Consider the following 136721-nt stretch of genomic DNA (forward strand, 5'->3'; position numbering starts at 1 on the left):
ACCATGGGGTTCTTGGTCACCTCCCTGACTAAGGCCTTCTCCCCCGATTGCTCAGTTTGGCCGAGCGGCCAGCTCTAGGAAGAGTCTTGGTGGTTCCAAACTTATTCCATTTAAGAATGATGGAGGCCACTGTGTTCTTGGGGACCTTCAATGCTGCAGAAATGTTTAGGTATCCTTCCCCAGATCTGTGCCTCGACAGAATCCTGTCTCGAAGCTCTACGGACAAATCCTTCGACCTCATGGCTTGGTTTTTGCTCTGACATGCACTGTCAATTGTGGGACCTTATATAGACAGGTGTGTTCCTTTCCAAATCATGTCCAATCAATTGAATTTACCCCAGGTGGACTCCGATCAAGCAGTAGAAACATCTCAAGGATGATCAATGGAAACAGAATGCACCTGAGCCCAAATTCGAATGTCATAGCAAAGGGTCTTATTTACATAACGTTTATGTTTTTAAATTTTAATAAAAATGTGCAAACATGTCTAAAAACCTGTTTTCACTTTGTCATTGTGGGGTATTGTGTGAATATGGATCAAATATTTTTTGCCCCTAAATTATAGAATAGGGCTGTAATGTAACAAAATGTGGAAAAAGGGAAGGGGTCTGAATACTTTGCCAATGCACTCTATAGGTGATTTTAAAAAGGACTGAGTGAGGATTTTACCCACCTTCATGCAAGTTTCTCACTCAATACATTAGCATTACATTAATTTACAAATTAGCAACTTAAGGTACATTTTGGATACTTAAAAGGCCCAATGCAAACGTTATCTCAATATCAAATCATTTCTGGGTAACAATGATGTATCCTACTGGGATTATTTTCAATCAAAATGGTCAAAAACAAACAAAAATAGCTACTTAGCAAGAGCAATTTCTCGAGCAAGAATTTTGCTAGGACTGTCGGAGTGGGGAGAGAAAATCGGAAGCCTCGTTATTGGCAGAGACGTTTGAAACTCTTTCATATTGGTCTATTAACTAATTTACTGCCTGGTGATGTCACCAAGCAGGCCGAAATTTCAGACAACCTTTTCAAACAGCCCTCTTACACCAAAAGAGCATTATCATTTTCACAGCATTCTTCCAACATCAGTATGGAAATATATATAAAACTCAGGAAATTACATTTTTGACTGCACTGGGCCTTTAATACTAAGGAAGTGCCATGTGAGTTCAGTACCAATATTTAATATGGAACGGGTGTGGCATCTATCTATTGCCATGCTTTGAGCAATCATCAACATAATTTTCTCCTTCTGAGTATCTCTTCATAATTTAGACAGTACCCAGTTAGTACTGACTATCACTAAAGTGATTCAATCATAGAAGGTCTACTTACTGTCCCACAGGGTACCAGCGGTGCTTGGTGGTGTGAAACATTTTGCTGAGCTCCTCAATGGTGGGGGCCTGTTTGTTCTGCAGCACCTCCCTTCCGAGGTGGGCCTTCAGCACCTGGTCATGTGTTTCTGCCGGATTGGTCAGGGGGTTTGGCCGTAGAATGGGCTACAGTGTCACAAATACATAAGAAAGCCATAACAATCAAAGACCATTTATGCTGTTTTTCAACCTAAATTGCAGGGCTTACTTTGCCGTTTAATAGTCAGCATGGTGAGAAAAGGGGCATCTTGCTGGCAGGTAAATCTCAGCCTTCCACAGACATCACGATTTCACAGATCAATCTGCAGGGCTTTATGTGTTTGCAAATGCAGTATTTACAGTATTTAAATGTTTCCCTTTCCCATCATCTCTGTTTACGTCAGTATCGGCAAATCCAAGTTCTAATTTCTTACCTGTGTAAGTTCATAAGGAACATCCTCAGAGGGATGGTAGCACACTATGGTCTTCCCATCAGATGTCACACCAATTTCCACCTTACTGCAATGAAGGTGAGAAGAAATGAACAAAGTCATCGCAATCCACACACTCACGAAATTATGATTTACTGTAACTAAGGCTACGTAGCAAGCTATCTACTTACCAATCATCATCAATGGAAGGTCCACGGATAGTTGACTTGTGAAGGACAGGCACAACGCCTGTTGTGGATATATTGGTTTACATAAATCAAAAGGTACAGTATGATGTGATTAATAACTGCCAAGCTACAGTCACAAGATTGCTAGCCAGCTGGGTTCTCTGCCTCAGAAATGCTTGCTAATATATGTGCGCTAACATTAACTAGATAGTTAGTTGACAAAATCCTTTCAGCACTTGAGATTGTGTTCACAAAACGCGTTCCTTAATCTTGCAAGTTTTACAATAGACAGTACTCACCGGTGCAGTGTTTCAGTTGAGTAACAGTTGTAAACCTTGTAAATAAACAACTCAACCTATTTAAATTACCTGTAGTAGCCATGTTCATAAAAAAATGTTGTTTTTGTGTTACATGGAAATATTTCCGTGTAGATACGTAAACCCTACATGTTTGTTCCGCTGTACAAACCTTTATGAACAAATCCTTTTTCTTTAGTAAAGCCAAAGTAAAAATACAAAAATCAAACAACTGGGACAGTTTAACTGTCAAATGTATTTGGGGAAAAAGTATTTATCATATGTGTATAAATGCATTATGACATCATAAATATAATTTTAGAATTGGAATAGAGTAAACTCAGAAAGAATGGGATTTGAACATTTTGCTAATTCGTTAACATGAAACTCAAGTAACAGCATTGCTCTCAACCTCCATATAATGGCAACTGAACATCGAAAGGGTTACCGATGTGACCTCATACTGGAACCATCTCAGTACTCCACAGTTCCACCGCCAATGGAGGAGGGGAAGGCAAAGGTATCAGTGAAACTTCAGCCAGAGGTTTTTAACACATTCACCCTGTCTCCTCTGCCAGAACAGACGATCCGTGATGTTCTTGTTGACTGGGTGCGAAACAAACCACTTCTTTCACCCGCTGCAGCCAGAGGAATGGTCATCACTGGCGTAACCCATGAGGTTGCATACTGTTACAGACTGGAAACATTTACAGAGCACAGGTCTGTGTGCTTAAGATTTGAACCACAATGCAAAACTTCCAAAGCACCAGTGTCTCCAAAATCAGCAGGGGAAGTACAGGAGCCACAACCCTGGAAGGTGCCTGTGACCCCTGCCAAGATGTTCCACAACCAGGTGTTAAATTACAGGCTGATTCACACAAACCGAGTGACCGGGTGCTCTTACTGCCAGGAGCAGAAGTGGGTTATGTGCAAGGCCTGCTGTGCCTCTACTAGGGTGCGCTGCCCTGTGTGCCATGGGCGAGGCAGGGGCACCAAAAAGCCCTGTAGAGCGTGCAAGGGTGAGAAGATGGTGCCCTGCATGTCCTGCATGTCCCTGGGCCGGGTGTGCTGTGAGATGTGCGTGGGAAATGGTCAGCTGTGCTACTTCAAAGAGCTGCGGGTGGACTACCGCTGTCATGTCGACAGGTACCTGCTAGATGTCCCAGCCGGCATCCCAGAGGAGAGGATTTCCCATGCCGTAGGGGAGATCCTCCACCATGGCTTGGGCCAAAAGGTGTGTCCCATTAGCACCTTCTCTGTAGAAGAGGTCAACGCAGCCTCACGGCGGATGGTGCGGTCGTCCCACTCCAGCTGCGCCCAGTGCCGCATCATTCAACAGAGACATCTGCTGAGGGCAGTGCCAGTGACTCGAGTCCAGTATCGCTGGAGGGATACTTCTGGGAGTGTGTTTATTTTTGGAGTAGACCACTCCATCTACTGGCCAGACTACCCAGAGAGGAGGATCCGTCTCTGTTGCCCCTGGTTATAGAACTGGTAATGCTCAAATCCCGGATAAAAGCTTCCTCAAACACATGTGTATGATAAAAAAGATTGGTGTCCTTTCCTTTTCAAGTATCAGATTTACTACAGTACCAGTCAAAGCTTGTACACACCTACTCATTCAAGGGCTTTTCTTTATTTTTAATATTTTCTACATTGTAGAACAATAGTGAAGACATCAAAATTATGAAATAAAACATATGGAATCATGTAGTAACCAAAAAAGTGTTAAACAAATCAAAATATTATTTATATTATAGATTCTTCAAAGTAGCCACCCTTTGCCTTGACAGCTTAGCACTCTTGGCATTCTCTCAACCAGCTTCACCTGGAACGCTTTTCCAACAGTCTTGAAGGATTTCCCACATATGCTGAGCACTTGTTGGCTGCTTTTCCTTCACTCTGCAGTCCAACTCATCCCAAACCATCGCAACTGGATCGAGGTCAGGTGATTGTGGAGGCCAGTTCATCTGATGCAGCACTCCATCACTCTCCTTCTTGGTCAAACAGCCCTTATACAGCCTGGAGGTGTGTTGAGTCATTGTCCTGTTGAAAAACAAATGATAGTCCCACTAAGCACAAACTAGATGGGATGGTGTATCGTTGCAGAATGCTTTGGTAGCCATGCTTGAATTCTAAATAAATCACAATGTCACCAGCAAAGCACCCCCACACCACCTCCTCCATGCTTCACGGTAGTTACTACACATGCAGAGATCATCCGTTCACCTACTCTGCGTCTCACAAAGACAAGGCGGTTTGAACCAAAAATCTCAAATTTGAACCAAATGTGAGATTTCCTACTGGTCTAATGTCCATTGCTCGTATTTCCTGGCCCAAGCAAGTCTCTTGTTCTTATTGGTGTCCTTTAGTAGTGGTTTCTTTGCAGCAATTCGACCATGAAGGTCTGATTTCACGCAGTCTCCTTTGAACAGTTGATGTTGAGCTGTGTCTGTTGCTTGAACTCTGTGACGCATTTATTTGGGCTGCAATTGAGGTGCAGTGAACCTATCCTCTGCAACAGGGGTAACTCTGGGTCTTACTTTCCTGTGGCAATCCTCATGAGAGCCAGTTTCATCATAGCGCTTCATGGTTTTTGCGACGGCACTTGAAGAATATTTTAAAGTTCTTGAAATTTTCCGCATTGACTGACCTTCATGTCTTAAAGGAATGATGGACTATCGTTTCCCTTTGCTTATTTCAGCTGTTCTTGCCCTATGGACTTTTACCAAATAGGGCTATCTTCTGTATACCACCCCTAACTTGTCACAACACAACTGATTGGCTCAAACACATTAAGGAAAGAAATTCCACAAATTAACTTAAGGCACTCCTGTTAATTGAAATGCATTCCAGGTGACTACCTTATGAAGCTGGTTGAGAATATCAAGAGTGTACAAAGCTGTCAAGGCAAAGTGTGGCTACTTTGAAGAATCTCAAACGCTTTTTCGGTTACTACATGCTTCGATATGTGTTATTTCATAGTTTCGATGTCTTCACTATTATTCTACAATGTAGAAAATAATAAAACCAAAGAAAACCCAGGAATGAGTAGGTGTGTCCAAACTTTTGACTGGTACTGTATATTTTTCACAAGTTTGTCAAATCTGTATTTTTCCCTGATGGGCCTTTCAGTAAATGTTTGAGTAGGTATTTCAGATTACACACATTTCTAATTTAACAAACGCAGGAATGTCACTGACATAATACATTGTTTATTCTGGGTGGGGAGGAAAGGCCAAGATTAGCAAAGTCCTGCACAAATAATCATTGATGACACTAAACCAGATACCTGTGCCTTCAAAGTCACATTTCAATAGTTATTTCATTGATTGCTAGTCAAAAACAAATATCTATTGAATTATTTTGACATATACATTCAGATAAATATTGACCTTCCTTGTTGCAAAGACATTTTAGCTCACAAAACAAATATTTATGTGGCGCTTAACTATTAGGAGATCTGTTTTTGAAGAAAAGTTTGAAGAGAGAAAGTCCATCCACAGCTCTGGCAATGTTCTTGAAGTGCCTTCTTGGTCCCAGGTTGACAAAGTCTTTGGCTATGTGGATCTCTGTGTGTAAGTCCAAGGTGCCGCTTTATGTTGATTGGAAGTTGGTCCAGAGTGGCTCACTAGGAAAGCTCCATATCTGCTGTGGAGGAAGTGCTGCTGGATGCCTCAGGCGCTGTGGTTGCCACCAACCGCTCCCGATTGCCAAACACCTCAGCGACTGGAGACAACACGCAAAGAAAGTCAGTGAACATACTCGGTCACGTACACACAAACACACCATGTTGATAACCATCAGCTACTGATCTAACACCTCAGTGACCAAGCGGACACACAGATATCCAAACCCATGACTCTACTACCAAGCAGGAGAGATGACAGCTAAATAAACTTACAGTCAAAGCCCATAATAAATAGATGTTCAATACAGAGGGAGAGCGATACTATCCCTCTGTATTGAACAGGTAGTTGTTTGTAGCCACTGTGCTTCTACATCTGCATTGCTTGCTGTTTGGGGTTTTAGGCTGGGTTACAGTATAGCACTTAGACATCTGCTAATGTAAAAAGGGCTTTATAAATACATTTGGTTGATTAATTTAAAAAAGTGTGAAGGCCAGTTGTCATATTCTAAATATATATATTTTTCTGGAACAAAAAGAAAATACATGATAGACTCGGCTCCTTATCAAGCCTAGAGCAGAAGGTAATGAAATTGAAACTGTACCTGCTGCCACATCACTTATGTCCCAAACCCGCAGGCCATCCCTCTGTCCTCCAAATGCATATACAAAGGGCATGTCAGGACAGCACGCTGCACAGAACAGCACCCCCTATCAACAGAAAGGGAGCATTTCACCGCAACAGCCACATATACAGCACACATCCAAACATTCGCTGTTAGACAGAAACATGATGGAGCTTATTGCAATGACATGGCAATGATTACAGCGACAGAGAAACCATCGTTACCATTTTCATGTCCCGGGTGTGAACCAGATTTGGCTTGTTCCCCAAGATGTCCCAAATCTTGACATGTTTGTCTGCTGACGAGGTGACCAAGCATCCCCGGATCTGGCTGCTAAGGTCCAAGCCTACAGGGCCAGAGACAACTGACTTCAATTCTGTTCCCCTGACCTTGAATGCCATGTTTGTGTACCAGTACTCATCCAGTATTTTAACTTCTGAATATGAATGGGTAGGGGCTAGAGGAAGTAGGGGCAGAAATTAGCCTCTGACCACACCCACCTGACACCTCTCCATCATGTGCCCTTAGCGTAAACACTGGCTTGTCCGAGCGTGCGTCCAGACAGTAAACAAAGCCGTCCTCTGTGCTCGCCTAAAACACCGCCAAACATCAGTGAGAGTGGAAACAGGAAAGTGCACAGAGCATTTTCCATGTGAAAGTTAGCCAATATGCTATGTGAGAGGGGGCAAGAGGGCAGCTTACCAGGAAGTTGCAGGGCGAGAAGTGGTTCCAGGCGACCCTTTCCACCTGCCCGCTAAACCTCCAAGTGCGATGGCTGCTGTCCGGGCTGCGGCAGTCATACAGGATTGCCGACCTGGCCAGAGGAAGAAGACACCGGTTAAGACTTGTTAGTTTTGTACATTCACAATCCCGACCTCCTATATACAGGAGATGACAATTAATTTGACAATTTCAGAGGTTGTAACAAATTAAGATTGGACATACTTATCGTATGATCCTGATATCAGGGTCTGAGCTTCAAAGGGGTGGAACATCAACGTCTGAACCTAAAAGGGACTTGACTTTAATGTCTGAGATAAACATTACAAGTAAGCAGGCAAGGCTACATCCAAAATCAACTTCACATTGTATTTTTGTTTATTTACAGTAGGTCCATTATGGGAAGTTAAACAGGCTGTGATGACTGGATACACGTACCTTGTCAGTGTGTCTGCGCAGTGTTGTGGCCGGCTTACCCTGTGCCAGATCCCACAGGATCACGGTTTCGTCGGCTGACCCACTGGCCAAGACGTTGCTGTGGAAAAGAGAAGCAACACACAGAAACTCAGAGTAAAGGGTGGATGGTATGTTTGTGACAACACAAGTGACATTGTGATTGTGTGGTTACACTGACATGAGTGGAAAGGTCTGGGGCTAGGGGTCAGGGGTAACGGGGACAACTCTCAATATGACTCACCGGACCAGTTTGTTCCAGGATAAGTCCAGTACAGCGTCTGTATGACCTTCCACTGGCTCTGCTGCAGCCTAAAATCTCAAATTGCATGTTAGGATACGGGCCATAGTGAGGAGACACCAACACCATAAACATAACAGTAGAAACTACCACATCCAAGTCCTTGTGGGAAGATGACCTTTTTGCTTTTCTTTTTCGAGGCCTTCTTGCTCCCCAGGGTGAAGGCAGGCTCTAGGCAGTCCACCACATCCAGGTCCCACACGTCGATCTGCGGTGTCATGTTACCTATAGCCGCATAATTGCCTGTACAAACGGATGGAGTTAATGTGAAGATAAAAAAAAAAAAACATGTTATACACTGAGAAAACACTGAAATTAATGTCCATTTCGCAGTCGGGTTGTGATAAACTGCTGTTTGAGCTTAACTCAAAGTCAAATCTGAGAATCCATTCAACACTATAAAAAGTGAATTCACTCACCTGTGCCTTCTGGACTAGGGTCAAAGTTAAGCCACTCCACACACAGTGGATAGGCTGCCAGGAGTATGTCATGGTGAACATACAGGGATTCCTCCTCGGAGTTGTATACTGCGCAGAGGCAAATAAATACATTAATTAAAACCTTTGTTTTTACACTGGCATGTACACGGAGTATACCAAATGTTAGGAAATCTTCATAATATTGAGTTGCAACCCCCCCCCCCCTTTCCCTCAGAACAGACTCAATTCGTCGGGGCATGGACACTGCAAGGTTTCAAAAGTATTCCACAGGGAAATTGGCTGGATGTCCTTTGGGTGATGGACCATTCTTCATACACACGGGAAACTGTTCATGAAAAACCCAGCAGCGTTGCAGTTTGACACAAACCATTGCGCCTGGCACCTGCTACCATACCCCGTACAAAGGCATTTCAATATTTTGTCTTGCCCATTCAACCTCTGATTGGCACATATACACAATCCATGTCCCAAGGTTTAAAAATCCTTCTTTTTTATTTATTTTTATTTTATCCCCTTTTCTCCCCAATTTTCGTGGTATCCAATCGCTAGTAATTACTATCTTGTCTCATCGCTACAACTCCCGTACAGGCTCGGGAGAGACGAAGGTCGAAAGCCATGCATCCTCCGAGGCACAACCCAACCAAGCCGCACTGCTTCTTTAACACAGCGCGCCTCCAACCCGGAAGCCAGCCGCACCAATGTGTCGGAGGAAACACCGTGCACCTGGCCCCCTTGGTTAGCGCGCACTGCGCCCAGCCGCCACAGGAGTCGCTGGAGCGCGATGAAACAAGGAAATCCCTACCGGCCAAACCCTCCCTAACCCGGACGACGCTAGCCCAATTGTGCGTCGCCCCACGGACCTCCCGGTCGCGGCCGGCTGCGACAGAGCCTGTAAAAATCCTTCTTTAACCCGTCTCCTCCATCTACACTGATTGAAGTGGATTTGACGTCAGATGAAAGCTATGATCGCTTGTTTGACAGTCTGTCATGGAAAGAGCATGTTTTGTACACTCACTATGTCTACACTGATTCTATTTGATGCTGTGAAGCAGGAGTTTTACACAAGTAAGTCTAAGCTGAGAGTCAAATTGCCAGTTAGAACAACAGTCTCTGTAACTCACCGTGAATCTCCAGGTTGCAGCAGTCCTTCTCTGCTCTGCCTGAAATGATGAGGTTATCATTGGGCTTGATTTGAAAGTCCTCTCGCTCATACTGGTCCTGAGACACAAAGAAAAGATAACTAAGTCTGAACGACACAGAATTACCAGAAATGAAGAGCTGGGACGATAAACCGAAAATGATCGACACCAACCACTTATCGCAGGCATTTTGCTGATATCGTTTATTACGATAAGTAGCCTACTACTACTAGTAGTAGTAGTTTAAAGGATAATAAAAAATTAATAAACTGTGGTGCACATTATAAACTTATTGTTTCTATTTATCGGTATTGCATCAATTAGGTAATTTGTCACAATATGGATTTTTTGCAAGCCCTAAGTGGCAGGTAGCCTAGCAGTTAGAGGGTTGGGCCAGTAACCAAAAGGTCGCTGGATCGAATACCCGAGCAGACATGGTGAAAGATCTATCGATGGCCCTTAAGCAAGGCACTTGACCCCAATTTGTACTACTATGGCTGACCCTGTAAAACATCACATTTTACTGCACCTATCCGGTGTGCGACAAAACATATTTTATGTGATATGCTTGGCATGCACTACTAGTTGGTACCAAACCAGACTGGTGAGATGTTTCATCACTCTGAACTGGCACATAGCCCTGGACTCACTGTGTCTTTGATGGTAATGTGAGGATCCTCCTCGTTGGTGCTGAACACTGTGAGGCCGGCAAGGCTGTCACCAAGGTTGGCAGTCACTGTACCAGAAAAAAAAGATGAACAGTAAGAGAGTTATTTATGAAAAAAACAAACAGTGATTAACACAGTCCTCATGGCATATTAATAAACAGATAACCCATGAATTTAAGATCAGACATAATCTGAGAGCAGATGCAGAAACTATATTTACCCTCGTCCTCCTCGTCATATCTATCCAAACCATACTCTGCTAGTTCATCAGCTTCTTCCCTTCCTGCTTCATTTTCATCTTGCTCTGGCTCCTGTCCCTGAACAGCTTCTGCCTCGTCACTCTGTTCCTGCCCGCTGGCCATGCCTTCATCCTCCTCCTCTTCACCTATGCGTTCACTGAGTAAACACAAATAAACTCAGCAAAAAAAGAAACTTCCCTTTTTCAGGACCCTGTCTTCCAAAGATAATTCGTAAAAATCCAAATAACTTCACAGATCTTCATTGTAAAGGGTTTAAACACGGTTTCCCATGCTTGTTCAATGAACCATAAACAATTAATGAACATGCACCTGTGGAACGGTCGTTAAGACACTAAAAGCTTACAGACGGTAGGCAATTAAGGTCACAGTTATGAAAACTTAGGACACTAGAGGCCTTTCTACTGACTGAAAAACACCAAAAGAAAGATGCCCAGGGTCCCTGCTCATCTGAGTGAACGTGCCTAACACGGAACCCAAACCGGCTGCGCACGTGTGCCATCGTGCATACATTTATTTTGTCCACCCACACCAAAGATCACGATACGCAGGTTAAAATATCAAAACAAACTCTGAACCAATTACATTAATTTGGGGACAGGTCGAAAAGCATTAAACATTTATGGCAATTCAGTTAGCTAGCTAATTTGTCCTATTTAGCTAGCTTGCTGTTGCTAGTTAATTTGTTCTGGGATATAAAAATTGAGTTGTTATTTTACCTGAAAAGCAATTAATCCACCCATAAAAACGGTCAAAGGAATCATTTCTAGTCATTTCTCCTCCTTCTAGGCTTTAAATTGCGATTGGCAACTTTCATAAATTAGGTGCATTACCGCCACTGACCTCGTTCGTCTTTCAGTCACCCATGTGGGTATAACCAATGAGGAGATGGCACGTGGGTACCTTCTTCTATAAACCAATGAGGAGATGGGAGAGGCAGGACTTGCCTCGCAATCTGCATCACAAATAGAACGGACTTCTATTTTAGCTCTTGGCAACGCAGACGCTCATTGGCGCGCGTGAGCAGTGGGTGTAATAATTGAATAATATAGATTTCTAAATTCATTTTGCAACGCTCGCGCATGAGAGTGGTGTAGTTAGCCTGTTAGGCATGCTGCAAGGAGGCATGAGGACTGCAGATGTGGCCAGGGCAACAAATTGCAATGTCCGTACTGCGAGACGCCTAAGACAGAGCTCTAGAGAGACAGGACGAACAGCTGATAGTCCTTGCAGTGGCAGACCACGTGTAACAACACCTGCACAGGATCGTTACATCCGAACATCACACCTGCGGGACAGGTACAGGATGGCAACAACAACTCCCTGACTTACACCAGGAACGCAATCCCTCCATCAGTGCTCAGACTATCCGCAATAGGCTGAGAGAGGCTGGACTGAAGGCTTGTAGGCCCTTTGTAAGGCAGGCCCTCACCAGACATCGCCGGCAACAACGTCACCTATGGGCACAAACCCACCGTCGATGGACCAGATAGGACTGGCAAAAAGTGCTCTTCACTGACGAGTCGCGGTTTTGTCTCACCAGGGGTGATGGTCGGACTTGCGTTTATCGTCAAAGGAATGAGCATTACAACGAGGCCTGTACTCTGGAGCGAGATCGATTTGGAGATGGAGGGTCCGCTATGGTCTGGGGTGTCAGCATCATCGGACTGAGCTTGTTGTCATTACAGGCAATCTCAACCCTGTGCGTTACAGGGAAGACATCCTCCTCCCTCATGTGGTACCCTTCCTGCAGGCTCAACCTGACATGACAATGTCACCAGCCATACTGCTCGTTCTGTGCGTAATTTCCTGCAAGACAGGAATGTCAGTGTTCTGCCATGACCAGCGAAGAGCCCGGATCTCAATCCCATTGAGCACACCTGGGACCTGTTGAATCAGAGGGTGAGGGCTAGGGCCATTCCCCCCAGAATTTCTGGGAAATTGCAGGTGCCTTGGTGGAAAAGTAGGGTAACATCTCACTGCAAGAACAGGCAAATCTGGTGCAGTCCATGAGGAGATGCACTGCAGTACTTAATGCAGCTGGTGGCCACACCAGATACTGACTTACTTTTGATTTTGACCCCCCCTCCCCCTTGTTCAGGGACACATTATTCCATTTGTTAGTCACATGTCTGTGGAACTTGTTCAGTTTATGTCTCAGTTGTTGAATCTTGTTATGTTCATACAAATATTTACACGTTAAGTTTGCTGAAAATAAATGCAGTTGACAGTGAGGACGTTTTTCCCCCCCCCCGAGTTTACATTGACACAAATACATTAATTGCTAATCCTGAACAAGAGTTCAAAGAAATCACCATTTATAATGTTGGGGTCAATTACATTTTTAACTCGTTTGATTTGATGAAACCCCCACCATTGAGGAAATTATTTCTGAGTCACTCATTATTTATGGACCCGCGACATATTTCAAACATTTAGCTACACATCTCAATTAATATCCTATATTGACTGAGTTTGAATAGCAGTTTCAGTCTCATAGTCCCACTCAGGTCAGTGTTCTTTTCTGAAGCCCTCCAAATAAACAAAAAAAGTTATGCCAAGTAAGTCATCCAAAAACTCCACCAACCCCAATTGTTCTTTTGCCTCTGCTATAATGTGTTGCAATTCTTCTTTGCTCAACTCCACCTGTAACAATGTGGCAACAAGTTAAAACAGACATTACCTAGCTGTTGCCATTCATTTTATTTGCATGAATTATTATAAATGCTGTAACTACAACATAACGTATTAACTAGCTTGCTATCTGGGGTGTATTCATTAATCGAATTCCGTTGCAAAAAGTTTTGCAACTGAAACCTTTTACTCCGAATAATACGTTGCAACAAAACGAGAGTTTCTATTGGCCAAATTATGGTAAGTCCCTCCCCGTTTCGTTCGCATCAGTTAGGTTCCTAGAGTAAACGGTTTCCGTTTTGCAACGGAATCCGACTAATGAAAACACCACAGAAGAATTTCTATCTTGTTGGCAATTTAGCTAGCTTCTTACCTCATCTGGTGTTTCCTTCGAAACGCCACGCTTTACCCAACCAACACAAGTGATTTGAGAACTCATTATTGACAACGTTCTAGTAACAACATTCAATGTAATGTACAACTCTAAAGTGTTCAAAACCACTTTGTAAAGATCCAAAAGTTACATACAAATTGCACGCATTGACATGCGAGTTGGGTCTTATACTGTCTAGAAAGGCAGTGTCGTAGACTGATGACGTTAACGGAGGGGGGGGGGGGGTCCCTTGTTCTTCTTCTTTGAGTTTTTATTGGCTGATCGCAACCAAATAACAGGTGCATACACCGCTACTTACAGTACTGGACTGTGAGACCGGTCACGACCAGTCTATACCACTATATCCAAATCAAATTGTATTAGTCACATACAAGTGTTTAGAAAATGTTATTGCGGGTGTAGCGAAACGCGTGTGTTTCTAGCTTCGACAGTGCAGTAATATCTAACAAGTAATATCTTGTTAGATAATTTCACAACATATACACAATACACACAAATCTAGTAAAGGAATGGAATTAAGAATATATAAATATATGTGCGAGTAATGCCAGAGCGACATAGACTTAGATACAGTAGAATAGTATAGAATATAGTATACAGTCGTGGCAAAAGTTTTGAGAATGACACAAATATACATTTTCACAAAGTCTGCTGCCTCAGTTTGTATGATGGCAATTTGCATATACTCCAGAATGTTATGAAGAGTGATCAGATGAATTTCAATTAATTGCAAAGTCCCTCTTTGCCATGCAAATGAACTGAATCCCCCCAAAAACATTCCCACTGCATTTCAGCTCTGCCACAAAAGGACCAGCTGACAGTGATTCTCTCATTAACACAGGTGTGAGTGTTGATGAGGACAGGGCTGGAGATCACTCTGTCATGCTGATTGAGGTCAAATAACAGACAGGAAGCTTCAAAAGGAGGGTGGTGTTTGGAATCATTATTCTTCCTCTGTCAAACATGGTTACCTGCAAGAAAACACCTGCCATCATCATTGCTTTGCACAAAAATGGCTTCACAGGCAAGGATATTGCTGCCAGTAAGATTGCACCTAAATCAACCATTTATCGGATCATCAAGAACTTCAAGGAGAGCGGTTCAATTGTTGTGAAGAAGGCTTCAGGGCGCCCAAGAAAGTCCAGCAAGCGCCAGGACCGTCTCCTAAAGTTGATTCAGCTGCGGGATCGGGGCACCACCAGTACAGAGCTTGCTCAGGAATGGCAGCAGGCAGGTGTGAGTGCATCTGCACGCACAGTGAGGTGAAGACTTTTGGAGGATGGCCTGGTGTCAAGAAGGGCAGCAAAGAAGCCACTTCTCTCCAGGAAAAACATCAGGGACAGACTGATATTCTGCAAAAGGTACAGGGATTGGACTGCTGAGGACTGGGGTAAAGTCATTTTCTCTGATGAATCCCCTTTCCGATTGTTTGGGTCAAAATGCTTGTCCGGAGAAGACAAGGTGAGCGCTACCATCAGTCCTGTGTCATGCCAACAGTAAAGCATCCTGAGACCATTCATGTGTGGGGTTGTTTCTCAGCCAAGGGCGTGGGCTCACTCATTATTTTGCCTCAGAACACAGTCATGAATAAAGAATGGTACCAACACATCCTCCAAGAGCAACTTCTCCCAACCATCCAGGAACAGTTTTGTGTCGAACAATGCCTTTTCCAGCATGATGGAGCACCTTGCCATAAGGCAAAAGTGATAACTAAGTGGCTCGGGGAACAAAACATCAATATTTTGGATCCATGGCCAGGAAACTCCCCAGACCTTAATCCCATTGAGAACTTGTGGTCGATCCTCAAGAGGCGGGTGGACAAACAAAAACCCACAAAGCATTGATTATGCAAGAATGGGCTGCCATCAGTCAGGGTGTGGCCCAGAAGTTAATTGTCAGCATGCCAGGGCGGATTGCAGAGGTCTTGAAAAAGAAGGGTCAACACTGCAAATATTGACTCTTTGCATCAACTTCATGTAATTGTCAATAAAAGCCTTTGACAGTTATGAAATGCTTGTAATTATACTTCAGTATTCCATAGTAACATCTGACAAAAATATCTAAAGACACTGAGGCAGCAAACTTTGTGGAAATTAATATTTGTGTCATTCTCAAAACTTTTGGCCACAACTGCATACATATGAGATGAGTAACGCAAGATATGTAGACATTATTAAAGTGCAACTTGGGTTATGTGCCTTCCTCAAGGGCACAGCGACAGACAGCTCCGATGCTCGTCGGATGTGGCAGGGCTTGCAAACTATTACAGACTACAAAGGGAAGCACAGACGCGAGCTGCCCAGTGACACAAGCATGCCAGACAAGCTAAATTACTTCTATGCACACTTTGAGGCAAATAACACTGAAACATGCATGAGAGCATCAGCTGTTCCAGACGACTGTGTGATCACGCTCTCCGTAGCCAATGTGAGTAAGACCTTTAAACAGGTCAACATTCACAAGGCCGCAGGGCCAAACAAATTACCAGGATGTATACTCCGAGCATGCGCTGACCAACTGGCAAGTGCCTTCACTGACATTTTCAACCTCTCCCTGTCTGAGTCTGTAATACCAACATGTTTCAAGCAGACCACCATAGTGCCTGTGCCCAAGAACACTAAGGTAACCTGCCTAAATGACTACCAACACGTAGCACTCACGTCTGTAGCCATGAAGTGCTTTGAAAGGCTGGTCATGGCTCACATCAATACCATTATCCCAGAAACCCTAGACCCACACCAATTTGCATACCTCCCCAACAGATCCACATATGATGCAATCTCTATTGCACTCCACACTGCCCTGTCACACCTGGACAAAAGGTACACCTATGTGAGAATGCTATTCATTGACTACAGCTCAGCGTTCAACACCATAGTGCCCTCAAGCTCACCACTAAGCTAAGGACCCTGGGACTAAACACCTCCCTCTGCATCTGGATCCTCGAACTCCTGACGGGCCGCCCCCAGGTGGTAAGGGCAGGTAACAACACATCCGCCACGCTGATCCGCAACACAGGGGCCCCTCAGGGGTGCGTGCTCAGTCCCCTCCTGCACTCCCTGTTCACTCATGACTGTCGCATGGCCAGGCACGACTCCAACCCCATCATTAAATTTGCCGATGAGACAACAGTTGTAGGCCTGATCACAGACAACGATGAGACAGCCTTTAGGGAGGAGGTCAGAGACCTGGCCGTGTGGTGCCAGGACAACAACCTCTGTCTCAACGTGATCAAGACAAAGGAGATAATTGTGGACTACAGAAAAAGGAGGACCGAGCACGCCCCCATTCTCATCGACGGGGCTGGAGTGAAGCAGGTTTAGAGCTTCAAGTTCCTTGGTGTCCACTTCACCAACAAACTATCATGGTCCAATTACAAAAAGTTGTGAAGAGGGCATGACAAAACCTATTCCTCCTCAGACTGAAAGATGTGGCATGGGTCCTCAGATCCTCAAAAAGTTATACAGCTACGCCATCGAGAGCATCCTGACTGGTTGCATCACTGCCTGGTATGGCAACTGCTCGGCCTCTGACCGCAAGGCACTACAGAGCGTAGTGTGTACGGCCCAGTACATCACTGGGGCCAAGCTTCCTGCCATCCAAGACCCTTTATATCAGGCGGTGTCAGAGGAAAACCCTAAAAATGGTCAGACTCCAGCCACCCTAGTCATAGACTGTTCTCTCTGCTACCGCACGGAAAGCGTTACCGGAGCTCCAAGTCTGGGTCAAAGAGGCTTCTACACCGCTTCTACCCCCAAGCCATAAGACTCCTGAACAACTAATCAAATGGCTACCCAGGCTATTTGCATTGCCCCACCCCCCTTTTACGCTGCTGATACTCTCTGTTTATTATCTATGCATAGTCACTTTAATAACTCTACCTACATTACATATTACCTCAATTACCTCGACTAACCGGTGCCAACGCATATTGACTCTGTACAGGTACCTCCTGTACATAACCTCACTATTGTTATTTTACTGCTGCTCTTTAATTATTTATTACTTTAATTTCTTATTTTTTGCTTATCTAATTTTTTTTACTTAACAGGTATTTTTCTTAAAACTGCATTGTTGGTTAAGGGCTTGTACTGTAAGTAAGCATTTCACTGTAAGGTCTACACTTGTTGTATTCCGCGCATGTGACAAATCAAATTTGATTTGATTAGTGTTCCATTTATTAAAGTGGCTAGTGATTTCAAGCTAGTGAATTCAATATCCTCTTAATAACGAACCTTGAACAAAACTCCAAAGCTGTACTCTTTCAGTCAGATTTAAATGTATATTCAGATCCCTACACAAGCTCGGGAACCTCGGAGGGGGGAACCTCTTCATTCAGTATTTCCTGTAATATTTCTGCTGTAAAGTCCTGGAGATTCAGAAATCTGTTTGCCGCCTTCACAATGATGTCTAACTTCTTACATGTTTTATGAGTTTGACTAGTGCAATGTATCACTTGCGCTATAAACGCAACAAAGTGCACCTTCTTCACTGTCGGGATCCTTCTCCTGCATGGCATTCACTGCAGACTGTCAGACATCTGCTACCATCTCATGTCTACTCACTCCTTCACACCGGGGTGTTCAATCATTTGCCTGAACAAAAGACTGTGTTGATTACTACCAGAGAGGAAGATGTGAAGCGAGAGGTTTTACTCTGCCCAAAATCTGTCCATGAAAACAATCTAACGACGTGAGGAATTTTTGCATGGAGGTCAATGAGTGTCGAATTTGTTCAACAAAAAATCGAATTGCTAATTTGCTACGTAAGGCTTATTTGATGGAATAAAAGTGTCATAATGGTTAGGTTGTTATGAATGCAACGATTTAAGTGGACAGACGTGGCATTTCGGTAACTTTGACAAAAAAAAACTTTATATCTGAGGTTCTTTTTCATTTTAAATTGAACCTTTATTTAACTAGGCAAGTCAGTTAACAACAAATTCTTAGTTACAATGACGGCCTACCACGGCCAAACCCTAACCCAGACGACACTAGGCCAATTGTGCGCTGCTCTATGGGACTTCTAATCACTGCCGGTTGTAACACAGCCTGAAATCAAACCTGGGTCTGTAGTGACGCCTCTAGCATTGAGATGCAGTGCCTAAGACCGCTGCGCCACTCGGGAGCCCTGTTGTCATAGCGATAGATATAGGACTCATCATGGATATAACACGTTTTAGCATGGACATTGCCATCGAAGGCTTCCACCATTTTAAAGTAGTCAACTGGTTGGGGATTCCTATGAGTTAGTAGAAATCAGCCAAAGAAGAAGAAAACAAACTACTTTAAAATGCAGTCAAAGACGCTATAATGGCACAGATGCAAAGATGAGTCCTCTATCTATTTCTATTGCCTGTTGTTCACAGCATATCTGCCCTCTCATTGGATAGAATGGTCCCACCTGATCTCCCCTCCTCCCATCCGCCTTCCATATTTGAGGACACGTATTTCCATTGTTAAAGCGGTCACTTGACTATCTTGTCAATATGATAGACAATCTTTGTTACTAGATAACATTTGAGTCCAAAAGCAAACAAACATCAGTCATAAGACTGTCGGGGCAATGGCAGACACAACACAGCATTTCAAGTATGAGAACATGTGCAGTTTATTTGGAAGAAGAACTGTATCTGACCTGAACTTTGAAAGGACGACCAACATAATCACGGTTCTATATAAAAAAACGAAGAATTTAGATTTGATTTGGGATAGCATACAAATTACAATACACTTGACAAAATACTTGAAAGACAAATATTGTACACAGGGCAGATTCTTAGTTCATTTATACCTTTGGTTTTGAAAAATCACAATATAATACAGCAACATATATTGATTCAAGAGGTTAGTCTATGGCGATAGACTTCTATCAAAATGCTTAAAATCGAATACATAGGTCAAAAATGTTACTGTAAATACTTGACCATGAGTATGTATGGAAGCTCATTCCCGCCACCCAAAAATAAAATCTGACTACGAGTTATGAGATAGAAAGTCATAATTATATGATAGTAAGTCATTATTATGAGATATGTTCAGGCGATCTGTATCATATAAATCCAATGTGCACTTTGCATCAGGCCCTCCTCAACTAAGGATAACCTTATGCATATCTTATAGTCAATCACACATTGTGTGTGTGAATGTGAGAGAAAAAGATAGAGTGATTGTGGTGATATTGTTCAATGTTAACGTATTGAAGAGTTTTGTTGATGTGAGTTGGTGCCTGTTTGATGACATCTGGTTGACATCAGATTTAATTAATATGTACAAACATTAGGAACACCTTCCTAATATTGAGTTGCACTCCCTTTTGCCCTCAGAACAGCCTCAACTTGTTGGGTCATGGACTCTACAAGGTGTCGAAAGCGTTCCACAGGGATGCTGGCCCATGTTGACTTCAATGCTTTCCACAGTTGTGTCAAGTTGGCTGGATGTCCTTTGGGTGGTGGACCATTCTTGATACACACGGGAAACTATTGAGCGTGAAAAACCCATTAGCGTTGAAGTTCTTGACACTCTCAAACCAATGTGCCTGGCACTTACTACCATACTCCATTCAAAGGCACTTAAATCTTTTGTCTTGCCCTTTCACCCTCTGAATGGCACACATGCACAATCCATGACTCAATAAAAATCCTTCTTTAACCTGTCTCTTCCCTTTCATCTACACTGATTGAAGTGGGTTTTACAAGTAAGATCAATAAGGAATCATAGCTTTTACCTGGATTCACCTGGTCAGTTTATGTCATTGAAATATGTTTTGTACATTCAGTGTACAGCCACTGATTCTTCAATAATGTAACTTAGAAATTAGTAACGGTCTTACCCAATCAGAACCCAAAATATAAGCTTGGTTTACTCTCTTGTGTGTAAACAATGTAATTGTAAACAAACACAGTATAGCTTCAACACATGTTTAAAAATATAATTTGTATCTCATGGATGGTCAGTCCTTGCATCCATATGTGAGTCCTTGTGTCTATGTATTTGAGATTGGTTACATTTCTCCTACCGCATTCCTCAGCTGTGGTGGGAGGAGCTTTGCTATTGTGCGAATCACAGATTTCCCCTTTAAAAGGGGTCGACCTGCAGGACTATTCAATGTCCATGATCCAGACATTCTATCTCATAATTATAACTTTCTATCTCATAATTATACCTTATTATCTCATAACTCGTAGTCAGATATTTTTTCTTGGGTGGCGGGAACGAGCTTCCATACTTGATGGCTTGCCTGGTCAACGCAATTTGAGCTTTTGGAATTATTCCTGACTAAATGAAGCACACCTTGAGTATTATAAATGTTTGGATAGGCCTAGGCCACAAATTGTATAAAAATCTGTATGTTGTTTAAATTAGAAAAGTATTGTTGTCATTCATAACCTTCCATATTTACCATACAGTCAAAAATATGGCATTGAATCCTAATTTTAACAATACAAGACACATTAAATGTAACAGTGTACATGTAACAATCAGTGACATAAAAGTGCTAAATATGCAATAGATCCAGAGATCTGAGCAACAGAGCTGAGCTTCATGGCTGGTTTGGTTGGTCGTAGTCCCCACCAAGCTATTAAGCTACTACTAATGTTAATAATATTAATTCATAGTAATTAAAGTTATTAAAACATGTATTGAATACATCTTTAGCTGCTCACAATACTTGGAAATATTGTAGGTCCTGACAAAGGCAGGACTCTCTCTTCTCTGACAAAGTTTCGGAGATTAAAAGTAAAGGTCCATCTCCTCCTCCTTGTCCTCATTGTGTTTAAGTATCTTATCAGCGACAGGCTTTAAGCGTTTGGTCACCAGTTTGAGGTTGGTCTCGTGAAGGATGACCTGGCTCAAGTACTTCTCTCGTTTGATCTGTTCCCTCACTGTGTAAGGCACGTCCGGGATCACGTAGGACAGAACGAACTTGGTCAGGTATACAATGTGCTGCGGGGACAATGGTATAAGGGTCGGAAGGAGGGAAAATATTATTAGGATTTCTTGAAAGGCTAGAAAATGTCCATCTGGCATTAGACTACACAGTAGAAAGAAAAATCAGGACAAAGCAACGTTTCAGAGAAATTTCTACTCACCTCTACAACTATTATGAAAGCCATCTTGGCAGCTATCACATGCCAGTAGTAGATACTGTATTCATATTGTCTGTGGTGTCCTGGTGGATATCTGAAATCTCGATATCTAAAGTATGACAGAGAGACTTCATGAACTATTTCAATGTCTAACACGATTTCATTTAAACCCATCTCATATACATTCACATTACCTGCAGGTGGTGCTGTTATTGAACCAGTAAGGTGTTTGCAAGGGCCGGCTCTTGTTGGAGAAGTCCTGGATGTCGAACACAGAGAGCGTGTTGTTGATGTAGCCCTGCATGGTGTGACTGGAATGGTCTCCATAGGGATACACAGAGAAAGACCAGTAGTAAACCAATCGTGGGATCATGTCTGATGTGAAGGCAATGATCATGGCCTGGCAGAGAGACAAGGAAGTGGAGGAGACAGTGCACTTTAAACTGGTGCTCATCATAATAGATTAATTATAATCTAAGAATGTCATTACATCAGCATGGTAACAATCAAATCATATGACTGACATCCAGTGATGGGATTATGCAATGGAGAATAAACCAAGATAAATACATTGTCACGGCTGTTGAATGAACAGGACCAAGGTGCAGCGTGGTAAGCGTACATTTTCTTTTATTTAGGTGAATACGCCGACAAAACAATAAAAACGGCAAAACAAACCGTGAAGCTAAAGGCTATGTGCCATAAACAAAGTCAACCTCCCACAAAGACAGGTGGGAAAAAGGGCTACCTAAGTATTGGTCTCAATCAGAGACAACGATAGACAGCTGTCCCTGATTGAGAACCCTATCCGGCCAAAACATCGAAATACAAATAATAGAACATAGAATACCCACCCCAACTCACACCCTGACCAAACCAAAATAGAGACATAAAAGGATCTCTCAGGTCAGGATGTGACATACATCATCTTAAAAAATATATGTATGTTTCATAATACTTCATAATCCAATGGAGGAGCCATCACTCACATTTGATGCCACAGCCAAGATGGCGACACCTTGGAGAATGGGTTGCCACGCCCCGATGTCTTGGGCCTTCTCTGGAACCATGCGGCGGAACTGGGTGATGATCTTCCAGGCGTCCACCCGGATCTCAAAGAGGTTATTGACCAGAGCCAGGACAGGAGCCAGGGGGAAGGAGGCCACGAACAGAGTCACAAAACCAAACTGGATCACTGTAGGAAAAAGCCACGCAGACACAAAGCCAAATTTGATCACTGCAGAAAAAAAGCCTTTCCATCAATAGATCTGGGAACCTGATACTATGATAGTAGTTGATAGGCTAGCTAGTGGGGGACCTGATACTATGATAGTAGCAGATAGGCTAGCTAGGGGGGAACCTGACACTATGACAGTTAGTACTGATAGGCCAGCTAGGGGGAACCTGATACTATGATATTAGCTGATAGGCTAGCTAGTGGAGGAACCTGATACTATGATAGTAGCTGATAGGTTAGCTGGGGGGAACCTGATACTATGATAGTTAGTAGCTGATGGGCTAGCTAGGGAGGAACCTGATACTATGATAGTAGCTAGGGGGTTTTGCACCATATAGCTTATGTCCATCCAACCCTTCTAGATTAAGTAAGTGCCTTGGGGATAGGGGCTAGAGGTGGTTTCTGGACAGAGCCCAAAGAAATAGCAGGATCAGCTTCAAAAACTTACAAGCATACGCATATAGCTACCACCATTTGTGTCCACACCTATCCAATCCTCTCAGATCTACAGAGATGCCCGGGGATAGGGGCTAGGGGTTGATTTGGGTGGGAGAGAGGGAGATAGTTTGCCTCATTCTTAATATCTTACCCATCTCCAGGTATTCATAGAAGAGGCCCAGCTTCCCAATGGGCTGCAACTGATAGTCCTGCTCCCAGCGCGGAATCACTTTTTCAGACCCCACACGTGTGCAGTAGCGGAATATCAAATTCTTCATCCACCTGATGAGAAACAGGTCAATCGCAGAATCATGATGCGTATAACAAGGTAATAGAGCTCGCCAGCTTGTAGTCCTAAAAAACGGAAATTAGTTAGCATTTTCTATGGGGAAAATACAAAAAATACTAAAAAACTGAAATTAGTTAGCATTTCCTATGGGGAAAATTAATAGGGAAAGAATGGGGGTTTGGGATAAATGCCGAAAATAAGGTCTGAGGTTGAAATAGGATTTGGAGATATTATACGTTTTCTCCTATGAGATAATATCAGTCAGTTAACATGACCTTAATGAATTGTGAAGCCTTTATATGCTTTATGTTTTTGTTTTGATTACAAATGCTTTAAAATTCACAAAAAGCGACGTTAGCTGATGAAAAGGATCTCATAGAACAAAACGTATAAGATCTCCTAAGCCTGGCATTTATCCAGAAACCGAACAAAAAAACATGAATTTCCCCACAGGCTTTGGCCAATAAGCCATGGTGGAGTTAGTCTCCGTTAGTGCCTACAAAGAGACGCCTTTATGATTGCTCTCTGAATCAGATAATAATGATGTCTGGATACAGATACACTTGAAGATAAGGGGGAATTGCATTTTGAGTTGGGATGAAATAAACCATTGAACCAACCCTGATCCAATGTAACTGGGAAACTTTACGGTTGCTGGGCTCCTAGAGAGCTGATGTGGTTGGCTATTTTATGTTCTTCCATTGAACCAAAAACTTACGGCAGCAACACCTCCTGAATGTTATTCCAGATGGCTTTACCGCCCATGATGACAGTGAGCTGGGTTGTCAACTCAATCAGGCATCCTCCTGGATCACACTGGTAAGGATGTGACACAAACAATGCATGAACCAATGTCGGCCATCTTGTAGTATTACATGATAAAGCACCTCCATTCAAACAACTTGTATTTTGTGGAAGATTTTCTCATCTAGGTCTTTCATTTGAAATATGAGTCAAACAAAAATGCCACAGAATGCAATAGCTAATAATTTGGAAACGTAGTTAGAAGACAAGCGAAGTGGAAAAAGAAAAACACTGTCATACTGTGTTATCACATATTCTGTGCCAAGCACCAATCAACTGAGCCTTCAATCAACTGATCTTTCAATCAACTGATAGGCGTACGTACCTCCTCATTCCTGTACTTTCCCAGCAGGTAAACAGGTTGCCCAGGGTAACCAACCACTTTCCCTTTGGCAAAGGCAATGTAGAAGCAGGAGGAGTAGTAGTTGACAAACTGGAACAGGAACATCTTCAGAGTCAGACTGTTCTCATAATCCGTCCTGGTCCTTGGTAGCTCTTTAAAATGAAGTAAGGCATCTTCTCAGTCTCATCAAAAAAACATCAGGCTTAAATCAAGCTTTTGCTGTGTCCAGATTCTGCAAGTGAATCTGAATAAGGATATCAGCTAAGGGATATTGTGGTGGTGTGAATTTCCTAGAGTATAAATATGTTGGCATACATATATTTGGATTACTTTAGACCTATTGGCGTGTAATATTTATTCATATCATGGTATAATTGCAGAATGTTTGGGGCACTGCATCAACCTTGCTAAGGCATGTTTGAGTGAGTATTAGCCCTTGTCTGCAAGCAGTTTGAGAAACACCATAGTTCCGTATAGCAAACCACATATTTCCTGTTGTTTGACATTGGGGTGTCTCACCGAAGTCAGTGATCCAGATGGCAACCCTCTCATACAGGATGTTGAGCACCATGATTACTACGAAGCTGATGATAGAAGCAGTGACGGAGGTGGCCATTTGTGCGGTCACATACTCCTTAAAAGGTTCGAGCTCCTTTAGGTCAGACTGGAGTCTCGTCGAAAATGAGAAGAACACTGCCAGTCGGTATACGATGATGGCCACCACTGACGCTAGGATCAACACAATCTGAACACAAGCACAAACACAAGAATTGGAGGGGTCAGACTTGAAACAAAGGTTAGGGTTATATAAAACATTTTTTGCTGTTGGAGTGCATATGAATTGGCCTATTCAGAACAAGATAACAGTAGAGAAATCCAAAAGTTTTTACCCAGAATAAGACGGTCCCGATTCCTAAAGACACTCTTATACACCGTCCACAGGCTGTATAAGGTACTTTCTCTTTTACCTAAATGAAGAATAACATGTTTTACAATGAAGTAATGATACAGGTAATATTTTAATTTTAAAACAAGTATATAACATTGCTGTCATCAGTTGTGGAGTGTTCTTCTAGCCTCCTGAGTCTGACGCTATGGAATCACCATAGGGACTGTGTGACGAACACATCTTCCTTACCCGTGTGACAGGGTTGATTCTCTCGTGGTTACACTTGGCCTCATACTCGGGACGAGGTTGCTCCTCCTGCTCCAGGAACTCCACGGTGTCCCACTCATACTCCAGTTCTGCTTGGTAGCGCTTCCAGAACTCCAGAAACACGGTCACTAGACCCAGGATGGGAACAAGAGTGTAAAGCTTTATTTTACTTGCCTGGTCCTAGACTGTAGCATGTGCTGAGGAAAACTCTACTATGATTATCATGCAACATCTAATTGCTAATAAGCTTATATCAACAAAACTACACACTAAAATAATACAGTTTCTGAAACCTCTACATTTGAACATTTGGTAAGTTTAATTAATTAAATGACTCACCCCAAATGGCCATAAAGACAGCAAACACCAGCGTCCCATAGTTATCAAATATGCACAGTTTCTGGAAAACAAAGGAAAACAAGATCACATGAAATACTTAGCTTTTCACATCATTTTTTCTCTCCATCCATGACTCTTTGTAAATTTATATGAAAACAAACCCTGTTCAAAAAGGTTTAATATGACTTGTAGCATGTCTCATGGGCCAAGGAGTCTGAGAAAACAGTCTGACATAACAAGCATTGGCAAATATAATTTTAAGGGACTCAGTATCCATTAAAGTCACTTTCATAATCATAATCACTCTGAATTAACCATGTGAGTGAATGAGAAAACCTGTACAGCCATGGACCGGAATTAGTGAACCCTAATGCATTACTTACTTTAGAAGATTCACAGGTGCTGTTCAGCCTCCAGTATGTGCACTCCTTATCACACTGCGGACACATCACAATATTTCCTCCAATCAAAGGGTCGCACACCTCTTTGCTGTCCAATAAATGAACAGAACAGATGGGTCAAACTTCACCAAAAACTCAACAACAAGATGCAACAAAGTTGTTAATCATTGGGTTTTCACACAGTTAGAGTGTCAGGGAACGGCATGGAAGGAACATCAATCAACTTATATTTACTCTACTTAACCTTATGTGTAAATAATTGATCTTCATTTGATATACACTAGATTTAGCAACTTGTAATATATTTCTATGGTGTTGTGGGTTTCTGAAGTACTTTCTTTGAGTTTTAAACATACCTCCAGGTGCTTGTTTCTTGAGTCGTGTACCCATAAATGAAACAGCCAAGTCCAACAATGGCAGCGAGGGCGAGCATGGCTGTATAGAAGCCCAGCCAAGCAAAGTAAATTCCAATCTTTTCCCCATAATACTTTCTGTGAGAAAATGAAAGAAAATGTTATTATTTCCATCCCATATTTTCCGTAATTACAATGATTAGGCCTCTAAGCACATTCTGTTTGGAATAATAATTCTCAACACCTTATTATGCTAAAGCAGCGATGTGCATGCAATGTGCATTTTTGCGAAAGTAGATTAAAGCATGAATTACCTTATGAGATCAAGTGGCTGCATCTTATAGAAACTTTTAGGGTGAGCCCACTCGTTATACAGGAGGTATCTCTCATTGGGGCACTCATCTTCTTTCGACCTGACGTTGAATCTGCACTAAAGTAAGTTCACAGAAAACAAAACTAAAAAGTCCATAAAAACACTGCTCAGTCTTTTCACAGATCGATTGGTGTTTAATGTACTATGTTGTCAGTTACTAGTGCCACCCCGCTCTTCACCGCCACTCACATCATGTAAGGGATAAGCAGCCTTGTACACCCCCCCATCGAGCAGCTTTGTGACACCAAACTTCTTGATGTTCCCTCGCACCTCATAGGGGGCTCGGCTGAGGATGTAGTAGGCCTGAGGAGGAAGACCAACCATTCTGTTATCATTGAAGTGTTAAGAAGAGTGTTAACACTATGTTTTAAGTATAGGTACATTGATATTTTCATAGCGCAAGGGCTGAATAACCAAAGGGCTGAATAACCAATCTAAGTGGTCTACAGACAAAATATCTTCCAACACCATTTAGCAGCATCAGAAACCTGAGATGCTTAAACTACCGAAAGAAAGTCAATAAGGTGACTTCTTTTAATTGATATATTTTTAATCTCTATCAAAATCTAGTGCGCTGCTGCATCTTTAACCCTTTATTGGTTGACTTTGGGTTTTATACTCCATAATGAGGTAAAGAAAGCAGTGCACTTGCCATTCTACTCCTCATGGATGGCGTGAAGAAGAGGTCCCGGTCCTTCACGTAGAAGTACTCCAGCCTGTCCTTCTCGAACGGGGCAGTAAAGTACTCAGTCTCCTTGGCTATGAGGTCCTCGCTGGGGTAGAAGTGTCTGGTGATGCAGCTGAGGAAGTTGAAGGGTGAGGACGTGGTGGACAGGTCATTGGGCTGAATGGGCAGCTTGATGTGGAGGACCTCGGCGTAGGTACACAGCACATCCCAGGGCATGTGCACCTTGACGAACAACAGCTTCTCATCTACCACCTTGTCGGAATGACGAAGATAAAACAACAAGATAAGGCAGCCCTTTTCATTTCAACTAAATATATTACAACTTCAGTAATCCCCTAAGGGGCAATTAAGAAGACATTGCCATGATCACAAATTACATCCTTGACATAAAACAAGTACTAAAACATCACATAAATCTAATGCAATACTTTATTATCTACAAAATCATAAGTTGGCTCTGTGTTTATCAATGTTAACTCATTGATCCTATTCCATGAAATACCACTAAAGTTTGCCAATATTTGGGAAACTACTCAAATAATGGGATTGGTGCCATAGTTTTCCACTGCAATTCAATCTCAACCCTTTCTGAGGAAATAGTTGGCTGTTAAAAGGAAAACTTTGTAAAACAACTCTGTCTGCCATCTAAAATGCAGCCAAAAACAAGATCCACAAGGTCACTTAAATAAGCAGCATGATAATAAAACTATGTAACAAAAACAAACATTAGGTATTTCTCTACCATTTCAGACCAAACGAATGTAAAATACTAAATATTGTTTCCATCCAATCGTCCCTGAAGATCTACACACTCAACCCCACTCTGCAAGCTAACAGCAGAGTCAATACATAAAGCCAGTCCTTGTAAAATGCATTATGTGGCCACTCACAGATCTGGCAGCCTCTAGTTCCATCCCCATCTTCATCAAGCTGGCCTCAAAGTACTCTCTGCGTTGCTAGGGAAGAGAATACAGGATGTTAAATCAATGGATCCTGTGTTTGTAACACTGCCCCTTCTGTTTCCTTATTGGATGAGATCAAATCTGTTTCTGTTATTACTCTTGTAATGACAAGTGCTTTACAAATGTAAAATGTAATATCTAATACATTATTACTTTTATCCCATCTTAACTGTGGTTGTGTATAGTAAATAATGAATTAAAAGTGTCATTATATTGACATTACATTGACTTATTTCCCCTCAATGGATAGCAATGCACTGACTGATTTCAACCATGTATGAAACTGACTACATCTATATGGGAATTGTGTGTACGATACAAGACTTCTGATAAAACCACGTCAAATAAATAAAAGCTCATTGGTCAATCAAAATACATTGCTACTACATACTGTACGTCTGTATGCTTCTGTTACGTGCATCCACAATACTTGTAGAGAATTGTAAATACAGGATATATAACTGGGTTGGGAATGACTAAAGGGTCAGTTTCTAGGGAAGTGGAATTTTGACTCCTTTTCCCTCTCCGTCTGTGAAAGTGCATTAAAACCACCACAGCAGCACTTCAGTATAATGGAGTGTCTATATAATGGAGTGTCTAGTCTGGGCATGTCATAATAGCCCCAATGGGTCATGACATCAAGAGCTTGGCAACATAAGCGACCACAGCTGCATAGGAGGCGTGTACACTCCTGCTGCTTTCAATACTCCCTGCTCACAAACCATTCATTGTAAAACATTAATTCAACATATGGGGGATTGTTGGTGAATCACAAATGTTACCTCTATCAAAGGTGCATTTACTTGTTATTTCAGCCATTATGATGTGCCAAAATCTGACATTTAGAAAATGATATTTTGACATTTGCAAGGATAGTGCATAGTGTATGTTAGTGTATGTTACATTTCTGTCACCTTGTTGTGATCGATATTGTGAAACAGAGATTTCTTTCATAAAAGTGTGTAATACAGTACACAACATACCTGCATTTGCAACACCCTGTCTAGAGTTTCCTCATGTTTTATTTTGGTATGTTTATTTGGCATATGATGATAAAATTATTGTACATTTGTAAATGGCCTCATATTAATCATAGGGATACCTTAGAACTGACACACCGTGACTGCAGCAAAGAAAAACTCCCTGTACAAATATTCAAAGTCAATTATCCGGGTGTACAATGAGAAAGTGTTGTGTGAATGCCTTAGGTCCTGGCATAATACAACACCAGCTTCTATGACGGAACATAACACTGATTCCTACAAGTTAACATCTTTGATGGAATGCGGGTTTAGTAACTTGTTTCATAGATAGTACAGTACTCCTCTTAAGCTTTAAGAAAACACATTTAGATTCACATATTCCTCAAAAGTATGCTTACATTGTGAAACTGCATATCATTTCAAACATGCTTTTCACAGCACAGTAGGAATACTGTTTTTAACTTCTGTTAGACAGAAACCTGCTGATCATGTTGAAAGTGAATAAGGACACTTAGACTCACAATCTGCCACTAGAAATGCACTTACTTTACGTTTCTGGAACGTTCTATTTTTGTCAATCTCCTTCATGTCCTCATCTTCATAGACTAAGACAAAGTCGATCCGTCTAACCCCATCATTGAAGAACAGAGAGTCAGATTTGCCGTTGAACTCAGCCTGTGGGCAAAAACAACAGGCGATATCTGGTAGCTCCACAGTGATATCTGGTAGCTCCACAGCCTCAAACTCAAACTCTTCTTCTTCCATGATATCATACATGTCCTTTAACGAGAGAGGGACTGACAGACAGCCTCACTGTGCTTGTACGAGACCCTACAAGACTACGTCTTTCTCAACTGACATCAGACTTAGATGGGAGAGGGAGGGAAGAGTCTACAACGGCAAAAAGTGACACACCCTTTTTTGTTCCATGAACGATAACAGTCCACATTTGGATTGGGATCAAACATAGACCTCTCTTGTAATTACAGATATTTGGCACATTGATTCACGCATTTTCTGCATATGAAAATACAAAAGCGAATTCATCCACATCCCTCTTGGTGAAATAAATGCAAGAACAAGCCATACAAATATGGTATTCATTGAAAAGTTATTCATTGGCAGCTCAAACTAATACTACAACTACTATCAAAGTTGTGCGTACTAATCATTTTCATAATGCAGAAATGTTATACAATTTAAAGGGTTGAGACTCACCTTCTCCACTTTGGGCACTGATGCCCCCTCAGGTATAGTCTCAAAGGTTGGCAAAAACTCCTGAGAATAGACTGCCCCCCCAACAAAACATGTATTAAAGACATGAGAGACATGCATGACAAGATCTTGATGGAGATTTGACTCTTCTTAACCAACAAGACTCTGACAAGGCCCAGCAGATTATTATGCATTATCAGATTTAATGAGCATATGCACCAGTGCAAAGTACTCAGATCTTTATTTCAGAGGGGAATATAATACCAAAGTAAAGCACATTCAACAACCCACATTAAATTGGGTTCATTCCGTTAAATGTTAGTTTTTATTGTGTCTGGTACTACATTCATACTTTACACAACAGATGACATTCCATCTGGAAAACTTCTAAACGTCCCATGGTAGGAAGTACTATGGAAACCTAATGTAACTGGAATCAGATGGTGTTTGGAAAACATTACCCTTAGTAACGCCCTGGAAAAGACTGTAAATGTTCAAACTCAGATACTCCATGATGGAATAGTTTGTTTAAGTCTCTTAGGCAAGTACCTCCATTCGACAAGTTGATAGCAACTGTGCTAATAAAACTGTGCTGAAAACATTATTTAAAAATCTTCCAATGTTATTGAATTGAAGCATGCCTGATGTTCTTCACTTGACTTGCTTGTATGCAATATTTCTCACTTGTTTGGCATGCAGATCCTTTGAAGTTACCAGAAATACTTAAATACTTGCATACTGCATGCCATGTGTCATGCATTTCTCCAAGTTTGACTGTGAACATATGAGACACAATACAATCTTTATCTTCAGCAAAATCATCCACCTAGCTATGTAATTTATACAGGCAACCCTTTTCCCCCTGTAGAGTACTTCCCTAGGAACAGACATGCTACGCTGAGCCTGCTTGTACTGATGCTAGACCAGGTCAAAGGCTATGTTTACTAGCTCATGGTAGAAAGACAGACTGATGAAGCACCAGCACTTGTTGGAAGCACTTTCGAAGTACTTTGTTAAATGGAGAGGGTATAAAACACATAAATCGATGTGGATTTTTTTCAGGCCCTTCCCTCCGTGCATATATAACCTGAAACTACAACTATTATCAAGTAGTTATCTAGTAATGAAAACCTGCCTGATCCCAGAGAATTGATACATTGTAGGAGAGTGGGAGTCTACATTGGGCCAAAAATATGTTCGTTTCTTGTGAATTTAGACTGGGGTAGGGGAAAGCTGTGCAGTCAGCCATAGGCTATGACTGAAATCTGGCATCTGTGAATGTAATCAATGCAGTTGTTTGGCCTATGCCTATCTATTGCTATGTCCTCCAGTGTGCTCAAGGAATACTTATGTATTCCAGCGACCTTAGTACAACTAGCGACGTAGTCAAGTAAGTCGGACCTCTTGGTGTATTGGCTAAGGCCTTAGCCTGACAACCACAGATATCCCAACATTCGCTGCACTGGTGTCAGAAGTGGGATGGGGCATCCTTCATGGTAAACACTGAGGCCATGGAATGTGTGCCTGTGCATAAAGAGATTTGGAAACATTGGAGCTTACTTTCCAAAGGAAGGATTGACCAGTCAGTGACTGGGTTTGATTCTCAGTTAGGATACCCTCTAATTCACTACAGTATTATTGACACTGTGGTAGATGATAATGAAGTTTATGATCATGTATAGTGTAAGGTAGAGCAGAACCCTCTCATTACAGAGGGCAATGGTGGTGACAAAAGTCAGTAGATATTGCATAATTCTTGAACGTATGAAATAATAAAGGAGAAAACATATAAGGTGTACAACATAATTACATTTGACAAGAAAAGAAATGTGCACAAAAAAACAATATTTTGAATAGCGTAGCGTAGCATATGGTTCATGATAGGTGGAAACGAAAGGCTACAAAGGAAGCCTACATTCTTCCGCCCTTTTCTCTTGCGATAAAATATCTTGTGTCGCGAAAGATAATGAAATCCACGTGAACTTACCGACGTCATCTATCATACCCATCTCTATCTCGGTGTCGCCCTCCAATTCTGTTTCGGACACATAATCCATTTTAAAATTGTCGTTGTACCCGTTCTCACTAATTTTAATAAATCTGTCACATATCACAAGTCATAAATGGTTAAAAGTGGAGGGTTGTCTGGAAAATTGAACCGCGCGAATAACACATCATGTAGATTACTGCCAATGAGCTGCATGTGTTCCAAAAGTTGACAAACTTTATTTGTCAACATTGTTTCAAAAGAAAAAACGGTGCATGCTTTTCAAAACAAATTCTAATTTGAAAGAGTGGGTGGGTAGTCCTATACGGACTATGGGTACTTTAGGAGGCGGGTTTTTGAGTAGTCTCTCTAGACAGACCGGTTCCCTCCCACCAGCCTAGTTTTTGAGCGATTTGGCAGCTTTGTTACGCCCACATAAACTGTCTGAATAGCATTCGTGGCCCGTAGTGTAGTTGTCGTTTTCCGATTTTCATATGCAGTGAATGGATGATTGTCATTGGGAAATGTTATTATTGCGTTTGCTGGTTATTATTAACCAGTGGGCCCGTGGGTGTCCTCAAAGAGCTTGGAGTCCTGAAAAGGTAGGGACAAAGCAAACAAATTGAACATAACAGTATGGTCAACATATCTCACATTTAATTGAAAGATTGTTTGACATCCATATTGTGGAATTTCATATCTTGAGTGTTGACAATAAATATAGACCACATATTTTACTCTTAAAATGTGACCCCTTGTTATCTGTTCTGATCCCAACCAAATTCCCTGTCAGATACTGTTCCCTATACTGTTCCATATTAGATAGACCTACGGGTCCCCACCATACTGTTCCCCATTAGATAAGTTCAGTGGCGACCCATCATTCATTGCCTGTTTTGCATGTTATTTTGGAATTAATACGTGTCACATATCAGTTTGCAAACAATGTAAAACAAATATACACTACCGTTCAAAAGTTTGGGCTCACTTAGAAATGTCCTTGTTTTTGAAAGAAAAGCACATTTATTTGTCCATTAAAATAACAACAAATTGATCAGAAATACAGTGTAGACATTGTTAATGTTGTAAATGACTATTGTAGCTGGAAACGGCAGATTTGTAATGGAATATCTATGTAGGTGTACAGAGGCCCATTTTCAGTAACCATCACTCCTGTGTTCCAATGGCACGTTGTGTTAGCTAATCCAAGTTGATCATTTTAAAAGGCTAATTGATCATTAGAAAAATATTTTGCAGTTGTGTTAGCACAGCTGAAAACTGTTGGGCTGATTAAATAAGCAATAAAACTGGCCTTCTTTAGACTAGTTGAGTATCTGGAGCATCAGATGACTTTTTCTTTGCAACTCTGCCTAGAAGGCCAGCATCCAGGAGTTGCCTCTTCACTGTTGACATTGAGACTGGTGTTTTGCGGGTACTATTTAATGAAGCTGCCAGTTGAGGACTTGTGAGGCGTCTGTTTCTCAAACTAGACACTCTAATGTACTTGTCCTCTTGCTCAATTGTGCACCGGAGCCTCCCACTCCTCTTTCTATTCTGGTTAAAGCCAGTTTGCGCTGTTCTGTGAAGGGAGTAGTACACAGCGTTGCACGAGAGCTTCAGTTTATTGCCAATTTCTCGCATGGAATAGCCTTCATTTCTCAGAACAAGAATAGAATGACGAGTTTCAGAATAAAGTCTTTGTTACTGGCCATTTGAGCCTGTAATCAAACTCACAAATGCTGATGCTCCAGATACTTTGTATGTTTTATGTTTTGGTTGGTCAGGGTGTGATCTGTGTGGGCATTCTATGTTGTATGTCTGGTTTGTCTATTTCTGATATGGTTCTCAATCAGAGGCAGGTGTTTTGCGTTGTCTCTGATTGGGAACCATATTTAGGTAGCCTGTTTTGTATTGTGGGTTGTGGGTTATTGTCAATGTGTAGTGTTTTAGTGTCAGCACTATTTGTTATATAGCTTCATGTTCGTTTGTTGTTTGTATAGTTTGTCAAGTGTTCTTCGTTTCGTCTTCGTTTATTAAATTAAGTATGTATTCTAACCACGCTGCGTTTTGGTCCGATCCTTACTCCTCCTCAGACGAGGAGGATTACGACGAACGTGACAAAGACCAAAGTAATTTTTCCAACAATTGTTTACAGACAGATTATTTCACGTATAACTCACTGTATCACAATTCCAGTGGGTCAGAAGTTTATATACACTAAGTAGACTGTGCCTTTAAACAGCTTGGAAAATTCCAGAAAATTATGTCATGGCTTTAGAAGCTTCTGGTAGGCTAATTGACATAATTTGAGTCAATTGGAGGTGTACCTGTGGATGTATTTCAAGGCCTACCTTCAAACTAAGTGTGAGAAGTGCAAATCAGTCCCAGAACAACAGCAAAGGACCTTGTGAAGATGCTGGAGGAAACAGGTACAAAAGTATCTATATCCACAGTAAAAACAAGTCCTATATCAACATAACCTGAAAGGCCGCTCAGCAAGGAAGAAGCCACTGCTCCAAAAGCGGCATAAAAAATGCCAGATTACGGTTTACAACTGCACATGGGGACAAAGATCGCACTTTTTGGAGAAATGTCCTCTGGTCTGATGAAACAAAAATAGAACTGTTTGGCCATAATGACCATTGTTATGTTTGGGGGGAAAAGGTGGAAGCTTGCAAGTCGAAGAACACCATCCCAACCGTGAAGCACGGGGGTGGCAGCATCATGTTGAGGGGGTGCTTTGCTGCAGGAGGGACTGGGGCACTTCACAAAATAGATGGCATCATGAGGATGAAAAATATTTGTATATATTGAATATCAAGACGTCAGTCAGGAAGTCAAAGCTTGGTCGCAAATGGGTCTTCCAAATGGACAATGACCCCAAGCATACTTCCAAAGTTGTGGCAAAATGGCTTAAGGACAACAAAGTCAAGGTATTGGAGTGGCCATCACAAAGCCCTGACCTCAATCCTATAGAAAAGTTGTTGGCAGAACTGAAAAAGCGTGTGCGAGCAAGGAGGCCTACAAACCTGACTCAGTTACACCAGCTCTGTCAGGAGGACTGGGCCAAAATTCACCCAACTCATTGTGGGAAGTTTGTGAAAGGCTACCCAAAACGTTTTATCCAAGTTAAACAATTTAAAGGCAATGCTACCAAATACTAATTGAGTGTATGTAAACTTCTGACCCACTGGGAATGTGATGAAAGAAATAAAAGCTGAAATAAATAATTCTCTCTACTATTATTCTGACATTTCACATTCTTAAAATAAAGTGGTGATCCTAACTGACCTACGACAGGGAATTTTTACTAGGATTAAATGTCAGGAATTGTGAAAAACTGAGTTTAAATGTATTTGGCTAAGGTGTATGTAGACTTCCGACTTCAACTGTACTTAAGTATCAAAAGTAAAAATACAAATCATTTCAAATTCCTTCTATTAAGCAAATCAGATGGCCCAATTTTTTTTGGAAAGCCAGGGGCACACTCCAACACTCAGACATGACTTACTAACAAAGTATGTGTGTTTAGTGAGTCCGCCAGATCAGAGGCAGTAGGGATGACCAGGGATGTTCTCTTGATAAGTGCGTGAATTGGACCCTTTTCCTTTCCTGCTAAGCATTCAAAATGTATTGAGTTCTTTTGAGTATCAGGGAAAATGTGTCGTGTCTCTGGCTTGTTATTAAATGTGAAGACTGTTATTTTATCAAATCAATTCTCTATATGTAATTATTATCACGTGATTAAACTAATAATGTAAACTTTAATTAACTAGGAAGTCGGGGCACCACAAGAACATTTTTATAGTCTTTTCCCTGAATCGATTTTAAAGATATTTTCATATCTTATCGAATACAGTCTTCTATTAATGAATTACTACCTCATCAGTTCTCATTCCAAACGACGTAAAATTCTTGGCTATCTGCACGAACCCAGCCTTTACTATAATCATCCATACATCAATTTGCTCAATCATTTATTTTTACTAACTAATTACACAATTACAGAATATACAATTCATGATAACATTATACAGTAAAATACCATCCCTAGTGGACTAAACAACACAAAACAGTGTGGTTATAACACAGTAAATTCAGAGGAAGACTAAGGACATGGGTCTCTATCGGACCTGGGAAGCTATTCTCACATAAATACATATGCCACTAACGATCGCTCATTTGGAAACGCAATTCATTGTATTTATGTGAAGCTGACTTCGATAGTTGAGCTGGTGATGTGAGTGTCTGGTTTGCCCAGTCGATGTCTCCCTCGTCCTTTGTAGAATCTTCCGGGTTGTCGTGTGAGAGGTTCACATGGTCTGAGAGGTTCATCTCACTCTGGAGATTCATCCTCGTTGGTCAGTGTTCTTGACAAGTCCTCCCGTTATTTGGAACTTAGGTGACTTTGGGTCATGGGGGCTTTTATAGAAATGTAGAAAAGTGGTTGGTTCATAATTTCCAACCATTGTCTATTCACTTGGGCGTGGCTACTGACTTAGTTAAACTTTACAGGGAAGACCATTTTTTAATTTTAAAGGTTAACATCACATTATATCATTTCACAAATAGTTTAATTTTTACTCATTCATTTTATACAAGAATTAGATGCAAGCCTCATAACTGAGGAACCTGTATTAACAGAGTTAGGGTAATGTGGCTGTATTGTCTTTCATGAGGTCACAAACATGAAACAAAACTGACAGGGTCATAGCTGACTTCGCCACCGACCGTTTCCACATTCTCTAAATTATGAATAATGTTTAATTCTCCAATTCTGGGATGTAGTAGAATTGGGCGGGAGAGCCTCTTTGTCTTACTGTGAAATTATCTCTCTCCATACTGCATGGGCAATGAGAGAAGTGTATCTGAAAGGAATTGACGATGTGGTTGTAAAGTCGTAAAACTGCCTCCCCCTCCCCCCTAACAGGAGAGGGGGGGTTGTTCACATCTCTGCTAGCCAATTCTCTGAAAGGGCTAGCGTCATGACAAATGTATGGAGTAAAAAGTAATTCATTTTCTTTAGGAAGTGAAGTAAAAGTAAAAGTAAAAAAAAAAAATATATATAAATTGTTTAGTAAAGTACAATCCGTTCTTTTCAATTTAAGCTATTATATGAAATTCTCGCTACAAAAAGAATGCTCTGTATATCGGACATTAAACAGTCAGCCCTGTGCAGACTCTGCCATGTGGAAACAGAATCAAAGAGTATCTCTTTTGGTACTGTCCATCGGTGGCTTGTTTTTGGAGTCCAGGAATGGATGTTATGTCATAATATCAGGGCACGGTTGGACCTACAAACTGCATTTTGGGGGGATTTGAAGGACCACAGTCAGTCAATATGAAATAACATTGTGCTGTTGGGTAAAATGTTTATTTTGGGGTCAATTTCAGCAGAAATGTTGCAGACGGGAGTTTCAAGTCCCTAGTGAGACACCATGGGAGAATGGAGGGATGTAGCAAGAGGAAATGGTAGAATTAGGATTCACTGGGAAAGCTGGGTTGATCTGTGGCTGTCTAAAGGTTGGAAATAATGAGTGTGGGAATAAATATATACACACATGCACAGTATAAATGTTTGAGGTCCTCCAATCAGGGGTGAGGGTGGGGATGTGATTATTGTATGTTTTGCATTTAGTTATTTATGTTTTGTGTTTTGGTTTCATGCTGTGAGCAGTGTCTGTGCTGGTGGATGCGCTCGCTTCCATGCCCTCCTGAATGTTGGGAGGGGCTCAGTCCTACCCGCCCTTGGAAAATCCCTAGGGGCGGGGGGAGGGGCTTCGCTCTTCAGGCCTCTTGGGGCAGGTGGGGACGAGCGCACCCACTGACCAGAGCACCTACTGATGGGAGCAGCCATTGGTATTGTCAATGTATTGTTGTTTTAATATATAGTATATAGTGTTTAACATACACATTCAAAATGTATAAAAAAAAAATAATAATATTTTAAACACACATGAAGGTAACCATAAGCAATCATTTCTGATTATATATCTTTTTAACACAAATGTTGAAAATTGGTGGATATAGAATTTTGGAAATAAACTCTTTATTAACTACAAAGTAATGATCTAGTTATTAACAAACTGTCCGAAGATCCCGACGATCGAAGGATATTTGATTGTGTGGGAAAGTGGGAGTGTACATTGGGCCAATAATAGTAGGGGCAAGCTGTGCAGCCAGCCATAGGCTATGACTAAAATCTTGCATCTGTGAATCAGTGTGGTTGTTAGCCTATGCTATGTCCACCAGTGTGATAAAGGAATATTTATGTATTCCAGCGACCTTAGTTCAACAACTAGTGACCTCGTCAATTGAGTCTGACTTATTGGTGTAATGGCTACCGTGTTAGCCTAACAACCACAGATATTTAGGCTCGAGTCCCGGTCACGACACCCAAAATTCGCTGCATTGTAAGAAGTGGTATGGAGCATCCTTCATGGTAAACACTGAGAGCATCGAAGGTGTGCCTGTGCATGAGTGACCTTGGACTGACAGTTGCAGAGACAGTTTGAGTCCAAACTAATTTACTACAGTTTCATAAACACTGATGATAATGAAGTTTATGATAACGTATAGTGTAGGGTATATTGAGGCAGATTGTCACGTTCCTGACCTGTTTTCTGTTGTTTTGTATGTGTTTAGTTGGTCAGGGCGTGAGTTGGGGTGGGTATTCTATGTTGTGTGTCTAGTTCGTCTGTTTCTGTGTTCAGCCTAATATGGTTCTCAATCAGAGACAGCTGTCAATCGTTGTCCCTGATTGAGAATCATATAGGTGGCTTGTTTTGTGTTGGGGATTGTGGGTGGTTATTTCCTGTCTCTGTGTTTGTGGTCTGCACCAGCTAGGACTGTGACGGTATGTTCTTTTGTTATTTTGTATAGTGTATTGTTTTGTGTTGATTAAATTCATTATGGAAAATTACCACGCTGCGTATTGGTCCTCTGATCCTTCTCGCCTCTCCTCGTCTGAGGAGGAGGACGACTTAGACTGCCGTTACACAGATAGATAGAGGCAGATACAACAGATAACTGAGTTGAGTGTTCCTCAGCTAAGCAAAACACTCTCATTACAGAGGGCAAGGGTGGTGCCAAAAGTCAATACTGTTATTGCATACTTTTTAAAGTTTGAAATAACAAAGGAGAAAATATATAAGGGACACAACAGAATAACATTTGAGCAAATAAAATACAATTTTGGTTCATGATAGGCGGAAACGAAAGGTTACAGAGGAAGGCTTCATTATTCCGCCATTTTCTCTTGCAATAAATCCTCTCACGTTGCAAAAGATAATGAAATCTACGTTAACTCACCAACTTCCATTCCCATCTCTATCTCCGTGTCGCCATCTAAATTTGTCTCGGACAAAGAATCCATTTCAAGAATGTTGTCCCCACTCTCATTCATCTCAAATATGTCACATATCACAACAAGTCATCAACGGTTAAACCTGGATAGCAAAATGTTACAGCGGAATTAACGATTCATGTAAGATCACCGCCAATGAGCTGCATGTATTTCAAAAGTTCCCACTTTATTTCTCAACATTGTTTCAAATGAAAAAACATTGCATGCTTTTTAGATCAAGTTCAAACTTGAGAGAATGGGTGGGGTAGTCCTATGAGTGCTATGGGTACTTTAGGAGGTGTTTTTTTAGTAGTCTCCGACAGACGGGTTTCCTCCCACAATGTTGTTATCAAACCAATGTAGGTCTGCCATTTCCGAGATCCGTTTTTGAGCGACTTGGCAGGACGGGCAGCTTTGTTACGCCCACATAAGTACGGTCTAATAATTGACTGTATATATATATATATATATATATATACATATATGCAACAGCATTCTTTAGGCTCGTATTGTAATATGAAACTGTTTTCCAGTTTCCATATGCAATGAATGATTCTCATTGGAAAATGTTATTATTGCATTTGCTGATTATAGGTCTGTGATTCTCAACCAGGCGGCCCCTGAGGGGCGTCAAAGACCTTAGGGGTCCTGAAAAAGCAGTGATGAAATGAGCAAAATTAACATAACAGTAGGAAGGCCAAAATACCTCACATTTAATTGAACAATCGTTTGACATCCATTCATATATTGTGCAATTTCATGTCTTGAGAAACCCGCACACTGCTCTTGGTAGTGTCACTGCTCTTTATTAAGCTTTACGTATCGGCCTCAAGGTCTTCGTCAGAGCTTTTTCAAAAAACAAAAAAAGCTCTGACGAAGGCCTTGAGGCCGATACATAAAGCTTAATAAAGAGCAGTGATACTAGCAAGAGCAGTGTGCGGGTTTCTTCTTTTTTTCTCATCTTATTAAACTGTTACCATGCACCTGCAACAAAGATCGCTCAGATGTGCGAGTCCCTTTTGAATTTTATATCTTGAGTGTTGACAATGAATATCGAGCACATCTTGTTATTTGTTCTGTTCCCAACCAAATTCCCTGTCAGATACTGTTCCATATTAGATAGACCTACTGTTCCCTGTTCCATATTCAATGTACCTACTGTTCCCATACGGTTTCCCATTAAATAAGTTCCATATCACAGTGTTCGCAGATACTTTTGTTCCCCATCTTTGCTTCCTATCAGGTACTGATACCCCATCAGATAGGTTTGGGTCAACTGTTCCTTATACTGTTCCCTATCAAATAGATACTGTTCCCCATCATAATTGTGCCCTGACAAATACTGTTCCAACCTTTCTTATCATAATACAGAGTATAGCCACAATGACAAATTGAAATGAAAGCAAATACATGATTTGTCAAAATACATGATTTATACGATTTAAATGAAAAATATTTAAATTGAACGTGTCATATGCTGCACATGGATTGTGCACATTTTCAACAGCAGGGATCATCAGCTAAATTCAGCCATGGGCCAATTTTTTCTCGAGAGGATGGTCTGGGGGGCGGAACATAATAAAAACATATTCGTACACTTCAAATTGACCGCAAGAAGCCTAAACAGATTTAATATTTGACTAAAACAGAATAATTTCAAACCTTGATTACGTTTAGGAACATTGGGGGCCGTCTTTCGGATGGAACGTTAAAACTGGTGTCCTGACTCTGTGGTCATTCAAAATCCCATGAAGTTTATTGTAAGAGTAGGGGTTTTCACCCCGGTGTCATGGCTAAATTCCCAACCTGGCCACATTCCATCATGGCCGCCTAATCATCCCCCTCATTCCTAATTGGCATACATCACTCCTCACCTCTCCACCTGATAGCTGATGTATGGTGAATGTTCTGACACAAAAATGGTAGCTCAGTTGGTAGAAAAGTGCTATATAAATCCAATACATTTATATATTTTTGGCATACAATCAAATACGTGGCGGCAGGTAGCCTAGTGGTTAGAGCGTTGGGCCAGTCACCGAAAGTCATTGTAAAGAAGAATAAGAAAGAATAAGAATTTGTTCTTAACTGACTTGCCTAGTTAAATGAAAAACATATGAGTGGGAATACTTGGGGACATATTTCCAAAATTAACATCAATTGGATCTATTTTCCTGGTGTTTTATAGCCTTTTATGTCCAACAATGAAAATTCTGAAAACTTGGGGGTCAAATTAAACCAAATTTGGTCCGCGGGCCTCCACTTGGGGAACCCTGCTCAATTTATCTAAGCAAAGAAGACAGGAACCATGAAAATATGTTGAAGTAAGACACGGACCATCCATACACGACGGACATGGTTCCATCAATAACATCTACAGCCGCCTCTGATTTTTTTTTGCTTCAGCATTATGTCGTTTTTTTTATTACCTACATAGATAGCTATTAACTTAGTTGTACAACTACAATCCATATTTTCGTTGGTGGAAAGGAACCATACAATACGGGTGCTATATGGTGTGAAAACCTTACTTTAATTTAGACTCATTTCTAAGCTAACTATGTTTGATAGCTAATCTGGATAGCAAACTAAACCAACATTAGCTTGGGTTAACGTTGGCAAATCGACGCGCCTCAGTCTCATCGGTCCCAGGTACTTCTGCAGACGGCTCACCCACTACTTAGCTAGCTAGCTAACGTAGCAATGAAGTTTTTTAATCGTTCTGGAAACTAGCTAGCTAGCTAACGCTTGTAATTAAATCTAGCTAGCCAAGTTAAGTAAGCAAGCTAGCTAACGACCGTTATCCTAACGACATTGCAGGGGCCAGGGTAACTTATCTCAGCTAACTTACGTTAGCTAGCTAAAGGACATTGTCATAGGGCATGTTTCTCTTTCAGCCTAGTTAGCTACTGTATATATTAGCAATGTAAATTGGTGTCAGTACGTAGGCTGCAGCTAGCTAACGTTACTGGTGCCTTGCTCTTTTTATCTAAATTGAGAAGAGATGGTATTTTAACACCAGACGAAATATCTCCTATCACCTCAGCAGAACTCACACAGGGCTGAACCAGGGATGATGTTCTCAGTCTCCCACAAGACAGCCTTCGTGGTCGACCACTGCCCTTATATGGCAGAGTCCAGTCGGCAGCAGGTGGAGTGTGACGTGCTGACCAAGAGCCGTGGCCAGGGCATGATCCCGCTGGCCCCAGTGTCCAAGTCCCTGTGGACCTGTGCTGTGGAGTGCTCCATGGAGTACTGCCGCATCCTCTACGACGTTTACCCCCTCAAGAAACTGGTGAGTCCCTCCATCCCATAGCCTGGCGGTCTAGTCTGTTGTAGCCCAGGTCAGAACGGAGTATAGTCTGTCTGTGCGTTGGCCAACTTGTCTGTGTTCATTCATATTCCGAGTTGGGCACAGCACATTATATTGCTTCAGTGGTTATGTTTCAGATCAACTACATTGTGAGTGATTCAGAGTTCCACATTCTGAACAGCTGGAGGCAAGAGGACCAAAGCACTCATGAGGTACTTTATTTCCATCTTCGAGAGATGGATGCTTATTTATCAACAGGGCAGCAATTTTGTACAGCACCAGTTCTATGATTCTAAGCAATCTATTGTTGAAAGTATACATCTTTTTGTTATTGCAATACTCACTACACTACTACCAATCTCATTGTCTCATTTTGAGGTTAACCAATCATGTCCAGATAGAGGTTTTGTTGTAATGTATTGTTGACTTGACCTGCTTTCGTGTGATAGCTCATGTCTGCTCTGGCAGCTGTGGGTCCACCTAACCCACAGGAGGACCCTGAGTGTTGCAGCGTCCTGCACGGCCTGGTGGCAGCGGTGGAGTCACTGTGTAAGATCACTGAGTACCAGCACGAGGCACGCACCACCCTCATGGACACTGCTGACAGGGTGGCCAACAGGGGGCGCATTATCTGCCTCACAAACGCCAAGAGGTAAACATTAACATAATTAGTAAATAATTGTTTATTGTTTATTTATTATAATACCATTTTTTTAGGGGATAGATCAGCTATGAAATTAACAGAAAGATTTGGAACTATCAAATAACATTACTTGTATAATTTCAAATCCCCAAATCCACACACTTTCTCATTCACAGGTTTTTCTTTATTTTTACTATTTTCTACATTGTAGAATAATAGTGAAGACATCAAAACTATAAAATAACACATGGAATCATGTAGTAAGCAAAAAAAAGTGTTCAACAAATCAAAATGTATTTGAGATTCTTCAAAGTAGCCAGCCACCCTTTGCCTTGATGAGAGCTTTGCACACTCTTGGCATTTTCTCAACCAGCAATTACCTGGAATGCTTTTCCAACAGTCTTGGAGTTCCCACATATGCTGAGCACTTGTTGGCTGCTTTTCCTTCACTCTGCGGTCCAACTCATCCCAAACCATCTCAATTGTGTTGAGGACGGGTGATTCTGGAGGCCAGGTCATCTGATGCAGCACTCCATCACTCTCCTTCTTGGTCAATTATCCCTTACACAGCCTGGAGGTGTGTTGGGTCATTGTCCTGTTGAAAAACAAATGATAGTCCCACTAAGCGCAAACCAGATGGGATGGCGTATTGCTGCAGAATGCTGTGGTAGCCATGCTGGTTAAGTGTTCCTTGAATTCTAAATAAATCACAGACAGTGTCACCAGCAAAGCACCATAACACCTCCTCCTCCATGTTTTACGGTGGAAACTACACATGCAGAGATTATACGTTCACCCACACCGCGTCTCACAAAGACATGGCGGTTGGAACCAAAAATCTCAAATTTGGACTCCTGACCAATGGACACATTTCCACCGGTCTAATGTCCATTGCTCGTGTTTCTTGGCCCAAGCAAGTCTCTGCTTCTTTTTGGTGTCCTTTAGTAGTGGTTTCTTTGCAGCAATTTGACCATGAAGGCCTGATTCACACAGTATCATCTGAACAGTTGATGTTGAGATGTGTCTGTTACTTGAATTTTGTGAAGCATATATTTGGGCTGCAATTTCTGAGGCTGGTAACTCTAATGAACTTATCCTCTGCAGCGGAGGTAACTCTGGGTCTTCCTTTCTTGTGGCGGTCCTCATGAGAGCCAGTTCCATGATAGTTTTTGTGACTGTATTTGAAGAAACGTTCAAAGTTCTTGACATTTTCTGGATTAACTGACCTTTTTTATTTAACCAGGTAAGTTGACTGAGAACACATTCTCATTTACAGCAACAACCTGGGGAATAGTTACAGGGGAGAGGGATAAATGAGCCAATTGTAAACTGGGGATGATTCGGTGACCGTGATGGTATGAAGGCCAGATTGGAAATTTAGCCAGGACACTGGGGTTAACACCCTTACAATAAGTGCCATGGGATCTTTAGTGACCACAGAGATTCAGGACACCTGTTTTAACCTCCCATCCGAAAGATGGCGCCCTACACAGGGCATTGTCCCCAATCACTGCCCTGGGGCATTGGGATATTTTTTTAGACCAGAGGTAAGGGGGGCTCCTACTGGCACTCAAACACCACTTCCAGCAACATCTGGTCTCCCATCCAGGACCAACCCTGCTTAGCTTTAGAAGCAAGCCAGCAGTAGGATGCAGGGTGGTATGCTGCTGGCTTATGTCTTAAAGTAATAATTTCTCTTTGTTTATTTGAGTTGTTCTTGCCATAATATGGGCTTTACCAAATCAGGCTATTTTCTGTATACCACCCCTACCAAACACATTAAGAAGGAAAAAAATTCCACAAATTAACTTTTAACATAGCACCCCTGTTAATTGAAATCCATTCCAGTTGACTACCTCTTGAAGCTGGTTGAGAGAATGCCAAGAGTGTGCAAAGTTGTCATCAAGGCAAAGGGTGGCTACTTTGAAAAATCTCAAATCTGAAATATATTTTGATTTAACACTTTTTTGCTCACAACATGATTCCATATGTGTTATTTCATACTTTTGATGTCTTCACTACAATGTAGAAAATATAAAAAATAAAGAAAAACCCTTGAATGAGTAGGTGTGTCCAAACTTTAGACTGGTACTGTATATATATTTTTTCATTATGCCCCTACCCCCCCCCCCCCCTCTCCACTAGTTGTAGGACCCGTGGAAAACATTACAATTATATATATACATCTGAGTGTACTTTACATAGACCAGGGATCATCAACTGGATTCAGCTGCAGGCTGATTTTTGAAAATGTTATTATTATTTATTTTTTCATTTGTGAATGTTTAGGGGGCCGGAACATAATTGCAAATAATGTATAGACTGCACATTGACCACAAGAAGCCCAAACAGAAGATTAAACCCTAAGCACTTCAAACCTTGCTGACATTTGTATACAATTACACATTTCTATTATGCGTGATAATACTTTGGAACAGATTTCTGAAATTAAAATCACTTGGAGCTGATTTGCTGGTCTTTTTACAGTCTTTTATGTCCAACAATAATAAAAAAAAAAATTGGGGCCGCCAGTTGGGGTACCCTGACATAGACTGATCAGGTGAATCCAGGTGAAAGCTATGATGCCTTATTGATGTCACTTGTTAAATCCACTTCAATCACTGTAGATCGGGGCTCTCCAACACTGTTCCTGGAGAGCTTCCGTCCTGTAAATTCTCTCTCCAACCCAAATCTAGCATACCTGATTCTTATAATTAGCTGGTTGAATCGGGTTAGTTACAACTGGTGTTGGAACAAAAACATACAGGAGGGTAGCTCTCCAGGAACAGGGTTGTGGAGCCCTGGTATATATGAAAGGGAGGAGGCAGGGTAAAGAAGAATTTTTTAAGCCTTGAGACAATTGAGACATGGATTGTGTGTGTGTGTCATTCAGAGGGTAAATGGGCACGACACAATATTTGTGCCTATGAACGGGATATGGTAATTGGTGCCAGGTGCACCGGTTTGAGTGTCAAGAACTGCAATGCTGCTGGGTTTTCCACGCTCAACAGTTTCCCGTGTATATCAAGAATGGTCCACCACTCAAAGGACATCCAGCCAACTTGACACAACTGTGGGAAGCATTGGAGTCAACATGGGCCACCATCCCTGTGGAATGCTTTCGACAGCTTGTAGAGTCCATGCCCTGACAAATTGACCACTACAATCTTAATTCCAACCCTCAGATGTCCACAGACTAACCCATCTTTCCCAGTACACTACAGTTTTAATATTTCCTTTTGCAATACATTATTCTATTTTACTGTGAAGACTTACGAAGGTCTTAAACCTCTCTGTTTGTGCCAAGATTTCCCTTAAAATAAATACTCATATTTCCCATTGATTGATGGTGGTTTTTCAGATCTCCTAACAGTGCTGTTTGTAGGTCCCTCTGAACAGACATTATGACTTAACAACCACTCCTGGACCTGACTCCAAAAGTGAGCCACCGAAGGATAGTACCAAAAGAGATGATCTATTGATTCTGTTAAACCTGGTTATTAATTGAGAACCTGTAGATACTGAAGTAATGCCCATATTTGAAGGCATCCATGGAAATCCTAATGGGGTATTGTGTGTTTCTGTCTGTTACAGTGACACCCATGTGCGAATGCTGGAGGACTGTGTGCAGGAGACCATTCTAGAGCAAAACAAGATGGCAGCAGGCTCAGACAGGTATGAGAGATTGAGAAGAGAATAACACTGTTTTTACACTCTTTAGTGGGGATAAAATATGAACTTTAGAAGTCAGATTTTGGGGGGGATTTTTGATGGGAGAACTCAAATGGATTTAGAGGAGATTGGTTAGACTGGGTTAATTTCATTGGGCATCTTAAAAGGGCTTCGAGAGGATCCTAAACAAGTGTCTTGAATCTTTCCGATGCATTCCAATGTGTCTCTGTGTTTCAGACTGATGTCTATCCAGCAGTGTGAGCTGGTGCTCGTCCACATCTTCCCTCAAGGAGAGGACACCCTGGTCTCAGACCGGCCAAAGAAAGAGGTAGGTTTAAACCTTCTCAGGGTTGCATTAAATTGACTCTGTTTTGACCTAGTCTTAAAGTTAATCTAGATATGTATAACATCGCTCCAAACACACTTTGTCATATCAAACGCATACTTAATCTGATGTAGATAAAGTATACTGTTAGTATCCTGTAAACGTGTGCTCATTTCCACATGCTGTAGTTACAAAGTTCTATAGAGATGCCATACAATTAAAAAATTGCATGCTACTTTGTTAGTGTTAAAGTTCTAGATAGTCCTCCTCTGTACCGGCAGGTCTCCTCTCTGCTGACCAGCGAGGTTCACAGTGTGCGGGCAGGGAGGCACCTGGCCACCAAACTCAACATTCTAGTGCAGCAGCACTTTGACCTTGCCTCCACCACCATCACCAACATCCCAATGAAGGTACATCTTCTGTCCTCTAGCTCTCCCAAGGTTCAGGCCTTCACCAGCCCCATCTATAACCTTTCACCCTTTTCACTAACTCCCACCCATTACTTCCTTCAGGGCTGTGTCCTAGCAGTCTTGAGTTAACTATTTTCCCGCCTCCTTCATGTCATGACTGATGTTAGATTAGTTATTTAAGGTATAAGATGGGCTATTTTTGAAGGTTGGACGAACGTTTGAAAAGGGCGACGTCCCGTCTGCAAAATGACCTATCCTGACCCGCCCACTTATTTTCTCTGCATCCACAAACCAACACATTACACATTTTCTATTGGCCCTTCCACCCAATGCACCTATCGCTTCACTCGCCTCAACCTTCTGATACCCTAACCTTGCCACACCCCCACCCCATCCTCGGCCCCAAAATGTCCCAAACTTCATTCTTCTTCCCCGTCAGCCATTGTGCACTATTATTTTACACACTGTTCTTTATTTGTTCATCATCATGTTGAAATGACTCTTGGAACCGCTGCTGTTTTCATGCTGTATTTTCTGTTTTGCTAGCCCACATTAAATGTTTGCGAGCAGGTCAGTACTCTTAAACACACACCAAGAGGGACCGCGGAACGCAAGGCTGTGTGGATTGGTTTTGTCCATCCATCGGACGCTCAACAGCCCTCACTTTTGATTGGCCACAGATTGTCCACTTGACATTCCAGCAGCCAATCAGAGTTGAGAGTGTTAGCATGTTTGGTGGATGAGAATGTACACATTATGTGCCCTGTAGTTTGCCCCCCCCCCCCCCCCCCCCCCCCCCCCCCGGCCTCATGTCCTGTATGACTCCTTGTTGGTGCCTTCTCTACCTCAGAGTTGATTGGTCGCAGTCCCTCCTTGTAGTGTCTTGTTGTGGTCCTTTGTGCTGTGTTGAGTAGTACGTATTGATATCAGACCACCCTCTGTCCCTCCTTTCCTTTCCCTCTCTCTTTCTCTCATTTGAATAGTAAGTCATTTAGTCCCTAGCCATGATAGGCAGGTAGACGCCTATCTCCTAACTTTCGCTCCAAATCTTTTTGTCCTCCATGTAGTCCCATGTAATTTATCTGGGTTAGCCCTTTTCATTGAAATACACGTCAGACCCTTAAACTTTAGACTGCAACAACCACAGCTATCCATCTTCACATCACCGGAATTACCATATAGGAAAAACGGAAGAGAGACGATGCAAAGATCAGTGGTTTATGCATTTTCTGGTACTTCTCGAACCCTTGTTAACATGAAGCAGCAGTATTTGTTTGTCTTGACAGCAGTGGATAGGCACTCACTACTGCAAGTCGCTCTGGATAAGAGTGTCTGCCAAATGACTACAATGTCAATGAAAAGGATACCTTGCTGAAGTCTCTTTTTTTGGTCTTCTCCGTCTCCTGTGGGTGTGAAGGAGGAGCAGCATGCCAACACGTCGGCCAATTACGACGTAGAGCTCCTGCATCACAGGGACGCCCATCTTGAGTTCTTCAAAAGTGGTGAGGTTTTAAGAAATAATAATAAAATATTCTGTATTGTTTTGGCCACTAAATTATTGTGGCTTTTAGTGGCTTGGCCATAAAACCACTACAGTAAACATTCAGTTTCTCCCTTTCATCTCTCCTCTTTTTCTGTTGTTCAGGCGACCTGCACATGGCTGGTAGTACGAGTCGAGACAGTGGACTTAAGGAGACAGTTACTCTTAAGTGGTGCACTCCTCGCACCAACAGTGTAGGTAGGCACCATGAACCCTGGGAAACTTTGTTATTTGTTGTCGCGCTAACTTAATGAAAAGTCTCGGTAGAGGTGGGGCTTGAGTGGCGTTTGAAATTATAAAGATAAAAGGAGAGATTGAAAAATGGCTGAAAATGTCCTTGATATCGACACATCAAAATCCCAAGAGCATTTTCTGTTGTAATATTCTCCTTTGGCTTATCTGGATATTTCCCATCTTTCTTGCGTGTGTGTCTGTGTGTGAACTGGTGGCTCAGAACTGCACTACTGCACTGGAGCCTATCGGATCTCGCCTACGGACGTCAACAGCCGACCCTCATCGTGTTTGACCAACTTCTTGCTGAACGGTGAGCCTGAATATTTTTGCCCCGACCCCTTGCCTCTACCCCCTACCCTAAATGTTAATACTACTTGCATACGGAAAATACAAACAAATGTAGTTGAAATACAGATGGTGATTGATTGCATTGCAGGTCGCTCAGTGCTGCTGGAGCAGCCCAGGAAGTCCGGGTCAAAGGTCATCAGCCACATGCTGAGCAGCCACGGCGGGGAGATCTTCCTGCACGTGCTCAATAGCACCCGCTCCACCCTGGAGGACCCTCCCTCCATTAGCGAGGGCTGCGGGGGCCGGGTGACTGACTACCGCATCACTGTAAGCCCCTCCCACCCCTTCCTCCTCTACCCCATAGTGACTGACTACCGCATCACTGTAAGCCCCTCCCACCCCTTCCTCCTCTACCCCATAGTGACTGACTACCACATCACTGTAAGCCCCTCCCACCCCTTCCTCCTCTACCCAGTGACTGACTACCACATCACTGTAAGCCCCTCCCACCCCTTCCTCCTCTACCCCATAGTGACTGACTACGACATCACTGTAAGCCCCTCCCACCCCTTCCTCCTCTACCCCATAGTGACTGACTACCACATTACTGTAAGCCCCTCCCACCCCTTCCTCCTCTACCCCATAGTGACTGACTACCACATCACTGTAAGCCCCTCCCACCCCTTCCTCCTCTACCCCATAATGACTGACTACCACATCACTGTAAGCCCCTCCCACCCCTTCCTCCTCTACCCCATAGTGACTGACTACCACATCACTGTAAGCCCCTCCCACTCATTCCTCCTCTACCCCATAGTGACTGACTACCACATCACTGTAAGCCCCTCCCACTCATTCCTCCTCTACCCCATAGTGACTGACTACCACATCACTGTAAGCCCCTCCTACCCCTTCCTCCTCTACCCCATAGTGACTGACTACTACATCACTGTAAGCCCCTCCCACCCCTTCCTCCTCTACCCATAGTGACTGACTACCACATCACTGTAAGCCCCTCCCACCCCTTCCTCCTCTACCCCATAGTGACTGACTACCACATCACTGTAAGCCCCTCCCACCCCTTCCTCCTCTACCCCATAGTGACTGACTACCACATCACTGTAAGCCCCTCCCATCCCTTCCTCCTCTACCCCATAGTGACTGACTACCACATCACTGTAAGCCCCTCCCACCCCTTCCTCCTCTACCCCATAATGACTGACTACCACATCACTGTAAGCCCCTCCCACTCATTCCTCCTCTACCCCATAGTGACTGACTACCACATCACTGTAAGCCCCTCCCACTCATTCCTCCTCTACCCCATAGTGACTGACTACCACATCACTGTAAGCCCCTCCTACCCCTTCCTCCTCTACCCCATAGTGACTGACTACCACATCACTGTAAGCCCCTCCCACTCATTCCTCCTCTACCCCATAGTGACTGACTACCACATCACTGTAAGCCCCTCCCACCCCTTCCTCCTCTACCCCATAGTGACTGACTACCACATTACTGTAAGCCCCTCCCACCCCTTCCTCCTCTACCCCATAGTGACTGACTACCACATCACTGTAAGCCCCTCCCACCCCTTCCTCCTCTACCCCATAGTGACTGACTACCGCATCACTGTAAGCCCCTCCCACCCCTTCCTCCTCTACCCCATAGTGACTGACTACCACATCCCTGTAAGCCCCTCCTACCCCTTCCTCCTCTACCCCATAGTGACTGACTACCACATCACTGTAAGCCCCTCCCACCCCTTCCTCCTCTACCCCATAGTGACTGACTACCACATCCCTGTAAGCCCCTCCTACCCCTTCCTCCTCTACCCCATAGTGACTGACTACCACATCACTGTAAGCCCCTCCCACCCCTTCCTCCTCTACCCCATAGTGACTGACTACCACATCCCTGTAAGCCCCTCCTACCCCTTCCTCCTCTACCCATAGTGACTGACTACCGCATCACTGTAAGCCCCTCCCACCCCTTCCTCCTCTACCCATAGTGACTGACTACCGCATCACTGTAAGCCCCTCCCACTCATTCCTCCTCTACCCCATAGTGACTGACTACCGCATCCCTGTAAGGGGCATCCCTGTAAGGGGCAGAGGATGTTTAGCCACAACTAATTGGAGTTTGTTTACAAATCTAATGCATATAAAATGTCAACGTGAAAACACATAAACAATGAATTGGTGTAACAGCTGTGTACTGTGTTCTATGTAACAATGTGTACCTGTAATATCCTATATTTACACTGTGTCTATGTAACTACCATGTTAACACTGGTAGGTATAAAATACACTTATTCTAAAGTGGGACCAAAAGTTTTATACCAGTCTTTTTGGTGTGTCTGTCGCAGGACTTTGGCGAGTTCATGAGGGAGAACCGTCTGACTCCTGTCCCAGAGTCCCCAGACACTGAGGCTAGTGGGAAGCCCCCGGCAGAGCGGGCCAAAGCCCAGCTGGAGCGTTACACTCGCTATTGGCCAATGATCATCTCCCAGACCACCATCTTCAACATGCAGGCGGTGAGCAGGACAACAGCCTTCTTTCACACACTGCACAGTTGCTCACCTCACGTCACTCGTTTGATTTATTTTTTAACGGTGTGTGAAATGTGTGTTCATTGTATGTGTGTGACTGTGTATGTGTTAATTGTGTGTGGTGTGTGTGATCCAGGTAGTTCCGCTGGCTAACCTCATAGTGAAGGAGAGTCTGAGTGAGGAGGACTTGCTGACCTGCCAGAAGACCGTTTACAACCTGGTGGATATGGAGAGGAAGAACGACCCTCTTCCCATCTCCACTGTGGGCTCCAGGGGAAAGGGCCCTAAAAGGTAGTCTGGCTCTGTGTGAGAGAGAGACTGATGTTGTGACTTAGTGTCACTCCCTGAGTGTTTAGGGGTGGGAAACAGGGTGTGTGTGTGTACGTGTCTGTTTGTGTGTGTGTGTGTTTGTATGTTAGGGATGTGTGCAGGAGAGAGTGAATCGGGGAGAGAGTCTGAAAGTGTAACTGTGTTGCTTTCTGACTGTTTGGAGGAGGGAACCATATAAGTTCAGTGTGTGTGCCTGGTCTCCTGTCCTGACTGGTTAATGGCTCCTCCGGGCTTTAGGGATGAGCAGTACCGCATCATGTGGAACGAGCTGGAGACTCTGGTGAAGACCCACGTGGCGGGCAGCGAGCGACACCAGAGGGTTCTGGACTGCATCATCGCCTGCCGCAGCAAACCCCCCGAGGAAGAGGAGAGGAAGAAACGGGGGAGGAAGAGGGAGGACAAAGAGGACAAGGCAGAGAAGAACATCAACAAGGATTCAGAGGACAAGAGCTGGCAGGAGTCAGAGAGGTCAGGGTGACACGACACACATTTTGTTGGACCTCAGCCTGACCTGTTTTAAACAACAGACCTGCATCCAATCAACTCTGTGATTCTGAAAAAAATCCTGTCTGAAAAAGAATAAAAAAAAAAAATATATATATATATATATATATATACAGTACCAGTCAAAAGTTTGGACACACCTACTCATTCAAGGGTTTTTAAACCATCATGGTCACCTAATAATCCCCAGTTTACAATTGGCTCAGTTATCCCCCTCCTCTCCCCTGTAACTATTCCCCAGGTCGTTGCTGCAAATGAGAATGTGTTCTCAGTCAACTTACCTGGTAAAATAACGGTAAAATAAATAAAAAAAATGTTTTATTTATTTATCCTATTTTCTACATTGTAGAAAAGTAGTGAAGACATCAACACTATGAAATAACACACATGGAATTATGTAGTAACCAAAAAAAGTGGTAAACAAATCACCCCAAGCCACCCTTTGCCTTGATGACAGCTTTGCACTCTTGGCATTCTCTCAACCAGCTTCACCAGGAGTGCTTTTACAACAGTCTTGAAGGAGTTCCCACATATGCTGAGCACTTGTTAGGTGTCCAAACTTTTGACTGGTACTGTATATACCGGTTTAGTATTTTACCCTGGTATTCTCCTAGTCACTGTCATACTGTGTTGCATTCTACCCCCAAGCCATAAGACTCCTGAACAGCTAATCAAAGGGCTACCCAGAACCCTTCTTTTACGCTGCTGCTACTCTCCGTTTATAATCTATGCATAGTCACTTGAACTCTACCTGCATGTACATATTACCTCAATACCTTGACTAATCGGTGCCCCCGCACATTGACTCTGTACCTTTGTATTTTACTGCTGCTGTTTAATTATTTGTTACTTTTATTTTCTATTTTCTACTTATCTATTTTTTACTTAACACTTTTTTACTTCTTAATTGCGGATCAGTGGGACGCTAGCGTCTCATTTCGAAAACTTCCGGTGAAATTGCAGAGCTCCAAATTCAAATTAAATCACTATAATTATTAAACTTTCATGAAATCACAAGTGCAATACATCAAAATAAGCTTAACTTGTTGTTAATCCAGCCGCCGTGTCAGATTTCAAAAAGGCTTTACGGCGAAAGCAAACCATGCGATTATCTGAGGACAGCGCCCAGGACACAAATGCAGAACAAATCATTTTCAACCAGGGAGTTGCGACACGAAAGTCAGAAATAGCGATATAATATATGCCTTACCTCTGAAGATCTTCTTCTGTTGGCACTCCAAAAGGTCCCAGTTACATTACAAATGGTCCCTTTGTTCGATAATGTCCTTCTTTATATCCATAAAAACTCAGTTTAGCTGGCACGCTTCAGTCAATAATACACTCGGTTTCCCTCCTTCAAAATGCATACAAAATTAATCCCAAACGTTACCAATAAACTTATCCAAACAAGTCAATCAACGTTTATAATCAAACCTTAGGTACCCTAATACGTAAATAAACGATAATTTAAGACGGAAAATCGTTATTGTCTTTACCGGAGAAAAATACCAAAGAACGCGCTCTCATTCACGTGCTTGGAAACACTACAGCCAAAATGGGAGCCACCTAGAAAAACTACAATTTCTGGCTCTTTTTTCCAAAAACCAGCCTGAAACACTTTCTAAAGACTGACATCTAGTGGAAGCCCTAGGAACTGCAATTGGGCACGATTTCGCCCTATTATAAAAGTGCCAGCCATTGAAATCAGTGGTAGGATGACATTTATTTTGGGGGGGATGGTTTGTCCTCTGTGTTTCGCCTGCCATTTCAGTTCTGTTAGACTCAGACATTATTTTAACAGTTTTAGAAACTTTAGAGTGTTTTCTATCCAAATCTACCAGTTATATGCATATCCTAGCTTCTGGGCCTGAGTAGCAGGCAGTTTACTTTGGGCACGCTTTTCATTCGGACGTCAAAATACCGCCCCCTATCCCAAAGAAGTTAAAGCATTGTTGGTTAAGGGCTTGTAAGTAAGCATTTCACAGTAAGGTCTACTACACCTGTTGTATTCGGGGCATGTGACAAATAAAATTTGATTTGATTCCTCCACCAGGCTGAAGGGGGCACTAGAGCGTGGAAAGGAGGAGCAGGGGGAGTCGGAGATCATAAAGGATTCTCCTGACTCGCCAGAGCCTCTCAACAAGAAGCCCCGTCTGGAAGAGATCCAACCACCTGAAAAAGCCAAAGGTGCATGCCCCACCCCCCTTCTGGTTGGCCTTGACCTTATTGTCCTCAGATCCATGGTGTGAACTGGCATATTTGTTGAATGCCAAGTTCATGGTTGTCATTGCAATGAGTAGTATTCTATTATTATTACTAGTTTTGTCTCATCACTGCATTAATTACCTTTTTTATTCAGAGACAATACATTGATAAGGTGTGCCATTACATGTATTTTTCCTTTTCATTGATTTCTCTGCTTCTGTGTGTTTTCGGCCTGTGGTTACAATGTAGGTCCGGTGTCCCTGCTCACCATGTGGACTAACAGAATCACTGTGGCCAACTCCAGGAAACACCAGGAGTTTGCCGGAAGGATCAGCTCTGTGAACAACAAGGCAGAGTTATACCAGCACCTTAAAGATGAGAATGGGTGTGTGATAATGTACTGTAAATAACCATTCCCCACATCACAGTGTATTATAGCCTCTAGTTCTAATTAAGCAATAAGGCCCAAGGAGGTGTGTTATATGGCCAATATACTATGGCTAAGGGCTGTTCTTATGCACAATGCAACACGAAGTGCCTGGATACAGGCCCTTAGCTGTGGTATATTGGCCATATACCACAAACCCCTGAGGTGCCTTATTGCTATTATAAACTGGTTACCAAAGTAATTAGAGCAGTAAAAATACATGTTTTGTCATACACGTGGGATACAGTCTGATGTACCACGTCTGTCAGCTAGTCAGTATTCAGGGCTCGAACCACCCAGTTTATAATGTTTGATAGAGATGTTGTAGTTTGTTTTCTTGACTGAAATCTGATTGTCCAGTGCCTGTTATGGAGTAGACGGTCTTATGATAAATAATCAGTTTACTTTTTTTCTATTGTTAACAGAATGGACCTCCACGAGAATGGGAAAGCCTCCAGATGATGTGACCTGTCTCTTTACAGGATGCACCCACTCCACCGAACACCTTACCACAGCAGGAATATGAGCTTGGACCAGACATCATGTCAATCTGAGGTGTATGGACTGTCCTCCCCTACTCTGTCTATACCAGGCATAGTTGAATGGATAACAGTCAGACTTTGTAATTTTTAGAGTGATTTTTGTTTGTTTTTCTACCCACGTTTGTATGGATAGGCTCACATATTGTGATAAAGCAATAAAGTTGTCAACAGGCGGTATTTTCTTTCTGTGCCGTTCTATTTTTCTCATGGTTAGGTTAATGCTACGGTGACTGCGAATGGTTGGCATCAAGTCTCATAACAAAATGCAGTTTTGTCAGTTTGGAAGGTTTTTGTCTGAAATATAGTAAAATCCAGCTATGATGGATATTGTATCTTAATTCTACTTTAAGATTCCTCAATGAAAAGAAAAGCGACAATTTTCATGCTTTATGTTGTACGTTTTGGTACATAGCAGTGCAAATGTGTGTAGATTATCACAGCAATACAACGTTCCAGTATAAAAGGTACATTTATAATTGCCCTCCTAAGATCCATTAATACTTTGTCTTCCAAAACGGTTGTGCAACACATTTGTCTCAACAACCCTCGTAGTAGCATGACTAGTGTGTGTATAACCCTCGTAGTGACATGACTAGTGTGTATGAACATGTCACAACCTCACTTCCAAGAATGGATTCATTTGTTTGTATGCTTTTCTTCTTGGGATTTGTGTTCCCATGGTCTTTTATGTGGATATTGTGGTGGGAATTGGTATTGTGGAGGTGGGTGATAAGACACTGCTCTTTGATAAGGCTGTCTGCCCTGGAGATATGTGGGAGAGAGATGCTCTCCACTGGCTGGTGAGGCGTTACGCCACAACCTCGGGGGAAGTGGGGGTACTTTTGGTCGGAACAGCAGAGGCATCCTTGGCCTTATTGTCCTCAGATCCATGATGTGACCTGGGACAACCCCCTCTGAGAGCCAAATCGCAAGAGTCCTTACCCTCACACGGCTTCTATAGAAAACTGTAAATGTAAGGGTGACTGCCAGAAAGGGGCAGCAGACCACTAGCAAAGCTGTCAACTCAATGGCCATCCAATGATAGGGGTCTGTCTGTCGCACTGATACACCAGTGGGATCCGAGGCTGAGACGGTGTTGACAGAAGTGGGATATGGAGTACTGGGGGAAAGAGTGGGACTAGAGGCTATAGTTGTGGCAGTATTTGGGGCTGGAGAAACAGTCACGCCTGAAACTCAGGGCCTACCTTGCTGATGGGGAACTCTGGAAGAATCGCCTGGCTGAACGCAGGGCTACTCTGTTTGGCCTCTGAACTAATTTCCTCCCACATACGCCAGACCCGACCCACAGGGCACTGTCCCTCGACACCATCACCCCCCCACCTGGCATAGGGTGAAGTTGTATCAAGACACAATAGTGGATCCAGGTGCCAGGGACAGCACAGCAAGGTGGTGGCTGCCAGAGTCATTGAAGAAGCGGGACAGCTTGTCCAGGAGAAGCTCCACCCTGTGGCGCTGGCTGAGGATGGCGTGAAGACTCCGGTGAGCCGTGAGGCTAAAGCTGTGGCAGGGCTCCGCATGGCTTCGGTGGAGGTCCAAGGTGAGGGGGAGCCAGGCAGCCAGGCCCTGATTGTCCCGAGCAGCCAGCAGCAGCTGCAGAGGGGCAAACTGCAGGTCCACTTCCAGAGGGACACCGTGCAGCTCAAGTCCATCCAAGACCACCCAGGACCACAGAGTCACAGGAGGGCCATCTATGAACGTCAGCTCCAGGGAGAGGGACTCTGCTTCTCCATCCTCTGGATCCAGAAAGGCCCTTGATGGTATTGTGTGGTGGAAAGGGAAGCCGACTGTGGCTTCCAGAAGTGGGATGGACTGCAACACTTTGGGAGGGAGATTGGAGGGCCCTGGAATAACATCAGTACGTATTTAGAAAGAGCATTACATCATGCCAAAGTTCATACAGAGAGGAAGTTATGCATGAGAAATGTGATGTGAAAGTTAGTAGTAAACTAACCTGAGGAGGCAGCTGAAGGAGACATGGGCTGGGAAGATGCTCTAAGTACTCCAGTTGGAGCAAGGCCCAAAGAAACCTCGCGTCTCAACTGGACCTGATGAGAAGCTTGAAGTTGTGTCATACTCTCCAGCCTGGTGCTGAGAATGGTTTGATTCTCTGGACATACTAACAGTTGATACCGTCTCTGTTTTGGTGGCTGTGTGAAATGTAGGCCTCTTCAGTGATTGTGTGAAACATTCTGGGGTGAGTAGGGATGGTTTGAGAGGCATGGACAACAAATCGTCTCTCGTGCCAGATGGTGGTGATTGCAAAACACCCTCACAAGCAACAGGATGTTAGAGGGTAACTTGAGGCCTGTGTTAGTTCTAGGTTTGGGGTCCCAGTGTGTGTCTCCATGATGGCTGTGGGGTATGACATCATCAAACTAGTAGAAGGCTCCAGAGCAGGTATGTGTGAAAGCTCCAGTCTGACTGACTCTGGCACCTGCGTTGGTGGTGGGAGAACTGCATTTGGGGTGGCTGTATGACTCAGAGGTTGCAGGCCCCTCCTGATCCTAGAAAGCAACCCCTTGCAGAGAACCCTCCACCCTAGTATGGGGACTCCCAACATGGTGGTCAGCAGACCTGAGGCAGTGCTATGCACCAAAATCAGGACTAAGTCTGATAACTGCTCCCCCACCCCATAACCGACCGGTCACAAGAGCTCGGCAGCCTGCCCTCTTCCCAAGGTCCCTTTCCCCGAGTAGTGCGGGCAGTCGGGATCCTGCTTACACACCCTGGTTTTCTCTCTTTGCAGTGGGGCCCCTGAGCGAGATGAGGTGTACGGAGCCAGGAGCCATTCGCAGATAGTCAGCCAGTCTGCTGGTCAGCTGTTCACGTTGGTCTGCGTCCAAGCTGCCAGGGTCCACCTGAAGCATTAGATCAGCCCAGACGACAGTCTCCCCCACAGGGCAGATGAGACTGGCCCTATCAGACACACCACCAACCAGGATTAGGGGCAAAATTATTATTCAATTCAGTCAGTTTATGAAGTAAATTTAAATACCTAAATTGGAAATTAACAATTAAATTCATAAATTGAACAGATCAAATTTATTTAAAGCTGGAATCCTTAAATGCAACATCCATTTTTTTTAAATGTATAAATTAATTATACCTATTGAATCTTGAGGAATATAACTTATAAATACCTTGGGCTTAGTTCAACTGTCGTACCCCATCAGAACCCAAAATACAAACATGTTTTACTCCAATGTTTGTAAACAATATAAATGTAAACAAAGTCTGTATAGCCTTAAAATATGGTTTAAACTCTCATTTTGATATAATGGATGGTCACTCCTTGCATCTATAGCTCTATGAATTTGAGAGTGGTTACATTTCTCCAGGCCCATCTCTCAGCTTTTCACCAGTTCAATTTAATCAATCGATACATGCAATGCACATGATGAATATAAAATGATCAATGTCCTCTTTATGTGTGTAGAGCATATGCTCCCCTCTCCCGCTGTTCCATTAAGGACATGAAGATGAAAGTAGGTAATGGTTACACAGTAGCCTGTGACGGACACTTTAAGGGGGTACTGCCAAGCCAAATAGCTTGCCAGTCTTCTCAGTGAACGCCAACCACCTTGGTATTGCATCATCATTGGCCAAAGAGACCTGAAGGAGTGGATGAACTTTCATTCAGTAACCCTTTTCCTCCATGAGTTACTTAATTATTCTGCCAGGCCTATATGGCCATATTCCATTGTAGTTGTGTAGTCCATAACTCCCCAGCCAAATGAGTAAACAGTGTTCCCCACTTGTGTGTTTGAAATAAGCATTTGCTACCAAGCTATTGAAATATCAGCCTCTAGTTGACATTATTAATGGCCTTGGATTTACATGGCAACTTTCAGTAGTCAGCTCACCTGATAGTGCTGTAATGTTCTCTGTATGGCTGGCAGGGGGAGTGGAAAGTAGAAAGCTGTCCCAGCTTGGACTGCGGTTTGGGAGGCCCTGCTGCCGTCCCACTGGAGGACAAGAGTGCGGTTTCACCAAGCCCTGGGACTTCGACACACATCCCAGCAGCATCAAGATACAGAGGAGAGGGGAGAAAAGTTCAAAAAGCATGGACTCTTACTTCCTCTGTACCTTCGTATCCAATAAGGAACGACACCCGTTGCACCAGGTATCCGTTTTGGAGGGTGAATACACCGTATCATGTCTCTTGGTCACCCCTCTCCCATTTCCCCCAGTCATCCAAACCGACAAATAAATACTTATTCCAATTGAAGTTGTGCGAGGATCCTCAGGCTTATGAATACATCTGGTTCAGAAGAAAACCGTAATCAAGGTCTAGGAGAGCAGTGGAACGTTCCTAGCAGGAAGCACCAGTTGAACATGATCCTTCAAGACGTCCTCCGCGTTGGTGTCATACCATGTCATTATGTGTCCAATTACTAGGCTGCCTGGTTACTAGGAAACCAGAAATGCTACCAGGCAGGGACCCTCCAAAGGCTTCTATGACACATTCAAGGCTGAACACATTGCTTTCTATAGTTTTATATGTTCAGGGTTCCACTTTATCATATAGAAAATAATATAAAATTGCATTACATTATAACTGTAACTCAAGTTATGTAGTCTACATATACGAAATGCACCTGTCAGCTCATTTATGTAGACAAAACCCTGTAGCAACATGCACAAGATACAGCCACATCAAAAAGCAGCCCCATCCACCCCTGTTCTTCAGCCATGTCATATTTCATCCCCCTCTTACAGTTGTGATGGATACAGTGGGGGATGTTGACAAACCCAGGGGGTGACATCAACGAGAGACTTTCGGAAAAAATAAACTATCACTGGGTTTCTCAATGCCGCTAGGCTTTAGTTGCCCTGTCTCTTATTCAGCTCTCCACTGTGAAAGAATGTGGTCATACAACAGGACATGGAGGACAGGACAGTGGAGAGCTGAATAAGAGACAGGGCAACTAAAGCCTAGCGGCATTGAGAAACCCAGTGATAGTTTATTTTTTCCGAAAGTCTCTCGTTGATGTCACCCCCTGGGTTTGTCAACATCCCCCACTGGTCAGTTGTTGCTCAAAGTCTCTCAAAATTTTGCCTTTTGCCTTTTTCTTTACTTATGGAGTTGAGTAACAGAGTCTTACTTAGCTTAGATTTTAATTGACCCAGTTTCCCTGCAGTGAAAGAATGCTTGGCTTGAGTTGCAAGCTGACCCTTGACAAAGTGACCACCTGGTCCCGCTGGGTTTCGGTTTATGCTGTGGGGTCACACCTGAACTAACTTGTATTGGGGGCCACCATGTCTCAGCAGGGTGTCTGTTCAGATAGCTACCTGGATATGGGCCAGGCAGTTTAATGATTAACATGAGGAAATTGGCGCACTGGAATCCCAGACCATAATGATTCCTTATAAAGGGATGTAACTGACGATGACAATACAGCTCAGTGTAGTAGTGCAATGCTAAAATAAATCATAAATTCCACTAATATATTTTTCACAGTGTGGTCAACACATTTTTACTACAACTGTTTTTGCATTTTAGTCCACATGAGTGTACTGTAATGATCAATTATTAACTTGTTATATTGACTACACTAATAAACTCTTAGGACTAGAGGGAGGAGTTAGAAGATATTCTCAAAGTACATTTAGGTTTTTCCTCAGAGGATCAAGGAAATTGCACATCGAGGTAAGTTTAAACAGTTCTTAGCATCTTATGTTTGTTTTGTCATATTAATCGTACTTGGGAGTACACTTTGGTATGTCTCAATGCTGAAACATCAATCAAATAAGTATCTACTGAACTTGAAGAGAAATACTACAAAGTATATAAAACCAATTAAATATGTGATACAGTATCTATTGAATATTGGAACATTAAAATAGGACTAAATGTATTTTCAAATGTTATACTGTACTTGCATAATTGACTGACATTTAGAAATATAATAACATTTGAAGGGTGTACTGTACTGTCTGGTCTGTTTTATGAAAATGTTGCGAAGACATATTACAGAATTGTACAAGATCCGTTTATTTACATAAAAATATGATTGTCTCAGTTTCCATATATGAAACCACAATGAATTTGAATGCAGAATGATATAACAACTTTTGTGTGTAGTAATTATAGTGTAATGCTACATTTATGACAAGTCAGAAACTCGGGAACTTCTGAGTTAAAATTAACGTAAGTTGTTTGCGTAGAGCTTCCTATTGGTTGATTCTGAAACTTTCCAAGTGTGAAACTTGGGTATCATCTTTCTACAACAAGTTTCCAAGTTTGAGTCAGAACTAGGAAACTCGGAAATGTCAATCAGCCTGACTAACCGGTGTCTGTATGTAGCCTCGCTACTTTTATAGCCTCGTTACTGTATATAGCCTGTCTTTTTACTGTTGTTTTATTTCTTTACTTACCTATTGCTCACCTAATACCTTTTTTGCACTATTGGTTAAAGCCTGTAAGTAAGCATTTCACTGTAAGGTCTACACCTGTTGTATTCGGCGCACGTGACAAATAAACTTGGATTTTATTTGACATGTAGCATAACTATTTTGTAATTATACAGTAAATACATTACCATTTTCTTATGTGCAAGACCATCCACATATTTCCATCCACCTCTAGTATGTGGTTCCAGTGTAATACCTTTGTAAAGAGATTTTTTGGGTATGGGATGCGTGTGTGTGAGTGAGTTCAGCATGTTAATGAAACCGACTGAATGCATATCTGCTCTCTCTTTACTGGTTGCCTTGGTGACTTCTTGGGCTAAGGTGAAGATCTATGGCAACATCTCTGACCACAAATCTCTCCTAGCTTTACCCTTATTTGGGTTTCACGTTCATTTCTCCCATATATTCCATGTGGTGAAGACTCCTGTGGAGTGGACTCCTTTCTGTTGTTCTAAATGCTGGTGTTATGCAAATTAGGTTGGAGTTCACCCTAACAGTACATTTATACTGGGCATTACTTTGAGAAATCAAACAACCAGAAATAAGTCATTTCCAATTTTTCCCATTATTTTACCAGGTAAGTTCTCATTTACAGCAACAACCTGGGGAATAGTTACAGGGGAGAGGAGGGGGAGGAATGAGCCAACTGTAAACTTGGGATTATTAGGTGACCGTGATGGTTTGAGGGCCAGATTGGGAATTTAGCCAGGACACCAGGGTTAACACCCCTACGATGCCATGGGATCTTTAATGACCTCAGAGAGTCAGGACACCCATTTAACATCCCATCCGAAAGACTGCACCCTACACAGGGAAGTGTCCCCAATCATTGCCCTGGGGCATTGGGATATTTTTTAGACCAGAGGAAAGAGTGCCTCCTACTGGCCCCCCAACACCACTTCCAGCAGCATCTGCTCTCCCATCCAGGGACTGACCAGGACCAACCCTGCTTAGCTTCAGAAGCAAGCCAGCAGTGGTATGCAGGGTGGTATGCTGCTGGCCGCAATGGGAGGAAAAGACAAAAGACATTGTCAGAGGTTGTCCACTATATGCGACAAATTGCAGAAGTCATTATTTTTCAAAGGAAGGAAACACCTTCTGTTAACCGTCTTATTATGTTGGGGATCAACTTGACCCCTAAAATACTAGTTAACCTCTCTTTTTCTCCATGAAATGAAATACTTATCCTCGTTTAGCGTCATGAACCCAACTCAAAATGTGGACACACTGATGTGTTGTAGAATGTCTGTAGATTTTGTGTACAAACATGATGTTGTTTGTCATTTTGACCCAGAGGCTTTCATGTGTATAGATATTTGCACAGGTCCAAAATAAACAAATGTGTGATGTATTTTGTTTTGACTGGTTGTGGTTGCACTTTTATCATTCTGTTTGGTTGAAAAGGAGCATTCCCAAGCTTCTCTGCGTGAGAGCAGCCGATCTCTGACAGACACTCCAAAATGAGCTCCAACAGAAAATGCTTGTTTGTGAGAAAGAAAATATGTTTAACAAATAGTACTTAAATATAGAGTTCTTTAAATCAAATGTTCTTGCATTTCTTCTTTCTGAAAGGTCTGACAAGACAAAATAAAGTTTTGGTTGTTTTTACGTGATTCTTTGACTGTCTTGAGTGTGTTTAAACTATACGGGTCAATCTGACTCATACCACAATGGCCGTACATTGTTTTCAGCAAAGCACCAGGGTTAAATGAGTGATGCAAACCAATTCTTGTGAACAGAAAGAGGCAAAAAGTTAGGCTGAACTTTATGAAAATCACAGAAGAAAACCACTGTGCGATTAACCAATCGGGGGAGGGAAGGTCTCGCTAGCTTGAACACCGGGCTAGATTGGCTATTGATAAATTCCCTACCTGTGTGAATGTTGTTTGATACCACAAGCTACATTTCTTTGGAAATAGCAAACTGAAGTGATCCGTCACTTACCGGGCATGTCCACTAGCAAGAGATGCCTCCGACAAAAGTTACGGAGCCCATTCATTTTCAGTGTAAGGAAGTAAGTTAGCAAGGCAAGAGAAGCTCGCTGAACAGACCCTGAACAGGGCAGAACTTAAGTTGGGGAAAGCTTGATGTATGTAAATTATTGCCAATATTGCACAACCAATTAAAGCTTAAAATAGCTTCCAGCCCCTACTGGATTGGCAGTACCTATCATGTTGTTGGCTTGCTAGCACCCACATGGCAAGCTACTCAGGGCGAAGCTAGCGTGGCTAGGGGAAGCATTGCTTGCTGGTGGATATTGGCCATTTATAGTAGACAGCCTCTGAGCGATTTAACAGTTTGCATCAAGAGGCAACCAAAGTTTTGCTCAACATTATGCAAATTATAATTAGATGTACATAAAAAGTAAGAATTAGTTGAACTTTTGATGGACAAAATTATATAAACTCAGCAAAAAACGAAACGTCCCTTTTTCAGGACCCTGTCTTTCAAAGATAATTAGTAAAAATCCAAAATAACTTCATTATCTTCATTGTAAAGGGTTTAAACACTGTTTCCCATGCTTGTTTAATGAACCATAAACAATTAATGAACATGCACCTGTGGAACGGTCATTAAGACACTAACAGCTTACAGACGATAGGCAATTAAGGTCACAGTTATGAAAAATTAGGACACTAAAGAGGCCTTTCTACTGACTCCGAAAACACCAAAAGAAAGATGCCCAGGGTCCCTGCTCATCTGCGTCAATGTGCCTTGGGAATGCTGCATGGAGGCATGAGGATTGCAGATGTGGCCAGAGCAACAAATTGCAATTTCCGTACTGTGAGACGTCTAAGACAGCACTACAAGGAGACAGGACGGACAGCTGATCGTCCTCGCAGTGGCAGACCACGTGTAACAACACCTGCACAGGATCGTTACATCCGAACATCACACCTGCGGGACAGGTACAGGATGGCAACAACAACTGCCCGAGTTACACCAGGAACGCACAATCCCTCCATCAGTGCTCAGACTGTCCGCAATAGACTGAGAGAGGCTGGACTGAGGGCTTGTAGGCCTGTTGTAAGGCAGGTCCTGACCAGACATCACCGGCAACAACGTCGCCTATTGGCACAAACCCACCGTCGCTGGACCAGACAGGACTGGCAAAAAGTGCTCTTCACTGACGAGTCGCGGTTTTGTCTCACCAGGGGTGATGGTCGGATTCACGTTTATCGTCGAAGGAATGAGCGTTACACCAAGGCCTGTTCTCGGGAAAGGGATCGATTTGGAGGTGGAGGGTCCGTCATGGTCTGGACTGAGCTTGTTGTCATTGCAGGCAATCTCAGCGCTGTGCATTACAGGGAAGACATCCTCCTTCCTCATGTCATGCTGGAGGGTCATGTCAGGATGAACCTGCAGGAAGGGTTCCTGCAGGTTCATCCTGACATGACCCTCCAGCATGACAATGCCACCAGCCATACTGCTCGTTCTGTGCGTGATTTCCTGCAAGACAGGAATGTCAGTGTTCTGCCATGGCCAGTGAAGAGCCCGGATCTCAATCCCATTGAGCATGTCTGGGACCTACCTGTTGGATTGGAGGGTGGGGGCTAGGGCCATTCCTCCTAGAAATGACCGGGAACTTGCAGGTGCCTTGGTGGAAGAGTGGGGTAACATCTCACAGCAAGAACTGGCAAATCTGGTGCAATCCATGAGGAGGAGATGCACCGCAGTACTTATTGCAGCTGGTGGCCACACCAGATACCGACTGTTACTTCTGATTTTGACCCCCCCTTTGTTCAGGGACACATTATTCAATTTCTGTTAGTCACATGTCTGTGGAACTTGTTCAGTTTATGTCTCAGTTGTTGAATCTTGTTATGTTCACACAAATACTTACACATGTTAAGTTTGCTAAAAAATAAATACAGTGAACAGTGAGAGAACGTTTCCTTTTTTGCGTTTACGTTTTCGTCCATCTCTGTGTGACATTGGCCTAAGTCTCGATGGTCTGTCGTCAATATTCATGTATCTTATAGAAATTCCCTCTCCTCCCTGAAGATGGCGCTTAACTGGCCCGGCCTGCTGTCGATCGGGGTGTTCTACCTTATCGTCCTCGCGACAGGCGTCTGGGCGTCCAGGAAGTCCAAACACGAGGAGAGGAAATGCACTGGAAACCTTAGTGAGGTTGCCATGGTTGGAGGGCGGAACCTCAACATCTGGGTCAGCATCTTCACTACCACAGGTGTGCAGTCAACCTAACTAACGTGTAACATAAGATCACCCAGATTTGAAAGTCATTGAGTCTCTTTCAAAGTACTTTAGTGTTGTTCAATGCTTAGTGGTTGTTCTGTGTTACCACCCACTCTCTACAGCTACATGGGTGGGAGGAGGTTTCATCTTAGGCAATGCTGAGGTGGTCTACGACCCTAAAAGGGGCCTGGCTTGGGCCATCGGACCAATAGGCTTCACCCTTAGCCTGGTTGTAGGTATGTATGGTTATGTTATCATAATAATTGGGCTGTGGAGGCTGCTGAGTGGAGGATGGCTCATAATAATGACTGGAATGGAGCGAATGGAATGGCATCAAACACATGGCAACCATGCGGTGTAAGGTAAGTAATTCACAGTAAATGGATTTGTGACTGCAGGTGCGTTGTTCTTTGTGAAACCGGTCCGAGAGAAGAATTACGTCACCATAATGGATCCGTTCCAGGAGAAGTATGGAAACACGTTAACTGCTATCCTCTTTGTCCCATCACTCCTTGCTGACATCTTCTGGATAGCCTGTGTGCTCGCTGCATTGGGTAAGTCAGTTGTTCTGTCAGCAAAATAGCCATCACAGCACCTTTTAGCACGTGCCATGACTAGAGCCACATTTACCTGGTTATGTCACGTGGAAAAACTGTCTCTAGCTTAGATTTCTCTGAATGATTCTTTGATGTAATTTATTGAAGAATTAACATTTGTTTTCCACCACCACATTATCTGGAAGCATGAGAATGAGTCTAAACTCTTACATTATTAGCTGGTGATGTTGGCCAACTTCCTGATGCATGAATGAGTGCCTGAACCTGCATGGCATGTCTGTAAGTTATACATTGGGTGAATGGTTGAGGCCTTCTAGCGACATCATGACACTAGATCTCAGGGATGTTGTTGGCTATAGGCTACACACAGAAGCTTGCAAGCTACTACGCTAGCTAGAATGTGTGAACAATCTGTACAATGCTTTGCTCTAGGGGGAACGGTGAGTGTGATCATGGATATCCCATCACCCTTGGCTGTGGCCCTGTCTGCTGCCGTGGCAATTCTCTACACATTGCTGGGAGGGCTGTACTCGGTGGCCTACACTGATGTCATCCAGCTCATCTTCATGTTCCTCAGCCTGGTGATAAAACTTTGTCCTGCACTCTTAGAAAAAATGGTTTCAAAAGGGTTCTTTGTCTGTCCCCATAGGAGAACCCTTCATTTAACCCAAAAGGGTTCTACCTGGAACCAAAAAGTGTTCTTCAAAGGTTTCTCCTATGGGGACAGCTCGAAGAACCCTTATTGGTTCTAGGGTCAACGTGTTATAGTGAGTGAGGCACGTGTGGTCTACTGTAAATATACACGCTAAGATTCACTTTATTTACGTGTCAGAGTTTCTGTATGGGAATTGCTTCAACTTTTTTTTCCTCTTCCCTTTCAATGGTTTTGTGGTTTAGTCTTTTTTCCTTTCAGTGATTTTGTGGTTTTGTTTTTTTCCTTCCAGTGGTTCTGTGTGCCCTTCATACTGATGAGCCCCGCCTCAACAGACATTACAGTCACAGCGGTGACAAAACTGTATCAGGAGCCATGGACCGGCAGGCTGATGTTGGCAGATGCAGGGCGCTGGCTGGATGACCTGCTACTGGTGGTAATGTCAACTTAAAGTCACATTTCACTCCAATTTCACAGTTTGTCAGAGGTGTTCAGACCTCAAACATGGTCTAATATCTAGGTGATTCCACATCACAGACCATCTGTTGTATAGATCTATATCTAAATGTCTCAATCCCAAACAAAGACCCTATAATTGTCATTGTATTGTGTTACCTTTCTATTTTCTGTGCTGGTTGTTTTCTCATTTAGGTCCTGTCACTTTTGATTTCAACATTTTTACGGTCCATTTCAATGTCTCGCTCTCTCAGACTCTAGGTGGAATCTGTTACCAGTCCTTCTACCAGAGAGTCCTGGCCACAGCCACTGTGGCTCAGGCTCAGTTCACCTGCTATGCTGCCTCTGTCTTCTGCTTCATCCTCGCCATACCACCTCTTCTCATTGGTGCTGTGGCAGCATCCACAGGTACAGCAGTGTGTTCATCAAAATGGAGGAGTAGGCTTCATGGGAGGAGCCGACTCTGTCCCAATAATGTCAATCACTGGGAGTTCTGTAAATCTCATATGCTTGCTTTTTTCTCTCTCCCTCACTTAGATTGGAACCAGACCAGTTTTGGTCTACCTACTCCCTACGAGCAGGGCAAGGCGGGTATGATTCTGCCCATCTCCCTGCACCACCTGTGTCCACCTTTCGTCTCTCTTGCTGGAATCGGCGCCATTGCTGCTGCCGTGATGTCATCGATTGACTCTGCCCTGCTGTCTTCTGCGTCCCTTTTTGCCCGAAACATCTACAAAAACATTTTCAGCAAAAGGGTGAGAGAAAGTTTGAGAATCTACTTACAAACATCTTAGTTTATTCTATGTAACTATTTATTTGTAAATGTTTCCCACAAATTGACTGAATAGGGCACTGCGATTGATTTTTGTTCTTCATTTTAGGCCTCTGAGAAACAGATTCTACTGGTAGTAAAGGTGTCCATCCTACTGTTTGGTTTGATGGGGGCGGGCTTGGCAATGACGACCTCCTCTGTGTATGTCTTCTGGATTCTCAGTGGAGATGTGATGTACACGGTGGTGTGTGCACAGTTGATCTGCGTCCTCTTTCTGCCTGGGAAGGTCAATGGGTATGGTGCCTTGGCAGGCCTTGTGGTAGGGCTACTGCTGCGGTTCCTAGTAGGAGAGCCCCTGCTTGGTGTGCCTGGACTCATGTCCCTTCCCTGGGACAGCCTACACGAGGACGGGCGTCTGCTGCATGTCTTCCCGTACCGCACCGGCATCATGTTGGTCTCTCTGGCCACCATCCTGATTGTGTCACGTTTCGCAGCCTGCCTTTTCCTTAAAGGGCTACTGCCTGACAACTGGGATGTATATGAACTTGGTCAAAAAAGGAGGATTTTGATTAAGGATATGGTAGCTAAGGATCTGACTGAGAAGATTGGACTGAACACAAGGCAGATGGACCCATCTCCTCATGCTAGCACAGAAGATATGAGATCTTTACAATGACCTGGGGTCCCATCATGTAGATAGTTACATACAACGGCCAAAGGTCAGGAACAGGCAGGACTCAAACACCACAGCACAGTCAAGACTCTTAATCTTATGGGAAGGTGGGACAGTAGCGTCCCACCTGGCCAACATCCGGTGAAATTGCAGAGCGCGAAATTCAAAAATACCAAATTCAAATATTTAACATTCTTGAAAATATATGTATTATACATCAAAATAAAGCTTAACTTCTTGTTAATCCAGCCACTGTGTCAGATTTCAAAAAGGCTTTACGGCGAAAGCAAACCATGCGATTATCTGAGGACAGCGCCCCGCATACAAACGCATGAAAATCATATTTCAACCAGGCATGTGTGCCACAAAAGTCAGAAATAGCGATATAATTAATGCCTTACCTTTGAAGATCTTCTTCTGTTGGCACTCCAAAATGTCCCAGAAACATCACAAATGGTCCTTTTGTTCGATAATGTCCTTCTTTATGTCCCAAAAATGTCAATTTATTTGCCACATTTGATTCAGAAATACACCGGTTTCAACTCGCCCAACATGCCTACAAAGTATCTAATAAGTTACCTGTAAACTTGGTCCAAACATTTCAAACATCGTTCCTAATCCAACCTGAGGTACCCTAAAATGTAAATAATCAATACAATTTAAGACAGAATAAACTGTTTCTAATACCGGATAAAAACAACATAAAGCGTGCTCCAGTTTACGCGCACCAAAACAGTAGTCCACCTGGAGTGACACTTACAATGAATAGGACTACTTCTTCATTTCTCAAAAGAAAAAGATCGAACAATTTATAAAGACTGTTGACATCTATGGAAGCCATAGGAACTGCAGCCAGGTTCCTAAAAATAAGGGTATAATATAATAAGGGTATCACAGGGTACCCAGGGTATCACATAGAAAACAACTGGAAAATCCTATGACCTCAATTTTTTCCCCCCTGGATGATTTGTCCTTGGGGTTTCGCCTGCCATATCAGTTCTGTTATACTCACAGACATTATTTTAACAGTTTTAGAAACTTTTGAGTGTTTTCTATCCAAATCGACCAATTATATGCATATCCTGAGTAACAGGCAGTTTACTTTGGGCACGCTTTTCATCCGGAGGTGAAAATACTGCCCCCTACCCAAGAGAGGTTAATTCAATAAACAATGTTACTTTTTCAAAGAAATGAAGCTTATGGAAAGTACTGTTTCCTTGTTCTTGTTACTTGTATGTCATCTTCATGTTTATGGTACATTTTTATGAATATCCTTCAACGTCTGTTTGTTTAGAAATAAATAAAAATACAAGCTAAATACCGAGTGATCATGCATGAATAACACCACCCTAGTTAGGTGGAAAAACAAGGTAAAACGGTGAACTGTCACTTTAAGAGTTTGTCTCCCAGACACATATTAACCCAGTTCTGGACTAAGTAGCATTTTCAATTGAGATTATTTGTGTGCACATTCTGGATCCTGAGTGTCTATAATATCATATACACAGTGGTGTTAGCCCAGTTAGCTATCCTATTTCTGTCTGACAGGTCAATGAATATGGAGTGTGTTTGGGCTTTGGGATAGGGCTTTTCCTCTATGGCCTGTTTGATGTGCCCACACACACATACCTCTTCTTTGCTCTTTCCCTTACTTCTCTCCTCAGCCACAATCCTTCTTGTGTCACATTTGGCAGGCCACCTTTTCCTTACTGGCTACTGCCCCATAGATGGGATGTGTTAATTAGGTCTGTCAGAAGGTGATCTTTAACGGCTGTGGCTGCTAAGGATCAGACTGAGGAGAAAGGACTGAATACTGTCAAAGAAAATCTAAGGCCTTTCTTCTGCCTGTATTTCATTTACAGTTGAATTAATTTGGTATTAATGAACTGATCATATTAGTTGTCAATTAATTAATCAATCCATTATTTATTTAAATGGTATTCAATTCAATACACATGTTTATGTTTTTGTTAGTTACTTCCACCTCATAAAAAAAAGAAACAGCTTCATGAATGATGTAAAGTAAGTTTTAGCACACAGTTTATTTTTGTATGAGGGATTTATATGTCTATATGGCCCCAGCTAGCTAGTTTTGCAACCTGGTCTCAGAGCATGTCGTATTATTCTGTATGTAAATCAGTAACCTGCCGTTAACTATGATATGTTAAGTTTCGTATGGTATGTAATAATTTGTGGACGTCCATCAGCCATTTTGTATGATATGTAACGAAGTACAATATTACGTATTATATTATATTACGTATTATATGTTACACATTTTCAAACGTACAATATGTTACGAATTTGCAAACGTAGGATATGTTACGAATTCTAACTTGGTGGCTAACGTTAGGGTTAAGTTTAGGAGTTAGGTTAAAGCGTTTGGGAAAAGGTTAGCTAATATACTAAGTAATTGCAAAGTAGCTAAAAAGTAGTAAGTAGTTGAAAAGTTGATAAAATGCTAGTTGTCCTTAATGAGATTCGAATTAGCAACCTTTGGTTGCTAGACATTCACAGTTCGGCACGAGACCGCCGTTAGACGAAGACTTGTTTCTGCGCGTGAGCTTAGCTATCTCCTACAAGCAAGATCAGGGATTTATTTTGGAGAAACAGTTATCTTTATACTGTACTGTCTTTGATATTACTGTACATCCTTCTCTACACAATAGATGACCCCCTCCCTTTCTCCTCCCTGCGCCTTTTGGTTCCACCTCTACGGCTATTGTCTGCATTTATGTGGCAGGTAGCGCAACAGAGGGCCATCAAGCACTATGGAAAGTTAGAGGAGTTTGTGACGGTGGTTACACAAACTGTCCCAGAACTTATAACTGACAGACAGAGGACACTGCTTCTTCTGGCATTAAGGGCAAGGGTAAGTACATTCTGAAACTTACCCTGGGTGTAGAAATGTGTTTAACAATGTGTCAGGTGTATGAAGGGCTGCGTCTAGCCCAAGATGAACTCTTAAGGAGCCTACCATTACTCCTTAAGGTCCAAGGACCTTATGCTATTTTCAGAGGTAGATTGGCTCTGGCAGCCAAACCAGCCAAATACTCCCATCTGAACGTGAATCGATTTAAATTGTTACGTGATACGGTTCTAGAAACAAAAAACCCTCTACTTTCATATCACATCAAAATAATTTCACAAATGCAAAAATGTTCACTTACTGTACACTGTTTTAACCGGCTTTAATCACAGTTGCAGCAAACAGTATTTTTCAGTGACAACACGATTCTGCCGGCCTTCTTCGGTTACACACAGGTATGCTATATAGATAATTAGCGCAACTGGTCCCTCTGTCTTCCGTAAACATGCGCTGTAACGAGATAAGGCCGCGTGGGAACCATAATTATCCCTAGAAAGGTGTGTATCAATTAAACTTTTTAAAGGTTATTATTTCTTGCTAATATGAAAGAAGGTCCTTATGTTTCCAAAACCGTACCGCAAGCGATGCGTGTTAATGTTCAGATTGAGCATAGGGGCTCTTAACAAAACTCTGTACAGAAGACGTCTTCATCCAATGACTCTTATGTGTAATGTACTAAAAGTTAAATTAATAAAGGTTAAATAAATAAAAAATAATGGAGCTGAGAGTCATGATCAAGGGCTAGGCCATGTAGACTTGACAGTTAATGCAGTTTTTGTATTCTGATCATGGAAATCCGAACACATCATGCGTCTACACCTACATTTAAATGTGTTCCGATTCCCTTTTCCTGCGCTATATTCAAATGCCAGTATGCATTCTGCAAACGGTGGAATAAGCCAAATATGATAACACGACAACACCTTGATGGCAGTAGCTAACCTCTGTAGCTAGCCAGCAAGCAAAGTTAAAGGGATTGCAAATAACTCTAGCTAAAAAAAGTGCATTCTTTTTCAAAATATTAGCTAGCTGGCTAGCAATTATGAGGCCAGCCAACATGTTCCCCACATCAGATCAGCTCTGCAAAAGATCTGTGAAAAGATCTGATGTGATTGATCAAAAGACCAATTTGTGGAAAAATATCAGAATTGGTCTGTCTGTGTAAAAACAGCCTTTACCTATATTTTCAATGCTTTTTATTATTACATTTTATATATATATATATTTTTTTAATTATTAAAAATAATATTATTAATTAAACAGTAACATGCAAAACACAAACAGAACAGCCAGAGGGATTCCACAAAGAAATAAGAGGGAAAAAAAATACAAATCCACATTATATCAATTCAAATACAGACATGTAGTGAATACATTTTTTAGACATTTTGTTTTGTATAAGTTTTAATGACTCTAAATAGTTTTCCAAATCAGATAAAAAAATGAAGAAAAGGAAAAAGATTTTTCTTCATAAATTATTTGTGTATGAAACATTTTCCTAATAAAATTGAGATTTATGACATACTCCAGCTAAATTGTGGAATCAGTATAGTAAAATAATGTCAAACCTAGATATTTCAATTGTTGTATGCATTTTGTTGCCAAGATATATAGTTTTACATCAGTCCAGAACACTTCACTATGTGAACAATGACAGAATAAGTGTTCAATAGATTCAGTTTCTAGTTCACAAAAATTGCATTCACTGGTAACATCAGGTATATATTTAGAAATCAAGCTATTACACGGATAGAATCTATAGATAATCTTAAAGGAGATGTCCTTTACTTTATTGGTCACCATAAATTTGTGTGGTGTGAGCCAAGCATGGCGCCAGTTTACATCAAACGATGAAGCCCAACAAAATATCGCAGAGGGAATAGACTTCCTGTAGAAAATATCCCTTAATAAACGATTGTTGAATTTCTTATCTAGTAAACCTATGCCATTCACCTGGATATCGCTTACAATAGATATTCCAAAATATGCATTATTCTGAAGTAAATATTTTATCCCACTAGGTATAGCTTTTATAACAGTGTCATATTCTTTGCTTGAAACCCCAAAGTTGTATCTTTCCATAAATTCTCTCAGCGCACATAGATTCCCACAATACTAACTAATTGGCTGACAAGGGCAATGTTTTTCGAGAACCAGTTAAGGTAAAATAACATCTTGTTTCTATGTAATATCGACCCATTATTCCATATAAAACATTTATGAGGTGAAAAGTTTATACAGCAAAGCCCAGCACATTAAAGCCTGCTTATAAAAAGCCGCCAATTTCACTGGAAGTTTACCCACAATATATGGACATTGTAGTAGAAACTAAGCGCTCCGAGCTTCAGAAAAACAAAATGTGTAACGATACTCTAAATCCTCCTCCTCCTCAGACGAGGAGAGGAGAGAGGGATCTGAAGACCAATATGCAGCGAGGTATGATGACATGATTTATTGATTTAAACAAGACACGACATAGACAGAAAACGAACTATACTTGAATAACTACAAAACAACAAACGACGTAGACGCACCTGAACATAAGAACTTACGTATAACGAAGAACGCATGAAAACAGGAACAGACTACATAAACCGAACAAACAAAACCGAAACAGTCCCATGTGGCGTAACATCACACAGACACAGGAGACAACCACCCACAAACAAACAGTGTAAAAACACCTACCTTAATATGGCTCTCAATCAGAGGAAATGAAAACCACCTGCCTCTAATTGAGAGCCATATCAGGTCACCCTTAAACCAACATAGAAACAGAAAACATAGACTGCCCACCCAAACTCACGTCCTGACCAGCTAACACATACACAAACTAACAGAAAACAGGTCAGGAACGTGACAAAATGAGATATAATATTCCAGAAACTGAGGATTTTTTATGTACCAGTTGACTTTTGATATCTGATTGAAGTGAGTGAAGTCTAAGACATTTAGACGACCATCACAAACCCTGTTGGTGATAACATCTATTTTTATTTTATGTGGCTTGTTTTTCCATATGAAGTTGTACAAAAGGCTATCTAAGGTACAGCAAGTGGATTTGGGAATGTCAATAGATGGAAAAAGATAGCCCCTCAGCTTTGGATAAAGCACGCTTCCTTGAAAACTTAAATCCCTCCCTAACCATGAGGATATTTTTTGTTGTTGACAGATTCAGTTACAGGGTTCAAATTAAGATCATTCACAGCCTTAACATTTTTGGTGATCTTTACACCGAGGTAGGTTACAGTATCTTTTTCAGAGATGTTACAATCTGCTAGATTGACAGCAGGGAAGTCATCCAATAGATTAAAATACTCAACCAAGTCTAACACCAGCCTCAGATTATTAGATATATGGCGCCCTTTCATAAACCCTGATTGACATTCATCAATCAGATCATTCAAGCAAGACTTTAACCTTTACGCAAAGATTAAGGCTATAATTTTGTAGTCTTTATTTAGGAGTGTGATTGGATGCCAATTATCAATATTTAAGAGATCCTTGTGTGGTGTAGGTATAATAGTAATAACCCCTTGCTTCAGAGAGGCAGGGAGTTATCCCTTCTTTATAGCCTCCTTAAAGGTTTCAAGTAAAAATTGTGCTGTTGAGAGGGATAAAAGTTAAGGTTACTCAGAGCAAGCTAAAATCTCATCTGCACTCGCCGCCATCGTCCTGGAACCTCTTATATATATTTTTTATTTAATTTTATTTATTTAAAAAAAAAAATGTTTTATCCCATTTTCTCCCCAATTTTTGTGGTATCCAATCGCTAGTAATTACTACCTTGTCTCATCGCTACAACTCCCGTACGGGCTCGGGAGAGACGAAGGTCAAAAGCCATGCGTCCTCCGAAGCACAACCCAACCAGCCGTACTGCTTCTTAACACAGCGCGCCTCCAACCCGGAAGCCAGCCGCACCAATGTGTCGGAGGAAACACCGTGTACCTGGCCCCCTTGGTTGGCGCGCACTGCGCCCGGCCCGCCACAGGAGTTGCTGGAGCGCGATGAGACAAGGATATCCCTACCGGCCAAACCCTCCCTACCCCGGACGACGCTATGCCAATTGTGCGTCGCCCCACGGACCTCCCGGTCGCGGCCGGCTGCGACAGAGCCTGGGCGCGAACCCAGAGACTCTGGTGGCGCAGTTAGCACCGCGATGCAGTGCCCTAGACCACTGCGCCACCCGGGAGACCTCTTATATTTTCAATGCGATCTTCGTGTTCTCATAGCAAAGTCACATGTACAGTTGAAGTCGGAAGTTTACATACACCATAGCCAAATACATTTAAACTCAGTTTTTCACAATTCCTAAAATATTTAATCCTAGTAATAATTCCCTGTCTTAGGTCAGTTAGGATAACTACTTTATTTTAAGAATGTGAAATGTCAGAATAATAGTAGAGATAATGATTTATTTCAGCTTTTATTTCTTTCATCACATTCCCAGTTGGTCAGATGTTTACATACACTCAATTAGTATTTGGTAGAATCGCCTTTACATTTTTTAACTTAGGTCAAATGTTTCGGGTAGCCTTCAACAAGATTTCCACAATAAGTTGGGTGAATTTTGACCCATTCCTCCCGACAGAGCTGGTGTAACTGAGTCAGGTTTGTAGGCCTCCTTGCCCGCACACGCTTTTTCAGTTCTGCCAACAAATTTTCTATAGGATTGAGATCATGGCTTTGTGATTGCCACTCCAATAGCTTGACTTTGTTGTCCTTAAGCCATTTTGCCACAACTTTGGAAGTATGCTTGGGGTCATTGTCCATTTGGAAGACCCATTTGCGACCAAGCTTTAACTTCCTGACTGATGTCTTGAGATGTTGCTTCAATATATCCACATAATTTTTCATCCTCATGATGCCATCTATTTTGTGAAGTGCACCAGTCCCTCCTGCAGCAAAGCACCCCCACAACACGATGCTGCCACCCCCGTGCTTCACGGTTGGGATGGTGTTCTTCGGCTTGCAAGTGTCCCAATTTTTCCTCCAAACATAATGATGGTCATTATGGCCAAACAGGTCTATTTTTGTTTCATCAGACCAGAGGACATTTCTCCAAAAAGTTAAATTTTTCTCCCCATGCGCAGTTGCAAACCATAGTCTGTTTTTTTATGGCGGTTTTGGAGCAATGGCTTTTTCCTTGCTGAGCGGCCTTTAAAGTTATGTCGATATAGGACTTGTTTTACTGTAGATACAGATAATTTTGTACCTGTTTCCTCCAGCACCTTCACACGGTCCTTTGCTGTTGTTCTGGGATTGATTTGCACTTTTCACACCAAAGTACGTTCATCTCTAGGAGACAGAACACGTCTCCTTCCTGAGCGGTATGACGGCTGCATGGTCCCATGGTGTTTATACTTGCGTACTATTGTTTGTACAGATGAATGTGGTACCTTCAGGCATTTGGAAATTGCTCCCAAGGACTTGTGGAGGTCTACAATTGTTTTTCTGAGGTCTTGGCTGATTTCTTTTGATTTTCCCATGATGTCAAGCAACGAGGCACAGCGTTTGAAGGTAGGCCTTGAAGTACATCCACAGGTACACGTCCAATTGACTCAAATTATGTCAATTAGCCTATCAGAAGCTTCTAAAGCCATGACATCATTTTCTGAAATTTTTCAAGCTGTTTAAAGGCACAGTCAATTTAGTGTATGTAAACTTCTGACCCACTGGAATTGGGATACAGTGAGTTATAATTGAAATAATCTGCCTGTTAACAATTGTTGGAAAAATTACTTTTGTCATGCACAAAGTAGATGTCCTAACCGACTTGCCAAAATTATAGTTTGTTAACAAGAAATTTCTGGAGTTGTTGAAAAACGAGTTTTAAGGACTCCAACCTAAGTGTATGTAAACTTCCAACTTAAACTGTAAGTGTCAAGTGTAGACACGGCCATGGATACAGTTAATATTTTTCAGGTAACTCTTCAGCTGTTTCAAGGTGAGCATCCAGAGGACCTCAACAAAATTAAGATCCATCTTGACAGATTCTCATCCTGTGGTCTGTCACAGGTGAGTTGGTATGGTATGTTCTTGCACTTTTCTGTATATAGGGTCAAATGTATCACATTTTCTGGTTGCCCTGCTTTTTGTATCATTGTGTTGGGTTTATGTTACAGAATAATGATGCACAGATGGATGCGTTGGAAGCAAACTTCCTCAAGCTCACCAAAAACCTTCTCGAAGACCCAATCGAGAGGATCCAATTCTTCAAGGTATGGAACTGTTTATTCCCAGCTGGCTTAAATCTTAATTGTGAATAACAACATTTCGTCACTGAATAGCAGACATTATTAACCAGTTGAATTATCAAAAAAAGTTTATAGTTTATAGTTAACGAATTGTCAGTCTGCCCTTCTGCTATAGCAACTGTGCCAAGGGCAGCAACATCAATATGATCTATCCTTGGTTTGCGGACGTACTTGTCTGTCATACAAATTGTGGGACTCCTTTCACTTGCTCTCTCTATCCCCCTCTCAGGCAGATTTCCCTGTGGTGTATGGCTGTGATTTTGACAGAGCTTTGCAGGCACTCGTTTGTCAGTTCCTCTCCAGACTAGAAGATCTGCTACCAGTGCCAGACCTTAAGCAGGTAGAGAGAAAACCAAGGGAGATGTAAATATCACTGATATTCAATGCAGTCTTTATGAGCTCCATTTTGGCTCTATGGTTGTCGTTATATCATCATATTTAAACTCTAACTTTTCTGACATACTGACTTAAAACTTTACTGTCCTCTACCCTTGTGTCTGTCAGCATTTCCCTCCTCGGCAGAAGACTGCACGACGTCGCTTCACTGTTCCTCCCTACCACAGTGGGAGTGGCATTTGCCTTTGACAGAAAATTAGATGTCTTGCCTAACTTGGAAGGCCCTACCCATGTAAGCAGAGAGATGGAGACTTTGTCAGACAGCAGAGATTATCAACAGGCAGAATCAAGAGCACGTTTATTTTTATTTATTTATTTTTTATTTCACCTTTATTTAACCAGGTAGGCAAATTTAGAACACGTTCTCATTTACAATTGCGACCTGGCCAAGATAAAGCAAAGCAGTTCGACACAATACAACAACACATAGTTACACATGGAGTAAAACAAACATACAGTCAATAATACAGTGAAAATAAGTCTATATACAATATGAGCAAGTGAGGTGAGATAAGGGAGGTGAAGGCAAACAAAATATATATATAAATAAATAAAAAAATATATAAAAAGGCCATGGTGGCGAAGTAAATACAATATAGCAAGTAAAAAAAATAACACTGGAATGGTTGGTTTGCAGTGGAAGAAGGTGCAAAGTAGAGATAGAAATAATGGGGTGCAAAGGAGCAAAATAAATAAATACAGTAGGTAAAGAGGTAGTTGTTTGGGCTAAATTATAGATGGGCTATGTACAGGTGCAGTAATCTATGAGCTGCTCTGACAGCTGGTGCTTAAAGCTAGTGAGGGAGATAAGTGTTTCCAGTTTCAGAGATTTTTGTAGTTCGTTCCAGTCATTGGCAGCAGAGAACTGGAAGGAGAGGTGGCCAAAGGAAGAATTGGTTTTGGGGGTGACCAGAGAGATATACCTGCTGGAGCGCGTGCTACGGGTGGGCGTTGCTATGGTGACCAGCGAGCTGAGATAAGGTGGGGCTTTACCTAGCAAAGACTTATAGATGACCTGGAGCCAGTGGGTTTGGCGACGGATATGTAGTGAGGGCCAGCCAATGAGAGCATAGAGGTTGCAGTGGTGGGTAAGAAATGGGGCTTTGGTGATAAAACGGATGGCACTGTGATAGACTACATCCAGTTTGCTGAGTAGAGTGTTGGGGGCTATTTTGTAAATGACATCGCCGAAGTCAAGGATCGGTAGGATAGTCAGTTTTACGAGGGTATGTTTGGCGGCATGAGTGAAGGAGGCTTTGTTTGCGAAATAGGAAAGCCGATTCTAGATTTAATTTTGGATTGGAGATGCTTAATGTGAGTCTGGAAGGAGAGTTTACAGTCTAACCAGACAACTAGGTATTTGTAGCTGTCCACATTTTTTAGGTCAGAACCGTCCAGAGTAGTGATGCTAGTCGAGTTGCTGCAGGGGGTGCTGAGGTGTTGGCCGGGGTAGGGGTAGCCAGGTGGAAAGCACGGCCAGCCGTGAAAGATGCTTATTGAAATTATCCATTATTGTAGATTTATCGGTGGTGACAGTGTTTCCTATCCTCAGTGCAGTGGGCAGCTGGGAGGAGGTGCTCTTATTCTCCATGGACTTTACAGTGTCCCAAAACCTTTGTGAATTAGTGCTACAGGAACACATTTCTGTTTGAAAAAGCTAGCCTTAGGAAAGCTAACTGACTGAGTATATTGGTTCCTGACTTCCCTGAAGAGTTGCATATCGCGGGGGCTATTCGATGCTAATGCAGAAAGCCACAGGATGTTTTTGTGCTGGTCAAGGGCAGTCAAGTCTGGGGTGAACCAAGGGCTATATCTGTTCTTATTTCTACATGTTTTGAATGGTGCATGCTTATTTAAGATGGAAAGGAAATTACTTTTGACGAGCAAGCAGGCATCCTCTACTGACGGGATGAGGTCAATATCCTTCCAGGATACCCGGGCCAGATCGGTTAGAAAGGCCTGCTCGCTGAAGTGTTCTAGGGAGCGTTTGACAGTGATGAGGGGTGGTCATTTGACCGCGGACCCATTGCGCACGTAGGCAATGAAGCAGTGATCGCTGAGATTCTGGTTGAAGACAGCAGAGGTGTATTTAGAGGGCAAGTTGGTCAGGATGATATCTAAGAGGGTGCCCCTGGTTACAGATTTTGGGTTGTACCTGGTAGGTTCATTGATCATTTGTGTGAGATTGAGGGCATCTAGCTTAGATTGTAGGACGGCCGGGGTGTTAAGCAAGTCCTAGTTTAGGTCACCTAACAGTTCGAATTCTGAAGATAGATGGGGGGTGATCAATTCACATATGGTGTCCAGGGCACAGCTGGGGGCTGAAGGTGGTCTGTAGCAAGCGGCAACGGTGAGAGACTTGTTTCTGGAAAGATGGAATTTTAAAAGAAGAAGCTCGAATTGTTTTGGCACAGACCTGGATTGTATGATAGAACTCTGTAGGCTATCTCTGCAGTAGATTGCAACTCCACCCCCTTTGGCAGTTCTATCTTGTCGGAAAATGTTATAGTTAGGTTTGTTTGACATACACCACCAACACCATGCATCTTTACATTTGAATCCATTATATTAAACTACTGTTATCTACTACTGTGGTGCATTAGTATTTAACTGAACATGCGCTGTGGATCCTCCAGTAACAGGACTGGTGCTGAAGAATCAAGACCACCAGAAGAGGAAAACAATGGTAAGACTTTTGAAACTTACTTATAAACGGGGCCCCAAGGATTCCATAGTTGTGCAAAGACAATGGCATTTATTTTCTTATTTTATTCTCCACAGAACCTGCTTCAAGGGAGTCTTCTCGGCTGTCTAGCTGCGCTCAACCACCACCTGGTGACGTATCACCATCCTCTGAGACCCTTTCCAAAGCATTGTCCACTGCACGGCGTATTGCCAACAAGTGCTCCCAGTGTGGAAGGTGTTTTATCTATCCATCTCAACTGGTTCAGCATCAGCGAATTCACACTGGAGATCGACCCTACAAATGCACCCAGTGCGGAAAGACTTTCAGTAATTCAACTGGGCTTTCAAAACACCACCAAAAACACTGTCTAGACGCGACCTTCGATTGCCCCAAGTGCGCAGAGAGTTTCAGATCTCTCCGCGAGCGGTTCAAACACCTATCTACTCACAAGTCCCTCAAATGTCTGTTGTGTGGAAAGAGTTGCCAGACGACTTCTGATTTGCGAAAGCACCAGAAAACACATAGTGTGACGCCGTCGTTCAACTGCTCTTTCTGTGAAAAACGTTTCAAGTTCCTGTCGAGCCTAACCAGGCACAACAGAACCTATTCAGTGTAGGGGGGGTATGCTTGTTCCAAGTGTGGGAAAACATGTGGATCTTTAAGTGAACGGCTCCAACATAAGAGGACACATAGGGCACAGCTCAACTGTACGGAGTGCGGACGGAGTTGCAGTTCCCGCTCCGGACTAAAGAGTCACCAGCAAACTCACTCTCGTGAACCTCTCTTCAACTGTCGACACTGTGAAGACAAATTCTTTGGGTCAGTTGAGCTGAAGATCCACCAAAAAACTCATGCAGTGGACAAACCCCATCAGTGTGATGCGTGTGGAAAGTGCTTTGGCGCCTTAGCCACCCTTGTACTCCACCAACAGACACACACGGGGGAGAAACCCCACACATGTCCTTGCTGTAATAAGCAGTATATCTCCAAAAGTCAGCTGACGTCACACATGCGGACTCACACGGGGGAGCGTCCATACAGCTGCTCTTACTGTGGGAAGTGTTTCTCTGTTGGCTTAATCTTACTTACTGTGCACAAGGATTCACACGGGGGAGAGACCTCACATCTGCTCACAGTGCAAGAAAGGGTTTTGCTCAGTCAGTGACATGCAGAAGCATGAGCACTCTCACACCAAAGAGAAACCTTACAGGTGCACAGTTTGTGGAAAGGCCTTCATAGTGTCAAGTCATTTGACGGTTCACATACACAGTCACACAGGAGAGCGCCCCTACACCTGCCCTGAGTGTGGAAAGAGTTTTGCACAGAGCTCTGTCTTAACTAAACATCAATTCACCCATACAGGACAGAGTGTTATACCCGTGTTATCATACCCGTGTTATCAATGTGCCATACCCGTGTTATCAATGTGTAAAAAGTTACACCCGTCTCACACACTTGAAGAGACACCTACAAACACACACTTGAGGTGTGTTTTCCTGTTTTGGTTTCATTCTGAAAAGCGTTACCATGGATTGCTGTTTCACTGTCTGTCAATGTGTTATGCTGAATAACGTCAATGTATAACTGAAAACCATGCTCACCATGCCTTTTTCTCAAACTGTAGTTTGTGTACATTACTGCCAACATGGATGGAAAATAAACAATAAACATTTCAAAATATAAAATAACCTCTTTCAAGTTACAGTATGTGTCATATAAATGAGGCATTTTATGATACTTTCTAGCTTGGGCCTGCTTTTCTCTGGACGTTTGGGCCTGCTTCTCTCTGGAAGTTTGTGGTTTGAGTCAGTTTATTTTGACTGTAACAAAAGTCAGCATAAAAACCAATACAAAAACTGAGAAGACAATATTTGAACTTTGAAATACAACTGTATTTTTTTTCTTCTATGCAAATGAAAACTGTTACAGCAGGCTTAATTTATTATATTCTACCTTACCTATTCTATATATAATAAGCATTTGGCTTAATTAAAAATAATACACAAACAGGTGTGTATGTAAATGTAAATATTGTTTATTAAACTTTTGTATATTACCGTTTATAGATTATAATTTGAACACTTAAACTGCTACAAATGTCATCTACATTTCCACATGGAGGTAGTAGGTACTTTAGCAATTCCGAGTGTTTTGTATTGTTATACGTAAACTTGTATTCAGGTGTGTGAGGTGTAATTATGGCTTATGGTCATGTGTATGCAGGGCCACTTTCAGTTGCCAAACTTTGCAGTGTGCGGGTTTATTTTTTCAAATTTTATTCAACTGTTACCATGCACCCGCAAAAAAGTTAGCTCAGATGGGCGAGTGCCTTTTGAATTTTAAAACTTTGCATATAGAAATAGAGCCGACATGATTCCTTGTCAGAGCGGCATGTTTGTTTTACATTACGTATTTATATCTGAACGTTCCAAAACTAACTTGTGACCTACTGAACGTGCCCCTAGTATGTGAGGTAGTTGTGTCATGGTGACGGGCCTATGCCCATATATGGAGTTCCTGCTGCAAAGGCTGAGATGACACAGACAGTCCAATTCTGATATGTTTTCCACTAACTGGTATTTTGACCAATCCGATCAGCTCTGAAAAAGATCTGATGTGATTGGTCAAAAGACCAAAATATCAGAATTGGCTACCTGTGTAAATGCAGCCAAATATTAATATAAAATCAAATACAACATGTGTAGGTAGACCTTACAGTGAAATGCTTACTTATGAGCCCCTAATCAACAATGCAGTAAAAATAAATAAGTACGAATAAGAATAAAAATTTTAATGAACAAGTAATTAAAGAGCAGTAGTAAAATAACAATAGTGAGAATATATACTGTGGGGTACCGGTACAGAGTCAATGTGCGGGGGCACCAGTTAATTGAGGTAATATATACACATGTGGGTAGAGTTAAAGTGACTATGCATAGATGATAACAGAGAGTAGCTGCTGTGTAAGAGGGGGAAGGTGGGTGCAATGCAAATAGTCTGGGTAGCCATTTAATTAGGTTCAGGAGTCTTATGGCTTGGGGGTAGAATCTGTTTAGAAGCCTCTTGGACCTAGACTTTGCGCTCCGGTACAGCTTGCTGTGCGGTAGCAGAGAGAACAGTCTATGACTAGGGTGGCTGGAGTCTTTGACAATTTTTAGGGCCTTCCTCTGACACCACCTGGTATAGAGGTCCTGGATGGCAGGGAGCTCGGCCCCAGTGATGTACTGGCCGTTCGCACTACCCTCTGTAGTGCCTTGCGGTCGGAGGCCGAACAGTTGCCATACCAGGCAGTGATGCAACCAGTCAGGATGCTCTCGATGGCGTAGCTGTATAACTTTTTGAGGATCTGAGGACCCATGCCACATCTTTCAGTCTGAGGAGGAATAGGTTTTGTCATGCCCTCTTCACAACTTTTTGTTCTTGGACCATGATAGTTTGTTGATGAAGTGGACACCAAGGAACTTGAAGCTCTAAACCTGCTTCACTCCAGCCCCGTCGATGAGAATGGGGGCGTGCTCGGTCCTCCTTTTCCTGTAGTCCACAATCATCTCCTTTGTCTTGATCACGTTGAGGGAGAGGTTGTTGTCCTGGCACCACACGGCCAGGTCTCTGACCTCCCTATAGGCTGTCTCGTCGTTGTCGGTGATCAGGCCTACCACTGTTGTGTCATCGGGAAACTTAATGGTGTTGGAGTCGTGCCTGCCCGTGCAGTCATGATTGAACAGGGAGTACAGGAGTGGACTGAGCACACACTCCTGAGGGGCCCCTGTGCTGAGGATCAGCGTGGCAGATGTGTTGTTACCTACCCTTACCACTTGGGGGCAGCCCGTCAGGAAGTCCAGGATCCAGTTGCAGTGGGAGGTGTTTAGTCCCAGGGTCCTTAGTTTATTGATGAGCTTTGAGGGCACTATGGTGTTGAACACTGAGCTGTAGTCAATGAATAGCATTCTCACATAGGTGTTCCTTTTGTTCAGGTGGGAAAGGGCAGTGTGGAGTGCAATAGAGATTGCATCATCTGTGGATCTGTTGGGCTGTATGCAAATTAGAGTGGGTCTAGGGTTTCTGGGATAATGGTGTTAATGTGAGCAATGACCAGCCTTTCAAAGCACTTCATGGCTACAGACGTGAGTGCTATGGGTCGGTAGTCATTTAGGCAGGTTACCTTTGTGTTCTTGGGCACAGGCATTATGGTGGTCTGCTTAAACCATGTTGGTATTACAGACTCGGACAGGGAGAGGTTGAAAATGTCAGTGAAGACACTTGTTGTGTTGTGCACATGGCCAGTCCGTGGTGAGTAATTGCAGTCCTGATGTCCAGAAGTTATTTTCAGTCATAAGAGACGGTAGCGGCAACATTATGTACACAATAAGTAAAAAAATAAGTTACAAAAAATGTAAATAAACGAACAAAAAAACACAATCGGTTGGGGACATGTAAAATTTCTATGCCTTATTATTAAAATGCCTGCCAAACGGCCACATCCCCCATTGACTGTGGATTGAAAGTGTCTGATTGCTTGGGAATGTCCTCCCAAGCCCACTTTATCATGTTTGATTGAGATATCTAGAAAATATTGTTTTTGTAGGCTCTGATGATATCTGATTGGATTTTTGTTATTTTGTTTGTGGGTCATTACCAGTATGTCAGCCCTGGGCCCAGTTTTTTAAAAATCTATATGGATTTCATAGAAATATAATGAACAGAACGGGAGTCCCCATCCAAGTCAATGATTAGTCCGTTCTATTCATTATATTTCTATGCATTTCAACCTATAGAATAGATAACATTTGAAAAACTGGGTTCTGTTGATTCAGAACTGTAATTGTTAGTGAAAACAGATTTGATATAATACACAACCAACTCTTACAGTGCAACTGCAAAGGTATTCAAGTCTGCAAGTTTTTATTTTGATCATATGACCAGGTACGCTTTCTGAAGGTTAGAAAATGCCCCACCACTTTGTGTATATTGTTTCATTTGCATCAATCACTTCAATGAGACCATTGCAAGATTGACACACAGCAAAGAACATCAGGAATAACAAACATTCTGTAGCAGAGTAGCAATGCATCTCATACCTTTACCTTTCTGGGTGTTCAATACAATCCCCATCATTACTTTAGCATCGTGAAGAAGAATTGTATTTATTTTATCCACACAGAAGATATCACCTTTCTTCTAGGAAACTGGTCCTGAGGTCCATAGTGTCAGGTCTGGATGAGACACTACACCCCGGCTGGAGGACTCAGTCCCAACTTGAAGCTCGTCTGCATGTGATGTAGTGGTAAAACAAATAGATGGGTAAACTCTGATCGCCGGTCGCGGTGAAAAAAGTAACACACCCTATACGTTCAATTAATTTTTCCTCAAAGGTGGGTAAACTGTCAAAAAAACACTTCCGCTGTAGTAAACAACTTGGAAGAACCCTGTGAAACCTGTATGTCTGCATTTACACAGGCAGACAAATTAATATTTTTTTCACTAATGAGTCTTTTGGCCAATCAGATCAGCTCTGAAAAAGATTGGTGATTGGTCAAAAGATTAGTGGGATTAATTAGTGGGAAAATTAGTGGTCCAATTAGTGGGAAAAATATCACAATTGGGCTGCCTGTGTCTACACAGCCTATGTGAACTGTGCTGATTGAATCATGTTTCTGGATGTCTGTTTCAGCTCATGTTTTACCCACTGCAAAGTGAGAACATGTAACTGATAGAAGCAAAGGAAGATACAGGTAACTTCCTAAAACCAACATAGTGTCTTAATAGGGCTTTGGGCCTGCCAGCACAGCTTCAATGCCCCATGGCATAGATTCTACAAGTGTCTGGAATTCTATTGGAAGAATGTGACACCATTCTTGCTCAAGAAATTCCACAATTTGGGTTTTTGTTGATGGTGGTGGAAACGCCTGTCTCAGTGTTCAATTGGGTTGAGATCTGGTGAGACACCCTTTAAACCCCCTATGCTTCTTTGAGACCCGTTTAAAAGTCACAGATCTCTTCTAGCCATTGTAGCCAAAATAATGAGCAACTGGGTATTTTTATACATGACCCTAAGCATGATGGGATGTGAATTGCTTAATTAACTCAGGAACCACACCTGTGTGGAAGCAACAGCTTTCAATATACTTTGTATCCCTCATTTACTTAAGTGTTTCCTGTATGTTGGCAGTTACCCGTCATTCTGAGCTTTGGCTTGTTTGATTGCACGAGGCCCAGTCGGGGGCCCTCTGGTCCACCCAGGACATCTAGGGCAGTCCCGTCCCAGTTCTGAACAGTCACCTGTACGATAACCCTGTAAGCCAGTGCCAGATGGGAGTACACCAGCATGTAATGATTATGAAAATGCTTGACTCAATCATTCATCTACTTTAATGTTTTGGAATGGCACAACGTTTACACAAAGGCTAAACGGTTGGCATTTTTAGATGGATATGTTTATTGATATATTAATGCATAACTCAATTACAGAAGAGTAGATTCTGCCGATTATACTGCATTCAAGAGAACACTAAATCACTATGGAAATAAATCCAGGTGTTGAACATTTAAACAGTTTCACCAAAACTCCATATAGCATTACGTAAACAAACAGATGGAACAGCCTCAACCAGTGGAGTGGCTTATGTACATATTTTCATCCTTAACTATTATGCAGAGTGATTTTTAAAAAGGGCAAGTTAACTATTTAACAACTTATTGTTAGATAGTTCATCACCTTGAAAGTAGTCTATGGGCCAGGAAAACCTGTAATCTATGGTTCAGTCTTCTTTAAGCAGCCACTACAAACTTAAGCTAATTTTAAACACCTCTAACTATAAATCAAAGGGAGTGATAGGGTCAATTATGTAATTGTTCTAAATGTAATAGCCAAATCAACTGAAATAAATCAAAAAATTTGGTTTTACATTAGCAAAAGGTAATTTAGCAATTTAAAAAAACGTTTTGTTTTTTTCATTTCATGGATGAACAATATCACTTACATTGATTATCAGCTAGTGAAGGCTCACGTTAGCTTCTTAGTTTGTAGTGTCTGTTGTAGTGTCTGAAGCGCAGATTAGTGTCTCCTGGCCCATAGACTACTTAAAGGATGAGGAATCGTCAAGCTGTAAATTACTGAACTTACCCTTCAACTGGGAAACAAGGCTTTAAAGTGTTGAGGATATGATAAATTAGTTTGGTACTGGGTGTACTTCCTGCATCTCCACTAATGTCACTATTACAAAAGCTCTACCAAAAAAAGCATATTGTAAATACACTACAACATTCAATGATTTTTCTTCATGTGATAGTTCAGGTGTGAACTGCGTTTGTAAGTATTCGGGCAACGAAGACATGAATATGGCCTCTCCCCTGAATGAACTAGCAAATGTTTTTTTAAGCAAGTTCTCCGGATAAAACCCCTTCCACATTCATTACAAGTGTAGGGACGCTCTCCCCTATGCCCACGCATGTGGACGACTAAATGGCTCGACTTAAAAAAACGTTTGTCACACTCTTTGCATTGGTAAGGTCTCTCCCCAGTGTGAAAGCGCTGGTGTACCTGCAGATCCCCTCCTGATGGAAACGCCTTCCCACACACAGAGCACATGTAGGGTCTCTCCCCTGTGTGGAGCCTTATGTGCACAGTGAGATTACCTTTCTGAGTGAAACATTTACCACAGTAGGAGCAGGAAAAGGGACGATAATTCATATGAGTGCGCATGTGATCCTTGAGGCGACGGTTTGTTACGAAGGACTTTCCACATTGGTGACAATGGTGTGTTCTCGGAAGTTGCAATCCTTTCTTCTTTGGAAGGTGCGACGATGGCCTCAGATCCGACCTCTTGTGGGCTTCCACGTGGTGCACTAGACTGGGCAAGTTGCTGAAGGTAATTCCACATTTGTGACAGTCAAGCGTTTGGACGACACTGTGAGTTTTTTCGTGGGTGTCCAGTTGATTCGATTCGGGAAAGCTCCTTGCACAGTGACGACACTGGAATGGATATTGCGGGGATGTCTTAAAACTCTTCCCGCTCTGTGGACAGATGTACATGGCTTCGTTGTGTGGACACTGGTGTCTCAATTTCTCCCGCAGAGAACCAAACTCTCTCCAGCACTTGGGACAGCTAAAGGCAGTGCCCACACATTGCATCCTCTTATGATTTGACAGACTTGTAAAGAATTTGAATCTATTCCCGCAGTTGGAGCACTTGTATGGATTGTCCCCACAGTGAATTTGCTGGTGTTGGACAAGTTGAGACTGATAATTAAAGCATTTCCCACACTGGGGACACTGGTGGAAAATGTTCATGTGTGATGAACTGGAAGTAGATGGGGCACACTCATTTGAAGCTGAAGAAAGAGGAGTCAACACCTGAAACGATACCCCTGCAACAGTGTCTGTGGAAAAATGAATACAAATATTGAACTCATGAGGAAGTTTCCCCTACCATTGCCCCACAATGGTCAACTGAGGCTTTCCAAAGGGTAAATGTACTCAACTAAAAGTTAGTGAGGTCTCACCTGTATCACCACCTTGCATGACACTGGTAGGAGAAAGACCAGAACCAGCCCTGTGAACAGCACAAAACAGAAATGCAAATTGATGACCATTACTAAGTCAAGTGGTAAAGTTGTTTGATGCACTGTTTCAAACAACAAAATTATATAAATTAATTATCACATACAGTGTCTCAAAGTATTCACACCACTTGACTTATTCCACATTTTGTTGTTACAGCCTGAATTCAAAATGGATTAAATAAAAAATATTCTCACCCATCTACACACAATACCCCATAATGACAAAGTGAAAACATGTTTTTAGAAATGTTTGCAAATATATTAAATTATATACAGAAATAATTTACATACATATTCACACCCCTGAGTCAAGACCTGGTAGAAGCACCTTTAGCAGCGATTACAGCTGTAAGTCAAAACTGTAACTCTGCCACTCCGGAACATTCACGGTCTTCTTGGTAAGCAACTTTAGTGTGGATTTCGTCTTGTGTTTTAGGTTATTGTCCTGCATCTCCAAGTGTCTGGTGGAAAGCAGACTGAACCTGGTTTTCCTCTAGAATGTTGCCTGTGCTTAGCTCCATTCCGTTTACTTTTTATCCTGAAAAACTCCCCAGTCCCCAATGATTACAAGCATACCTATAACATCATTCAGCTACCAGTATGCTTGAAAATATGGAGAGTGGTACTGAGTAAGTATTATTTTAGTGCCTTGTATTTTAATGTTTTATTTAACCTTTATTCAACTAGGCAAGACAGTAAAGAACAAATTCTCATTTACAATGACGGCCTACTTGTAAAGCACCCTTGGCCAAACTCTTCCCTAACCCAGATGACGCTGGGCCAATTGTGCGCCGCCCTATGGGATTCCCCCGATCGCGGCCGATTGTGATACAGGCCGGGATCGAACCCGGGTCTCTAGTGACGCCTCTATCACTGCGATGCATTGCCGTAGACTGCTGCGCCATTCGGTAGGCCAAGCATAATGCATGTTTTGGAATATTTGTTATTCTGTACAGGCTTCCTTCTTTTCACTCTGTCAATCAGGTTAGTATTGTAGAGTAACTACAATGTTGTTGTCCATCCCCAGTTTTCTCCTATCACAGCCAGTAAACTCTGCAACTGTTTTATATTCACCATATATTCACCATTGGCGGTTTTCTTCCTCTCCAGCAACTGAGTGGACGCTAGTATCTTTGTAGTGACTGGGTGTATTGATACACGATCCAAAATATAATTAGTAACTTCACCATGCTCAAAGGGCTATTCAATTTCTGCTTTTTTAAATTTTATTTGGACCCATCTACCAATAGTTGCCTTTCTTTGCGAAGCATTAGAAAACCTCCCTGGTCTTAGTGGTTGAATCTGTGTTTGAAATTAACTGAGGGACCTAATAAATAATTGTATGTGTGGGGTACAGAGATGAGGTAGTCATTGAAAAATAATGTTCAACACTTATTGCACACAGAGTGAGTCCATGCAACTTCTTATGTGACTTGTTAAGCAAATATTTACTCCTGAACTTATTTAGGCTTGCCATAAAAAAGGGGTTGAACACTTATTGACTCAAGACATTTCAGCTTTTCATTTGTAAAAATGTCTTTTTTTATTAATTTTTTATTTCACCTTTATTTAACCAGGTAGGCTAGTTGAGAACAAGTTCTCATTTGCAACTGCGACCTGGCCAAGATAAAGCATAGCAGTGTGAACAGACAACAACACAGAGTTACACATGGAGTAAACAATAAACAAGTCAATAACATGGTAGAAAAAAAAGAGAATCTATATACAATGTGTGCAAAAGGCATGAGGTAGGCAATAAATCGAATAATTACAATTTAGCAGATTAACACTGGAGTGATAAATCATCAGATGATCATGTGCAAGAAGAGATACTGGTGTGCAAAAGAGCAGAAAAGTAAATAAATAAAAGCAGTATGGGGGGTGAGGTAGGTAAATTGGGTGGGTAGTTTACAGATGGACTATGTACAGCTGCAGCGATCGGTTAGCTGCTCGGATAGCAGATTTTTAAAGTTGTTGAGGGAGATAAAAGTCTCCAACTTCAGAGATTTTTGCAATTCGTTCCAGTCGCAGGCAGCAGAGAACTGGAAGGAAAGGCATCCAAATGAGGTTTTGGCTTTAGGGATGATCAGTGAGATACACCTGCTGGAGCGCGTGCTACGGGTGGGTGTAGCCATCGTGACCAGTGAACTGAGATAAGACGGCACTTTACCTAGCATAGCCTTGTAGATGACCTGTAGCCAGTGGGTCTGACGACGAACATGTAGCGAGGGCCAGTCGACTAGGGCATACAGGTCGCAGTGGTGGGTCGTATAAGGTGCTTTATTAACAAAACGGATGGCACTGTGATAAACTGCATCCAGTTTGCTGAGTAGAGTATTGGAAGCTATTTTGTAGATGACATCGCCGAAGTCGAGGATCGGTAGGATAGTCAGTTTTACTAGGGTAAGTTTGGCGGCGTGAGTGAAGGAGGCTTTGTTGCGGAATAGAAAGCCGATTCTAGATTTGATTTTGGATTGGAGATGTTTGATATGAGTCTGGAGGAGAGTTTGCAGTCTAGCCAGACACCTAGGTGCTTATAGATGTCCACATATTCTAGGTCGGAACCGTCCAGGGTGGTGATGCTAGTCGGGCGTGCGGGTGCAGGCAGCGAACGGTTGAAAAGCATGCATTTGGTTTTACTAGCGTTTAAGAGCAGTTGGAGGCCACGGAAGGAGTGTTGTATGGCATTGAAGCTCGTTTGGAGGTTAGATAGCACAGTGTCCAAGGAAGGGCCGGAAGTATACAGAATGGTGTCGTCTGCGTAGAGGTGGATCAGGGAATCGCCCGCAGCAAGAGCAACATCATTGATGTATACAGAGAAAAGAGTCGGCCCGAGAATTGAACCCTGTGGTACCCCCACAGAGGCTGCCAGAGGACCGGACAACATGCCCTCCGATTTGACACACTGAACTCTGTCTGCAAAGTAGTTGGTGAACCAGGCAAGGCAGTCGTTAGAAAAACCGAGGCTACTGAGTCTGCCGATAAGAATATGGTGATTGACAGAGTCGAAAGCCTTGGCCAGGTCGATGAAGACGGCTGCACAGTAATGTCTTTTAACGATGGCGGTTATGACATCGTTTAGTACCTTGAGCGTGGCTGAGGTGCACCCGTGACCGGCTCGGAAACCGGATTGCACAGCGGAGAAGGTACGGTGGGATTCGAGATGGTCAGTGATCTGTTTGTTGACTTGGCTTTCGAAGACCTTAGATAGGCAGGGCAGGATGGATATAGGTCTGTAACAGTTTGGGTCCAGGGTGTCTCCCCCTTTGAAGAGGGGGATGACCGCGGAAGCTTTCCAATCCTTGGGGATCTCAGATGATACGAAGGAGAGGTTGAACAGGCTGGTAATAGGGGGTGCGACAATGGCGGCGGACAGTTTCAGAAATAGGGGGTCCAGATTGTCAAGCCCAGCTGATTTGTATGGGTCCAGGATTTTCAGCTCTTTCAGAACATGGGTAAAAGAGAAGCTGGGGAGGCTTGGGCGAGTAGCAGCGGGGGGGGGGGGGGCGGGGCTGTTGGCCAAGGTTGGAGTCGCCAGGAGGAAGGCATGGCCGGCCATTGAGAAATGTTTGTTGAAGTTTTCGATTATCACGGACTTATCAGTGGTGACCGTGTTACCTAGCCTCAGTGCAGTGGGCAGCTGGGAGGAGGTGCTCTTGTTTTCCATGGACTTTACAGTATCCCAGAACTTTTTGGAGTTAGAGCTACAGGATGCAAATTTCTGCTTGAAAAAGCTGGCCTTTGCTTTCCTGACTGACTGCGTGTTTTGGTTCCTGACTTCCCTGAACAGTTGCATATCGCGGGGGCTCTTCGATGCTATTGCAGTTCGCCACAGGATGTTTTTGTGCTGGTCGAGGGCAGTCAGGTCTGGAGTGAACCAAGGGCTATCTCTGTTCTTGGTTCTGCATTTTTTGAACGGAGCATGCTTGTCTAATATGGTGAGGAAGTAACTTTTAAAGAATGACCAGGCATCCTCAACTGACGGGATGAGGTCAATATCCTTCCAGGGTACCCGGGCCAGGTCGATTAGAAAGGCCTGCTCGCAGAAGTGTTTTAGGGAGCGTTTGACAGTGATGAGGGGTGGTCGTTTGACCGCGGACCCGTGGCGGATACAGGCAATGAGGCAGTGATCGCTGAGATCTTGATTGAAGACAGCAGAGGTGTATTTGGAGGGCAAGTTGGTCAGGATAATGTCTATTAGGGTGCCCATGTTTACGGATTTAGGGTTGTACCTGGTGGGTTCCTTGATGATTTGAGTGAGATTGAGGGCATCAAGCTTAGATTGTAGGACTGCCGGGGTGTTAAGCATATCCCAGTTTAGGTCACCTAACAGAACAAACTCTGAAGCTAGATGGGGAGCGATCAATTCACAGATGGTGTCCAGGGCACAGCTGGGAGCTGAGGGGGGGTCGGTAGCAGGCGGCAACAGTGAGAGACTTATTTCTGGAGAGATTAATTTTTAAAATTAGAAGTTCGAACTGTTTGGGCATAGACCTGGAAAGTATGACAGAACTTTGCAGGCTATCTCTGCAGTAGATTGCAACTCCTCCCCCTTTGGCAGTTCTATCTTGACGGAAAGTGTTATAGTTGGGTATGGAAATCTCAGAATTTTTGGTGGCCTTCCTAAGCCAGGATTGGGACACGGCAAGGACATCAGGGTTGGCAGAGTGTGCTAAAGCGGTGAGTAAGGCAAACTTAGGGAGGAGGCTTCTGATGTTGACATGCATGAGGCCAAGGCTTTTTCGATCACAGAAGTCAACAAATGAGGGTGACTGGGGACATGCAGGGCCTGGGTTTACCTCCACATCACCCGAGGAACAGAGGAGTGGTAGGATGAGGGTGCGGCTAAAGGCTATCAAAACTGGTCGCCTAGAGCGTTGGGTACAAGGAATAAAAGGAGCAGATTTATGGGCGTGGTAGAATAGATTCTGGGCATAATGTGCAGACCAGGGTATGGTGGGGCACGGGTACAGCGGAGGCAAGCCCAGGCACTGGGTGATGATAAGAGAGGTTGTATCTCTGGACATGCTGGTCTCAATGGGTGAGGTCACCGCATGTGTGGGGGGTGGGACAAAGGAGGTATCAGAGGTACGGAGAGTGGAACTACGGGGTCCATTGCAAACCAAAACAATGATAACTAGCCTGAACAACAGTATGCAAGGCATATTGATATTTGAGAGAGACATACAATAAGGCATAAAGTGATTGCAGGTCTTGATTGGGAGAGCTAGCTAAAACAACAGGTGAGATAACAGCAGCTAGTCAGCTAACACAGCAACAGCAGGTAAAAATGGCGACAACTAGGCAGAGAGGGTCGGATTAACTACACACAGATCCTGAGTTAAAGCACAGAGCCGACAGATAAAACACAAATAAACAGAATGGAGTACCGTGAATTAATGGACAGTCAAGCAGGCATCAGCTATGTAGCCAAGTGATCATAGTGTCCAGGGGGCAGCTGTAGATGGAGCAGGGAGGCCTCCACTAAGCTAGTACGCGGCGTTTTAAAGTTAGTAGCCCGGGGGGTGGTCTGCTCAGACGGAGGGGGTCTGCTCAGACGGAGGCCGGTTGAGGGCACAGTGGATGGGGTATTCGTCTGCAGACCAGACGTGGTCGTGTCGACAGAGAATCCAAGCCGGATGGCGATGGCGAAAGAGATGTTGTGAATTGTAGAATTGTGTTTGCTAACTGGTGTTTGCTTCGTGGCAGTGGCGCTAGCTGCGCTAGCTGCAAGCTAGCTGTGAGGATCTGAAGTAGTGGCTCAGGGATTACGGCAGGAATCCGGCGTTGTTGTCGAGAGACAGTCCGATGCTGGTAAATTGGTGAGTAATTCTGCTCTTCGTGCGGTGACGTTGATAAACCAGTCGTGGATTAGTAGGATTCCAAGTTGCTCCAGGTAGCTAGTAGGCCGGTGTTTCCAGAATGGGCCTTCAGCGGACGTCACGCCTGAGGGGCCTGTTGGAATCCTCGGGCAGATTATGTCAGTATTCCAGTCGTAGAGGATCGGTGGGGTTCCGTGCCCCGTACCGGCAGTAGAAGGGGTCCGGATGTTGTAACCCAGGAGTGGGCTTCGGTGGTAGCCCAGGAGCCCTAGCCAGGCTAGCTTCAAGCTAATTGGTGCTTGCTCCGGGATGGAAACGCTAGCCAGGAGTAGTCACCCGGGATTAAGGTTAGCTAGTTGCGAAGAACCAGATGAAAATGTTCAGAGTCTGCGGTAGGAATCCGGGGGATATGGAGAGAAAATAGGTCCGGTATGCTCTGGTTTGAGACGCGTTGTACAAACTGGCGAGAGCTTTCCGAGCTAAAGGTTAGCTGATGACCGCTAGCAGTAATTAGCTGACTGCTAGCTAGTAGCTAGAGAGCTGGCTAGCTTCTGTTGGGGGATTCCAGATTCGAGGTGGATAATACTTTAGAGAAAAAAACAGATCCGCACCACATTGGGTGAGGCGGGTTGCAGGAGAGTGTTTTGAAGTTGAGTTTTAGATTTTTTTTTAAAAAGATATGCGAAGAAAAGGATATAAAAATATATATACACAGGACACGACAAGACGAGGACAAAGGACATCTGACTGCTACGCCATCTTGGATATTTATGTCTAAAAACATAATTTAACATTGACATTGTGGGGTATTGTGTGTGACAAAACATCTTAATTTAATCTTAATTTTAAATTCAGGCTGTAACACAACAACATTTGGAAAAAGTCAAGGGGTGTGAATACTTTCTGAAGGCACTGTACCTTTTCTGTGCTGACTCGTCCTCTACATCTATGTCATCTTCATTCGCTTCATCACAGGTTTCATCACAGCCTATAATATCTCTTGTGCTCCCCATTGCCACTAAATGTGCTGTCCTCATAGCCACACCAGTGTCCAGATTGGTACGGTTTAACTGGTCAGGGAAGGCATCGGATTCAATATCTGATTCCTGAGGAATGTCAGAGGAGGAAACTGCACAGACAAAAACAAATACGTTAAATAAATTGAATATTTGCCAGGCTGTTCTGAATACTTCTCATATCCCTAATTTACATTTTAATCTGTCAAATTGTTTATTATTTGGCTAATCCATCCAAGTTTAAATTCCTTTAAAATGAACAAGAAAGTTAAGGAACATGGTGAGAGGAAGTTCCTGCACATAAATCAGATCATTTTTTATGGAATGGTCTGCCTATCCATGTGAGAGACGCAGACTCGGTCTCAACCTTTAAGTCTTTATTGAAGACTCATCTCTTCAGTAGGTCCTATGATTGAGTGTAGTCTGGCCCAGGAGTGTGAAGGTGAACGGAAAGGCACTGGAGCAACGAACCGCCCTTGCTGTCTCTGCCTGGCCGGTTCCCCTCTCTCCACTGGGATTCTCTGCCTCTAACCCTATTACAGGGGCTGTGTCACTGGCTTACTGGTGCTCTTCCATGCCGTCCCTAGGAGGGGTGCGTCACTTGAGTGGGTTGAGTCACTGACATGATCTTCCTGTCCGGGTTGGCGCCCCCCTTGGGTTTGTGCTGTGGGGGAGATCTTTGTGGGCTATACTCGGCCTTGTCTCAGGGTGGTAAGTTGGTGGTTGAAGATATCCCTCTAATGGTGTGGGGGCTGTGCTTTGGCAAAGTGAGTGGGGTTATATCCTGCCTGTATGGCCCTGTCCGGGGGTATCGTCAGTGTCTCCCAACCTCCAGTATTTATGCTGCAATAGTTTGTGTCGGGGGGCTAGGGTCAGTCTGTTATATCTGGAGAATTTCTCCAGTCTTATCCGGTGTCCTGTGTGAATTTAAGTATGCTCTCTCTAATTCTCTCTCACTTTTTCTCTCTTTCTTTCTTTCTCTCTCTCGGAGGACCTGAGTCCTAGGACCATGCCTCAGGACTACCTGGCCTGATTACTCCTTACTGTCCCCAGTCCACCTGGTCGTGCTGCTGCTTCAGTTTCAACTGTTCTGCCTGCGGCTATGGAACCCTGACCTGTTCACCGGACGTGCTACCTATCCCAGACCTGCTGTTTTCAACTCTCTAGACACAGCAGGAGCGGCAGAGATACTCTGAATGATCGGCTATGAAAAGCCAACTGACATTTACTCCTGAGGTGCTGACCTGTTGCACCCTCTACAACCACTGTGATTATTATTATTTGACCCTGCTGTTCATCTATGAACATTTGAACAACTTGGCCATGTTCTGCTATAATCTCCAACTGGCGCAGCCAGAAGAGGACTGGCCACACCTCATAGCCTGGTTCCTCTCTAGGTTTCTTCCTAGGTTCTGGCCTTTCTAGGCAGTTTTTTGTAGTCACTGTGCTTCTACACCTGCATTGCTTGCTGTTTGGGGTTTTAGGCTGGGTTTCTGTACAGCACTTTGAGATATCAGCTGATGTAATTAGGGCTTTATAAATACATTTGATTGATTGATCCTCAGATGCAGTTGTTACATCAATAAACCTTATCTGACCATGTGGTGCTAAAATGATTGGTATAAAAAAATTATAATTTTCTATGAACTTACTGTTTGTGTACAATGTTCTGCATTGTTTGTAATTCTGGAGCAGAAACTGGAGATCTTCTGAGTGAGAGAAAGACTGCAGGCATTCATCCAGGCCAGAGGAGCCAGCACTCAGCAACAATGCAGTCTAGGGAAAAGAGGGACACAAAATGCCAAAATAGATTCCAGGCCAACTACAGTTATTAATTTGAATGCTGTTGTCTCAAGACTGTCTTACAAAAGTGATTTCTGCACCTGCTTAAAATCTGGTAGTGTAAGCAGCTCTTCCAGACGAGTGAGGAAGTCACAGACCAGTTCCTGAAGCGCTTTGTCAAAATCAGGTCTGAATTCCTCAAGGAACACCACCTGAAAAGATGGAGAGTCAGTGAGATAATGCAAAAGGAAAACGGTTAGCCTACTTAATGATTGGTTGGGAGACCCTGCACGATCCTACTTTGGGTGCCATGTCTTTTTCTTCTCTCTTGCCAGGGTCTACTAGTTATGACTTATCATACAACAAAATGCAATTTTTCAAGGACATTATTACTAGGTTCTCCCTGGCTGTACCATCGATCCAGTCAAGCCATATGGCAGAGACTGCCTTTCCAAACTGCCTCAACTATCTGAAGCTGATTAGACACCATTCACTTTCCATTTTGATTATTTGCTCTGCCGGTTTGTTTTGCTTTTGAAGCGTTTTGAGATTATATTTTGTAATGAGAAGCGCTATTTAAGCAAAATAAATTATTATTAGGTTGAGTCAGGCTAAAGAAAATGTTAAACTAAAACAGGTTCAAGACAAGCTTGACATGAACAGCTACTTACTTGAACGAAGTGTTCACGCTCAACTGGGTCTGTAATCAAGCTTTGGGTGAGCTTGGCAAAGTTAGCTTCAGGTGATTCCATGCCTGCATCATAGGACTGTAAAACAATGTGGAAAACACACTGAAACCGGACGGTCATTTTTACACTTTGTGTTAAAGGGGGTGACAAATGGCACACAACTGTCCATACCAACAAACTTAAGCTCTTGATTTTAATGTGGCTGAATTATCAGGGTGTTAATTCTCATTTAAGTGTCCAGCAGGGGAAAAAAGTTCAAATATTGTACTATGACATTTGATTTACCAACCTGAACCTGTGCAAGTTGAGAAGACTTTATAGAATAAAGGAGGGTTTGGAGGCTAACAGGGTGTTCAGCAGAAAATCGCCCCAAAGTTACCTGCAAGAAAAGTGGTGATGGAGTCTGATACTTTGCATAAAACTATTCTCTGCACTTCACCAATTGAAGTGATCCTGTATGAAAGATTAGACAGAATTTCTTACCCTTGCTCTCAGCCCCAAAATAAGAAGGGTCCTCTGTCTGTCAGTCATAAGTTCTGGGACAGTTTGTGTTACCACGGTCACAAACTCCTCTAATTTTCCATAGTGCTTAATGGCCCTCTGTTGTGATACCTGCCACATAAATGCAGACATCAGTCGTAGAGGTGGGACCAAAAGGCGCAGGGAGGAGAGAGGGATGGGGGAATCTATAATGTGAAAAGCACAGTGTGTTACTGTTAGATGGCTAGTTAAATCAATTACGTTTAGCTATGCATATCTTAGCTACCTTTATGTCATAATAACATTGTCATAACAAATTTCATAACAATCCCAGCAGACAATAGCTTGCGCCGAATGTGCATGTGGACACTCAATAACATAATAATAGCGAGCTAGCTAGTCAAAAACATATTATAAACTTGGTGGATGGAACCCTGTAATGCTGATTGGCTGACAGCCGTGGTATATGAGACCATACCACAGGTATGACAAAATATGTATTTTTTCTGCTCTAATTACCTTGGAAACCAGTTTATAATAGCAATAAGGCACCTCAGGGGGTTGTGGTATATTGCCAATGTACAACGGCTAAGGGCTGTATCCAGGCACTCCGCGTTGCGTCGTGATGAAAAACAGCCCTTAGCCGTGGTATATTGGCCATATACCACAACCCCTCGGTCTTATTGCTTTAAAATATCGAAAGGCACAGCTAGCTAACGTTAGATATACAAGAGGTTTTGCTAGAAACCGCACAATAGCTAGCTAGATATCCAGCTACTTCCTTGACGTCAGGGTCGTTTTCACTAGACACCAAGTGCTAGAAAACTGACCGAAACGTGGAGCGACGACCCGAATTTGTCCAATTAGAAACGCTCGTTTACATGTTCCGTTGCAAAACGTTTAGCTACGGGTTGTTCTTATACGACCCTGGTCATAGCTAGCTAGCGAACTGGTTATTACGCGCACCTTGGTTAGAAAGCTAGTTAGCAAACACACAATATTGTTTTCTATCTTGCAAGTTACCACGAATACCGTATACATACCCATTATGGCCCATGTGCCAATCAATATCTTAGCTACCTTAGCTAGTGAGCGCCGCATGAGACGGTAGAAAGTAAATCTAGCTAGCTAATGTTACCACCATAAAAGAGGATGTGAAACCTTTGCCACCAAGTACAATTTTAACGTCAGTGTCCAAAAAGTCTTCAAAATAAAAGTCATCAATTATGCTAAATGTGTAATATTTAACTATCAAGCTATTCAATATATGTATTTATGAACTTGATTATTGCCAATACAATCTGCATTTTAGTTATTACTAACTGTATTTACATGTAACCATTAACTTCATCATTAGTATAATAAGAAGTCTAAGACATCTGTAACAAGGGCATTGTAGACTAACATTAGACATCTACATCATCATACCATTATAGACCATTTCTGTCTAAAATAGTATGTCTACTAATCACTTCCTCATGCTGTGATTGTGAATTGAATAGTAATAATCAATGGCAGCCTAAGATGTGTCCCTATCAAGGAAAACTATGTACGGGTAGGGCTTACATCCGTCATATACTTATATGTTTTATTATGCGAGCCACTTCACCTACTGAAGCTTCATGGGAGTGGAGTCATAATTCTCTGTGACATGTCAGACCAAGGGACCATAGGGAATTTGGTAATTTCTGATAGATGAAAAGGTATCCACAAATGTGTTTACCTGTGTTGTTCATGATGCCTCCATTGATAATCACTTTGTGCCAAAATAGAGCACGGCAGTCACACAAACTGAACCCTGTTCATATAATTCACTGTACACTATTCAGGAAGTAAATGCTGATTGCACCCACAATTCTATGAAACTGTATGGAAGAGGGTGAATGTTTTCAGAAGTAGGGTTGCACATTTTGAGGAATATTCAGAGGTGGAAACTTTCCATGGGAATTAACAGAATATATGAAAAGTAATATTAATACCACTTAATTGTAGATGTTTTTTGCATTGGATATATTTACCATTTATGGAGACAGAAACATAAACCTTTTACCTTATCATAAGTAGACATAATTGCAAATGATTAAATCCTTCCAATAGAAAAAAAAAACTATTTAGTTACAAATTGAACTTTAATTCAATTAGTTGACTTCACATGGGATGATTTCACTGAACAACAAAAGAAAGGGAATATTGAATGATCCCCAATGATCCGTAGCATCTCCCAAAAATGTTTTCAACATACATCTGTAAAATTATAGACTAGAAACTAAATCTTTGGTTGTCTTCCTCTCAGGCTTCCTCCTCAGACTCTGAGGCCTCATCTTCACTGTCACTTTCCAACCTTGTTGAGGATGGCTCGTTGTCAGGCTCAAAAAGCCCAAAATTTGTCCGGATGGCCACCAATTTTTCAACCCTTGTATTGGTCAGTCTGTTGCGTGCTTTGGTGTGTGTGTTCCCAAACAAGGACCAGTTGCGCTCTGAGGCGGATGATGTTGGTGGGATTTGGAGGATGATGGAGGCAACAGGGGAAAGAGCCTCAGAAACACAAAGTCCCTTCCACCAGGGATGAGATATGATGAGATATGTTAGCACGACTGCCATATTGCATCTCCATCCCAAAGCCCTTGCTTGGAAGTGTACTTTGCCAGACTGCCAAGAACCTTTGCCCTTATCCAGGCCAAGGTGGTGAGACATGGTAGTGATGACACCATAGGCCTTGTTGATCTCTGCACCAGACAGGATGCTCTTGCCAGCATACTTCGGGTCCAACATGTAAGTTCCGGCGTGTATGGGCTTCAGGCAGAAGTCTTCACGCTTTTGATGCATTTCAGACCTGTAGTTTCCTCTGCTTGGAGCAACAGTGAAGTGGGCAGGGCAGTACGGATTTCTTCTCGTACATCTGCAAGCAGAGTCTGAACATCAGACAGGATGGTATTGTCTCCCTTAATCCGTGCCATGGCTACTGCTATAGTTTTCAGGAGTTTCAGGCTGCTTACCACTCTCTCCCAAAATACATAATCCAGGAGGATCCTGTTGATGGGGCTGTCAGTATCTGCAGACTGTGATATGACCATTTCTTGGAGACTCCTTCCCCTCCAGGAAGATTGTCAAACATGATGACAACACCACCCCAACGGGTGTTGCTGGGCAGCTTCAATGTGGTGCTCTTATTCTTCTCACTTTGCTTGGTGAGGTAGATTGCTGTTATAACTTGATGACCCTTCACATACCTAACCAGTTCCTTGGCTCTCGTAGTGTATCCGTTGTTTTCAGTGCCATGATGTCCTCGAGGAGCAGATTCAATGCATGAGCAGCACAGCCAATGGGTGTGATGCGAGGGTAGGATTCCTCCACTTTAGACCAAACAACCTTCATGTTCGCAGCATTGTCTGTCACCAGTGCAAATACCTTCTGTGGTCCAAGGTCATTGATGACTGCCTTCAGCTCATCTGCAATGTAGAGTCCGGTGTGTGTTGTTCCTAGTGTCTGTGCTCTTGTAGAATACCGAGGGGTGGAGATTATGTAGTTAATTATTCCTTGCCCACAAACATTCGATCACCCATCAGAGATGATTGCAATACAGTCTGCTTTCTTTATGATTTGCTTGACCTTTACTTGAACTCTGTTGAACTCTGCATCCAGCAAATGAGTAGATCAAGTATGTCTGGTTGGACAGGTGTTTGCTGGGCGAAGAATATTCAGAAATCTCTTCCAATACACATTGCCTGTGAGCAGAGGTGAACCAGTTGCATACACAGCTCGAGCAAGACATTCATCAGCATTTCTTTGACTACGTTCCTCCATTGAGTCAAAAAGACTTTGGATTCCAGGAGGACCATGAGCTGTTGCTATCGATAAGGTGTCTGATTCATCATTTTCACATCAAATAGAAGTAGAGGGACTTTTGTCAGAGGTTGCTTGTTGTGAGTGCTGAGGGAACTTTATGCACTTGGCCAGATTATTCTGCATCTTTGTTGCATTCTTCACATATGATTTGGCACAGTATTTGCAAATGTACACAGCTTTTCCTTCTACATTAGCTGCAGTGAAATGTCTCCACACATTAGACAGTGACATTTTCCTGTAAAGATTAGAAAAAAAGAGTTTAAAAAAAACAAATACAATTCCATGTACAGATATAGTTAAGCAGTTAGATTAAACAACTTCTTTGTAAGATACATGTTTTAAAATGAAATATGTATGGAAACAGGTGAATTAACACTCCTCAGTTAGCAGGCTCAAATAAGCTAACACCCACATGGTAGCAAAAACTAACTAGCATAAATTGTTAACAAGTTAGAAATGATTTAAACACACTTTGCTGTAGGCTACTGTTTACTAGTTAACAAAAAATATTTTATGTCATAAAATATATTCACCCCACCCAGTATTGTAATGAAAACTTACCAGAAAGCATGTAGTCCTTGGCTCAGACAGTGTAGTAGTGTGGGTTCAATAGCATCTCATTAGTGTGCAAGACCTTGAGAATCAGCTGTACATGTGATGGAAGAATGCACTGTGCATGCAGAGGGTTGCAATTCCATTGAATTGGGGATAGTTTAACCAAAATATGCCACAAGACCTAGAATTGCCGTATGTGTTTCCCACAAAAAAGGTTAAATTTTATGAGCCAACTTTTTTGATGACTTTCAGCAAAATTCCCCAAATTCCGGGCTTAACTTCCCATGGAAAATTTCCGGAAAGTTTCTGACCCTTTGGAACCCTAGTTGTGAGCAGCCAATAACCCAGAAAACAGAATATACAACCTAATGGTGTTGCGATAGCATGTGATTGTGCAAGTTGGTCACATGTAACACAGAGAGAGCACAGTGCTGAGTGCCCCTAAAAAAATAAATAAATAGAAGCTTAAGTATTAAAACCTTTAATAATAGGTATAACAAAGAATATCACAACCCTCCAAATATAACACCAGGAAATACACTTTTCTAGATTCCTTGAAAGTCTAGAAATACACTTATCAAATAACACATTATCATTATTACTGTTAAGAGTAAATACTTATATTACAATTGCACATGCATTTCACCAGTTCAACCTCTATCCATGACTACCGCTCCTATTACATAATCATGTCTACATGCAAACAGCTCTACATGTTTATAATACATCTGTAAAGGAATAATATTTGTAATGAGAAAAACAGAACATCACATGAAACTATAAAGTAGCTTCTTAACTGGTCCGGTAACCTTGGCAACCAAATCAGCTACTTGATGAGGTTCTGAGACATGATGTATAGAGAAAGACTAGAGTCACCTTCCAAAGCCCCTCCCCCATCTGTGAATGACGCCATTGCCGCACGTTTTTGGAAAACCTACACCAGACAATTCCTGTTTCTGTGTTAATGATAAATTGTTAGTTGTTCCAATTAAATTCCGTGCATGAAGCCATTGCAGAGGGTTTGTTTGAAACCTACAATGAAAAATGCAGTTGTTTCCATGTTAACAATAATTAGAACACCCATTAATCTCTCTGGACTAGTATTGATTTTTCCCCATAACTTGCTGCTTCCCTAGCGAATTGCACTCCCAACCAATTACTCAAAAGTGAGAGGTAGGGCCGGGGGGGGAGTATTGGGACATTTATCCGTGCGCAGGGCAGCGTTCAACAATTTGAAGGACCACCTCCTAGTCTCTCCATGGCATAGCCTCGGGACATGCCAACATGTGCCAACATTTTTATGTTAAGGCTGTCATGATAGATTGCTGGTACGGCCACATGTCCAGCCACGGCGGCCACATGTCCAGCCATGGCGGCCGCATGTCCAGCCATGGCAGTTGCATGTCCAGTCATGGCAGTCGCATTAGTAGGATTTTCCTTCATATGATAGCTTGGTTGTGAACTGCGCTTGGAATTATTCGGGCAACGAGGCCGTGAATAAGGCTTCTGTCCTGAATGAACTAGCAAATGTTTCTTTAAGCAAGTTTTCCGAATAAAACTCCTTCCACATTCATTACAAGTGAAAGGACGCTCTCCAGTATGCCCACGCATGTGGACGACTAAATGGCTCGACTTAGTAAAACGTTTGTCACACTCTTTGCATTGGTAGGGTTTCTCCCCAGTGTGAAAGCGCTGGTGTACCTGCAGATTCCCTGCTGACTGAAAGGTCTTCCCACACACAGAGCACATGTAGGGTCTCTCCCCTGTGTGGATCCTTATGTGCACATTGAGATTACCTTTCTGAGTGAAACATTTTCCACAGTAGGAGCAGGGGAAGGGACGATAATTCAAATGAGTACGAACGTGATCCTTAAGGCGTCGGTTTGTTACAAAGGACTTTCCACATTGGTGACAATGGTGAGTTTTCGGAAGCTGCAATCCTTTCTTCTTCTTTGGAAGGTGCGACGATGGCCTCAGATCCGACCTCTTGTGGGCTTCCACGTGGTGCACGAGGCTGGGCAAGTTGCTGAAGGTAATTCCACATGTGTGACAGTCAAGAGTTTGGGGGATTCCGTGAATTTTTTCGTGAGCATGCAGTTGATCCATTTCGGAAAAGGCCATTGCGCAATGACGGCACTGGAATGGTTGTTGCTGTGGCGTCTTAAAACTCTTCCCGCTCTGTGGACAGATGTACATGACTTCGTTGTGTGGACACTGGTGTCTCAATTTCTCCCGCAGAGAACCAAACTCTCTCCAGCACTTGGGACAGCTAAAGGCAGTGCCCACACATTGCATCCTCTTATGATTTGACAGACTTGTAAAGAATTTGAATCTATTCCCGCAGTTGGAGCACTTGTATGGATTGTCCCCACAGTGAATTTGCTGGTGTTGGACAAGTTGAGACTGATAATTAAAGCACTTCCCACACTGGGGACACTGGTGGAAAATGTTCATGTGTGATGAACTGGAAGTAGATGGGGCACACTCATTTGAAGCTGAAGAAAGAGGAGTCAACACCTGAAACGATACCCCTGCAACAGTGTCTGTGGAAAAATGAATACAAATATTGAACTCATGAGGAAGTTTCCCCTACCATTGCCCCACAATGGTCAACTGAGGCTTTCCAAAGGGTAAATGTACTCAACTAAAAGTTAGTGAGGTCTCACCTGTATCACCACCTTGCATGACACTGGTAGGAGAAAGACCAGAACCAGCCCTGTGAACAGCACAAAACAGAAATGCAAATGGTTGACTATTACTGGGTCAAGTGGTAAGTTTGTTTGATAGACTGTCCAAATGCAAAGTATTATTTACCAACTATACTGTTTGAAATAACAAAAATACATTTATTCTCATACCTTTTCTGTTTTGGGTCGTCCTCTACATCAATGTCATCTTCATTCCCTTCATCACAGGTTTCATCGCAGCCTATAATATCTCTTGTGCTCCCCATTTCCACTAAATGTGATGCCAACTCCATCCTTTGGCAGTCTCTGCTTTGTATCCCAGTCCTCATCCCCACACCAGTGTCCAGATTGGTACGGTTTAACTGGTCAGGGAAGGCATCAGATTCAATATCTGATTCCTGAGGAATGTCAGAGGAGGAAACTGCACAGACAAAAACAAATACATTAAAAACACACTTTTTTATCTAGGTGACTGTTCTGAACACAGAGGCAAAACTTCTCAAATCCATAAATTACATTTTAATCCGTCACTTTATTTGACTAATCCTTCCAACTTTAAATCCCTTTCAAATGAACAAGGAAGGTAAGGAACATGGTGAGAGGAACTTCCTGCACATAAATCGTATTATTCTCCTCAGATGCAGTTATTATATCAATAAACCTTATCTGACCATGTTGTGCTAAAATGATGCATAAAAGAATTGAAATTTTCTATGAACTTACTGTTTGTGTACAATGTTCTGCATTGTTTGTAATTCTGGAGCAGAAACTGGAGATCTTCTGAGTGAGAGAAAGACTGCAGGCATTCATCCAGGCCAGAGGAGCCAGCACTCAGCAACAATGCAGTCTAGGGAAAAGAGGGACACAAAATGCCAAAATAGATTCCAGGCCAACTACAGTTATTCATTTGAATGCCGTTGTCTCAAGACAATCTTACGAAAGTGATTTCTGCACCTGCTTAAAGTCTGGTAGTGTAAGCAGCTCTTCCAGACGAGTGAGAAAGTCACAGACCAGTTCCTGAAGCACTTGGTCAAAATCAGGTCTGAATTCTTCAGGAAACACCACCTGAAAAGATGGTGAGTCAGTGAGATAATGCAAAAGGGAAAATAATTAGATCAATGAATTATTGTTTGAGAGACCCTGCATGATCCTAGCCTGGGTACCAAGCCTGTTTCTACTGTCTTGGCACTCAGGCTAGCACAATCCAGTACCCAAAGAACAGAAATCAGTGTTGTGGCATGTAAGGCTGCATGTTGTGGCACTTTTGACCAATCACACCAGATTTTTTCACATCAGATCTGATTGGTCAAAATACCAATTACTGGGAAAAAAACACAGCACAGACAAATTCATGTTAGTGAATGACTAGTTTTGATTTATAGTAGCGTAGGCCTATTCACTATTCAAATGCTATCTTTTTGACTAACAATCTTACCGAATCTCAACTCAACTATATTCTCCACAAACATCATAACTAACTTGAGTTAGGCCAGAGAAAATGTTCAAGTAAAGGCCCGCACAGACTGCATGATTTTAGCCGCCTTATGACACGATTTTGCCATCCAGACAAAATGTCCACGTTGTGGGTAAATTCTTAGGTCGTAAACGATTGTCGGACGTCTTGGCATCATCAATGTGACAGGGTCTGCCGATTAAAGGAAAAGTCCACTCTTTTGGTATTTGTTTCATTAGTCCATTGTTGATGTAGCCCCAAAATGTTTTGTATGCCAGCAATCGAGTTAAGATGTATAACTTTCAAAATACAGCTGCGTTTTGTATCATCATATGATGCTGCGTTTTGGTATTTGTGTATTTCGAAAGTTCTATATCTTAAAAACTCGATTGCTGACATGTGCCCTCCAAGCTCACCACTAAGCTAAGGACCCTGGGATTAAACACCTCCCTCTGCAACTGGATCCTGAACCTCCTGACGGGCCGCCCCCCTGTTGGTGAGGGTAGGCAACAACACATCCGCCATGCTGACCCTCTACACGGGGGCCCCTCAGGGGTGCGTGCTTAGACCCCACCTGTACTCCCTGTTCACCCACGACTGTGTGGCCGCTCACAACTCCAACACCATCATTAAGTTTGCCGATAACATAACGGTGGTAGGCCTGATCACTGACGATGATGAGACAGCCTACAGGGCGCTACAGAGAGCAGAGCTCCCTGCCATCCAGGACCTCTATACCAGGCAGTGTCAGAGGAAGGCCCTAAAAATGGTCAAAGACACCAACCACCCAAGTCATACTGTTGTCTCTGCTTCCGCACGGCAAGCGGTACTGATGCACCAAGTCTGTAACCAACAGGACCCTGAACAGCTTCCACCCCCAAGCCATAAGACTGTTAAATAGTTAATCAATAGCTACACAGAGTATCTGCATTGAACTCTTAAATCATCACAGCATGCTGCTTTTACTATCTATTATCTATCCTGTAGCAGTTAGGAAGGCACAGCTACACTGTGCCTACTCTCCCACGTACACTGTTTCTCTCTCCTTCCACAGACTCCCTGGAAGGGGAGTTACAGACTCTGCCAGTGAGGCCACACCACCGCAAGAGACTACAGGTGGCCGCCATCTTCAACCACCCTCTTGCCTGAACTGCTTGTGGACTAGAACGCAAGAGACACTAAAAGCTAAAGCATCTGAAACTTTTACTCTTTTGTTGTGTGTTTACTCATTGCCGCTTGTGTAGTCGGGCACACCCCACTCTTCCCGACATATGATGGAGAATGCAGACATCTGAGTAAAAACACAACTTATTGCATTTTCTTTCAACTTTTTTTTTTGTGCAAGAGCGGAACCCTGTCTAATCCTGGAGTTGGAAACTTGGAAAACATGCTGGGATAACTCATAAATCTTCATGGAGTCAGCCAACAGATCTCTGATACCATGGTAGAAGGCACGGCCGGCTCGTACAACAGATTACCCACCTCAAAGGTACCCTGGAAGATCAGAGGCCTGTTGGAACAGCTTAGGGGTTCAGTCCCTCTTTGCTCACCCGCCAGTAAGGCAAGAGAAACACTCACTAAGATAACTGACGCTGATGACCCAGAGGCTTTTCTCTTGATGTTTGAGAGTGGCAGAGAGAGAGAGTTATGGGACCGGATGACATGGCCGCTCTTGTAGCCCGTATCTCACAGGAGAGGCCCAACAAGGCTATCAGGATCTGGGGACAGTAGGGGTCATTAACTATGACCGTTTGAAGGAGGAGATCCTGAGCAGATTAAGGCTCAACCCCTTTGCAATGCGCCCAACGGTTCAGAACCTGGGAATAACAAGCTGGCCAGGTACCCCGGGCCCAATTATACCACCGAAGGCGGCTTGGGAAAAAATTGTCTGAAGCCATAAGGCCTGGACCAGTTCATGAGAGGCCTTCCCTATGGTCTGCACAAAGCAGCCACCCAACAATGCTCTCAGACTTACCAGGACATGATTTAGCTGGTGGAAAAGTTGGGGATTTCAAAAGATGCACTTAAGTCAAACTAACAGGAATACCTTCACCTATGAAGAAACAACCTGACAACCTTTTTCCTCAAGGAAATATGAGCCTCCCAAAACTGCCGCTTACTTCCCAGCCAGAGAGGAGCGACATAATGTTGTCTGGTGCGGAAAATGTGAGACCAAGGGTAGCCTACTCGACTAACAGTGATTGCCACTTGTGGGACCTGAGGGAGGAGGGAAGTGAGGTACCTGCTCGCTAGTATCTAGTGCAGGTGGGCTCACATAACCTATTCTGACAGAGCAGTCACGCTGACACGGCCAGAATAGATTCCTGTAGGGGTCTTCGAAACCACAACACCCTACCCCTCACCTGCATCCATGGGGACACACCAAAGACATCCCACATCCGGTTCAACACTGATTGTGGGGCATGCACGGTCATTGCAGGGGTGATGACAGAATTGACAACCCCTCTGCTCCAGAGTCGAAACTGTCCGGGATTTGAGTCTTTGAGGCTGCTGGGGTAAGCAAAAATTAATTTCGCACTACCTCTGCTCTTCACCACACCCATAGACCCAAGCCTTTGCTGCCTGTTCTGAAGGGTCAACATGCTAAAAAACATTCTCACCAGCAGAGATCAGTATAAGGTGCTGCTGGGTGATGCCGCACAACCAGACCAGCCTGAGGACAACGGAGATACCGCTGATGTGGAAGGTGAGCCTCCCCTACATATCAATGACTTCTCAGTTCTGTTGCAGGGCCGTTTTGGTGATACCCAGAGACCAAAACCTTGCACATGCCCTTTGGTGACTCCTTACATTGCCCTTCATCAAGGGCTACTCTATCGGTTAAAGAAGTAGGCGAAGAACTTATATCCTCCTAGTGCCCAAAGTGTATGTTCCAGTTGTTCTCCAACTGGCCAACTCTCACATCTTGGGCACTCATCTGGGTGAGGAAAAGACAAGGGAACAAATCCTACAGAAGTTTTACTGGCCCGGGAATCTACATGTCTGTCTCACGGTCCTGTCAGAGGTTTCCCACCTGTTAGCAGACATCCCCAGTAGGGCGTACCCCGCTACCCATCATTGAGACCCCATTTGATAGACTAAGGATATACCTAGTTGGACCTCTCCCAAAGTCTGGGAAAGGATACCGATATATCCTGGTGGTGGTAGACTATGCCACCAGGCACCCAGAGGCAATTACCCTATGAACCATCATTACCAAGGCCATAGCCAAGGAGTTGGTACATATGTTCGCAAGGGTGGGCCTTCCTAGAGTTCAATCCTGGTGACCGAGTGCGCCTTCTTCCCACCACAGAAAGCAAGTTCCTCGCCCGGTGGCAGCAGCCCTACTCAGTCATGGAGAAACTAGGCCCAGTGACGTACGGGATAAACCAGCCAGATCGCCGTAAACGAGAGCAAGTATATCACATCAACCTTCTGAAGAAGTGGGAGGAGGATGATGTTACTTTGGCCTTTGTCTCCAGAGCTTCCTCGGGAAATACCCAGAGATGTCATAAACATGGGCCAAGACCTTACTCCCCAACAACTCCAAGAGGTAAGACACTTTGTTGATCAGTACACGGATACATTTTCCTCTTTGCCAGGGCGGACAGATGTGCTAGAGCAGGATATCCTTACGCTACCTGGGAAGACTGTACATGTCAAGCCGTATAGGGTCCTTGAAGCTCATCGCAAAGCCGTCTGCGCCGAGGTCAAAAATGTGTGCGAGTTGGATGCCATAGAGGAGTCAAAAAGTCAGAGAGCCAGCCCTAACGTCCTGGTATCCAAGCAACTGACCTCATCCAACCACCAAGACTCAGGTGAGAGCCTTCATGGGACTGGCCAGTTACTACCGGCGGTTTATTCTGTGGATCTTCAAACCTCGCTCTGTTCAGGACCAGTCCTGAGGTCACCAGACTACTCCAAGCCTTTCGTCGTCCAAACAGACGCCTCTGAAACTGGACAGGGAGCCGTCCAGTCCCAGGTCTGGGATGGTTAAGAACATTATGCTTTATTTATCAGTCAAAAGCTTCTACCCAGGGAACGGAAGTATGCTACCGTAGAAAAATAATATCTGGAAAATAATGTCTGGCTATAAAATAGGCTGCCTGCTCCCGATCCTACCATTTCATGGGAAGGCAGTTCACCCTGGAGACAGACCATGCACCCTTGCAGTGGATGGCCAAGGACACCAATGACCGGGTGACTCACTGGTTCCTCGAGCTCCAACCATACAACTTTGTGGTTTGACACAGACCAGGGTCTGCTCATGGGAACGCTGATGCCCTCTCCCGGCTCCATTTTCTCTTCTCTTCCACCAATTCCTTTCATGGCTTGGAGTTAAAGGGAGGGCTGTGTGGCACCATGAGAGGCATGGGCATAGGTTTGGCTGAAGGACCCTCAGTGCAGCAACATGGACAGAGCCACCCACCTTAGCACAGGAGAGAAGTGCGCTCACTTCAGCCCCATGGACAATGGCACTCAGTTTAGCACTGTGCAAGGCTGCACTACCTTCAGCACCAGGCCAGCCGAAGACAGCCACAGCGCTGCTCACCCAACACACCTGTGCAGGATTACTAATCAGCACACCTGCAAGGAATTCCCTAATCAACTGACTGGCACAAGAGTGCAGGCTGGACCTAACTCAAGTGAGCAGTTAGGAAGACACAGCATGCCTACTCTCCCCTTCCACAGACCTCTTAGAAGGAGTGTTACGTACTCTGCCAGTGAAGCCACACCGCCGCAAGAGACTACAAGTGGACGCCGTCTTCAAACACCATCTGGATTGAACGGTTTGTGGACTACAATGCCAGAGACACAAAAACCTAATGTAAAAGCATCTGAACCGTGAACTCGTGTTTACACTCATTGCCGCTTGTGTAGTCGGGCACAACCCACTCTTCCCGGCAGTACTCCGTGTATATAGCCGAGTTATTGTTACTCATTGTAATTATTTCTAATTTATATTATTTCTCTTTTCTCTACATTGTTGGAAAGGGACACATTATCAGAACCTTGCATAATGCACATTCACTAATAATGACTAACTTAACGTAGCAGGCATTAGGCTACAGAAAATTAACACAGGTTGAATCAAGCTTTAATTATACAGCACATTTCAGCCATGGAATGCAATAATGTTCACAAAAAAAAAATGCTATATTTACTACACAACACGAGGATGAATAACAAACTGAAAAACTAAAAATCACCCTAAGTAAAAGCAAAGCTAAAAAGGTGTGTTTTAAGATCTTTTAAAAAAATGCACAGTTTCGGCCCTCCTCAGGTTCTCTGGCAGGCTATTCCAGAGGCTGGGGGCATAGTAACTAAAGGCTGCCTCTCCATGACTCCTGGTTCTAGGCTTTGGGATAGTTAAAAGGCCAGTGCACCAGAGGACCTGAGGGACCTACTGTACTGGACACATAACCCACCACTCCAGTCTGTTCAGAAGGACATCATGGTCAACAGTGTTGAATGCAGCACTTAGATGCACAAGATGCTCTCTCAGAATATCACAATGGACCTGTAACTTTTACTACTTACGCTCCTCCTTTTTGCAATTTCTCTTTAATTTATTAGTTTCCTCTTTCAAATGCAAATAGCAAGTTGAAACCGCTTGTCAAGGAGGAAGACGTGATCTCTCATCTTTGTTGTTGTGAGTGACAGGGAGAGTGGCTTGGTGTGTGTAAACAAGAGGAAGAGATGAAGTGATCAGTTTCACGCAAGCTAAAATCTGTCCAAAATAAGCGCAATGCGTTTCAAATGGGCTTATAGTGGACCTAAGCTTGCTTTCGGGACAACAACCCCAATTGTTAGGGCGAAGACATGCATCTCATCATTACATACAGATCTCTGGTGTAAAATGGGAAGGCGCACACATCACAGAAGGAGCGAAGGAGACCAGACCAAAAAGACATGCTGCTCATGCTGCCAAACATACCCTTGTAAAACTGACCATCCTACCAATCCTCGACTTCGGTGATGTCATTTACAAAATAGCCTCCAAAACCCTACTCAATAAATTGGATGCAGTCTATCACAGTGCCATCCGTTTTGTCACCAAAGCCCCATATACTACCCACCACTGCGACCTGTACACTCTCGTTGGCTGGCCCTCGCTTCATACTCGTCGCCAAACCCATTGGTTCCAGGTCATCTACAAGACCCTGCTAGGTAAAGTCCCCCCTTATCTCAGCTCGCTGGTCACCATAGCAGCACCTACCCGTAGCACGCGCTCCAGCAGGTATATCTCTCTAGTCACCCCCAAAACCAATTCTTCCTTTGGACGCCTCTCCTTCCAGTTCTCTGCTGCCAATGACTGGAACGAACTACAAAAATCTCTGAAACTGGAAACACCTCTCCCTCACTAGCTTTAAGCACCAGCTGTCAGAGCAGCTCATAGATTACTGCACCTGTACATAACCCATCTACAATTTAGCCCAAACAACTACCTCTTTACCTACTGTATTTATTTATTAATTTATTTTGCTCCTTTGCACCCCATTATTTCTGTCTCTACTTTGCACTTTCTTCCAATGCAAACCAACCATTCCAGTGTTTTTTTTAGTTTTTATTTTACTTGCTGTGTTGTACTCACTTCGCCTCCATGGCCTTTTTATATTTTTATTTATTTATACATATCTGTTTGCCTTCACCCCCCTTATCTCACCTCACTTGCTCACATTGTATATACTGTAGACTTATTTTTTATTTTTTTTTCACTGTATTATTGACTATATGTTTGTTTTTACTCCATGTGTAACTATGTGTTGTTGTATGTGTCGAACTGCTTTGCTTTATCTCGGCCAGGTCGCAATTGTAAATGAGAACGTGTTCTCAATTTGCCTACCTGGTTAAATAAAGGTTAAATAAATAAATAAATAAACATGAAAACAAGTGGACAAACACTCAAATGAAAAAATAAAAACACTTGATTCTTGCGATACAGTTACTTGGAATATCGTACAAAACATAATTTCTAATTATTTTGATATAGTCGCCCAGCCCTACAATGGACTAATAAAACAAATACCAAAAGATAGTTTTTGGGTGGAATTTTCCTTTAAATACCTCTACTTTTCCTAAGCTCTGAAAAAGTTATGGCAGTATCAATAAGAAAACGACCAGCAATGACGCCAATCATAATTATTATTATTTTTTTTTTTAAATCACACTTTATAGAATGAAAGCTTGGTGCAAGTAATTGGCTCTGTAGTTATAAATAACCATCACACCTTGAATGTCAAAATTGCAATGCTTTTATTGAGTAATGCCAATGATTATGCTACGGGGCTTATATTCGGCATTAGCGTTTCCATGTGATGAGCCTCTTCAATTCAAGAGTTTAGCTTTTTATTACAAGGACCGCTCAGTCAGACGTAGGGGGAGCATTGTCTGTCAATCAACATAGCAACAGCTTGTTGTTTTTCTTTTGACACCAATGCTTGATACGCCCAGTTGACGTAGCCTAAGTCGACTGACATAGCCTCGCAAGCCAATCGCAGAATATGACGACAGAACTGAGTTAAACCGTACAACACAGCCAGGTTGTCAAGATTTTTATTTGGTCACGTTGCACAGTGTGACATGTAATAATCGTAAAAGACTGAATCTGACGTAGTGTGGGAAGGCCTTGTAGGTTCAAGACAAGCTTGGCATTAACAGCTACTTACTTGGACGAAGTGTTCACGCTCAACCGGGTCTATAATCAAGCTTTGGGTGAGCTTGGAAAAGTTAGCTTCAGGTGATTCCATGCCTGCATCATTGGACTGTAAAAAATAAATAAATAATAATTTTTAGACTTTCAGACAAATGGCGCACAACCATCCATACCAACAATCTTAAATCTCTTGTTTTTAAATGTTCCTGAATTATGAGGGTGTTAATTATCTCATAAGTGTCCAGCAGAACAAAATCTCCAATCTTGGCATTGTATTCATACTTCGATTCACCAACCTGTGCATGTTGAGAAGACTTTATTCTATAAAGGAGGGTCCGGAGGCTGACAGGGTTTACCTGCAAGAAAAGTGATCAAGTCTGATACTTCGCATAAAACTATTTTCTACATTTTACCTATACACTAAGAAAGTCCCCCTGCTTCCTGGATAAAGTTGCATACTGTTTTTTAATGGGCTTCAAGATTATATCATCAAATTCATGAAAACACAGTCATTTGAGATATGTGAAATTCTACCTGATGCCTTATGGTTTTTGATTACAAAAACAGTTAAACCTTCATAAAAAGGCATCAGGTAGAAGTAAATTAATCCACAAATACAACTAGAATATTATATCTTAAATGCCCATGTTTTCATGATTTTTTAAAGCCCATTCAAAAACAGTATGTGACAGGATGCAGGAAGTAGGTGGGACTGTCCCAGCACATTGAAGTGATTCTGTATGGCATAAAATGTGGCATTTCTTACTCTTGCTCTCAGACCCAAAATAAGGAGGGTCCTCTGTCTGTCAGTCATAAGTTCTGGGACAGTTTGTGTTACCACGGTCACAAACTCCTCTAATTTTCCATAGTGCTTAATGGCCCTCTGTTGTGCAACCTGCCACATAAATGCAGACATCAGCCGTAGAGGTGGAACCAAAAGGCGCAGAGAGGAGAGCGGAATGGGGGAATCTATAATGTGAAAAGTACAGTGAAGTTAGATGGCTAGCTAAATCAATTCCATTTTGTAAAAACATTAACATAGCAGAACTAACCAAATTAGCTAGTTTTGCATATCTTAACTACAGATAGTTATTCATTGAGTGATAAGAAATGTTACGGTTGATATAACATTGGCAGCAGATAGCTAACTTAACGTTAATAGCTTAACTTGCACTTACGTATTAGCTATAAGGCTAGCTTGCACAGAACGTGCGCAAATGGACAAACAATAACATAATACAAAACTGTACGTTAGTCAGTCAATAATATAACAGATCGCCGTAGCGGCACTGCTAGATAGATCATGGGGTTTTGCTAAAAACGGCAAAGTAGGCCTAGCTAGCTACCCAGCTACTTCCTTGAGATCAGGGTCGTGTTCATTAGACACCGAAGGAGAAAAAAAACGGACAGGGACAGCCTGAACTTATCCAATAGGAAACGCTCGTTTTCGTTTTGCCTCGCAAAACGGTTAGTAAAGTGTAGACGAATGAGGACAACCCTGCCTGATCATGGCTAGTTGGCCACCTAGCTAGAAAACACAACCTAGACAGATTAACAACAAAAAACACAATATTGTTTTATATAATAAGTTACCACGAATACATACCCATTATGGCCCATGTGCCAATCAGTATCTTAGCTACCTTTGCTAGTGAGCGCCGCATGAGACGGCAGAAAGTAAACCTAGCTAGCCAACGTTACTGCCAACGAACAAAGAGGATGTGAAACCTTTGCCACCAGTAGGCCTATTACTCCAGCGTCCAAAATTGTCTTCAAAATAAAAGTCCTAATTACGGGTTCACAGCAATGATGTACTGTATGTACACAGTCTACAAACGTTAAGAGTACCTTCCTAATATTGAGTTGCACCCCCTGTCCTCAGAACAGCCTCAATTCGTCGGGGCATGGACTACAATTCTGGCCTAGGTTGACTCCAATTCTTCCCACAGTTGTGTCAAGTCGGCTGGATGTCCTTTGGGTGGTGGACCATTCTTTATACACACGGGAAACTGTTGAGAGTGAAAAACCCAGCAGAGTTGCAGTTCATAACACAACCCGGTGCGCCTGGTATCTACTACCATACCCCGTTCAAAGGCACGTAAATATTGTGTCTTGCCCATTCACCCACTGAACGGCACACATACACAATCCATGTCTCAATTATTTCAACACCTAAAAATCCTTATTTAACCTGTCTCCTCCCGTTCATCTACACTGATTGAAGTGGATTTAATGCTGCAATATGTCATATTTTTAGGCAACCAAATTTACATAGAAATGTGAGTTGTAGATCTGTCATTCTCATTGAAAGTCTAAGAAGCGGTATGTACGGATGTATTGTGATGGAAGGTGGGGTGTGTGTTTTTGTGTTTGGAAAAGTGTGGAGTTAAGTGAGTGACACTAGCAACACTAGCTGCAGTAACCTATGGGGAGGGGGTCGCACTCGGATAATCAGAGAGGAGGGATATTATTGTGGCCCTGGTGACACAAAATAAATCGAATCAAATGTTATTTGTCACATGCGCAGAATACGCCGTGAAGTGCTCACTTACAAGCCCTTAACCAGCAATGCAGTTCAAGAAATAGACTTAAGAAAATATTTACTAAATAAACTAAAGTTTAAAAAAAAAATGTATCAAAAAGTAACACAAGAAAATGACATAACAAAAATGAGGCTATATACAGGGGTACCGGTGCCGAGTCAATGTGGGGGGGTGTCATGAGAATTTTCAATCCCAATGATAATAACTAACAATCAATAAGCTTTGACCAATCCCCGAGGTTTGTAAGACCCTGGGTTTAACAATAATTAGACAAAGACTCAGTTTATGCAAAAGGTTCGTACAGTTTATTCACGAGAGCGCTCTGAAGTCCATAATACAAAGACATCCATTACATAACTCGCTCCCTATTTACGCACATCCATACACACAAACAGTAGTTCAGGATTGGAATGCATGCCTGCCCGCCCGACATCTCATGTTTCATAACCAATGGAGCAGACAGTCTTCCCACTGTCTGATGTCCGGAAGCTGAACGACCAAAATCTTTTCCCCATTTATTCTTACTCCTTCAGGCTTATCGACCGCGCAAATGGCAGTCCGACAAGTCCCAATATCACTCAACATTTTTTATTTTCTTTCCCATTATTGTCAATGTCAAATAGGATTTCTGTTCCTGTTGTAATGCCAAATCAATAGTAGCCAATTCGAAAACTTCACAATCAGTGTTTACAACAGAATCCTGAACCTCCTCCTCCTCCTCAATAGAGTCTATTCCCCCGCTCCCCATAATTAGTCATGCCTCATCTTCCACTTCCTCCTCTGAGTCTAGCTGTGGGCGCCTGACATTTTTCTCTTTTCCCCATGCTGCTCATAGTGAACTGCATATCTCTTCACCTCTCCTAGCTCTGCTAGCCCCCACCCTACTAAGTTATGTTTGATGGTATGGCTTATCTCGGGACGCATTCCTCTGAGGAAAGCAATTTTTAATTGTTGATGATACGGGGCATTGAGTCCCTCCACTGCCAGGGGTTCTATTAACCCACTATTTAGAGTTAAACACGTCCTTTAATCTCTCTAGGTATTGACTTACAGTCTCACTGTCTCCCTGTTTGCACTCATGGATTTTAGAAAAATCAACATGTCTATGGTATTAAGATTATTACATAGTTCATTAAGTTTATCTCGATACTCTGAATGATCCTGGATCACCACAGATGTCATATATCCCTGTCCTGTTGGCTTAGAATATGTCCTAAATTCTTAACCTAAGTCTACCATTATTAAACTTATTCTTGCTAACTTTATAACCTTATTCAACAACAACCTATAATAATACTATTATATCAATATCACAATCTTGTGTTAAATTTCTTACACTGCATTCAACAACAGCTGACTGTCTAAGGGAAAATAAAACTTAGCTAGGTAATTTATAAAAAGAATACTACGGGTCAAAAGATGAAATAAAATTTCAAATGACATAATCAGATCAAAATCACTATGAAAAACTCCACAAAGAAAAATTATTGTACTCTTATGGACATAGGAAAATAGACTTAAGGAAGCCTACCCTTAGTCAAAGGCTTCATCCTTTCTTTCTTCTCATTGGTTCAAATTACAAATATGTCAAAGAACTATAAACTCCATCATAATTATCAATTGCACAAATTACCTTAAAATCAGTATCACAAATTACCTTAAATTCATTATCCAAATGGCCCTCCCATGAGGCTGATCAGACCACAAAGGAAAGCCATGATAGAGGTCAAAAATCATACCACCCCTTCAAAGAAGTGTTTCTTACTATATTAGACAAATTAAAGGAAAACCGTCAAACATTTTCTACATGTTGTATCCCAGGTTCCCAGAATATTCCCTTATCAAAAGAATTCACGTGTAATTAAAACTCCATTAAAATTCCATATGTGTGTGTACCCCTTTAAGATATCGTGGCTCTAGGAAAAATGGAAATCTCCTCAAACCCAATGGAAATAGAACACACCAATCCTAACATAGTATTTTTTTAAATACACTATTTGTTGCATGTGGGTATTTGCAACCCCTAGGTTAAAAACAAACAAAACATTTCCAGGCCCTTTCAACCTGGTAGTTCACGGCCTCTATCTCACTCGCTCCCTCCAAGATTATAGCTCCAGAAAACATTCCAAAGAGAGACAAAGAAACACTCCTTTTCCCAGAAAAAAAAACACAACCACTTGGTCAGTATTCATTATACTACACCGATTCAGAAACCCAAACGTTGACTACAAACAAAACCTAATAATAATGATAATTCCATTGTACTCCCTCCAATCATTAGTTTTAAACTTCCTCAATGGTTATATGTCCTTAATTGAACATGCGCTACCCTTGGATACAATACTGAACTTCAAATCTATGAAATTCCCCTAATTAACATATTACTTGACTAGTTTGGCTGTTACAATTACCTGTCCGCTTATTAATAGAATTCATTAGATTTAGGTACGGTCTCTTCTATGATTCAGTTATTTAAATACACCTCCATTCTCAATATGTTATTTCCGCAGACCATTTAGGCAACAGACAACGTATTACATCGAAATCGCCTCGCTATTATTTAGAATGAATTAGTCTTTCAATTTAACCTAAACAATCTATTAAAACGTTCAGTTTATATCTTAAACAAACACTAACAACCGTATCTTTCCAGGCAAAACATACCAATAGTTGAATTACAATCAGAAACCTAGATTTTAGTCAATTGGTGCATAGGCTGGGATACTGTCACGCCCTGGCCTTATTATTCTTTGTTTTCTTGATTATTTTAGTTAGGTCAGGGTGTGACATGGGTAATGTTTATGTTTTGTTGGTTTTGGATGTTTATTTGGTAAAGGGGTTATGGGGTGTAAAATATGGTTTTGTGTTTAGTGTAGATGTCTAGCGTTGTCTATGTTGGTGAGTGATCTAGAAGAGTCTATGGTTACCTGAATGAGTTCCCAATTAGAGACAGCTGATGTCGGTTGTCTCTGATTGGGAGCCTTATTTAGGGTAGCCATAGGCTCTCATTAATTGTGGGTAATTCTGTCACGATCGTGTACTGGAGAGAATGAGGACCAAGGCGCAGCTGGATATGAATACATCTTCTCTTTTTTTTATTTAAAAGACGAAGATGAACACGACACGAAACACTTTAACAAAACTATACAAAAACAACAAAACGACCGTGAAGCTACAAACGTTGTGCACATACAGACAGGCTACAAACGTTCTTACATAGACAATTACCCACAATTAATGAGAGCCTATGGCTACCCTAAATAAGGCTCCCAATCAGAGACAACCGACATCAGCTGTCTCTAATTGGGAACTCATTCAGGTAACCATAGACTCTTCTAGATCACTCACCAACATAGACAACGCTAGACATCTACACTAAACACAAAACCATATTTTACACCCCATAACCCCTTTACCAAATAAACATCCAAAACCAACAAAACATAAACATTACCCATGTCACACCCTGACCTAACTAAAATAATCAAGAAAACAAAGAATAATAAGGCCAGGGCGTGACAGATACGAACCCGAGTGGTAGGCAAGAATTCTACCACTGAACCACTAACACTATTGAAATGATGGAGACTCCTCGCAAATAACCCCATTTATAATTGTCTATAGTCATAAAATCAGGCACATATTACCGAGACAATTCCCAGAAAATAGCCCTAATTTAAAGGTCCAAGCATTTCTCTGGCGATGATTCTCATCACTCTCGTTGTCTCTCTCTCTCTCTCTCTCTCTTTCTATCTTTATATATGTCCCCTTATCTTCCCTTTTCATTTCCTCTCTTGACTTTTGTAACTCTCTATCTCCTACTCAGAATTTAGGAATAATTACTATTGTGATTTTTGATAAGTTATTAGGTCTTACACGCACATCATTTTTCCCCTGCTGATATCTTTCTTGAAACTTTCTCTCACCCTTTCTCTACACTTGCCTTCTTGCCTTCTTTTTCGGGCTTCAGACAGCCACACCCTGGCTGTATCTAACCCTCGACCTGCTGTTTCCCTTGACTATCTACACACGTCTTATGTATCTGCTTTATCATTAATTCTAATTTTTCTACATCTTAACGTCTCTCATTCATACTTCTTTCTCCATTTTGGGCATTAGATTTACCTTTCATCCCCGGTTAATTACTACCCATGTTATTCAATTACCTTTCGTTGTTATTATGCTTCTTCTCACGATCTACAGTGGGGCAAAAAAGTATCTAGTCAGCCACCAATTGTGCAACTTCTCCCACTTAAAAAGATGAGAGAGGCCTGTAATTTTCATCATAGGTACACTTCAACTATGACAGACAAAATGAGAAAAAAAATCCAGAAAATCACATTGTAGGATTTTTTATGAATTTATTTGCAAATTATGGTGGAAAATAAGTATTTGGTCACCTACAAACAAGCAAGATTTCTGGCTCTCACATACCTGTAACTTCTTCTATAAGAGGCTCCTCTGTCCTCCACTCGTTACCTGTATTAATGGCACCTGTTTGAACTTGTTATCAGTATAAAAGACACCTGTCCACAACCTCAAACAGTCACACTCCAAACTCCACTATGGCCAATACCAAAGAGCTGTCAAAGGACACCAGAAACAAAATTGTAGACCTGCACCAGGCTGGGAAGACTGAATCTGCAATAGGTAAGCAGCTTGGTTTGAAGAAATCAACTGTGGGAGCAATTATTAGGAAATGGAAGACATACAAGACCACTGATAATCTCCCTCAATCTGGGGCTCCACGCAAGATCTCACCCCGTGGGGTCAAAATGATCACAAGAATGGTGAGCAAAAATCCCAGAACCACACGGGGGGACCTAGTGAATGACCTGCAGAGAGCTTGGACCAAAGTAACAAAGCCTACCATCAGTAACACACTACGCCGCCAGGGACTCAAATCCTGCAGTGCCAGACATGTCCCCCTGCTTAAGCCAGTACATGTCCAGGCCCGTCTGAAGTTTGCTAGAGAGCATTTGGATGATCCAGAAGAAGATTGTGAGAATGTCATATGGTCAGATGAAACCAAAATAGAACTTTTTGGTGAAAACTCACATTTGTGGCCTGCTAGAAGTCATTTTGCAGGGCTCTGGTAGTGCTCCTCCTGCTCAAAGGCGGAGGTAGCGGTCCTGCTGCTGGGTTGTTGCCCTCCTACGGCCTCCTCCACGTCTCCTGATGTACTGGCCTGTCTCCTGGTAGCGCCTCCATGCTCTGGACACTACGCTGACAGACACAGCAAACCTTCTTGCCACAGCTCGCATTGATGTGCCATCCTGAATGAGCTGCACTACCTGAGCCACTTGTGTGGGTTGTAGACTCCGTCTCATGCTACCACTGGAGTGAGAGCACCGCCAGCATTCAAAAGTGACCAAAACATCAGCCAGGAAGCATAGGAACTGAGAAGTGGTCTGTGGTCACCACATGCAGAATCACTCCTTTATTGGGGGTGTCTGGCTAATTGCCTATAATTTCCACCTTTTGTCTATTCCATTTGCACAGCAGCATGTGAAATTTATTGTCAATCAGTGTTGCTTCCTAAGTGGACAGTTTGATTTCACAGAAGTGTGATTGACTTGGAGTTACATTGTGTTGTTTAAGTGTTCCCTTTATTTTTTTGAGCAGTGTATATCGACGGAATTAATCGAACAAAAGGACCATTTGTGATGTTTATGGGACATATTGGAGTGCCAACAAAAGAAGTTTGTCAAAGCTAAAGCATGAATTATATTTTTATTTCTGCGTTTTGTGTCGTGCCTGCAGTGTTGAAATATGCTACTCTCTTTGTTTACTGTTGTGCTATCATCAGATAATAGCATCTTATGCTTTCGCCGAAAAGCCTTTTTGAAATCTGACATGTTGGCTTGATTCACAACGAGTGTAGCTTTAATTTTGTATCTTACATGTGTGATTTAATGAAAGTTAGATTTTTATATCGATTTATTTGAATATGGCGCTCTGTATTTTCCCTGGCTATTGGCCAGGTGGGACGATTGCGCCCCACATACCCCAGAGAGGTTAATCATTCATTATACATGCTACATAAACTAATAATCACTAATTGTTACGTTTCAGGGTGGAATACTTTAATCATTACCTTTAAGCATATAATTCCCTTATCAGGGGGTACAGGTTAATCGAGGTAATTTGTAAAGTGACTGTGCATGGATAATGAACAGCTAGTAGCAGCAGTGTAAAAACAAAGTAGGGGGTGGGCAATGTAAATAGTCCAGGTGGCCATTTGATTCTTTGTTCAGAAATCTTATAGCTTGAGGGTAGAAGCTGTTAAGGAGCCTTTTGGTCCTAGACTTGGCGCTCCGGTACTGCTTGCCGTGCGGTCGGAGAGAGAACAGTCTATGACTTGGGTGACTGGAGTCTTTGACAATTCTATGGGCCTTCCTCTGACACCACCGAGTATATAGGTCCTGGATGTCAGGAAGCTTGGCCCCAGTGATGTACTGGGCCGTTCGCACTACCCTCTGTAGCGCCTTACGGTCAGATGCAGAGCAGTTGCCATACCAGGCGGTGATGCAACCGTTCAGGATGCTCTCGATGGTGCAGCTGTATAACTTTTTGGTTGTTTTCTCTTTGTCATTATGGGGTATTGTGTGTAGATTGATGAGGGAAAAAAGTAATTGAATACATTTTAGAATAAGGCTGTAATGTAACAAAATGTGGAAAAAGGGAAGGGGTATGAATATTTCCCAAATGCACTGTATATTACACTTACATCATTTCCATGTGGGCAAGAATATTGGAAATTTAATCAAAGTTTATTGGATGATAACTTGTTTTTAACAAGGAGAGAATAATTTTTAACTGACGTTTTCCTTCATGATATAGGTTCAGCAGATCCCCTTATTGTATAGGACACTTTTAAATGTGCCTTTAGAGGCCATGCATTTCAGTACTCATCTCTAAAACAAAAGCAATTTAGGTCGAAAGAGTCCATATTAACAAAGGAAAAGGAATGACTAACAGTACAGATAGATAGCAATAAAAACTGTACGGTAGAGGCTCAGAGTAAGTTAGAGGAAAAACAAAAGGAAATGGAGGAACTTATTCAAGAAAGACCAAGTGAAATATATTATAAAAATAAAGCGAACTGGATGGAATATGTGGAAAAATGCACCAAATAATTTTTTAATCTTCAACATAGAAATGCTACCCGGAAGAATTTACTGAAACTTGTTACAAATGATGGAGTCACCCATGATTCACCAAATAATATTTTGAAAGAGGAAGTAAAGTACTTTAAGCATATGTTTTTGTTTCAGTCTCCTCCATCTGCACTAAACAGCTAATTATATGGTTGTTTTATCTATTAATAATGTACAATTAACAGCTGTACAGAGAAACTCATTGGAAGGCCAAATTACAGAGGAGGAACTTCTTGATGCAATTTATGCCTTTAATTCAGGGGAAACTCCAAGGCTGCATGGCATACCAGTGGAGGTATACCAATTCTTTTTTTATATAATCAGAGGGCCATTATTAGCATGTTTTAACCACTCCTATATAAATGGTAGATTATCAGACACTCAACAAGAAGGTCTGATTTCATTATTACTGATAAAGGATCCAAGTGGTAAATATAAAGATCCATACCATTTAAATAATTGGAGGCCTCTTACACTTCAGTCTCGTGATGCAAAAATTCTATCAAAATGCATTTCACATAGAATTCAGAAGGTATTGTCAAATATTATTCATCCTAAGAAGACAGGTTTTTTACATGGACGACACATTGGAGATAATATAAGACAAGTACTGGAAACAATAGAACACTATGAAAAATCTGAGAAACCAGGTCTGGTATTCATAGCTGACTTTGAAAAGGCTTTTGATAATGTACGACTGGAGCTTATATATACATGCCTGGAATAATTCCATTTTGTAGAATCTCTTGTTAAATGGGTTAAAGTTATGCATAGTAATCCTAGGTGTAAAATAGTTAATAATGGCTACTTCTCAGACAGATTTTAACGGTCAAGAGGAGTAAAACAAGGTTGTCCACTATCGGCATATCTATTTATTATTGCCATCAAAATGTTAGCTGTTAAAATCAGATCCAACAATAACATCAATGTGTTACAAAACAAGGTGTTACAAAATATCAAGGTGTTACAAAACAAGGTGCTTAAAAACAAAGGTGTGATTGTACGCTGATGATTCATGTTTTCTTTTAAATCCACAATTTGGATCCCTCTGTCCTTCCGGCGAACTTGTCCTATCTGGCAACATATATTATGGTTAAACTCAAATATGCTGATTGATTAAAAAAACATTAAAAAAAAGGTATAATCTTTGTAAAATGTATCATAAATAGGACTGGTGGAGTTATGTCACACATGCAGCAAACAAAAATATATGGAAATGTCTGCTCTACCCAAAATTACAACCAACTAATTGCAGCATTACCACAAAAATGGAAGAGGCAAGTGGAAGGGGGGAAAAGTACGGAATTTGTCTGCTTGCCATGCATTAACGACCAAAATTGGCTAAAGAAAATTGTGATAAATAAAAAAGTATACCAGTTTCATTTAAGGACCAAAAAATGTACAGCTGTGCTATAAAGATTGCAAAATAATTGGGAAGAGATTTTTGATGTACCGATTCCAAGGCACATGGTTTATGAACTGATATGCAAAACAATGTCAGATTCAAAACTTACAATTTTTCTATTTGAAATATTATACAAAATTCTTGCATCCAATAGAATGTTGTGTATATATTGGGGATACAACCATCCCAGCTCTGCAGATTTTGTTTTGGTACAGTCCATATGTAGCTTGTTTTTGGTCGCGGGTCTAGGAATGGTTGAAGAAGTGCAACATTTACCTGGAGCTAACTCTGCAGATAGCACTACTGGGTGATTTGAAAAGTAATGGTCAATCAATCAATAATATAATAATATTTTTAGCAAAATGTTGTCTTTTTAATTTACAATCTGTAGAAAATATGAGAATAGAAAGTTTCAGAACTTTTGTGAAACATCACAGTTAAAAAATAGATGGCAAATAGAAATAAAAATTGTTGAATGGTGGGATTAAAAACAACAAGATAACTAGTGTAAAATATACTGTGTTTGTAAAATGTATATAGGTTCAGAACTTTTGTGCAGTTAAAAATACAGTTTACACAGTAAAAAATATATGGCAAAATAGAATAAAAATCTGACTAATGAGCTTCAGAGATAGATGGGAGGGGTTGATGGTAGCTGAAGGATGGGATTAAAAACAAACTATTGTAAAATACATTGTGTCCGTAAAATGTATACAGTATGTAAAAGCTGGAAGTAGAAGCCTAAATGTTGTCCATTAATTTACTCCAATAAGGAGAGAGGTGGTAGGGTTAGGGGAAATAATAAAGGAAAATATATTTTAAAATATATATTTATATATATATATTTACAAAAAATATATCGGGGATTAGAAATTATTGCTTCCTGTTCTTAAATTTAGTTTTTGCGACTTTTTCTTTTGGTTTTGTACACCAGCTTCAAACAGCTGAAAATACAATATTTTTGATTATGGAAAATATATTTCACAGTGGTTTACATGGCACAATTATTCTCTACACTATACTTGCTTGTTTTGTCACATAAACTGAAATTAGGCAAACTATTATAACGTTTGCAACTTGGAAATGGCGAAGAGATTTCTGCATAGTGCATCTTTAACATCAATCACGGATCATAGCTTTCACCTGGATTCACAAGGTCAGTCTATGTCATTGAAAGAGCAGGTGTTCATAATGTTTTGGACACTCAGTGTATATTAACCCTGGATTGCTGTCGCTATGTATTGGCCAATGAGGCTTTGAAGCTTCTGCATTCCTCCATAGGAATTAATGGAATTCTACAATATTTCAATTAAACGTTTCAAGGACAAAATTACATTTTGTATTTCGTTGTTGTAGTGGGGACGATAACATTTGAATTAAAAAAATATATATACACTACCGGTGGTTGAGAGAATGCCGAGAGTGTGCAAAGCTGTCATCAAAAAATCTTCTTCTCATGAACCATAAATGAGATTGACTCCAGATTTGGTATATATACACAATGAATTCGCTTTTATTGAATTTGAGAATGATTAGTTGCTGTATTCAACGGCGGCCACGCTACACCACTAGATGGCACCATACCACACCAGGTCTATAAACACTGACCTGATGGCCATTGGGCCATGAAATGTGTTATGTAAACCTTATGCACATTATCTATACTCCAAAAGGTTCGATTTGAAATTTAAAAAAATACTGTGCAGACTGTCAGCTTTAATTTGGTACTTTCATTCATATCGGGGGAATCGTTTAGAAATTACAGCACTTTTTCTACATAGTCCCTTCATTTTAGTGGAGTATTGGGACAAAGGTATTGGGACAAATTCACTTACATGAGTATTAAAATGTTAAGTATTTGTTCCCATATTCATAGCACGGAATGACTACATCAAGCTTGTGACTCTGTTGGATATATTTGCTTTTTGTTTTGGTTGTGTTTGAGATAATTTTGTGCCCAAGACAAATTAATGGTAAATAATGTATTGTGTCATTTTGGAATCACTTTTATTGTAAATAAGAATAGAATATGTTTCTATACACTTCTACATTAATGGGGATGGCACCATGTTTACAGATGATCCTGAGTGAATTGTGAATAATGATAAGTGAGAAAGTTACAGATGCACAAATATCATACCCCCAAGACATACTAACCTCTCACCATTACAGTAACGAGGGAGGTTGGTGTCTTTTTTTGGGGAGGGGGGGGGGGGGGTATGATATTTGTGCGTATGTAAGTTATCCACAACTGTATGCAACTGTGTGTACCTGTGTGCACCTGTGTTGGTCATAATGATGCCTTTGTTCATATTAAAACAAGTCTGAAGTAAATTTCTCCATGTCCTTAATTTCCAATCACTTTGTGCCAATATAGAGCACTGCAGTCACACTAATTTAAATGAATGAATTACCCTTTTCATTTACTGTATGTAAATTCAGATTTTTAACCACAATTCTATTGAACTGGAAGAGGGTGAATGTTTTCATAAACCCCTGTCTTATGAGCAGCCAATAACCCAGAAAACAGAGCATACATGTATGTGATCCAAGATGGCGTAGCAGTCAGATGTCCATTGTCCTCGTCTTGTCCCGTGTATATATATTTTATATATTTTTCTTCGCATATCTTTTTATATATATATTCTTTTCTTCTTAAAAACTCAACTTCAAAACACTCTCCTGCAACCCACCTCACCAAATGTGGTGCGGATCTGTTTTTTTTTTTTCTTCCTCAAAAGTATTATTCACCTCGTATCCGAAATCTACAACAGAAGCTAACAAGCTAACCAGAAGTTAGCCAGCTCACAAGCTAACGTTAGTAATTCAGCTAACCACAGCTAGCGCTCATCAGCTATCCTTTAGCTCGGAAAACTATTGCCAGTTTTGTACAACGCGACTCAGACCAGAGCATACCAGACCTATTTTCTCTCCATATCCCCGGATTTTTACCTCAAGCTCTGGACATTTACACCTGGATCTTGCAGCTAACTAGCTGCTATCCGAGTGACTATCGGCTAACATCAATCCCGGAGCAAACACCAATTATCCCGGAACTAGCCAGCTGAAGAGTGCCATCAGCCACTCCTGGGCTACAATCACCTATCCGGACCCGTTTTACTGCCGATGCGGAGCCCCACCGGGCCTTCACGACTGGGATACCGACGCTATCTGCCCGAGGGAGTATTTCAACCGGCCCATCCATCGCGACGTAACCTGAACGTCCATATACTAACTGCGGCCCGCTAATCGTTAGCTGTCTTGAGCATATCGGCTGCTATCTGAACAGGTCTATCGAACAATCTTCTTAGGCCACTATAACTATTTTGACAATTGGATTGGTCCCCTCTACCACACGGAACCCCACTAATCTACCGACGGAATTGCACGGCGTGGCTAAAAACAGACCTCCATCTTCTGCTAGCTTGCTACCCATGACTAGCTGTCTGAATCACGAAGCTAGCACCAGTTAGAAAACACAATTCTACAACTCACAACCTCTCTTTCGCCAACGCCATCCGGCTTGGATTCTCTGTCGACACGACCACGTCTGGTCTGCAGACAAATACCCCATCCGCTGTGCCCTCAACCGGCCTCCGTCTGAGCAGACCCCCTCCGTCTGAGCAGACCACCCCCCCGGGCTACTAACTTTAAACGCCGCGGGCTAGCTTAGTGGAGGCCTCACTACTCCATCTACGGCTGCCCCCTGGACACTATGATCACTTGGCTACATAGCTTATGCCTGCTTGACTGTCCATCAATTCACGGTACTCCATTCTGTTTATTTGTGTTTTATCTGTCGGCTCTGTGCCTTAACTCAGGATCTGTGTGTAGTTAATCCGACCCTCTCTGCCCAGTCGTCGCCATTTTTACCTTCTGCTGCTGTGTTAGCTGACTAGCTGCTGTTATCTGACCTGCTGTTTTAGCTAGCTCTCCCAATCATGACCTGCAATCACTTTATGCCTTATTGTATGTCTCTCTCAAATATCAATATGCCTTGCATACTGTTGTTCAGGCTAGTTATCATTGTTTTGGTTTGCAATGGACCCCGTAGTTCCACTCTCCGTACCTCTGATACCTCCTTTGTCCCACCCCCCACACATGCGGTGACCTCACCCATTGAGACCAGCATGTCCAGAGATACAACCTCTCTTATCATCACCCAGTGCCTGGGCTTGCCTCCGCTGTACCCGTGCCCCACCATACCCTGGTCTGCACATTATGCCCAGAATCTATTCTACCATGCCCATAAATCTGCTCCTTTTATTCCTTGTCCCCAACGCTCTAGGCGACCAGTTTTGATAGCCTTTAGCCGCACCCTCATCCTACTGCTCCTCTGTTCCTCGGGTGATGTGGAGGTAAACCCAGGCCCTGCATGTCCCCAGTCACCCTCATTTGTTGACTTCTGTGATCGAAAAAGCCTTGGCCTCATGCATGTCAACATCAGAAGCCTCGTCCCTAAGTTTGCCTTACTCACCGCTTTAGCACACTCTGCCAACCCTGATGTCCTTGCCGTGTCTGAATCCTGGCTTAGGAAGGCCACCAAAAACTCTGAGATTTCCATACCCAACTATAACACTTTCCGTCAAGATAGAACTGCCAAAGGGGGAGGAGTTGCAATCTACTGCAGAGATAGCCTGCAGAGTTCTGTCTTACTTTCCAAGTCTATGCCCAAACAGTTCGAACTTCTAATTTTAAAAATTAATCTCTCCAGAAATAAGTCTCTCACTGTTGCCGCCTGCTACCGACCCCCCCTCAGCTCCCAGCTGTGCCCTGGACACCATCTGTGAATTGATCGCTCCCCATCTAGCTTCAGAGTTTGTTCTGTTAGGTGACCTAAACTGGGATATGCTTAACACCCCGGCAGTCCTACAATCTAAGCTTGATGCCCTCAATCTCACACAAATCATCAAGGAACCCACCAGGTACAACCCTAAATCCGTAAACATGGGCACCCTAATAGACATTATCCTGACCAACTTGCCCTCCAAATACACCTCTGCTGTCTTCAATCAAGATCTCAGCGATCACTGCCTCATTGCCTGTATCCGCCACGGGTCCACGGTCAAACGACCACCCCTCATCACTGTCAAACGCTCCCTGAAACACTTCTGCGAGCAGGCCTTTCTAATCGACCTGGCCCGGGTACCCTGGAAGGATATTGACCTCATCCCGTCAGTTGAGGATGCCTGGTCATTCTTTAAAAGTTACTTCCTCACCATATTAGACAAGCATGCTCCGTTCAAAAAATGCAGAACCAAGAACAGATATAGCCCTTGGTTCACTCCAGACCTGACTGCCCTCGACCAGCACAAAAACATCCTGTGGCGAACTGCGATAGCATCGAAGAGCCCCCGTGATATGCAACTGTTCAGGGAAGTCAGGAACCAATACACGCAGTCAGTCAGGAAAGCAAAGGCCAGCTTTTTCAAGCAGAAATTTGCATCCTGTAGCTCTAACTCCAAAAAGTTCTGGGATACTGTAAAGTCCATGGAAAACAAGAGCACCTCCTCCCAGCTGCCCACTGCACTGAGGCTAGATAACACGGTCACCACTGATAAGTCCGTGATAATCGAAAACTTCAACAAACATTTCTCAATGGCTGGCCATGCCTTCCACCTGGCAACTCCAACCTTGGCCAGCAGCCCCGCCCGGCCCGCTGCTACTCGCCCAAGCCTCCCCAGCTTCTCCTTTACCCATATCCAGATAGCAGATGTTCTGAAAGAGCTGGAAAATCTGGACCCATACAAATCAGCTGGGCTTGACAATCTGGACCCCCTATTTCTGAAACTGTCCGCCGCCATTGTCGCACCCCCTATTACCAGCCTGTTCAACCTCTCCTTCGTATCATCTGAGATCCCCAAGGATTGGAAAGCTGCCGCTGTCATTCCCCTCTTCAAAGGGGGAGACACCCTGGACCCAAACTGTTACAGACCTATATCCATCCTGCCCTGCCTAGCTAAGGTCTTCGAAAGCCAAGTCAACAAACAGATCACTGACCATCTCGAATCCCACCGTACCTTCTCCGCTGTGCAATCCGGTTTCCGAGCCGGTCACGGGTGCACCTCAGCCACGCTCAAGGTACTAAACGATATCATAACCGCCATCGATAAAAGACATTACTGTGCAGCCGTCTTCATCGACCTGGCCAAGGCTTTCGACTCTGTCAATCACCATATTCTTATTGGCAGACTCAATAGCCTCGGTTTTTCTAATGACTGCCTTGCCTGGTTCACCAACTACTTTGCAGACAGAGTTCAGTGTGTCAAATCGGAGGGCATGTTGTCCGGTCCTCTTGCAGTCTCTATGGGGGTACCACAGGGTTCAATTCTCGGGCCGACTCTTTTCTCTGTATACATCAATGATGTTGCTCTTGCTGCGGGCGATTCCCTGATCCACCTCTACGCAGACGACACCATTCTGTATACTTCCGGCCCTTCCCTGGACACTGTGCTATCTAACCTCCAAACGAGCTTCAATGCCATACAACACTCCTTCCGTGGCCTCCAACTGCTCTTAAATGCTAGTAAAACCAAATGCATGCTTTTCAACCGTTCGCTGCCTGCACCCGCACGCCCGACTAGCATCACCACCCTGGACGGTTCCGACCTAGAATATGTGGACATCTATAAGTACCTAGGTGTCTGGCTAGACTGCAAACTCTCCTTCCAGACTCATATCAAACATCTCCAATCCAAAATCAAATCTAGAGTCGGCTTTCTATTCCGGAACAAAGCCTCCTTCACTCACGCCGCCAAACTTACCCTAGTAAAACTGACTATCCTACCGATCCTCGACTTCGGCGATGTCATCTACAAAATAGCTTCCAATACTCTACTCAGCAAACTGGATGCAGTTTATCACAGTGCCATCCGTTTTGTTACTAAAGCACCTTATACGACCCACCACTGCGACCTGTATGCCCTAGTCGGCTGGCCCTCGCTACATGTTCGTCGTCAGACCCACTGGCTCCAGGTCATCTACAAGGCTATGCTAGGTAAAGTGCCGCCTTATCTCAGTTCACTGGTCACGATGGCTACACCCACCCGTAGCACGCGCTCCAGCAGGTGTATCTCACTGATCATCCCTAAAGCCAAAACCTCATTTGGACCAAAACCTTTCCTTCCAGTTCTCTGCTGCCTGCGACTGGAACGAATTGCAAAAATCTCTGAAGTTGGAGACTTTTATCTCCCTCAACAACTTTAAAAATCTGCTATCCGAGCAGCTAACCGATCGCTGCAGCTGTACATAGTCCATCTGTAAACTACCCACCCAATTTACCTACCTCACCCCCATACTGCTTTTATTTATTTACTTTTCTGCTCTTTTGCACACCAGTATCTCTTCTTGTACATGATCATCTGATGATTTATCACTCCAGTGTTAATCTGCTAAATTGTAATTATTCGATTTATTGCCTACCTCAAGCCTTTTGCACACATTGTAAATAGATTCTCTCTTTTTCCTACCATGTTATTGACTTGTTTATTGTTTACTCCATGTGTAACTCTGTGTTGTTGTCTGTTCACACTGCTATGCTTTATCTTGGCCAGGTCGCAGTTGCAAATGAGAACTTGTTCTCAACTAGCCTACCT

General features: G+C 42.5%; 7 protein-coding genes across 12 annotated transcripts in view; 2 read left to right on the top strand and 5 right to left on the bottom strand.

Moving 5' to 3' along the window:
* LOC129865113 (39S ribosomal protein L42, mitochondrial-like) overlaps positions 1-2412 on the bottom strand; it is a 3913-nt gene extending 1501 nt beyond the window's left edge. The window contains exons 1-4 of the mRNA XM_055937606.1: positions 2280-2412; positions 1984-2041; positions 1796-1880; positions 1345-1508 (exon numbers count right to left, since the gene is read on the bottom strand). Of these exons, the coding sequence (XP_055793581.1) occupies positions 1345-1508; positions 1796-1880; positions 1984-2041; positions 2280-2367 (395 nt within the window). The 5' untranslated portion in view covers positions 2368-2412. The remainder of the gene's footprint in view (positions 1-1344; positions 1509-1795; positions 1881-1983; positions 2042-2279) is intronic.
* Positions 2413-5469: 3057 nt separating this feature from the next.
* Positions 5470-13731, bottom strand: LOC129865114 (periodic tryptophan protein 1 homolog). The gene is made up of 15 exons (XM_055937607.1): positions 13516-13731; positions 13096-13154; positions 10472-10647; positions 10234-10319; positions 9566-9662; positions 8424-8531; positions 8123-8247; positions 7948-8015; positions 7689-7785; positions 7476-7537; positions 7233-7344; positions 7031-7121; positions 6755-6876; positions 6510-6615; positions 5470-6005 (listed from the first exon to the last, which is right to left on the bottom strand). The coding sequence occupies exons 1-15, from the start codon at positions 13579-13581 to the stop codon at positions 5908-5910; spliced, it is 1473 nt and encodes a 490-aa protein (XP_055793582.1). The 5' UTR covers positions 13582-13731; the 3' UTR covers positions 5470-5907.
* A 5390-nt stretch (positions 13732-19121) lies between these two features.
* LOC129865115 (anoctamin-6-like) lies at positions 19122-33546 on the bottom strand. Its single transcript, XM_055937609.1, has 20 exons — positions 33194-33546; positions 31210-31280; positions 30538-30666; positions 28937-29002; positions 28011-28298; positions 27548-27661; positions 27300-27415; positions 26989-27123; positions 26615-26720; positions 26232-26292; positions 25875-26020; positions 25627-25704; positions 25256-25481; positions 24719-24888; positions 24308-24405; positions 23452-23582; positions 22615-22820; positions 21820-22025; positions 21629-21734; positions 19122-21482 (listed from the first exon to the last, which is right to left on the bottom strand). The coding sequence occupies exons 1-20, from the start codon at positions 33261-33263 to the stop codon at positions 21270-21272; spliced, it is 2736 nt and encodes a 911-aa protein (XP_055793584.1). The 5' UTR covers positions 33264-33546; the 3' UTR covers positions 19122-21269.
* A 9308-nt stretch (positions 33547-42854) lies between these two features.
* LOC129865116 (integrator complex subunit 13-like) lies at positions 42855-57696 on the top strand. 4 transcript variants are annotated; one of them, XM_055937612.1, is made up of 17 exons: positions 42855-43187; positions 43582-43830; positions 43986-44060; positions 44298-44500; positions 48086-48166; positions 48401-48491; positions 48770-48898; positions 50316-50400; positions 50544-50636; positions 50893-50982; positions 51109-51287; positions 53329-53496; positions 53648-53802; positions 54079-54309; positions 56399-56532; positions 56800-56935; positions 57403-57696. In XM_055937612.1, exons 2-17 carry the CDS (start codon positions 43609-43611, stop codon positions 57437-57439), a joined length of 2109 nt encoding a protein of 702 aa, XP_055793587.1. In that variant the 5' UTR covers positions 42855-43187; positions 43582-43608; the 3' UTR covers positions 57440-57696. The 4 variants fall into 4 exon arrangements, with proteins under 4 accessions (XP_055793587.1, XP_055793588.1, XP_055793585.1 ...); XM_055937613.1 differs by having other exon boundaries at positions 43585-43830; XM_055937610.1 differs by having other exon boundaries at positions 42855-43051.
* A 4904-nt stretch (positions 57697-62600) lies between these two features.
* On the top strand, positions 62601-72579 carry LOC129865117 (high-affinity choline transporter 1-like). The gene is made up of 9 exons (XM_055937614.1): positions 62601-63190; positions 67960-68143; positions 68274-68387; positions 68550-68705; positions 69141-69289; positions 69653-69796; positions 70071-70224; positions 70354-70571; positions 70698-72579. Exons 2-9 carry the CDS (start codon positions 67960-67962, stop codon positions 71262-71264), a joined length of 1686 nt encoding a protein of 561 aa, XP_055793589.1. The 5' UTR covers positions 62601-63190; the 3' UTR covers positions 71265-72579.
* Positions 72580-89881: 17302 nt separating this feature from the next.
* LOC129865119 (zinc finger protein ZFMSA12A-like) lies at positions 89882-103013 on the bottom strand. 3 transcript variants are annotated; one of them, XM_055937616.1, is made up of 9 exons: positions 102864-103010; positions 101824-102026; positions 101630-101719; positions 101323-101418; positions 100753-100863; positions 100522-100645; positions 98772-98982; positions 91972-92021; positions 89882-91848 (listed from the first exon to the last, which is right to left on the bottom strand). In XM_055937616.1, exons 1-9 carry the CDS (start codon positions 102919-102921, stop codon positions 90734-90736), a joined length of 2058 nt encoding a protein of 685 aa, XP_055793591.1. In that variant the 5' UTR covers positions 102922-103010; the 3' UTR covers positions 89882-90733. The 3 variants fall into 3 exon arrangements, with proteins under 3 accessions (XP_055793591.1, XP_055793593.1, XP_055793594.1); XM_055937618.1 differs by lacking the exon at positions 102864-103010 and adding an exon at positions 102340-102844; XM_055937619.1 differs by lacking the exon at positions 98772-98982 and having other exon boundaries at positions 91717-91848; positions 102864-103013.
* A 3673-nt stretch (positions 103014-106686) lies between these two features.
* On the bottom strand, positions 106687-119771 carry LOC129865118 (zinc finger protein ZFMSA12A-like). The gene is made up of 9 exons (XM_055937615.1): positions 119625-119771; positions 118785-118987; positions 118315-118374; positions 118032-118127; positions 109863-109973; positions 109632-109755; positions 109080-109329; positions 108888-108937; positions 106687-108764 (listed from the first exon to the last, which is right to left on the bottom strand). Exons 1-9 carry the CDS (start codon positions 119680-119682, stop codon positions 107446-107448), a joined length of 2271 nt encoding a protein of 756 aa, XP_055793590.1. The 5' UTR covers positions 119683-119771; the 3' UTR covers positions 106687-107445.
* Positions 119772-136721: the final 16950 nt, after the last annotated feature.

Source organism: Salvelinus fontinalis, chromosome 11 (assembly GCF_029448725.1).
Source record: "Salvelinus fontinalis isolate EN_2023a chromosome 11, ASM2944872v1, whole genome shotgun sequence".
In the NCBI taxonomy this organism is placed as follows: domain Eukaryota; kingdom Metazoa; phylum Chordata; class Actinopteri; order Salmoniformes; family Salmonidae; genus Salvelinus; species Salvelinus fontinalis.

Coding starts and splice junctions, on each gene's coding strand:
- LOC129865114 (XM_055937607.1), bottom strand. CDS start 13,581: ATGAGTTCTCAAATCACTTGTGTTGGTTGGGTAAAGCGTGGCGTTTCG. Junction 10,648..13,095: donor GAGGCAAAAGAACAATTGGG/GTTGGTGGAGTT, acceptor GTGTTTACTCAG/TGAACGCATAGGTGAAGAGG. Junction 7,538..7,688: donor TGCGCAGACACACTGACAAG/GTACGTGTATCC, acceptor AGTCCCTTTTAG/GTTCAGACGTTGATGTTCCA.
- LOC129865115 (XM_055937609.1), bottom strand. CDS start 33,263: ATGGATTATGTGTCCGAAACAGAATTGGAGGGCGACACCGAGATAGAG. Junction 26,721..26,988: donor CAAGAAACAAGCACCTGGAG/GTATGTTTAAAA, acceptor TTTATTGGACAG/CAAAGAGGTGTGCGACCCTT. Junction 25,705..25,874: donor GAATCAACCCTGTCACACGG/GTAAGGAAGATG, acceptor TTCTTCATTTAG/GTAAAAGAGAAAGTACCTTA.
- LOC129865116 (XM_055937610.1), top strand. Junction 48,167..48,400: donor ATGGCAGCAGGCTCAGACAG/GTATGAGAGATT, acceptor TCTGTGTTTCAG/ACTGATGTCTATCCAGCAGT. Junction 48,492..48,769: donor CAGACCGGCCAAAGAAAGAG/GTAGGTTTAAAC, acceptor CTGTACCGGCAG/GTCTCCTCTCTGCTGACCAG.
- LOC129865117 (XM_055937614.1), top strand. CDS start 67,960: ATGGCGCTTAACTGGCCCGGCCTGCTGTCGATCGGGGTGTTCTACCTT. Junction 68,144..68,273: donor CAGCATCTTCACTACCACAG/GTGTGCAGTCAA, acceptor CACTCTCTACAG/CTACATGGGTGGGAGGAGGT. Junction 69,797..70,070: donor TGGATGACCTGCTACTGGTG/GTAATGTCAACT, acceptor TCGCTCTCTCAG/ACTCTAGGTGGAATCTGTTA.
- LOC129865119 (XM_055937616.1), bottom strand. CDS start 102,921: ATGCGGCGCTCACTAGCTAAGGTAGCTAAGATATTGATTGGCACATGG. Junction 102,027..102,863: donor TGGCACATGGGCCATAATGG/GTATGTATACGG, acceptor TTCACATTATAG/ATTCCCCCATCCCTCTCTCC. Junction 98,983..100,521: donor CAGAACATTGTACACAAACA/GTAAGTTCATAG, acceptor TTGTCTGTGCAG/TTTCCTCCTCTGACATTCCT.
- LOC129865118 (XM_055937615.1), bottom strand. CDS start 119,682: ATGCGGCGCTCACTAGCAAAGGTAGCTAAGATACTGATTGGCACATGG. Junction 118,375..118,784: donor TTTTGGGTCTGAGAGCAAGA/GTAAGAAATGCC, acceptor CTTTTCTTGCAG/GTAAACCCTGTCAGCCTCCG. Junction 109,330..109,631: donor CAGAACATTGTACACAAACA/GTAAGTTCATAG, acceptor TTGTCTGTGCAG/TTTCCTCCTCTGACATTCCT.